The sequence below is a fragment of the Wolffia australiana genome, chromosome 15 (assembly GCF_029677425.1).
Source record: "Wolffia australiana isolate 7733 chromosome 15, ASM2967742v1".
In the NCBI taxonomy this organism is placed as follows: domain Eukaryota; kingdom Viridiplantae; phylum Streptophyta; class Magnoliopsida; order Alismatales; family Araceae; genus Wolffia; species Wolffia australiana.
The window spans coordinates 7875138-8019316 of NC_135849.1; the positions used below are offsets into that span (position 1 = coordinate 7875138).

Below are 144179 nucleotides of genomic sequence, written 5' to 3' on the forward strand. Positions count from 1 at the left end.
TATAACATCATCAACATAAACAATAAGAATAGCGATTTTCCCGTGAGGACTATGCTTGATGAATAACGTGTGGTCGCCTTCACTCTGGAAGAAACCGGCAGCCAGCATGGTTTGAGAGAATTTTCCGAACCAGGCGCGAGGGGACTGCTTGAGGCCATATAGAGATTTCTTAAGGTGACATACATCACCTGAATTGTGACTCAGAGAATAGCCGGGGGGTGGTGACATGTATACTTCCTCTTCCAAGTCGCCATGTAAAAATGCATTTTTGACATCATATTGAAACAACTTCCAATCAAAGAGCGCTGCCAAAGCAATTAACACATGAATTGTATTCAACTTTGCCACCGGAGCAAAGGTCTCAGTATAATCAATACCATAGGACTGGGTATATCCTCGTGCGACCAGGCGAGCTTTATACCGTGCAATAGAGCCATCAGAATGGTATTTGATAGAGAAAACCCATCAACTACCCACCACCTTCTTGCCAGCTGGTAGAGGACCCATTTCCCATGTAGAATTTCGCTCAAGTGCTTCCATTTCCTCATCCATAGCTTGTTTCCATTCAGTTGACTGCAGGGCTTCGTTGACTGTTTGTGGGACCGTCACGCTCAATAAGGCTTGAATCACTTTATTATACGCCGGGGAAATTCGATTATATGACACATAGTTTCCAACAGGATATCGCTTTGTTTGTGTGCATGCTCGGACACCCTTGCTGACGGCGATAGACCAGCCATTGTTGCTAGGAGTGTTGGTACACACCGCGGCATCAGTGCTTGTATTGAGATCTAAGAGATTAGGTTGTTCTTCATCCGAAATGGGGCAGAGAAGCGGATCTGCAACGGGCGGTAGACTCGTGCTGAGTGGTGCAGAGAGTGCCAGCTGTTCATTGTCACTCGTCAACACCTCCAAGTCGAGATTCTCATCGGACCGGCTTTCTGTGTCATAAAACATCCGTCCCTCGTCAAAGGCGACGTCTGCTGTAGTGTAGATCCGCCTTGAGTTGGGATGATAACACCTGTAACCTTTTTGAGTCGATAAATACCCCAGGAAGAGACACTTGAGTGCCCTGGGATCTAACTTTCCTGCATGGTGAGCATGTACATATACGACACAACCAAATATCTTGGCGGACAAGTTAGTCTTTAAACACAAATGTGGAAATTCTGTAGACATAAGATCAATAGGAGAAGAGAAATTTAAAGTTTTGGACGCGGTGCGATTTATGAGGTGAGTGGCCGTGGCAACAGCTTCACTCCAGTACTGTTTGGGGCAGTTTCCTTGGAACAGAAGAGCTTGAGTTGTGGACATAATATGACCAATTTTCCTCTCAGCAAGTCCATTCTGCTGAGGAGTGTTTACACAAGAGGACTGGTGTACAATTCCCTGATCCCCTAGATATGTTATGACCTCTCTAGAAAAGTATTCTTTGGCATTATCTGTTCTGAGAACCTTGATCTTTCTATTAAACTGTGTATGAATCATCTCGCAAAAAAGTGTAATGACTGATGAAACTTTAGCTTTCGATTTCAGCAGATATACCCAGGTATATCTAGTGAAATCGTCGACAAATAAAATGAACCACCGGTGATGAAAGAGACCCGTGGTGGAACACGGTCCCCATACATCACTATGGACACATTCAAATGCAGCGGAAGATCGATGATTCGAAGGATGAAAACTCGTTCTTTTGTGTTTGGCAAATTGACATGACTCACAAATCAGATTGTCCACAAAAACTCCCTTAAACAAGTTGGGGTATACATGTTTCAAAAAATAGAATGAGGGGTGCCCTAGTCTTCGATGAAGGAGGATGACCCGCTCTTCACTTTGGGTGTTGTATGCCATTTTTCGATGATCACCCTCCTCCAATCCATCTAGTAGGAGAAGGCCCCCTTCCCGTCTAACAGATGAAATCTTCTTCCCGGTGACCTTGAAGCACAAAAAACAGGAGTCGGCATCGAGAATGAATCTCAAATTAGTATCAACAACTAACTGCGTTAGAGATAGTAAATTTGCTTTTAAGTCAGGTACGTGTAAAACTTCCTTTAATTGCATTCCCTTAACAAGGACGGTCCCCCTTCCTTCTACTTTTAAAATCCCACCATTAGCAGTAAAAACTTTATGACCACTAGAAACCGGTTCATATGATTTAAACAGGGATTTTTGGGGTGACATGTGATCTGTCGCCCCTGAATCCAAAATCCAAGATGATGATATGGAACTCGTATGATTATGAGTAGTAAGTGCAAGGTGTTTACCTGATCTGACCAGTGACGTGGAGCTCATCTTCTGCAAAATTTTAGTCACTTCGGATTGGATGATTTTCTGAATCTCGCCCCCGTCATTACTCTTCTTGGTGGAGGGATCGCTCCCTTCACTCGCAACATATGCCTTCTTCTGGTCTCCAGGTATCCAAAGGCCTTTCCGGATCTGCTCCTCCTTCCAAGCCAATTTTCGGCAGTCCTTCTTTACGTGGCCTTCCTTCCTACAATAGCTGCAAACTGGTGGGTCGGGAGGATTACCTTCTTTAGAATTTGCTTTAGGTGCTTGCGTCGTAGGTGCTTGCGTGGTAGAACTTGTGGTATTCTGTGGTTAACTCTTTTTTGCTAGGTGGGCTACAGAGGGCTGAGGAGTGGGCTCTTTGTCCTTGCATATCAATTTTTTCCGTCGCTCTGCCCCTTGTAGTTCAGAGAAAGCCTCTGCCAGTGTTGGAAATCGTTCCCGATGAAGTAGTTGGCTCCGTAAAGTTTCATATTCTGGATTTAACCCCATCAGAAACGTAAGTGTTCTGAATTTGACTTCTCGCAGATAGGAGGGGGAGTTTTTATCTCCTGTAGGCCACAAGAGATCCAGCTCCCTCCAAATAGCTTTGAGCTTTGCCGAATATGAAGATATAGACATGCTACCTTGCTTCAGTGTCCTCTCTTGTTCCCGGAGATCAAAGACCCGAAAGTCGCTATGAGTTTCTGCACAAGATTTATTGATCTCTTCCCACAAATCGCAAACACAATCTATAAGTAGATAATCGTCCCTTTGTTCTTCTTCCATATTTCGTATCATCCAGTTGACTATTAGCGCTTCTTCTGACTCCCAGATATATGATTTTGGATCACCCTCTGAGGGTGCATCTTCTGTCAGATGTTTACCCAAATATGCAGCTTTAAGTGATCGTTGAGCAAGCGTAACCCATTTTTGACCATTCACGCCGTTGTATTTCATATCCAGATCAGGTAGAATCACCCTGTTCTGGATTGTAATATCAGTCTCCTTGGAGATCGAACTTTCAGCCTCCTTTTCCAACATCGTTGATCGGGTTTTACCACCATCAAGCTTGCTTAACTGATGAATAACACAAGTAAGAGTCACCGACCTGAGTTATGCGTCGAGTCGATGCTTGCCGAATGAATACGGCACAATGTTGTTGATTCTTCTCTTGAGATGAGACTATTGTCGAATGAGTACGGCCCCAATGAATAATCCCATTTTGGGATAGTTCAATAGACTAATAGGAGAATACCCAATAGAAGAATCCCGTTTTGGGAAGAATGCCCAAAAAAAAAAGTATTCTTGCCCAAAAGAATGCCCAAAAGAAGGGACGCCCGATAGGAGGAATATCCAATAGAGGGAACGCCCGATAGAAGGAACGCCCGATAAAAGGAATACCCAATAGAAGCAATGTTCAGACTTCGCCAAGCTTCCCCGCCGGGAGAGAAAAACAGGTCGGGCTTCGCCGATTTTTCCTGCCAAGAAGGTCCGGCTTCGATGATCTTTCCCGCTGAGGAGAATAGGACAAGCTTTGCGGGCCTTCTTCGCCAAGAAGAGGAGAGCTGACGTTTATTTCCCGTCGAGAGGGCTTCGCCGAGAGTATCCTGCTTCGCCGATTTTTCCCGTCGGAAGGGCTTCGCCGACCTTTCACGCCGAGAAGAATCGAGCGAAACAAACACGACCTTGCCGGTCTTCTCCACCGAAGAGTGGAAACCTAACTTCGCTGCGGATCAGCGACAAACTTCACCAAATGTTGTTTTTTCTTTCCGCCAATTTCAAGATTGCTCTGATACCATGTGAAACCTCAAGATGATGCCAGTAGACAGATTGAAAGGAAAACGATATATTTGTATGAAAAATCAGTCAAGAAGATTACAACAAGTAAAATCGAGCTTTTATAGTCGTGTACACAAGGAGGGATGACCGTTGGAGTCCAACGGTCATCTCTTAATGGGCCCAAGTGAGATGGGCTGGACTAACATAACCATGTGATAATTTTATCTTAATCTGATGTGATATATTTATCCGAAAGCGGTTCTTTAATGCATGGGAAAGTATTCCTTGAATTATACCATAGAAACAGCGTAATTGCTAGTTTGGGTTACAGGAGGATGATGATGAGTTATCGTCGTTGTCATTCATCTGTTGAAGATGAGTCCCTCCATACACTAAATCTGCACTAAATTCTTTAAATATATCCATATACATATATAATTTTTTGAAGAAATTTATACTTATAAGATAAAATATTATATGCCAAAAAATCATTCTACGTTGAGCAAATATCACGGGATAAGTCCCTCACAGCCCTACAGAGTAACTTATTTTCCATTAATCACTTTTAAAAACCCAATTTTTCACTATCTCTATAGCGGGTCTAAAATCTAGACATCATTTACTCTTTAAGCACTTAACGAAGAAGGAAACATACTGACTTCCAGCGTACTTAAAACTTTTTGGAAATCTGTTCTTACGGAAGAAAAAATACGATCCTTCACACCCACACGATTGCACTGTTAGTTTGACCTTTGGTCACAGCTTTCGCTTTCCTTTCCACGGTGAAACGAGATCAAGTAGAAGAAAGAAAAATTAAACAACATAAACTCTTCTCAGAATAAAGGAAAAAAATATTTTTTAGGAAAAAGTATCAACAATTACTCGACCGAAATTAGTAATTAAATGAAGCATAAGAATAAATATGACCAAATGGGCGTCAATCATGCAAGAACATAGTATTTTAAGCTGAAAGGGTGAGCGTGAAGCGCGCGAATAGAATTTGCCGACTAGAACACACATATACCCAACTCCCCAGCCGAAATCAGGATCTTGACGCCTATTAAACCCTATTGACGCAATCACGTAGAAAAAATCAATCAAAGAAAAGATGACGAACGGGGGAACAGAGAACACTTCCAGAAATCAGAGGAACAGATTACAAAGCTGTTCCAATACACCAAAAATTCAAACTTGTCACCTGAACAAAGATAGCTTGAAAAGAAGAACTCACCAAGGGAAAGTATTCCAGCTCCGAAACACCCTCTGAGAACAACACGCCGGCTTCAATGGCGGATCACGCGCCGAGAACGGAGTGGTCGCCAATGGCTGAAAGGGACAGGACGATGAAAGAATAAAATAACAATTTAATTAACGAAACAATGGTCTCGCTTCCCAAGAGTGAAGGGATGAGTGACGTGGACCAATTGATCGCTTACACGTCATCACTTCCGACGCTCCAGAACGTTCGACCATTTAATAAATGCACTTATACTTGTTTCAAACAAGCTAAAACTTGAAAACAGCAAATTCTCCAATTTTATATGTGACTGTATTACATTCGGTATTATCTACATAAATAGGATTTCCCTATTTTATTATTTAAAACATGGGCTTGGATAAGTTCCAGGTCAGGTTACAAAGTCAATTTACAAATACCCAAAAATGAAGACACATTTTGAAAGGCGCGACATTAGGAGCAAAGTCAATTTACAAGTACAGGGACGCGGACGAGATGATTTTTTCATCCCGGGACGAAAAAATCATCCGGTCCCAAGATATGGACGAATTTTGGGATGAAAATTCGTTCCGTGGACCACCGGACAGAACTGTTTCCATCCCATGGGATGAAAAAACCGTCCGTTCAGAGGTCTTGGGCGTTGGATGGACGAATCTGGACAGAAAAAAGCAGGATTCACATCCAACGGTGAGATGTTGCTACGTTGTCTTGCAATGACAATTTGCATCAAAGTCCCTATTTTTTTACTTGCGTGCAAACGGACGCCGCTCAGAAATAATTGTACATATGGCCTTTCGTATTCTCTCTCCTCCATAATTTCCTAAAAAACTTAGAAAAATCTATATTAATATATTAAAAATATAAAATAGGTTTTTTCTGTACGGAATGAGCTACGGGATGAAAATTCGCCCGAGGAAGACTGGACGGGACGAAAATTCATCCCGGGAGGTTTGGACGGGACAGTTTTCTAACCATCGGGCGACATTTCATCCCATCCTTTGCATTGTGAATTTCATCCCATCCAGTCCATCGTCCACGTCTGGGAAAATCCAGAACTATAAGTTTACATTACAATGTCAATTCACAATTACTCACGAACAAAGAAACGTAGACAACGAAGACTCGTTCTGAGGTGTTACGAGGGGCAAAGTAAATTCACAAATACTCCAACAGAGAATGAAGACACATTCTGATGTGCTACATCAAAACTTTAGGAGCAAAGTCAATGAAGATAAATCAACGACGACGGCGAGAGACGACTTTAAAAGTTGACGAACAAATCAAAGATAAACGAGGCACGGCTTCAGGAGCAAATGAGACGGACACAAAAGACGACTTTAGGGGCATCAAAGAAAATATGAAGCAGATTTCTCTGCACCTAGAGCGTTTAAATAATTTATTCTAGAACTTTAGAAAAGAATCTTATATAATTGAACTGTGATAAAAGAAATCCCTGCAAAAGACTAATGGGCCAGGAAAGGTCTTGGGCTCTGGCCCAATAACGAAAACCGTATCCAGCCCCGTTAAAGGAGATATCTGACCGTTGTACCGCCACGTGGGCGCTTGATCGTATTTATAGCAACTGAATTTATTCGGTAACCGATTTTCCAAAGTTTATTTAATTTAATTATCGGGTGGGGTCCGATCTGTTTCTTCCCTGCTCAAATGTCAACTTCCGAGGGCGAGAATCGATCGCCAAGGCCTTGAATCTCCCTCGAAGTTCTTGAATTCTTCCAATTTCCGGTATTTTCCATGGCTGTGATCTTGAAGAAAGTTTGGGAATCCATGGTGACTCGATCTTCTTCGGGATCTAGTGCCGGTTTGTTGGCTCCGGCGGTCGATTCGCACGCTTCGATGGGGTTGTTTGGCCAGCTACCGTCGGATGTTCTTCTTCAGATCTTCAGATGCGTCGGACCTAGGGATACTGCTAGGGCGTGTGCCGTGTGCCGAGCTTGGAAGCAGATTGCATCAGACAACATGCTCTGGGCGTTCTTCCTTCAGCACGGGAAGGATCCTTGGGATATAGTTATCTTTTCCGAGACGTACTTGAGACCGGGGCGGCCTTACAAGTTAGTGAAACTGTAGATTTATACATATTTAAAATTAGCTGAATGGAGGGTGGATAAGTCACTTATACAGGGTAATTAGCCGAGTTTGATATCGGGAATTCACTGTCGAAAAATCGTTTAGATTAATGGTTTTTGATCGAGGGAGGTTTTATTAACTTGGTCTATTCAAAGTCGGCAGTTTGAACAGATTTTGGATTCTCTTTGTCAATTCAGTTCAACTACGCGGCGTGTATTCAACCATGAAAATGCAACCGTACACGTTTAGTGGGATTTTGAGCAAATGCTTATTGTGTACGTTTCATGCCTCAAAGTGTTCTGTTCTTGATTTTATGAATGTGTCATATAGTTGCGATCAGTTATACGAAAGTCTGGATGAATAAAATTACGATGTTTTTGAATAATGAGAGGAAGATCTCCCGAGATCACTAATCCTCCCGATATAATTATTATATATGATCAATAAGTACGCACGTGACCCGAAAGATCTCCGCACCCTCTCTTCTTGGCCCTCTAAAGCAAAAGAAGGCAAGACGTGAATAAGAATATCTCACACAGGTTTTACAATTTCCTTCCAAATAGTAACGCGTGTTTTATTAACTTCTTCGCCAATTGCCTGTGAGATCTCGATAGCCTTTTCTAATTCATCCCATTGAAAAGTTACTCATCAATATCTTAGGCCATCGATGTTATTCCTTTAATGATGTATGTTATGGAATTCAAAACAAGATGTGCCTGCCGTGTTGTTTTTTAATAGGTCTTGAAAGTTATCCAAAATGCCTCACTGATCACTGTATCGGCAAATAAGCTTGAAAGTTGTACTGAGGAACCACTTCTGAGAATATTGCATTTGCCTTTTTATGAATGCCGGGTATCTGATTCTCCAAATCCATCACATACAGGAAATATGTGGCATGCGTCAAACCTTTTTCCCAGTTGTCATTTTTGGATGTGTATGGCCTACGTGAAACTGCTCCAGGATCCGTCATCATTGATGGTAGCTATGATTCTCAATCTTTGTGATTATATTACAGTTAACTGGCTTGTAAGGAGATATTTAATTTCGTTTGTCTTCACTAGTTATTGCTTATCTAGGTAGAACGTTTCCTATTTTTTTATTTTTTTTTCTTTACTCCTTATATTCTTTATCCGTTTTGGACTTCTCATAGAGTCCATTTGCAAATTTAACCCATAAATTAGTTGTTGAATAATGAAAGAAGACATTCTACTTCACGCTCATGTTGAAGTTTATTGTAGGATTATGATAAGATTCTCGGTTTCAACCCTGCTAAAAACCAGAACCTCCAAGGAAAATTCTTCTTGAAAACATTGAGTCTTACAAGATTCCCTTGGATCAATGAAGAAAAGTAGCTGAATGCGAGAATAGATGTCCAGAGATAAGATGGAGGAAGAGAAAACTGAAATTGAACCAACCAAGAGCAAGCCTGAATCTGTCCTTACTCATCCAGCCAGAGAGACTTCAACTTCCAAGAATCGATACTTCCTTTTCTTGTATTCGGCCTTTATTTATAACCCTCTTTTCCCTCTCGTTTATTCAAACTTCCGCACATGCCTCTATAGGGTCGGAAGTGGGACGTTTCTTCTCTTGTTCTTTCTTTGATATGTCTTCATGAAGCTTTTATCAGATTATAAGTTGTCGCAAAATGAAAAGATATCTGAGCCTCGAGGGTGTTCCCTTGAACCCTATCCCCCAGTCACTATCTTTTTGTGCTCATTCCCTCATAAGTTGAGACCCTGTCAGGAAATCATAATATTTGTGGCTCTGATGTAATATTGGCTATCAGATCTGTGAGAGCTATGGTCTCCTCCCTCCTCTTGTTATCAGGTGTGAGACGTCAATGTAGGCTGTGAACCGATGGAAAGGGTGCAAATGTTGGCTTGAGGGGTCGGGAGGTGGGGTAGATTCCTTATTGCATCGGTCTTCCTTGCCTGTATCAGATCGCTAATTAATAGCTGTCGAGTTTTGATATCCACCTCTTATTGTCCTGCTGAACTTTGTTTTTTTATGGCCCTATCCTTGGTCTGGGCCATACAAAAGTGGGTGGGCCATGACTCAGGCTGGATCCAGTAGCCTTCTAAAGAGACCATCATTTTGGGACTACACTTGGCAAAAGACATTTTGAAGTTCTTAAGCCTCTCAAGTACACATCGCCCTGTTATGTAGATTACCGTTTCAACTTGTTTCAAGAGTAATTGAGGCTTCAATGGCCAGTGTGGATCACAGCTACGTTCCCTGGCACAAAGTATTTTTATTTCTATAACGCCTGGATAATGACCTTTAATTTCTATTCAGTTTCGATTTAAGTTCCTGAGGCAGCTCTCTTTTTGGGTGAAGTATTCCAGTGATGGGTCCTCTGTCAATGTATAGTAAGTATGTCTTCCCTGGTGTATTGGTATTAATTACCTATCGGCGGGTGAAATCCAGTAAATCCAAAATTTTCATGGATGCATGAAATTTATTGAGCTTTTGAAATACCGATGTCCGCTTCTCAATGAGAATAATCAAACGTCCTAGCAGTCCAAATGGAGAGGAAAATGGGGACGAAAAGTGAGAGGGGTGAAAGACAATGATGTTTGAAAATTCTTGGGACCCACAAGCTGATGAAGGTGTCACCATTGATGAGTGATACGAACCTAGCCGGTTCGTACAGGGGAGAAGACGGTGGAGGAAGAGTGAGGGCGCCGGGGTGGACGTCGGCGTGCTGGGGTGGACTACGCCAGGGAGGGATCGGCGGAGTGGACGTCGCCGGAGAGCTCGACGGAGTGGACGTCGCCGAGGGAGAAGAGAGAATACTTGAACCCAACCAGTTAACAATTCATCTCCTGCCCTCCCACAAGGAGAGCTACATACTTAAAGGAAACGTAAATGGAATGTTAAGACGGGAATGCCCCTAGTGGGCCTACTAGATCGTATCAATGAGGAACGTTGCGGTGTGATATGACTGGCTGGAGATGAGAGGGGCGACTACATCACAGTGATGGGAAAGGGTAGAGTGAGGTACTGAAACATAAGATGTTCCTTCTTGCCCCTCCTCCTGTGTCTCTGTGGAACTTATGTCTTGGGCCCTCTGCCACTCAGCTTGCTTTTGATATCCCTTGGGTTGTATCTGATAGGGCGCTCCCAAGAATTTATCAGAGAAAGAAGAGAGGAAGGAACATCACACGTGAAATCCAGTAATTGACATGTGTGGATTTGAATAAGAAGAACATCACACCATGATGAACCCTCCCAACCACGTCACAATAGAACCGGCGATGGAACAAAGGACCACGGAGGCCCCTCCCAATTGTTCTGCAGCAGAGCCGGTAGGCAATCAAACAATCACGGAGGACCTTCCAATTTGTGACTGCACTGAGCCTGGTGGAGAACAAACAGCGATGGAGGACCCAGTGATAAACCACAGGGCTAAAGAGATAGCACTGAAGGTCGGACTAAAGCTGGCACAGGGCAGCAAAAGGGGTGAAGATCGTTCTCCATGAAGTGTGTCTCATTGAACGTTCGTGGACTCAGCGATGAAAATAGGCGCGGAGTAGTGGGAAGGTATCTGAGAGAATGGGGAGCCACCGCGACATGCCTACAGGAAACCATGCTTGAAAAGTGTGAGTCAAGAGAATGGAATACACTGCGGAGGGGCTTTCTTGAAGGTTTTTTGGTGGTCAACGCCATAGGGAGGTCAGGGGGTGTAGTGGTGGCATGGAACGGGCAAATCTTTTCAAAAATAGACACGTGGACTGGTCAGTTTGCTGCGGCAGTCAAATTAAAACGCATGAATGACAATTTTGAAATGGTCGTTGCTTCAGTCTACGGTCCTACCAGTGCCTCACGGAGAAACGACCTATGGAGAGAGTTGGCCGATCTAGTGTGCACCTTCCAAGGGTGCCCTCTACTAATAGGAGGTGACTTCAATCTGACATTGGAAGCACAGGACCGTCCGAACGGAGCAGGAGGAAGAGACGTCGATTCAGAGGCTTTTTGGGCTTTCATTTCGGAGTCATTACTCCACGAAATGGGTCCTATCGACTGCTCATACACATGGCGAAGCACAATGGGCCATAACAGGATGTCGAGATTAGACCGATTCTTATGCTCAGTGGAGCTGGCAGAACGTTTCCCACTAGCAGAAGTAAGATCTCTCCCAAGGCCATTATCAGATCACACTCCCATTGTATGGGCCGGAAACGAAGCAAATAGAAAACCCACCTATTTCAAGCTCGACAAGTCGTGGCTACAAGAGGCTGGCTTCAAAGACGAGAAAATGAGAAAGTGGTCAGCACAGACCCAACTCAGATCCGAAATGGAAACACTTGCAGCAAGAATTCAGGGGCTGAGGCACCACCTGGTGGAGGCTCGTAAGCGCATCTACGAGAACAGAAGGCAATCCAAAAAAGAAGCCCTTCATAGGATCAAAGTTTTGGATGACCTGGAGGATACTCGATTTCTGGAAGAAGCTGAAGCCCTTGAGCGGAGAAAATGGAGAGGCGTGGTCTCCGAAGAAGACAAGAAGCTGGAGATGGACTGGAGACAAAGGTCTAGACAACTGTGGTTAAAGGCAGGGGATGCAAACACGAGATTCTTCCACCTAGCTGCTAATGGGAGAAGAAGGATAAACCACATTCAAAAGCTGAAAGTGAGAGGCCAGGAACACATCGGTCCAGAACTAGTGGGTTGTGCCGTTGCCGAACATTTCCGCTCGTTCTACAAAAAAGGACGGCGTAATCGGTGGGTGTGGTGTGGTAAGGGTGCACGAATGTTTAACCCGGCTCAAAAGGTTGATTTGATTCGCCCTTTCTCAGAGGAGGAGGTCAAGGAGGCAATTTAAGGACTTAATGGCGAAGGGGCGCCAGGCCCAGATGGTTTGCCAGTATCTTTTACCAAGAGTTTTGGGATTTGATGAGACCGAATGTGATGGCCACGCTTGAAGAATTTCGCCAAGAGACGGGCAGTATGGAGAGAATCAACCAAGCATACCTCTTTCTCCTTCCAAAGATACAAGGCGCATATAAAATCAAGGATTTCAGACCAATCTCGCTATCCAACTTCATCTACCTAATTATCGCCAAGGTCTCGGTGAATAGGCTGAGAGTAGTGATTGGAGAGCTTGTCGGGCCCTCCCTATTAGCATTCATACTGGGCCGCTTACTAGTGGATAGCGCAGTCGCAGCGGGAGATAGTAGCTTCATGGAAAAGGCACGGGACCAAGGGGTTCATGTGGAAAGTGGACTTCGCCAAAGCATACGACACACTAGATTGGCGCTTTCTTTGGGCATCAATGAAGAGAAGGGGCTTCCCGAAGGAATGGATCACATGGGTAAAGAGATGCATAACTTCACACTCTTTCTCGGTGTTGGTGAATGGGAGTCCAGAAGGAGGGCATGTACAACCACAAAGAGGTGTAAGGCAAGGTTGCCCGCTTGCCCCCTTACTTTTCGTCCTAGCGGCAGACGCACTCGCAACTTGCACCAACCTAGCAAGCTCCCACGGTCTCTTAAAAGGATATCAGACAGCAAGCCAACCCGAGTGTATTCCACTACTGCACTACGCAGATGACACCATTTTCTTTATAGAAGGCTCGGTGGAGGTGGCGAAAAATTTGTCCACCTTACTAGATCTATTTGCAGACTTCTCTGGCCTACAGATCAACCGGGCTAAATCAGCTTTTGTGGGTAGCGGCCTCTCTCAAGAGGAGGCGTCACGATGCGCAGAGGCACTTGGTACACCACTTGGAAGCCTACCCATGAGATACTTGGGCCTGCCACTGACCGCAGGAAGGATGACTAAGGTAGATTGGCAGCTGGTGGTAGAGAAGGTCGAGAGACGACTAGAAGGTAGGCAAGCCAGGGTGCTGTCTAGGGAAGGTCGACTAGTGCTAGTGAGGTCGGTCCTGTCATCAATTCCCATCTTCCACCTCTTGGTGTTCAAGATGCTAGTAGGAATCGGTCAGAGGCTCGAAGGCCTGATGCGTTGTTTCCTGTGGAAAGGAGCGGGGCCTAACGAGGGATGAGGCCTGGCGCTGGTGGCATGAGATATCTTCTGCAGACCTACCAAACATGGAGGCCTGGGTGTTCTCCACCCAACACGCAAGAACACAGCACTACTATCAAAGTGGGTGACACGGCTTTTGCACCCTCGAGAAGAACTAGCCATCCAAATTTTGGGTGACAGCTATGGTCGGTGTTTAAACTGGGAGGAGAAAGCAGCCCCAGGCAGGGGAATGTCGCCTTTCTATCTGGGCCTTAGACAGATTTTCCCCCAAGTTAAAGACTTTTTCACTGCCCGACTTGGCGATGGCTCCCTGTTTTGCTTCTGGAGAGACCCATGGTCTTCGGACATCCCTTTGAAGGAAGCATTTCCTCGGCTCTATGCGCTTGCCAGATGCCCCGATGCCACAGTGGCAGAATGTTGGGACAACATATGGAATCCAACGGTAGACGATGCTCTCTCAGATCAAAGGGTGGCAGACTTTTTAGGCATGCAACAAGATTTGTCTCAGTGCCGGCCAAGACATGGTGACCAAGACGGATGGAATTGGACAGACACTCCCTTCTCTGTTCGGAAGGCCTACAAGAAGCTATGCCAAGAAATGGAGGATCAATCAACAATCCAGGCATGTCGGGCCATCTGGCGCCTCAAGATTCCTTTAAAGGTTAAGATCTTTGGTCAGCTCTTACTACGCAAGAGGCTAGTGACACACGCCTTCTGTTGGAGGATGTATCCTAATACCTCTGCGACGTGCACTCTATGCACGAATGGGGACGAAGACTGCAACCATCTATTCTTTGCGTGCCCAGTCGCCCGTTCGATCTGGGCTACCCAAGTGCACTTGGCGCCAAATGTGACGTCAGAAGAGGTTTTTTGGGAGTTCATAAGGCAAGGGGGTCCTAGGAGGCGAGAAGTGGGTGGTCGAGCGTTGACAGTGCTCTGGGCAATATGGCTACACCGAAATGAGGTCTAGCCCACGAGGTCGAAGGCCTTATGGCATGCTGGTTCGCTAGAGGGGTAATTAGTTAAGAGAGGGGTTGTCCAGATGGGGAGGAGAGATTTAACTCTCTCCACATGTTACTCCGGGTGGTTACCGCTTTGTCGGGTGACCACCTTAAATCACTTGTCAAAAAAAAAAAAAGAAGAATGTATGGGAAGGCGCCCGAGAAGAAGAATATATGATAAAGAAACATGCCCGAGAAGCAGGCATCATTTTTTTTCTAGAAGAGGAAGATTCACTGGAGCGACGGGCCAGCAGTGGAGATCCTCCAAGTCAGACGGGAGCAGAGTCTATTCAGTGTCTCTCTCCAATACTTGCATATGACTCTCTTCTTCTACTCTCATCATACAATCTCATCTTCCATTTCCTATTGGGAGAACAACTGTAGACGGAGTTCTGTTTGATTTGACACTATAATTGGGATATCCTCTTGGATTACTCACAATATGAGGAATTTAGACAGAGCTCTTGTGAGGAACCGTATCAGTTTCGGATCGATCCCTCCCAATTAGAGATGCTTGTCTTCAAGCTGAAAATGGGGAACTGTTGAAGCATATTGACGGCATGCTCCCATGTCGCCTTGAAAGACTGAAGGGTATTCCACCCAGTAAGCACCTGAACTTCATAGGGGGAGAGACAGAAAGCCTGAAGATGGCGGCTGGTTTGGGGCACCATTAAATACCGTCCATTTGCATCAATGGAAGGGTTGGCTCTGAGCTTGAGTCTTGAGTGGAAGAAGGGGCTCCAGTTCTTTGGCTTGTTGTTTGCAAAGCAACAGAGATGAGTTTTGAGACCTCTGTTGCCCACTTTGGTCTGACCTTATATTTCTGGGTTGTATGGTGTGCTTTGTTTCAGATTGTTTCTGATGTAGGACATTGTCCTACTGCCGACCTATGAATAGGTCATTACGTGCCTTACAGGTAGGTAAGGCCCATCTTATGTATGATTAAGAACTCTCCCACTCTCTTTTGGGAAAATAGGTTAAATAGAATGTTGTAAGAGGAAGGACGGGCGTTTTGTTGTTGAATCATCTTTTCCTCCCCTGATCTTGAGATTCCCTCCTCTGACCTACCGTTTCTTGACTCTTGGTTATATTTTGTTGGCCTCTCCTGGCCAATGAGCGATCATCAGGTGTTCTTCCATTGAGTTGTGTTTGGCTATTCTCCTCGACCTACAACTTCCCCCTGGGGCCCTCTAAGCCCCTTCCATATCCAACCATCCTGGTTTCGGGTTCTCTTGCCCCTCTCAAATCCTCGTGTAAGCCTTCGATCTGAAAAAGGGTTGTTGACCCATATCCAACCATCCTGTTCATTGCACCTTGGGCTTAATTGTGCTAGGGAATATTGCAAGTTCAGGAATTCTGCTGCTCTCTAGTCCGACAGGGCAAAGGTTGGGTTCCAGGCTCCATCCCAAAGATCCGAAACTGTGGCATTAGGGCTCTGTCTAAGCTCATATAATCAAGGGAATGCTTCATGTAACATGCCTTGTGGCGACCATGAATCCAACCAATATTCAAATACCAAGCCATCACCTTACTTGACGTGGAAGAAATCCCCTACCAGGGGTAAGCTCTGTCAGACACGGAGCTTTTTTTCTCTCCCCTCGGGCACAGCTGTATCAAAGAGCGTGAGATCTTCTTGTTTCTTTCTATTCTTGAGCTTCTTCTTATGGAGGTTCTTCCTCCTAACCCTAGGATTAGGGTTCACAGGTGATTCACAATCTTGAATATTGAATGATGAAAGATGGGGATGGCTGAAAGTACCTATCGCAATATTACCAGGCATCCCCCCTTGACAATACCTTGGCTTGCCACCCCTCTAGTAGCTGCTCAACCTTCTCTGTAACCGGTTGCCAATCTGTTTTTGTCATCCTCCACCTCTTCAATGGCAGGCCCAAATACCTCATCAGCAACCTCCCAATTGGTATTCTGATACATTATTTTCTAAAACGCATCGTCCTCATGCCAATAAGAGGGTCTGATAGGGAATCACCTGCAGGATCTCACACGTGGGAACCCAGCTACCAAGGGCCAATAATTATCCAGCGGCAGGAGAAAAGCAGGAAGCTTTTTCTTTTTTTTCAAGCATTGGTTCGTGGATGGCGGTTACAGCTGAAGGCTGGGAGCAGGAGAGGCCTTTGACCAGGGAAGGGAGAAGGATCATCTGGTCTTTCTCAATGTTTTCATTTCCAACTTCGCTTCTTTTCTCCTGACTTTTGCTTCGACACTGAAGTTTCTGTTGAGTCATCTACTTGGATATTGGCCCTACATTCATAGATTTCAGATCTTGGTGAAATTCGGAAGTAAAGATACCTGACAGTATCATGCTCTCATTGCCTCTGCTCATTGACTCTCCTCTTCTTTGGATAACCCATTGCCCATAAAAGCTGATTTGGCCAGGTATCAGCTCATCAAAGGAAAGGTCCTTCAAAAATCAAGCACGAGCAAAAATGGGAGGGCCGATTGCCCCCTCCGGCCATTTTACGAAGTCATCGTGGTTCCCTCTCTCAGGATCTCTCTCTCTCTCCATCTTCTGTTCCCTCTCTAATGTCATCCCTCCAAGCAGCAGACATGCATTTGCTTGCAAGATGACCCTGGAACATTCCTACAATGTTCCACCCTGGGGATGCTCCCTCTCTTTTCTCTGGCATGTGATGTTCCATTATGTGGACCTCTCTTTCTTGACTTTCCTGTTCATCTCTCTTTCTTGTGCAAGATATTGGAGACATTGAGGTTTCACTACAGTATTTTCAAATGATTACATCTTTTTCATGATACATGTCTTGGAATGTATCAGAAGCTTATGGCTGGTTCATTCCTCCAATGGAAAAACAAAAAATATTTTTATAGTGGAGTACAAGAAGGAAATAGAAATAAATGGAAATTTCTCTGGGACTCAAAAAAATGAAGTATAAAAGGGGCGAACACCAGATGAATCAGTGAACCCCCCCAAGGACCTTACAGTCCCTTCACCATCAATCCAATCATATTCAAATCTTCCCCTCTCCGTCAGTCGCGCGCGGGAGCCATGTGGCCTTTAAACTCGCCACTTTGTGTAAGGCTCCATATGTAGAAGCCATTCTTCCCCTGAACAGCACCTCATTTCAATGCAGCCAGATGGCACACAACACTACCAATGCTTGACCACCTTCTTCATTTCCTCTGCCTCTACAATTTTGGACTGAGTCCGAGAAAGTCTCTTCAGATGTCACATTCAACCTTTATAATGCCTGGTTGGCCCAAATCGTGCGAGCAAATGAGCACTCAATGAAGAGATGATTGTAGAATTCTTCCCCATTGGAGCAAAGCAGACATTGTGATGATGTGTCCAGATATAGCCTTTTGTGGAAGACTCTTGTCATTAGTCTTCTTCGTGCTAGCAGCCAACCAAAGATCCTCACTTTAAGCGGGACTCTTTGTCGCCATATGAATATGAATGCTCGGATTAGTGGCCTATCTTCCTCTTGCCCCTCCCAGATCCTCGCGTTGGCCTTCTGGACGGAGAAAGGGCCATTTGTCCATACCCAACCATCTTTCTCTCCGTCGTTCGGTCTTAATTGTTTTTAGGGATTGTTGCATGTCCATGAGTTTAGTCACTCGTTGGTCAGATAAGGCACCCTTTATGATCTGTGTCCAGGCTCCATCCCAACAGTCCCAAACATGGGTATTTTGATTCTGGGCGAGCGCGTACAAACGAGGGAACATCTCACTCAAGATGCCCACCATGCATCCCTCCAATATTTATTTATTTTTTGAATAACTGCATCCCTCCAATACTGAAACATCCCCCTGTCGCCTAACTTAACAATAAAATATCAACCTTACTGTAAGGTTGATACGTTCTCGTACCGAATTGTAGTAATCTCGAAGTTGGAATGAATGACTTACAAGTAGGGAAGTCGTTCTACTCGGTATTTCAAGCGGATGCCCCTCCGATCTCCCGTCGTCGTCCATCTGGCGCACGCAAACCTTCTCGGAAGCTTGACCGCATACAGCCCTTCCTCACAGATCACATAAGCCTCAAGATTATCCAACCGAAGATGCCCCTTTCTCCTCCGTTTTCTTTATTTATAGTACTCTTTATTCCTTTCCTAAACTACCAGTCAAGAACTGGTAGTTATTCTGTCAGGTCAGCAGTACCTGGACCCGTGCTCTTCTCTATGACGTTTGACCATTTCTTCTGTCCTTGACGTTTTCTTCTTTCATAAACCTTCATAGGAATCGTATCAAAGGTGTTTCTGCTGCAACTTCTATGATTAAATTTCCTAGTTTGGTAGTTCATTGGGTGTGTTTCTTCGGTGAAGGTGGTTCAGGATATTGTAAGTATGGCTGGAGCAAATATTCTGCACCATCTGGGCGTTGTGCCACATTTCTGGTAAATAATGTTTGTCCCATAAAATTTTGGAGATTTTAACACGTACCAATTTGATTAATTCGATGAAATATCTTATTTTTATAGTACATGAACTCTTATGTGAATTTTTCCTTTTATATTGTTCGCCTGTGGTTAGGAATTTGGCAATATTGAGTCTCCGCTTTATCCAAGACTTGTACACTTCTTCACAACAATTTTTGCTAGGTATATTTCCAACAGCCATTTTTTCTTTCTAGAAATCTTGATACCTTACAAGCAAATATTGGTAGTTCTTTAGTTGTTTTCCATTAAAATGGGTAAATATTATCGTGTCTTCAGATCCAATACAATGTAACAAACTATACATAAAAAGTTGGAAGAATTATTTTTTTTGAAAAAAGTTGGAAGAATAAAATGCCAGAACTAACCGTTTAGGAGGTATTGGATCTCTTGTGTCTTAAATCACTCTTCCCTTATTGTCTCTCCCACTTTCTACTCTCGAAATGCTGTTCATCCTTATTCTCAGCAAGTTCCACATGGTATTAGAGCTTTGGTGTATCAGAAGAAAATCAAGGAAGGTCATCCTGAATTGAGACCTTGGATATTCTTCTTTCATCAGAATTTCTGTATTAATTGAGTTATTGTTTTCATCCTCAAGAAGTCAATTAAATTCCAGTTTATATCTGAAAGTTAGAGAAACCAGGAAACACAAGTAAAATGTTATCAATTAGCTCAAGGGAGAAAACTTACAATAGGGTTTTGGTTGAAGAGGGAGAGGATGGGTGATAAAAGCTGAAACCTAAACATGTTTTTACTTAGGAAAATATGTACTGTAATGTGTTTGAAGTTTTCTCCCCATTCTCTGCGTGATCACGAACAAATGAGGCTCCCTCTCCTGATTCTGCCTTCCAGTAGGAAGTTGATACAGTAATTCCTAGAAAATGAATCAATCAAGAAACGGAACCCACCTGTACTGGCTTGGCGGAGATTCAACACCGAGCTGGAGCAAGCTGTATTGCAATCCTGGCAACTTTGCCTCTGATGAAGATCTGAGATCTGGAGTTCAGTCACCCTTCTCATAGCCTGGTCGAATGCAACCCCGAGCCTAAAGGGAGAGACTTCCAACAGATTCTTGATCCTCCCCCTATTCAAAAGGGCCCCCCTCTCCTTATATCCTTCTCCTCCCACCCTGATTCTCTAATGGGCTATTATTTCCTTCCCCCACTAAATGGGACTGATTTAGCCCTTTTATTACTAGGTCTTCATGTGCCAATCCTCATGACGCTCTTCTATACTCTTTTATGCAGTAGACTTTGGGTCAGCCCTTGGAACACTCCCACTGTGCCCCATGTTGACCATCGTCTCCTTAGTCTCTCATCTAACTGTTCCTTCCTTGGCCTTCTCTTGTTTGAGATGTATAAGACCTTATCAGAAGTCCCCAAAACCTCATGAGCTGTCCCTGAGGCTTCATTGGCGGTTTCTCTTTCTCCCCCAAGTTTAGTACAAAACACCAAGTGAAATCTCTGTTCACGCGTCAATCCTTCGTTGGGTGCTTTCTATAGCACCCTAATAACGAAATGTATGGCAGTTTTATTCATAAGGCGTCATGTGCTTCTGCACTCGATTCATCAAATCCGTCATTATTCTTTCAGATGTACTTAACCCTCTGTATCATAAAAAAAGAGTTTGATTGGGATACTGGAGAGATAGGAAGACTTTGGTTTGTTGATTAATATCTGATAGATGAGAGATGTAGAATATCAATGTCCTAGGATTAGGATGAAAAATTGATCTAAAGAAGCAAAGGAAGTCTGGTAACAATTATTAGACCAATTGACTCCTCGGGCTGGTACATAATCCAATACATTAAATAAGGAGAGATTGAGAGAAAGGAAGGAGAGAAACAGTTCCTTCAACACTCCCCCTCAAGTTGGAGTGCAGATATTCTTCAAGCTCACTTTGTTACTTTTTAGGAGAGATGTTATGAAGAATTACCCAATCTCCATCATCTCTTTGATAGCATGATGATCTGCTTCAATTTGCTTTGTGCAATCATGTTGAACTGGATCATGGATCAAGGCTTATTTCTGACTTATCATCTCACAGGAGTTCCACCAGTCTCAAACAAGAGAGCTTCAGCTTAGCCAACAGATTTTTAATCCAGGAGGCCTCAATAGACCATAGAAAAGAGCCCAAAATTCTGTTTCTATGCTTGAGCAACCAATAATGCTTTGCATTTTGATATGCCATAATACAAGTTTACTTCCAATGAAGGTGCAGTTTCTCAATGTAGAATGATATTTCACATTTATAGGCAGACTGATGTCCATGCTCCCATCACACCTGGTTTACAGGTATGTTGGACGAGGTGTGTTGGACGAGGCTTCTTCTTCTTTACAGGTATGTGCGTGGAATGTCCATATCAAACACCCAGGCAGGAGATACAGATGAATCTCCTCAGTGAGATCACATGGAGAAATTCATTTTTGACATCCATTTTCAGCTATCAGCATTGCACAAGGACCATTTTCAGCTATCAATATGCACTTTATATTCCTTATTTTCTTTTATTCCCTTTTTTTCATATCTCTCTCTCTATATGTACCCTCTTGACGGGAACCCAACTCAGACGGTTATTTTCTTCTTTTCACATTCTTGTTTTTCTATCCTCGGAGCTCTCTCTTTTCTCTCTCTCCCTCCGCGGATCTTCTCTCCTTCTACATGGTATTAGAGCCTACCATTCACCAAGATCTGAATGCTGCCGATGACTTTGCTGATCAAGCTCTGTTGATTCAAAGCTTCAATTTCTCAGTGTCTATCCTTCGACGTCGATCTCTCCGGCATCGATCTCTTGGCATCATTTCTTTTTCATAGATCCCTCGTTCTGCCGCGATCTGCCGGGATCCGTCGTGATCTGCCGGAATTCTTCTGTCGATTCAAAGTCGGCATCGATTCTCGTTCTGCCGTGATCTGTCGAGATCTGCCGCGATTTGCCGTGATCTGCCGGAATTCTTCTATTGATTCAACATCATCTACTACTTTCTTGATCGACCTATTTGACGTCACTGCTCACAGTTCTTTACAGTTTGGGATTACTACCGTCAGTGACTCCAGTCTTGTGTTCGTTTGACATCATCGACTGTTGCAACCTTGATTTACCCAAATCAGAGTATCTCATCGTGATTCATCACTCCCGCCAGACCTCCGACACCTTATGGCGCCCAACAACTCTACTACTTCTGCTGCCGCTTTGCCACCCGGGCTGTCTTCTCACTCATCCGAGCTGAGCTCTTGGCACTATTCTTTGCCCCGTATACCATCTGATTTTAGATTCATCGGGTTGAATCTTCTTCAATAGCGTCAGTACGTTCGAATCACCTTGAAAGGGAAACTTATGAAGCATCTTTTGGACGAGCCGCCACTTCCCACCCCGCACTATGATCAGTGGCTTGATGTTGAGGGTGTGGTCCATCGGTGGCTTCTTGACAGTATCAGTCGATCGTGTGCTTCTGAATTCTTATCTCTCGATTCTGCCTAAATATTTATGAACTTGTGATGCTGCTCAAGAATCTCACTCGAAGCGAAACAACCTGGCCATTATTTATGAACTTGTGACTTGCTCGCTACTCCTTCACATGAATATGCCTAAATATTTCTGGGATGAAGCTTCTCTAACTGCTGTCCACCTCATTAATCGTCTTCCCTCCCGCGTTCTTTCCCATCTTTCCCCTATCGATGCTATACTTCGGGCCTATCCCACCATCTCCTTGAAAACCAATCTTATTCCGCGTATTTTTGGGTGCACCTGCTATGTCGCTAGCCCTTCTACTCATCGCATCCTTGTGAGTAAAGATGTCAGCTTTGACAAGTCCACTCCATTCTACCTCCCTGGCTCGTCATCCTCTCCTTCCCCTTCTCCTTCATGTGATGAGTCCCTCAATTTCCTTGTTCCACTTCCACCTCCTCCCTTGTCTGTTATACCTGCCCCCCCTCCATTGACTCTCCCCAACTCCGCCCCTCCAAAAAAATTTGATGGGACCACGTACCATCGCCGTCTGCGTCGTCCATTGAATGTCTCTGCCCCGTCACCTGCACCAATAACTGAAGCCACAACATCTCCTCTCCCTTGCGATGCCCTTTCCTCGGCCTCACCACCCTCTCCACTCCCTGCTGCCCCGGAGCCCTCTCCAGCTTGTGATGATCTTCCCATTGCCCATCGAAAAGCCCGTCGGTCATGTACCTCTACTCCCCTTTATCCTTTAGCCAATTATGTTTCATTCCATCGCCTCTCCCCATCCTACCGTGCCCTTCTTACCTGTCTTGATTCTATTACCATTCCGAAGACGGTGGATGTAGCTTAGCTTCCCCTGAGTGGCGTCATGCAATGAAAGAGGAATTGGTTGCCTTGGAAAAAAACCAGACTTGGGATCTGGTTGCATTGTCTTCGGGCAAGCACTTGGTTGGTTGTCGGTGGGTCTATACCGTCAAGTACCAGTCTGATGGTTCTCTCGAATGTTATAAAGCTCGTCTTGTGGCTAAAAGCTGTACACAGCAGTTTGGTATTGATTATCTGGAGACATGCCCTCGCGGCTAAGATGAATACTGTTCTTTATCTTATTGCCCTCGCGGCTCATCATAATTGGTCTCTTCAGCAGTTCGACGTCAAGAATGCCTTTCTTCATGGTGATCTCCATGAAGAAGTTTATATGGCCTTGCCTCCGGGCTATACGACTCCTCCTCCGGTGCCTCCCTTGGTGTGTCGTCTCAAGAAGGCTCTCTATGGCTTGAAGCAGTCTCCTCGAGCTTGGTTTGGTCTGTTTACGCACTCGATGAAACTATTTGGATATTCTCAGTGCAACGGTGACTATACACTTTTCTATCATCATTCCTCGTCCGGGGGCGTCACACCACTCCTTGTCTACGTGGATGACATTATCATTATGGGGAATGACTCGCATGCGGCAGGTCAGTTAGCGGCTCACCTTGCAAGTGAATTTGATATCAAACATCTTGGTCTCCTCCGATACTTCCTTGGTATTGAGGTGGCATATTCTGCGACTGACATCTTCCTTTGTCAAAGAAAATATATTACGATCTTCTTCAAGAGCTTGGAAAGGAGGACTCACAACCTCTTACCACGCCCATTGAAGTAAATCACCGGCTATCTCTCGCAGAGCATGAGGTCGTTGATCAAGGAAGGTACCAAAGATTGGTTGATAAGTTGATATATCTCACTCACACTCGCCCTGACATTGCTTATCACGTGGGTGTGTTAAGTCAATTTATGCATTCTCCAAAGGCATGTCATATGCATGCTGCCAACCGTGTACTTCGCTATCTCAAAGGTACCGTTGGTCTTGGTATTCAATTCAAGGGAAAAGGTGTTCTCCAATTGGACATCTATTCAGATGCTGATTATGCTGGTTCTCATGTTGATCGTTGCTCCACGATGGGTTACTGTACCTTGGTGGCAATATTATTATATGGCGCAGTAAGAAGCAATCTGTCGTCTCTCGATCCAATGCTGAAGCAGAGTTTCGTGCCCTGGCACAAGGTCTATGCGAAGCATTATGGCTCACCAGTCTTCTTGCAGAGCTGAAGCTATCGTGTCATCAACCTACTCAAATTTTCTGTGATAATAAGTCAGCTATCAGCATCGCTCATGGTCCAGTGCAAGACGACTGCACTAAACATGTTGAAGTTGATCGGCATTTCGTAAAAGAGAAACTGGAGTCTGGACGTTTTTGCCTTTCATACGTTCCATTCGCCCATCAACGCGCTGATATCTTCACCAAAGGATTGTCGGCCCCACGCTTTCATGAATTGTGCGGCAAACTGGGAATGGATAACATCCACTCACCAGTTTGAGGGAGACTATTGAATATGTACTTTATATTCCTTATTTTCTTTTATTCCCTTTTTTTCTTATCTCTCTCTATATATGTACCCTCTTGAAGGGAACCCAACTCAGATGGTTATTTTCTTCTTTTCACATTCTTGTTTTTCTATCCTCGGAGCTCTCTCTCTGTCTCTCCGCGGATCTTCTCTCCTTCTACAAGAACTTCTAAGATCTCTTGCCTCAGACAGTGGGAGCCTCTTCATTGGGGCCTTTCAGGAAGAACTATGCTGCTGTGCAGAGAACAGAACATAAAATGAGATCTTCATAGCACCCTCAAACTGAAAAGCAGACAGAAATCACAAACAGAGGGTGTGAATGCTTTCTTAGATGATGCACATCAGAAATCCCAAAAAGGTGGAGAAAATGTTTACTTAATACAGACTAAAATTTTGACATCTCTTCTCATTCCCCAGACAAAATCACTCCATCTGAAGCTAATTGTGGTAGAGAACCTCCATCCGTTGGAGTATTGATCTCACCTGCACTTATTAAATCACAGATCCAGTTGTCCATAAAGGGATCAACTCCTGACACACATAAAATCTCGTCTGAATAAGTCTCAGAATTACATGAAGGATCATGCTGATAAGTGCCAATCTCAGGCTCATTTTCAAGTTATGGATAAATTTTATTGCATGAAATCTTTCTCCAAGAGATCGAATGAGAAATTTTGTCCTTAATATTTTGTCCCTTATACCATCTCGCAAAAAATCAGACTAGTGGCTTACAAAATTTGACTTGCCTAATCAATCCTCTCACCTGTTTTCCATTTTTAAATCTAAGTTGGCAGTTGGGGGGAATCATAAAGCTCATCTTCTTCCCTCTATCCAAACTGGAAATGGGACGTGTTAGTGAGAAGCATATGGCAACAATATTTGAGAAAAAGAAGCAGAAGTCAAGACTATATTAGGGGGGGAGATCCAAGCGATGAGCATCGACAGGATTTACCTGACTCTGTTCTTGTGGTGTTGTTGGCTGGTGCAGGAGATCCTCTCACTCCAGAGCGAGCAGCAGAGGCGGCCACATTCCCACCTACCTATCTCATCCATTATTCACAATTCTCTTCTGGACCTTACAGTGAATTGTCCTCTCTAACTCATCCATAACTATTTCTTCCTTAGACAATCTGCGAAGCAGTTCCGATTTTGTTGGAGTTTCTTTTATTTGCATTGGAACTATTGCTACACAAACCTAGTATCTACCATGTGTTTTTTCAGACATTTGAAGGAAAGAAATACTGAATGATGAACCAAGGTTTTCCTAAAAAGGAAATTGTGCATCCAGTATCTCATTTTAGTCGTACATGTTTCATAAAACATGACTTTGTTATTTTATACACAGGATGCAAGTAAAACGTTCCTCACAGCCAGCCGTTATTTCCCTACCGATCTGCCATTCAGATGGTTTGCTACTTTTCATTCTACTATTTTCCTTAACAAATTTTTTCAACCATATACTCTTCGCTCTTATAAAATGCATTATTTTTCCTGATAGCAATGCAGTGCTTGACGCTCTATTTTTTATTTAATTTTATATAAGGAGACGAATTTTTTGGTAAAGATACCAATGATGTATATGATTTCTGAATTCTGGAGATTTGTTATATGATCCTCATCATATCTAGGCTCATTTTTATTGTTTTACCATTGAGGATATTCTGATAATTTGTGTTTCATGGCTTTTCTTGGGAGGACAGCAAAGAAGACTGAAGTTTTTCCCATTCCCAGTCCATTCTATCTCCCTCTCCCCATCACAATGATCTTACCACCATTTTCTCTCTTTTGCCAGCTTCCTTGAGAATAAATTAGTTTCTTATCAATATACAGCATTAGCTGTGAAACCTGAGTGATATTTCTTTTGATTTTATGTTATAACATGGTGTGGATTTTTCTTCCAAAAAAGAGGTGGTTTATGGACTGGACTTCAATGATTGCACCTGATATCATGATTGATCCTTCTCTGGGATAATCACTGTAGATGACCATTGCTCCCCAATTTACCATATCAAAGTGGAGCCTAGGAAGCCCCACTTAAGAGTAAACATGAAGCATTTTAGAATGGATTCAAGAACTACAATGAGTGAAGATATGATCAATAATGAGGTTTGGGAATACTCTCATGCCGTACCTTAGGGTTTGACCCTGTTTTTTTCATCTTGTCTTCCTGCTTGACTTTATTCAACTCGTTGGTTTCATTACAGCAAGTATTGGTAGACGCTTTTCTTGAACCCTCTAAATAGCAGTCCAGCTGTATTGGGGTGGGGGGGTGTGTGGGGGCCACAGGTTCACCCCGTGGTCCAGCAGTGTGGCATTTCTTTAAGTATTTGCATGAGGTTTTCTCCTGATATGATTCCAGGCCTAGTCTAGCAAAGACGCCAGCCAAATGCAGCCCAGGCGAAAGCAACACCACACCGCGTTACTTAAGAGTGAAGTTCATTCAGGAAAGGCAGGCAATCAGATTGTGATTTTCTCCTTCTCCTCTCCTTAACCTCGCTTCCTTGGTCGTGATTTTCCCTCTCTTCTTTCTCTGAAGAGGTTCTTTCCTGCAGAGATGACTTTCCCAAGTATCTTACGGATGGCGATGATCTTGCCGTCAACGCGCTAGCCTTAACTCTACTTTTCTCTGAACGCAGACTGTTCCCTCCCTCTCCCTCTTGCTGCTCTTGGTCAGACCTTTGGCAAATTTATCAAGCGCAAGAAAACGTTGATTAACAGAAGGATTAAATAGTTGATAGAGACCCCCTTTGGGTTCTTATCATCTCCTCACGTACACTTTTTTTAAAGAGGCATTAAGCAGGGTGTCTCATTGATCATTCAGCAGAGCGCGCCCTATCAGATTTGGTATGGCAACAGCACCGTCACTAATTCAAAAAGAAAACAGCACCGTTACACACGGGGATGTCCAAGTGGCAGTGGTTCCAGTTGATCTCCAAGGGTACATGGCTGTCGTCACCCTTCTACTGGTTTTCGACCTCAGCACCGACGTTATCCTGGGGTATGCCTGGTTGCGCACGCTCAAGTGGACCCAAGCGCATTGGGACCTGTTCCTTTTGAAATTTCAGGTCGATGGAGTATGGGACACCTTGGAGGGCGACCCCACCAAGTGCCGCTCTCTCAAGGCACGCCATCAGCCTAACAGAGTGCCCGACACGCTGAACGCCATGTATATGTCTCCTTCCAACTCCCCGCTGACATCATCCACTGCGGCAGATGCACATGGCCTCTAGGAGCAATGCTTCCCTCTGGTTTTCCACCACCCAGAGGGCCTTCCCCGGCATGCATTGGATCACCAAATCAACCTTCTGCCAGGTATGGGCCTAGTCAATTCTCGCCCTTACCATTACTCTCAATGTCAGAAAAACAAGCTGGAGCAGCTGGTTCGGGAACAACTCGAAGCGTGTCTTATCCGGCCCTCACGCAGTCCTTATTAGAGCCCGACGCTTCTGGTTCGTAAGAAAGACAACCAATAGCATTTCTGCGTTGACTATCGTGCTTTGAATAAAATCACTGTCCCCAACTGATTTCCCATTCCGGTGGTCGACGAGCTGCTCGAAGAATTACATGGCATGTCATATTTCTCCAAGCTGGATCTCAAACCTTGCTATCATCAGATTCGAATGCACGACTACGATATCGACAAGACGGTGTTCAAGGTTCATTTGGGGCATTATGAGTATGTGGTCATGCTGTTTGGGCTCTCAATCGTGCCGGCCACCTTTCAAGCCTTGATGAACATGGTCTTCCAGCCATTGCTCTAAAAGTTTGTGTTTGTTTTCTTTGATGGCATTTTAATCTACAGCCGCAGCCGCGACAAAAACATGGACCACCTATCCCAAGTCATGCAACTTTTGGACACCCACGCCCTCTACGTCAATGCCAAAAAGTGTTTCTTCCTCCAAAATCGGCTCGCGTATTTGGGTCATTGGGTATCTTCGGAGGGTGTGGCTACGGATGCGGACAAGGTAGGAGCAGTCTAAGATTGGCCGATCCAACCTTACCTTAAGGGACCTCCACGGGTTCCTTAGCTTGGCGGGATATTACCGACGGTTTGTGGCCGGTTTCGCCACTGTTGCGTGGCCGCTGACTCGCCTCCTCAAGGAAGGCATGTTCAAGTGGTCGGCTCACACGCAGGCTGCCTTCAAACAGCTAAAGCACGCCCTCTCCAGTGCCCCAGTTCTTATTCTCCCGGACTTCTCGTCTGAATTTGTGCTGGAAACAGATGCGTTGAGCACCGGAGTGGACGCCATGTTAATGCAGCGCAACCGACCTGTAGCTTACTTGAGTCAAGCTCTTCCGCCCACCGCTCATACTCACTCGGCTTATGAAAGGGAGCTCATGGCTATCATTCTCGCTGTTCGCAAATGGCGTCATTACTTGCTCTTCCAGCCCTAGGCACGGATCAGCAAAGTTTCAAGCATCTGTTAGAGCAACGAGAAGTTCAAAGTGATTACAACAAATGGCTTTCCAAGCTCTTGGGATACAGTTTCTCCATTCAGTACAAGGCCGACCACTCCAATGTTGCCGCAGATGCCTTGTCCTGCATCTCCACCCATGACAACCTCACTCTCGGGGCAATATCATGGTCACATTGGGGCGACTTGCCAATGATTCGTCACAAGGTTTTGGAAGACCCCAAGCTTGCGGCCATCGTCCATGCCATCAAAGCAGGCCAGGTTTCTCCACCGCACTTTACAGTCTCTAATGATACATTGCTTTGTGGTGGCAGGGTGGTGCTTCCCAAGTCCTCAACCTTCATTTCGCCCATTCTGAGAGAATTCCACACCACGGTAGTGGGGGGCCTCGGGGGATTCCTCAAGACTTACAGACGCATTATCCCGCAGTCCTTCTGGCCTGGCATGGAGCGAGACATCAAACAATTCGTCAACAGATGCCACGTTTATCAGCAGAACAAAGCATCCCATCTCGCTCCTGCCGGACTCCTCCAGCCTTTCCCCACACCAAGGTGTATTTGGGAAGACATTTCCATGGACTTTGTGGAAGGCCTGCCCAAGTCCAATGGCCTCGACACGATTTTGGTGGTGGTGGACTGACTCAGCAAGTACACCACTTCCTCGGCCTTCGTCATCTATTCTCGGCCAAGGAGGTGGCCGACAAGTTCACTAGAGAAGTCATTAAACTGCACGGGACCCCTACTTTCATCGTCTCCGATCGGGGCAGCATCTTCATGAGCGGATTCTGGCGGGAGTTACATACCCTCCAAGGCACCCAACTCTGTCACAGCTCCGCCTACCACCCGGAAACAGATGCGCAGACCGAAGTGGTCAACCGGAGCCTCAAGACTTACCTCCACTGTTTGTGAGGGGACCAACCTCGCCGATGGAGTACTTGGTTACATTGGGCCGAGTTCAGATACAACTCCTCGCACTACTCCACCATCAAAATGTCCCCGTTCGAAGCGGTTTATGGAAGACCACCGCCCAACTTCCTCCGTTATGGCTCTTCGCCCTCTCTGCTCGATGAGGTCGATCACCTCCTCCGTGACCGGGACACACACTTGGACCTCCTGCGACAACATTTGGACCGTGCCAAAGCTAACATGAAGGCCCAAGCCAACAGACGACGCCACTCCGTGGAATATCAAGTTTTCGAGCAAGTCTACCCCAAGCCAACAGACCGCCTGCAGTCCCTGGCCAAACGACCCTTGGAGAAGCTCTTTCCATGCTACTTTGGCCCTTATTCCATCCTCAAGCACATCGGTCCTGTTGCTTACCACCTCGCCCTCCTGGAGGGCGCGGGCATTCACCCCGTCTTCCATGTGTCCCAGCTCAAGTGCGCCGTGCCCAGCAACGTGCCTCCTTAGCCGCTCCCTCCACTGCTCACCGAAGACCGCACGTGGCACGTAGTTCCCTCCAAGATTACTGCTTTTCCTCCATTCTTGGAGGGGTGCCAAGTACTCACTCATTGGGAGGGTCTTTCGGCCTCCGAGGCTTCATGGGAGCTCACTTCCGGCCTCCAGGATCAATTCCCCTCGTTCCAGCTTGAGGACAAGCTGCTCAAAATAGGGGGAGTATTGATATGCTCCGGCAGCGGGTCTACGCTCGGAGGAAGGCCCGAGCTGGGCCCGTCATGCACGCTCCGGCCCAAACTGCGTCACCTCCTACTAGACATGGTCGTGCGGTTCGCTTTGTGCGAATCCGTGCGATTTGTGCGTTCTGTTTGGATTTCCGAACAGAACAAACTCTAAAACAAACCGCACTTTGCACAGACCCCTGTGCGGTTCGTTTGTGCGAATTGTGCGATTTTTTCTTTTTTTAAAAAAAGAAAAAAGCGTTTTAGGTCCTCCTCCTTGCCGCCCTCGGTCCTCACTCCCTCCCCACTCCCTCCGTCCTCCTCCTTGCCGCCCTCCTTCCCGTCAGTCCGCCCTCCTCTAGGTCTTCCTTAACCCTCGGTCTGCCCTCCTTGCCGTCGCTCTCCGCCCTCCTTGCTGTCGGATCACCCTCTGCGAGGTAAGAACTCACCCGTTCTCTCCCTCTCCCTCTCCCTCTTCTTCTCCTTATTCTTCTCTCGTTCACTGACTCTTCCGCACGCTCTCACTGCCCCTATTCTTCTCCATTTTTCGATCTCCCACATTCCCTCTTACTCTTTCCCATAGGCCTCTCCCTCTCCCTTGCCAATGTCACGGTGTATATTCATCTCCAATTATCTGCCCCTCACTGTCTCTCATTCATTCTTCCTGCCCCTCTCCCTCTCCCTCTCCATATCCATGTCTCCCCCTCTCACGGTCTCTCTTCTTCAGAAATACTCTGTCCCACCCTCCTCTCTCAATATCTCATCCTCTCTCTATCTGTCTCCATGTCTATGTCTCTCCCTGTCCATCTTCCTCTTTTTCTCCTATTCTGCGTTGTCCGTTCTCTCAATCACTCTTCCTCTGCTTCTCCTTCTCCTGTCGCCAATCTCTCTCCCTTTCACGGCGTATATTCATCTCAAATTCTACCCCCGACCCCATCTCTCATTCATTCTCCCTCTCCCTTCCATCTTCCTTTTGTGTGAATTTGTGCAGATCGTGCGAATTTGTGCGAATTGTGCGTTCTAATTTTCGCACACCAAACGAACTGAACAGAGAACAGACCCCTGTGTGGTTCATTTGTGCGAATTTTTTGTGCGAATTAAACGAACAGAACAGAACACACATGCCTACCTCCTACTTAAATACCTCTTCCGCGACCGGAAGAGGTAGGCATTCACACAGAAAGACCTTCCTATTCTCCTTCCCTTCCTTCCTCTCCGGATTACCTCACTCTATTTCTCTCTCGCGGTTCATAGGTCGAGGCATCTCCCCTTCGCTCGAGCTGACAGCCGCACTTCCCCGACCATTCCCGTTTCTCTACTATCTACCCCGGGAACCTTCTCTTCTAACCCCTTTCCAATTCTGTCATCAACATTGAACCTTGAGTATTTCCATTGAAAGTTGGTTTAAAATCGTCCCTCGATATGTCCCTGGAGCGGGGTCATATCGGTGGACTGCTGTAACAGTGGTCTTCCCTGTGTTATCTTGGCGTGATGTCCTCGGAAAAGAAGAATCCTAGTCTTCTCATGAAAATGGCCTTGTTTCCTCTCTGATATGTAATTTCGTTGAGATTTCTGAACACGTGAGGTTTCATGTATCATTCCGAGGCAAATAATCTTTGACAAAGGCACCCTCTAGGACACCATGGAGGGAGATGAGAGCGGAAAAAAATTTAGGGTAAAAAAATGGTCATCTTTTCATTACAAGATGGAGACATCCATGCTAGTCATTTTGAGCTACATCATTAATGGCCCTATACTTGAGATTATAACAGATATATTCCTCAAAACTGTAGTAGCACGTGTTTATCAGGCCTCTGGATGGATGTGTCAAATTCCCTTTTAAACTAAGTGCTGAATATGTGGATGACCATAGGTCTAATTTGTGTTTGAGAAAGAAAAGTCCTTCTGAATCAAAACACAATTAAGTATCAACAACAAGAGATGCTATGAGTGAATTCTAATGGTTAAGAACCTTTTCCTCTAGTGGAAGGAATAGTGGGATTCTTGTGCTTAAAAAATTCGCAAACATCATGTACAGAATCATTCAACTTTTTCCCCAAAATCAGTTCAGGGTACATAAATCTCATGCAAAAAAGGATGGGTTTTCCAGTCTTCTATCATTGTGACATGATCCTATTGCTTAGGTTTCTATTTGGTATTTAAGCCCACTAGGAGCATTGTAGTCTTTTGTCGCTAGGGTAGTTTTCTCCTTTCCTTTCAACAATCAGTAGCCTGACCCTCATGTGTGGCAAAGAAGAAGTGAAAAAAGGTCTCAGTTATAATCCCTGGTTTGTACTCTCCTCTGTCTCTGTATCTTCGCTCCCATTATTGTCTCTATCCCTCATCCCTTCCCCAATTGGAACCTACATCAAGGTTCTTATTATGCCATTTGAGCCTCCAATTCTGACCATCCTTGGGTAAGTGTGCGGATCATCCTACAAAGGTCCTTCTCACGCCCCAATCTCTCCATTGTGTATTGTTATGATCTAACCCCTCTAGTAAGCCCACTAGTGACATTATCGTCTTTCCCTTCAATCTTGCATTTCCCTTTAAATATGTAGCCCTCCTTGTTGGAGGGCAGGACTTGAATTACAAGTGTTTCCCCTTTGGTGAGATCAGTCAAGAAAGCTAGGTGGCGGTGAGAAGGGAGAACAGCGGCAGTGAACAGTGGTGAATGGGGGAGAAAAAAGATCTAGGAGAACAAGTCTGGTGATCGACCTCCGCCTTCCACCGCTGGCGATTTCAGCGAGAAGTCTTCATCCAGAGGTGCAGGATTGATCTGCGATCTACGGTGGACGGCGATCTGTGGGTAGAATGGCAAACTGCGATCTGCGGGTAGAACGGTGATCTGCGGCGGTGAACGGTGGTGAACGGCGGTGAAGGGAGAACAATGGCGGCGAACGGTGGTGAACGGCGGAGAAGGGAGATCTAGGAAAATGGCGAAAAAGGAGAAGGGCGAGAAGGGAACGGCGGGGAAGGGAGATTTGCGAGAAGGGCGAGAAGGGAGCTCGGGACTGAAGAGGGAATGGCGAGAAGGGAGAAGGGCGAACGGCGGTCCTTGGAGGAGGAGGGAGAAGGGCGAACGGCGGTGAACGGCAGGGAGAGGGGCGATTGGCGGGGAGAGCAGCAAACGGCGGGGGAGAACGGTGGGGAGAACGGTGGGGAGAACGGAGAAAGGCGAGGGAGAACAGTGTTCCCTGATCCCTGATCCGTGATCGGCGATCCTTGGAGAACGGCGAGAACAAGGGGGTAGGGAGATCTGCGAGGACTAAGACGAGGGAGAAGGGCTCCGACGGGGACGAGGGAGAACAGGGAGACTCCGAAGAGGACGCTCCGTCGAGGAAGCTCCAGTGAGCAGGCCCTGGCAAGATTCTGACGAGGCTCCGACGAGAATCTGACGAGGGCTCCGACGTTCCGGCGTCGTCGACGCCCCGGCCCTCCGACGCTTCGAGGACAGACGAGGACGAGGTGAAGCCGCTACGACTCTTCACCAAGGGCACGAGGCTCATACTCTTTTCCAAGCCTCCACCGTCTCCGTTGGGTGCTCGGCAATTGCGCAAACCCTGACACTTGTAAGACGTGAAGAAGGGAAAGATGGAGCAGCGCAGGAATGAAGCCATCAGGGGCGGTGGACGCCCCAGTGCAGGTCGCTGTCATGATAGGAGAGCGGCCGGTCGGGAGGAAAGTGAATGGATGACAGTACGGCGGCGGAGCAAATTCTTCAGGCGTGACGACCGACACGACATCGGCCGCCGCAGCGAAAGGGTTGTGGCTGCTCAAGAGGAAGACAAAGCGGTGGCAGAGGGATGGCGGGGCAGAGTCCCCAGGCACGGCGATCACCCAGATGTAGGCCGCCGGGGCGAAAGGGATGGTGGGAAGGGGATGAGCCGCCAGCAGCATCCCCCGGCATGGAGAATTCCGGATGCGGAGTTGCGATCACGGAGGGATGTCTTCGGCAAGGGCCTCCAGCGAGAAGGTTTCTACATTTAGAGTTCCAGACACAAAGAGGTTCTCCACTGGGACATGTCTCAGCGTGAGGGCTTGAGGAGATGGCGTGAGGTCCCCAACGTACGATCCTCCATCCACGCTGGACGGGAGCACAGGGCAAACATGCAGAGAACAGTTGGTGACAGAGGGAAGAGACTCAAGTATGTGCAACCCACTGAAGGGCTTCATGCACGAGAATGGAGAGGCCATGAAGATGATAAGGAGGAGATTGGAGATGACTACACCATGCAGGGAAGGTGGCGGTGCAAGATCAGGGCCGGAGAACGTGGGGTCACCAGACACACACACTACGCTCGGAACATGGGGGGGACCCTGGAGTCAAGTTCATAGAAAGAGACAATTATGTTGAAGTCAAGCACAAGCAGTCACCACACACACGAGATAATGGGGTTCGAGCACTAGACTCAAGCCCACATGAAGAAGTTTTAGTTCGAGGGAATAGAGTAGCACATGGAGCGGAGGACGATGAGGAAGGATGGGTGACGGTAAGGCCTCGTCGCGTTGAAAAGCCACAATCTAAAAGCACAATGACATATCGATGACCTGCCAGCGAGGAGAACAGGTGCTTCAGATGTTTAGCGATGGGACACCGAGCAAGAGAATGTAGAGAGTCAGCGATCTGCCGCAGATGCAGAGGGGCAGGACACCGCCAAGCCAATCGTCATCGAGAGACTGGAGAAAAAAATAAAAGACATGATCAGAGGGTGCAACAGTCCTGAAGACAGGACCAACAAACGACCCCCCTAGTTACAAAGGGGGTGGATACATGTGCTATTTCACTCCAAAAGTGCTTAGTGGGGGACGTGTTCGGGGAATCTCCAGGGTTAGAGGAGGTCCGAGAAGGCAATGGAAGAAAGTTCCGATACTAGAGAAGGCAGAATTACAAAGGCTAGATATGAACACCCTAGTTCTTCGAGGGGTATCAATGGCCGAATATGTTGCGGTATGCGGCTGGACGCAGAGGGTAGATGACACCACGGAGGTGAGGTGGCGCCGAGTTCTCCCTACGGACGGGGCTGATCAAATTAAAAAAATGGGGACGGTAGTAGAGGTGCACGGGGTCCCATTGGTGCATCGTCGAGATTCGACGCTGGAGAAGATAGTCACTTCATTTGGAAATCTTAAGAGTATCATATCTACGGGTTTGGAGGATGGGGAGCCAAGGGTGGTGCTAGTGGAAGTCGAATTGATGGAAGGGGATTTGATACCGGAATTGGTCTGGTCCCATGGAGATGCGGGCACCTTCAGAGCCAGAATAAGACCTATGACTCTTCTGCCAGCGCCACGCGCAGCCGGGGTCAGTAGCGATATACAACGCGAGATGGAGAACCAGACAGGTTACAGTCGTTAGCCATAGAAGTACAGTCGAGACGACAGGTTACAGTGGGAGAGGTAGCACCAGACAAAGATATCGCAGACAAGGTCAGCGGTGAGAGCGCAGCAACGGACCTCCCGTCGTCCTTGACCAGGGGGACATCACAAAAGAAGACCACGGTCCATAAAGCGCGGCGGTTCACTAATGAAGACCTTCGGCATTTTAAGGGCGTGGTTTACAGTCGGGAAAATTGGCCTTGACAGATGCGGAAGGCAAGAAGACGTGGGTGGTGTCCAGGAAACACGGTCAAATGCGCTTGATCGCAGAAGGAAGGTCAAAGATAGTGGGTCTCCAACAAAATATGAATGGGACAACATCGCGGGGGCTGAACACCAAGGAGCAGGAGATCGGAGAGTATTCAAATCACCAAAGTAACAAAGAACTACAGGACGAGCATGCCACACTGCTGACAGTGTACGAGGTTGCCGAGTGTGTGGATGTGACGCCGGAGAGGCGACAAGGGGGGCAACCATCGTTTCAATTATGAAGTGCGTCTCATGGAATGTACACGGTCTCCATGATGAAGGGAGATGAGGAGTGATCGGAAGGTATTTGCGGCAATGGGGGGCCACAGTAGTTTGCCTACAAGACACAATGATGGAGAGTTTCTCTTCAAAGGAATGGAATGTAGCGGGGTGAGCATTTCTAGAGGGCTTTGTGACAGTCAACGCGATTGGTAGAGCTGGAGGGTCACTGGTTGCTTGGAACACATCGACTTTTGCTATAGAAGGGTCCTGGACGGGGCTGTACGTGGCTGCTGTAAAGCTAAAGAGAAGGAGCGATGGTTTTCAATGCATGGTGGCGTGGGTCTATGGCCCACTTATCGCAGCCCGACGTCACATGCTGTTGGAGGAGCTAGGAGTGGCTTCGCTCTTTCACGGGATTCCAATGTTGTTTGGAGGAGACTTCAATGTGACTCTGGAGTCGGGAGATAAACTGAATGAGAGAGGAGGGCAGGATCCAGGCTCTGAGGCTTTTTGGTCTTTCATTTCCGAAACTGGACTGCAAGAAATGGATCCAACAAATTGCACATACACATGGCGCAGCACGAGGGGTCCTTCCTCACTCTCTCGCCTGGACAGATTTCTCTGCTCAGTGGAACTTCTTGAAGAATACCCACTGGCTGATGTCCAAGCAATCCCCAGACCGCTATCGGACCATGTACCGATTATCTGGCAAGATAACGTCGGACAGAATCGGCCCACATACTTCAAAATGGATCGGTCTTGGCTTCAAGAGAAGGGGTTCAGGGAAGAGGTGACAGCTTGGTGGTTGGCCCCACCTGCCCAGGGCACAGCCACGGCACGGTTGGGTGCCAAACTGGCAGGGCTGCGACAACACCTTATCAGAGTTAAGAAAAAGATACACGAAGAAAGAAACCGTAGAAGAGAGGAAGCTCTAGCACGAGTCCAGCATTTAGATGCAATTGAAGACATCCGATGTTTAATAGAGGCCAAACTTCAGGAATGGAAAGCATGCAGAACGGTGGTGGAAGAAGAAGATAAAAAACTAGAACTTGATTGGAGGCAGAGGTCGCGGCAACTCTGGCTGAAGGAGGGAGACACCAATACTCGGTTTTTTCATTTGGTGGCTAATGGAAGGAGGCGTTCAAACCATATTCTTCGAGTACAAGTGGGAGACCGAAAAGTTGTGGGGAAACAAGCTGTTGGCAGAGCACTCGCATATCACTTCAGAGAGAACCAAACGAGGGCCTCAGAACCAATGGAGATGGAGCGGATGAAGCACATCAAAGGTGTCCCAAGAACAACAAGAAGAGTTAGTGAAACCATTTCTCGTGGAAGAGGTGCGGGTTGCAATCCAAGGATTAAATGGGGAATGAGCACCGGGCCCTGACGGATTCCCAGTCTTCTTCTTCAACGAATTCTGGGATATTGTGGGATCCAATGTGATGGGTACCGTGGATGAGTTCAGACAAGGCAATTCTGGATTGGAACGGCTCAATCGGTGTCATCTTTTTTTGCTCCCAAGCGACCAGGTGCAAGGAATGTGGGGGATTTAAGACCCATTGCCCTATCGAACTCGATATACCTCATCATCGCTAAGGTGTTGGCTAACCGGTTGAAGAGGGTAATTGGGAGCCTTATTGGACCATTTCAATCGGCATTCCTTCCGGGTAGACAACTGGTGGACAGTGCGGTGGTGGCAGGAGAAATTGTATCAACTTGGAAGAGAAAGGGGACAAAAGGATTTATTTGGAAGGTCGACTTCACCAAAGCATATGATTCGCTCGATTAGAGATTTCTATGGTTGATTTTGCGAAAGCGGGGCTTTCCCAAGGTATGGGTGGCATAGGTACGACGCTGTGTTACATCCCACACATTCTCCGTTCTAGTCAATGGTTGGGCGGAAGGGGGATGGATACACCCACAGAGAGGAGTCAGGCAGGGTTGCCCGTTAGCCCCGTTAGCCCCGTTACTATTTGCCCTGGCAGTTGACACCTTGGCCACCTGCACCTTTAAGGCATGCGAACACGGCATATTAAGAGGCTTCCAAACTGCGAGTTACCCAGGGGGCATTCCACTACTTCAGTACACGGACGACACGACATTCTTCATGGAAGGATCCATGACAGAAGCTCACACGCTATCTACACTGTTAGATATTTTCGTGGATTTCTCCGGGTTACGTCGCAACCGGGATAAGTCGGCATTTGTGGGATTTGGACTTTCGTCGGCGGAAGAAGTGCAACGCGCCAACGCGCTAGGCACGCCTAAGGGTTCTCTACCAATGAGTTAATCTAGGTCTTCCATTGACAGGTAGACGTATTTTAACCACAGAATGGCAACCAGTGATCGAGAAGGTGGAGAGGCGGTTGGAAGGCTGGCAGGCCAAAGTTCTATCAAAAGGGGGTCGCTTGGTATTATTGCGATTTATGCTCTCAGCAATCCAAAAATTTTTACATGTCAGTGTTTAGAATACCATCAGTTGTGACAAAACGCCTGGAGTGACTGATGAGGAGGTTTCTTTGGGGACCTATAGGGAGGATGGGCGTAAAGGGGTACCCCTGGTAGCATGGGAAGAGGTCTGCAGGCCCATGAAACAAGGAGGGCTGGGGATACTCCACATAGACTCCATGAACCTGGCACTACTGACCAAATGGGCGGAAAGGATTGTGACGTCAGCGGAGGGCCTCGCCCTCAATGTCCTTAGGGACAGATATGGCGCAGAGACGGTTTGGGGAAGGTGGACTAAAATTCGGGGGGAGTCACCCTTTTGGCGCAGTTTGCATATTAGTATACCCCACATCCGTAGGTTCTTTGACCCCAGGTTGGGGGACAGGGCTGGCTTTTGATTCTGGAGCGACAACTGGTCCAATCAAGCGTCATGAAGTTGAAATACCCAAGACTTTTTGCTCTAGCGGGGAACCCAAACGCCACGGTAGATGAATGTTGGTTCGGAGCTTGGGTCCCTATCATGCATGGGGCGTTATTAGAGGCACAGTTTGAGGAACTGATGGAGATGCAAGAGATCCTTTCGAACATCAGACTGTCGAATGTATATCGAGATGGCTGGGTGTGGAGAGGGCCATCCTTCTCAGTGAAGGATGCATATTTGAAGATCAGAGGGGAAGCGGGGGGAGACTCGACAACCATCAATTCATGCTCTCTGCTGATGATGCAAAAAGTTCCTCTCGAGGTGCGGTTCTTCGGCTGGTTATTGAGACAACAAAGATTGGTCACACGGGTCTTTCGGAGGAGGTGGAATCCAACTGTTTCCATCGAGTGTCCTCTGTGTGCCCAGGGCGATGAAGACTGCTCCCGCCTATTCTTTACGTGTCAGGTCGCCCAAGAAATATGGACAGCATAGCAGATACCAGGGGTGAATATCTCCTCCGACGAGGCATTTTGGACCTCAGTCACTAGTGGTAGGTACCGTAGCAAATTGGAACGGAGGAGGCTACTTGCAGTGCTATGGGCGTTATGGCAGCACCGGAATGAGGTGGTGTTCAAGGGGAGGTGGGCGTCAGTGGAGAATATCATTCACAACATTGAGACCCTTGTGTCTTTTTGGGTTGGAGGGAAGTGATTGGAGGACCATTTCGGTAATATATGTATCTTGAATGTACATATTTTCCATCATTAATGGTAACAGGTTGACCACCAATTAAGGGTGGTCTTCCTTATTTTCTTAAAAAAAAAAGTGTTTCCCCTTTGGTAGCTATTATCTCCCCCGATGACATCCGCTCAGACAGGCCTCATTCCCTCTGGCGACACCCACTCTTCACCTCCACCGCCTTCATTCCTCGGTGTCGTCCATTCCGCCAGGGCCACCTCCCTCTTTCGGTCATGTTACGATCCTGTCTGTGATCATATCATGTACCCACACATGGGCAACATCTATTCCTCGACTTTAGAGTGAGCATCATAATCTCATGCATGTTTGTTTTTGCATATGAATCGTCACAATACCACTTGATGTGATTGTGCTCTATGAAGTGTACTGGGATTGGCATGGAAGTTCAGCATATCTTTGTGTTTCCTCAGCAATGTCTTGATTTTATTAGACTTAATTTCCTTATGAAACTTCAAAATCTTTCGATTGCAGTTTTCAAGGTGTGTGTTTCCTCAGCAATGTCAATATCTAAGATGGTGTTTATAAATTCAAATGTTTACATTGATCATGATACTTTCTGTCAAACCAAAGAGGTTTTTAGACCAGGATTTTGATATAACCCCAAAGATCCAATTAGTTTTTTTCAAGAAGAAATCCTTACTTGAATTCTCCCTTAAAGCTCCGCCTGTACGAATAACCCTCCGATGCTTCCTAATTGCCGACGAATCCCCCTCCTTGAGACTCTACACGCAGACTATCGCCTAATGCAGCCGAGCTTCCTTGCGTACCTCCCTCAATGTCAAGAAAATCCCCCCTTCTTTATTCATCTTCCTCTTTATTTATACTTCTCCTCCACACGAGAAGTCAGTTACAATTTCTATAATTGTCATGTACTGCACGTGACACTCCCCCTTCTATATTCTCTTTCTGTCATTTCTTCCTTGCATACTGTTTCATGGGAACCGTAACAGATTTCCAAGCCATGATGTTTATCTGATCAACTTTTTGGCAGATACGGAAACAGCTAGAGCATCTAGAAGAGAACTGAGGGAGGCTATTCACTCGGTGCTGTTTGACTTGAATGTTCCTGCTGTTTGTGCCATAGATCAAGTAAATGAGCCTTCCCTTGATGAGATTTATAACACAATAAGTATTTGCTCAAATCAGCCTTCCAATATGCCTTTCCTGATTCCAAAGTACGGTACATTAGATGAACGAGAAATACATAAATTAATAAAATTTTAAAATCAGATAATCCTGATTTTATTTTTTCCCTGTGTCAATGAGGTGGCAGATTATTTTATTCTGAAACTATAAACAATGAAAGCCAATCAAATGAAAAGTTCTCAAGAGCTACATTGGACTTGGAAGTCTGAAAATAGACTTTTTTTCAGTTTCTAATCTTTTTATTTAAACTGCTATCTTGGTTTAACATCTTGAGACATCATTTAATGATAAATTGGGGGAAGGAAAATTCTGAATCCTTGGAGATATCTATAAATGATGAAATGAAATTTTATTAATTTTACTCATCTCTACTCTTGCATTTACCAGTACCAAATGCCAGGGTGGTAGATATCTTATCCCAAGCATGATTTATTAATTTCATACACTCCATTCAATCAGGAAGAATTGATAAATTAATTCAGTAGTGTATTTTCTGTTTGTAACTCCATGATGTTGGATATAAACTTAACCATATCTATTTATTTTAGTCAGTGTTAGGATTGTACGCAGCGAAACGTACCTCAGGAATTATCGTCAATATCGGCTTCAACGTCACATCTGTGGTGCCCAGTGAGTCATTGAACATCCAAATCTCGGATATTTGCATAGAAATAGAATATCTTCCAGATCAGCCTTCTTAACATTTAACATATACATGAAGGACTTAAGTGGGAATTGCAGTATGTTTTTCTCATCCTGTAGAGTCACGTTTTTATTGTGTGTCTAAATGGATAGAGGCAATCTCCAGTAGGATAAAAGAATCACAAAGTAGGGCTGATTTTTTTGAATTTTAGTATATCATTTTCATATTTGATTGTCCAAGAGGAATAATCAGTGATGACGGTTTGCATCCGGTACATCCGGTAGTTCTCTTCTATGAAATTACAGGTTTTGACAGAAAATGACAACCCTATTTGTGTTAGTTTTGATTGTATTTATTGTTTTTTGCTTCATAGTAGAAGCGCTTCTTAGGCAGTGAATGATCATATATTCAGGTTGAGAGAGATATCAAGAGGAGGAGAAGAGAGAAGAGAGAAAGAAAGACACGTTTTGGTTTCTGAAAAGGAAAAACTCCCGTCTCCTTAAGGGGATTATATCTCTATTTAACTTACCTTATTGGGTCCTTTAGGGCCCAATAAGATATTACAATGATCAGTGTGTAACAGTAATAAACAGCGGGTAGAATGGAATGGGAATGAATGACTGGAAGGAACAGAACAGAGTTCCTGACCCTTAACAAAGTGCCTATTCGACAGTTATGCGGATAGTTATTTTCAGTTGATTCATTCAAAAAATTGTGCACATGAGATACATCCTGGTAAGTGAGAAAATTGCTTAGTAAACAGAGTAGTACTCATGCCGGTTGGTATGTTATACTGATGTGAAGAAACATTGGTCGGTGAATTAGTGACTGTGCCAATAGGATCTGAGATAGCAGCTGGCTTAGTCTTAATCCAGATAGTGGGTGGAGCTTGAATTCACGTCTGGATAAAATGTCTCTTTGGCTCTTTCTCTCTCTGGCTCTTTCTCTCTTGCTCTCTCTCTTTCACTCCTACTCTCGTTCTCTCTCTCTCACTTGTTTCCTCTCCCTGTCTCGTTTTCTTTTTTTCTCTCCCTCTCACTCTCTGGCAATTTCTCTCCTGTTCTATCTTGTTCTCTCTTTCACACACTTCGCACTCTTTGTTTCTCTGTCCCACTTTGCGCTCCTTGTTTCTCTCTCCCAGTTCGCACTCTTTGTTTCTGTCTCCCACTCTTGCTTCTCTGTTGCTCTTTCTTTCTCTCTCCACTCTCACTTTCTCTGTCACTCTTTCTCTATCACTTGCTCTTTCTCTTACTCTCACTCTCTTTCTCCCTCTCTCCTTCTAGAACCATCTCTCTCTCACATTCTCTCTATAAAACTCTCTATCTCCCCCTCATTTGTTCTCTCCAAGTGTCTCTGTCTCCCCTCTCTCATTCACTCTCTCCCTCTCTCACTCTCTCACTCTGTCTTTTTCCCTCCCACTCTATCCCTCTACCCACTTATTTCTCTTTCTCTCCCCCCTCTCAATATCCATCTTTTCCTCTCTCTCTCTCCCTCTCTCCCTCGCCACTTAATTCTTTTTCACTCTCCCTCTCTCAATCTCTCTCTCTCTTCCTCTGTATAGCTTTCTCTCTTTATTATGTACTCTCTTCCCCTCTCCACCTATATATATTTCATTTTCCCTCTCTCTCTCTCTATCCACCTCTCTCTTGCACTCATACACCCTCTCTCCCTCTCTAATTCTATCTCTTTCCGACTCACTCTCTCCCCCTCTCTAACTCTATTTTTTCTCACTCACTCCCGCCCCCTCTCTAATTCTAACTCTTTCCCACTTATTCTCGCCCCCTCTCTAATTCTATCTCTTTCCCACTCTCTATCTCTCCCTATCTAATTCTCTTTTCCCTTCACTCTCTCCCCCACTACAACTCTATCTCTTTCCCTCTCACTCTTTCTATCAACCTCTATATATATCCTTTTACTCTCTCCCTCTCCTTTTTAAATTGGAACCCCGTCTTTTTGAGGTCCATAATTAAAGGGAGACCAAGTTTAGTAGAATCCATTGAAAGATGAATATTATGTTTTCCATGATTCACTTAATACACTTTACAATAAATTATTTATTTATGTGGAAATTCATGTTAAGACTTTATTTTATTTATTGCATTGGCTACACAAGAGAAATTTCGACACAAGAAAAATTGCAGGTTTATCTTCTAATATGAACTTTGAGCTCTTAATTTTTGTTCAAAGCCATGGCATTAACTTCTTATTCCTGACTATGAATTTACTTACAAGAAGACTGTATCATGGGTTTGAATCCCATTTCATGTAGCCGGGGTGTTGAAGGGGGGAGGGGGGGGGGGTTTTAAAACGAACTCAGTATCTGTGTCTCACATAGTTGATGCAAGGTCAATGCTTTGCCTTGTGTAAGGGACCAACTAACAGACTCCCTACCAGTATGTGACTGGCTCAAAAGTGATTTCACAATTTCTGAATCCTTCCTGATTTCATAAATTTGTGATTTCATTTTTGAGCCTCGACACTAATAAATCAGGCACTTTGACACTGACTAGTCAACCTGTCCAGACCAAGCCAAGAACAAGACAGAACAGAACTTAAGTTTTAGTTTTAGGCTTTTGTAAAACTGGTCTGAGACCAAAACGTGACGTTCTCTACCAATATCCTGGCTAGCCCATGCTTCAGGGCTGAAGAATCCGCAGGGGAGAGGAAGCTCTGAGGAGAGAAAAGCTTCGAGGAGAGAGAAAGTGTAGAAGAAAACAAAACACATTGTCTTAGGGTTCTCTTCAAGAAGGTACATATAGAGGGAACAATGGAAGAGAGAGAAAAAAGAGAAAAAAAACATATTGAGAGAAAAAGAAGATAAGAAACATATAGAGCATTCAACAAGGGCCACAAAATTGTCACAGAGGAAGACATGTATCCCAGCGAAGATTAGCTAGTAAGATGAAAATGGTGCTAATATTTGTACAAAGGTAAGACTGAGACAGAGTTGAGGGACATTTAAGGCACAAATAAGAATGCCAAGTGTTCTGATCTCAATACTACCAATTCCAACTACTGTAAGCATGGCAATGTCATCAATACTACCAGTCATGGTGTAACCACTGTAGATGACATTGCTATGCAATTTATCATTCCTGGCAAGTCATCCATGAAGTTTTCGCTAGGTGTGTTCCGCATGGCAATGTCATCTACATTGGCTACACCATAACTGGTCTCTGTCGGTTCCACAGGTTCCCTTAGGTCGTGTCATCTTGAGCCCCTGTATTGCAGTGGGTGCAGTCAAGGTGCTATATTAGAGCTATGTAGTTGTTCAACAATGCAAGCGGAGTTTTGAAGGGTAGAGGCCACAGGAGGGGTTATACCCAAATGACTCTCGTCTTTGCAAGTCTACATAACCCTAAATTCAAGTTTTAATTTATGCTCTCGGTCAAAAAATTGGGCTCTAGAATTTTTCATGTTCTGGTCAAAGCCTCTTCAGGTACAATAGACAAGATCACTCAGAATATATTGTCTATCTACTGAATTAGCATTAGGTGGCCGATAGAAATCAAATTCTTTTCATAATGCATATAGTTCATTTGCATACTCCAATGCACTGCAATTTTCTTGGAGCATGGTCATTGACCGGTCTAAAATATCAGCGATTAGGAATTCAGCTTCCCACATGGAGTATTTTTGTTGAATGAGGTCCCATACTTCCTTGCTGTGTGATGCCAGACATCGTCGGGGGCGTCGTCAAATGGGTACCGAGACGATGCTCACATACCAAGATGTGTCGGATGTCATCAGGGACGTTGTCCGACAGGTAAATTCCCTAAGGAAATGTAACTACGTGATGCGGTGATCCTAGGTAGACGTACGTGCAAGCCCCAACTCGTGGGGTTTTGCTGAGCTCTGAGCTTCAGGGCATGCGACCGGTGACGATGACGGTGACCTTCTGACCCTCGTTGGAGTGATGACGACGGCTACGACATCGAAGGGAATAACTCCGTTGGCGCTCACACGTAACGGACGGGCTCGATCCGTACCAAAGAACTCACTCAAGTCGTTGTTTTCAATATATAAGCTCCCACCTAAACTAACCCCAGCGCGATGGAGTGTTGTCGACAATATACTGAAGACGGTAATATAACTGACAAGCAAGGGAAAACGACGTACCTCGTCGGTGGCGTCACTCGTCTTAGATGTCTTCGTTGGTGCGAGAGCCAGTGCAGGCGGGAACAGTGAGAGCGGGCCGGGTTGGCTAGTTGTCGCTCAACTGGCGGCGGGATGTGCAGGAGACAACATCGGAGATCGGAGGCGAGGATGAGGGACGTGCGAGGCGTGGCGACGGCAATGAGGGGCGCGACGGCGGCATGGTGGCAACAGTGCGGCGAAGCGGCGGTGATGCTGCAAATGGCGCAGGCGTGGCGCAAGCGCAGGCGCGTTCGGCGGCAGCAGCAGCTGCAGCGCGCAGGTGCGGCGCCAGCGGCGACGTGCGGCAAGCACGAGCGCGTGCGGTGGCAGTGGACGTTGTGGTGGCACTCTCCTCCATCCTCTTCCTTCTCATGTTGAGACCGAGAACTGAACAATACAAATTCACTTCGATAATCTAAACTAATAAACTAGGGCACCATCGTGCCCCCTTATATATGGGGGGGGGTGTCTTATACATAGAGATCCCCCTTTAACACAAAATAAAACATATGTTTGACACATATTCAATGACACAAAATGATACGACACACGACGATACGAACACGAACACAACACGGCGGACACAACGAACACGAATGCACGAACACAGTAAAACAATGAACATAAGCAGCGCGTGCCGACGAAAATCAAAACGGTCTGATATATGCAGAATGTGCTTTACCGGGGGTATTTTTCACCTTTGACTTGGCGTGCCAGTCGGGTTGAACGCGAACTGGCAGGGCTGTTGATGACGATGACGGCGGCTCTGAAGACATCATCGATGGAGTGGGCTGGCATGCTTCATCAATGTGGTTAGTTTGTGTAAAGTCAACCAATCTTAGGTAGCATAGAATCCAACAACCAAGTGAAGAAACTATCCTCTTCACAGAGCCATTTAATCTATCTCGAGTCATTTTCCATGGGAGGTTGATCTGTCAGATGATATAGTTGGCCACGTGGGTGAAGTGTATGTTGAATGTATTTTGACCGGCTGAGAGGAGCAACGAAGGGAGATGGCACAACACAGAGTGATGTTTCACGGTTCTGTTCGTTCAGCAGGAGCAAATGCGTTTGACAGAGAACAAATGTGACTGTGATATTCACTGTAATTCTGCTCATGGATCTTGCCGGTGTTATGTTGGAATCGCCACGTGAGATATCACCAGAATCACCGTGAGAGGATCTGCTGCTCTCAAATAATCTAGCCTACTTGTAACTGTGAGGGAAGCGAGAAGAAGAAAAAAAGGTATTTGTTGCACACAATTTCATTCCTAGCTTCGACATGGTCTTTATACATGTCAAATTACAACAGCTAGATTTGTAATGGCTAGAAGAGTTGTAGACAATACAGAGTACGTGGGCCCCACGTGCTTGGTAATAATCCCATTACACCTCCCCTCAAGTGGAGGAATGGATGTCTTTCATTCCTAGCTTGAACACCAGTGCTTCATGTTGGTCTTTTTGAAGAGCTTTGGTAAGGAGGTCAGCCAATTGTTGCTTAGTACGACTGTAGACAATGTTGATGACGTGGGACTCAAGTTTGTCTTTGATAAAATGATGGTTAATCTCCATGTGTTTGGTGTGATCATGTTGGATGGGATCATGGTCCAAGTTGATAGCAGATTTGTTGTCGCAACTGAGGATTGTAGGTTGCCTTGGCGAGAAACCTAACTCGCGGAGGATGCCTTGAATCCAGAGTGCTTCACAGATGCCCTTACTAAGAGCTCGGAATTCCGCTTCAGTATTGGATAAAGACACGACAGACTGCTTCTTCCTACGCCATGTGACTAAGTTGCCACATAGGAAAGAGCAATACCCAGTTGTAGACTTGCGATCAACCTGCGAGCCAGCATAGTCGGAGTCAGTATACAGTTCGAGATGCAGGGGCATACCTCGAGTGAAAGAGAGACTTAACTCAATTCTTCCCTTTAGATAACGTAGAATCCGGTACGCACCCTGCAAACGAGATATTTTAGGATAATCATAAATTGGCTAAGAACATTATACTGCATATGAAATGTTGGGGCGAGTATGAGCCAGGTAAATTAGTTTGCCAATGAGACACTGATAAGTCTGAGAATCAGTGTCTGGTTCATTATTGTCTTGTTTAAGTTTGAGATTGGCTTCCATCGGTGTAGATATGGGTTGGCATTGCAGATAGCCAGTTTCATCAAGAAGAACATATATATATATATATATATATATATTCTCTGAAAGGGTGATACAACTCTATGCCTAAAAAGTATTTGAGTGGACCTAGACTTTTAATGTCGAATTGGTCACTGAGTTGTTGACTTAAAGTGGTAATCCCTGGAGAGGAGTTTCCAATTATGATTATATCATCAACATAGACAATGAGAATCACAATAGAGATTGGAGTCAACCGCTGAAAGAAAAGGGAGTGATTCCCATTTTACTGTTGACACTTAAGTTGTTCCATGCCCTGAGTAAACCTCTCAAACCATGCACAAGGAGACTGTTTGAGTCTATAGAGGGCCTTATGAAGACAACATACTTTTCCTTCTGGTTTCTCATAACCGGGGGGTGGCTTCATGTAGACTTTCTCATTGAGATCGCCATGGAGAAATGCATTTTTTACATCAAACTGTAGAAGGTCCCCATTGTTGATTAGCTGCTAAGAAAATCAGAATCCGTTTGTTGTTCATTTTTGCCACAGAGGCAAATATTTCGGTATAACCTTGTGCAACTAACCATGCTTTGTAGCGTTCCAACTGATCATCAGCTCGATACTTAACCGTGTATATCCAATGACATCCAATAGGACATTTACCCGGAGGTAGACTAGTTAGTTCCCATGTCTGGTTAGCATATAACTGCTTTCCAATGTGATTGAGCAAGTGCCTCGTGAACATTTCTTGGAATGTTGATTTGCTGCAGATTCATTAAGAATATTTTGTGTTCAGGGGATGTATTCTGATAAGTGAGGATATTGCTCAATGGAAAAGGAGTAGTGCTGATGTCAGTGGGAATACTAGTTGTCGGTGAGGGGACATGGGGCCAGTTGGTGGGGTAAGGAACAGGTTTGACTGTTGTAGACTCAGGTGGTGCCTATACTCGGGTTCGGATGAAATGTTTTGGGAATGGAGGTAGTAGACTTGACTGACGTATCACTGATGTGTGCTCTTCCCTTCCTACTTCTGAACCAAGCCCAATTGCCATTGAATCGTCTTCAGGAGTGTCGGTTGGCAGAGGTAGTTCAGAGGAACATGACACCGGAGAGGAGTCATTCAGAAGGTTATCACGTACATGATGTTGATAATAAAATTTTTGTTCATTGAAAGTGACATCTTTAGAGATAAGAATGTGACGTGTGGGAGGATGATAACACTTGTAGCCTTTTTGGGTGCTGGAATAACCAACAAAGACACAAGGGAGTGCATGGGGATATAGATGATGGGGATATAGCTAACTTATTAGTTTGATGGGATATAGATGAACATAGCATTCACGTCCAAGGAGGCAAAGTTCCAATTCATGATGTGGCTGGGCAATGGGAAAAATGTTACTCACAACCTGTAAGGGGGTTTTACTGTTAAGAGAGGATGTAGGAAGCCGATTAATAAGATAAGTAGAAAGCATAGCAGCTTCCCTCCAAAGAAAATTTGGAGCATTACTCTGAATTGTCAATGCCCTGGTTTTTTCTGCAATATGTCCAAGCTTGCATTCAGCGACTCCATTCTATTGTGGTGTATGCTGAAAGGAGGACTCATGAATTATACCTTGCTCTTTAAAGAAGGATGCAATGGTAGAGTTCATGAATTCTCGACCATTGTTCATACGAAATCGTTTGATATGTTGACCATACTGCCTAGTGATCATAGCTGCAAATTCGTGGATTATAGTTGGAACATCTGATTGGTGCTTCATTAGGTGAATCCAAGTGAACCGACTGACGTCATCAGTAAGAATTAGGAACCAATGGAAACCATGTAAGTCCCCAAATGGAGAGGGTTCCCACACATCACATTGAAATAATTCAAACACATTTGTGGCAGAGGAATGAGAGGGGAGATAGGTGTTGCGTTTATGTTTAGCCATATGGCACACTTGACACACAAACTTATCCACACATAAGTCTTGACAAATATCTGGATAAAATTTTTTTAGCAAATGAAAAGATGGGTGGCCCAACTGACGATGAAGAATCCAAAGTTGATCTTCCTTGTTTCGGAGAGAGCTGGAAGTGGACGTATTCTCTGTCATTGAGTGCGACACCAAGGAAGTTGTACCATCGTGGGTAGAGCATAAGTAATAGAGACCATCTTGTATCCTAGCTAGCCCACGCTTCAGACCCCCCAGCGTGTCACAAAGGAATACATGTACCCCATCAAAGATCAGCTTATAGGATGCAAGTTGTGCTAATCGTTGTACAGAAATAAGAGTGACACAGAGTTGAGGAACATGTAAGATGTTAGTAAGTACACCAAGAGGGTGGATCTCAATACTTCCAATCCCAGCAACCATAAGCAGAGTGCCACCAGCAGTCTGGACCTTTTTAGCACTATGACATATTTCATATGTTTTAAATGCAGATTTTGAGGGGTTCATGTGGTCAGTAGCACCAGAATCTAGTATCCATGTTACAGAGGAGATAGGTAATTTTTGTGCAATTGAAAAATATAAAGCAGTGCCTGAGTGAACAAGGGATGTGGATCTATGATCTCAGTAGCCTTCAGTTGATTCCTGAGGGTGTGCAGTTTGGCCTTTAATGTTGATTCCTGAGCCAATAATCTCCTCGAGGCCCCTTATGTTGAATCTTCTTGGATGATCCTTCAGAGAGAGTTGATGTCGGGGTTCTAGTGGCCTGACTCGTAGGCTGTGGTTGTTTAACAATGCAAGCTAAATTTTGAAGTGTAGAAATACTCGGGGGGGTCAGTCGACTCTCTTCTTTGCGAATTTGACTAACAGTATCTTAAAAATTCCGTTTATATTCGCGGTTGAATAGTTGAGCTCTAGCAGTTTCGAATTCAGCTCTCAGTCCCTTGAGGTATCGGTACACCTGATCACGTAAAACATAGGTGGACAATAAAAATCAATTTACTTCCACTGTGCTTGAAGTTCATTGGCATATTCTAATGTCATGCGGTTTTCTTGAAGCAAGGTCATAGATCTATCTACCAGATCCGCAATCCGAGTTTCATCTTCCCTCATGGAGAATCTCTGCTGAACTAGATCCCATATTTCTTTGGCGTTTTTGCAGTCTGAATAAGACTCACTGATTTCGGGTAACATAGAATCCAATAACCAGGTGAAGAGAATATCCTCTTTACACCGCCACTTTAAATATCGCGGATCACTTTCCATAGGAGGATTATCAGTTAGATGATATAATTGACCACGAGGACGAATTGTACGTTGAATGTACTTTGTCCACTGATAAAGATTATGACCGGTAAAGAGATTTATGGGCGTGGTTTGTGGAAGATGGGTATACCACTTATCACTCGATTGAGTGAGTGGGTTTCCCATAATAGCTTCCATTTTAGCCATAAGAGAAAGAAAAAACAGGCCCAAAACCAGTACCAGAGATGATAAAAAACAAAGATTAAGGAGCGATCACACCTGGAGAATCGTCCGCTGGACGAAGGAGCAATCACACTTGTTTTTGGACAAGCCCGGAATCGTAGAAACAGCAGGTGCAGTAGACTGACGATAGCAGAAGCTGGTGCAGAATGGCGCTCACACCTACAGGCGAAGCTACTGCAGAAGAAATCCCAGAAGCTGCTGTCGCAGAAGTGATCGCAGAAGCTGCTGCCGCAGAAGCGATCGCGTAGTGATAAGCGGAAGAAGCTTCCACAGGGGAAACTCCCAAAGGAAAATACTGCCACAGAAGGATAAGCGGAAGCTGTTGCCGTAGAAGAGATCCCAGACACTGCTGCCGCAAAAACAAAGGTCGCGAGAGAAGTTTCCACAGAAGAAGCTGCCGCAGAAGGGGAGCTTCGGCCCAGTCGATCCTGCTGTTAAGGTTTAAGCACGGTGCAACCAATATCTCCTGGCTCTGATACCATAGTACGTGGGTCCCACGTGCTTGGTAATTATCCCGAACAATAACAATGATAAAATTCAAATGTACAGTATTTAGTGCCAAAATTTTGTTCTATAAGGTATTTTAGTTAAATTAATATCATCTTTAGTGATAAAAATCATGAAAAGTTGTCTTTTTGCTTACGTAGTTTTAATAAAAAATAATTCTATGGAGGTTGCATTTTGGTCATCATATGTTTTTGGGTTATGGAACAATATTTGCCGTGTTATTTATCTACATAATTAAATGATCATTCATTCATTCAACGTCTCCTGTAGATGTCATTTCTAAATCTTTTATCTCTTGTACAAAGTTTGCATTTTGACGTTTGGGGACACTGGCATATAGTTTTTTGTGGTAAAGTAATGCGAGAAGTAGGTGTTGAAGTCATCGGAATTGGCGCCCTTTTATTGACGGGATTTCTACGGGACCAAATGCAACGAAGAAACATCAACTTTGAATCATTATACACAGTTAGGACACTCAAAGAGGTATGAATATTCCCTCAACCATCAAAGTATTTGCTATTCATTTAATTTCTGCCTCAATGTCACGTTTACATAGGTTCTTCTGTATAAAGCTGATGTAAGCTTTCTAGCACTTGCATAAATAAGATAAATGCTCTAAGACACCAGTTATCAAACTATGCAACAACTATGATCATAGTTTCTAGGCAAAAATATCCCTAAATTCGTGGAAACCAAGTGAAGATGTAAGCCAGATGTCAATGATGTTGTTGATATAATAATGATGTTGTTGAGATAGGTTCTGGTGTATAAATTTGGTGTCAATTTTCCTATGCTTGTATTAGTTCCCTTGTTATACCTCTCCTATTCTCCTCAAACTATTCAACAGTTGAGTCTAAAAGCTGCTGGAAACTAAGTTAAAATGCACGACAAATGTGAATGATGTTGTTGCCAGAATAAAGTTTTACATGGTTGTCTTTATGCTTTCAGAAACTATGCTACGTTGCCGTTGATTACAGTGCAGAACTTTGTAAAGATACCCGGGCATCGTATGAGGTCCCTGGGGAGGGCTGGTTCACTCTGTCGAAAGAGCGTTTCCAGACAGGGGAGCTTCTCTTCCGGCCTCAGATTGGTGCGGTGTGAGTTTCATATCCATTTTTTCGACCGGTTAAAATTCTTGAATGTTTGCCAAATTTTGGTTCTTTTAAGGTGTGGGAGATCATTCAGATTTTTGGTAGAGCAACTCGATCTCAACTTGAGTTCTGGTTGATCAAAAGTTTTGATCTGTCATCAATCAGACTTGATCCATCGATCGGTTTTTTCATTATCCATCAGGGTTTTGATTGATCAGTATTTTTTTTTTGAAATAAGGATAAGGGAGATCACACAAATTCGGTACCTTCCCAGTGAGATAAAACTATAAACGATAAGTATATGAATGGCCTAAAAGGCCGTCCAGGGCCTTGGCCTTGGGATTTTACACCATGCAACAGTAAAACCCGCAGCTGCTTGTATCACCACATCCGTCGATGCTTCCCGTTCGTTGAAGATGACTTCATTCCTGTGCAGCCATAGTGCCCATAGCAATGCGAAGGGCCAAACCTGTCCAGCTCGCCCCCTAGGTGCTCCATTTTGTAGTGACTCCCAAAATGCTACCTCTGATGAGATATCCACCCCTTGAGTGGCTCACAGGTCCATACCGTTCGGGCAAAGGAACAATCAAAAAAGAGGTGAGCGCAATCCTCATCGCCGTTTGTACACATAGCACACAATGCCGAAGCTTCTGGGAGCCATCTCCTCGAAAAAACCTTCGTCACTATTCTTTGTCGGAGGAGCTGCCAACAGAATTTTTTCACCTTAAGGGGAAACTTTTGTCTCCATATGGTGCGACACGCATAAAGTATCCTCGGTTCCTCCCCGTCCTGTTTGCGGCTCAGCTTCGCATAAGCATCTCGAACAGAAAAGGATGCACCTATCCACTTCCACCCATCCTGTGTCCCTCCTTGCGGGTGTAGGTGGATTATTGTTTGCTGCAACCTTGTATAGTCTTCCAGTCTTTGGTCGGATAAGGTGTCGCCTAGGCATGGGGTCCATGTGCCATCCCAACACTCGCTCACTGTGACATGGGGGGTCCTTGCAAGGGCATACAAGCGTGGGAATTTTGTCTTCAATGTGCCCAGGGGGATCCATGCGCCTAGCCAAAACCGGAATGACGTGCCATCTCCTAGCTTGGCTTCGAAGAAATCACGGACTTGAGGAAACACATACCTCAACCCTTGCCAAAATGCAGAGGCCGCTCAGACTGGATATCTGCGAACTTCCCAGTTCAAACTCGAGCCATACATGTCTTTCAAAACAAGTGTAGCCATAGATGTATTCTGTCCCATAAGTCTGTACACCCACTTGGCCAGTAATGCTAGGTTGAGATCTTGTAATTTAAGAACTCCTAGTCCCCCCAAGCGAACTGGTCTGCATACAATATCCCACGATATGAGGGATATCCCCCTCCCTTCCTCCGATCCTGAACCTTTCCATAGAAATCTTCTCATCATACTTTCTAGACGCTTCTTGGTCTCCACTGGTAGTTTCAACACTGAGAGGTAGAAAATAGGTATCGCTGACAGCACGTGGCATAGAAGCACCAATCGTCCCCCCCTCGATAACACTCAGCTTTGCCATTCCTCGAACTTCTGCTCTATCTTCTCCACTACTGGATGCCAGTCTATAGCTTTGATCCGACCCCCTGTTAATGGAAGACCCAGATATTTCATGGGAAGTGTACCACTAGGTGTCCCCAAGGCTCTAGAACAGAGAGCTTCCTCCTCCTGCGATAATCCGAACCCGACAAAGGCTGATTTGGCACGGTTAATGTGTAGTCCCAAACAATCTGCGAAAAGGTCAAGTAGGACGGATAAATTTCTGGCCTCCTCCTCAGCCCCCTCTATGAAAAAGGTGGTATCGTCCGCATATTGTAGAAGAGGAATACCTGCCGGGAAACTTGGGGTCTGAAAATCGTTTAGCAGACCATTGGAGCACGCCCCCATTGTGCTTATGGAAAAGGCATCCACGGCCAAGACAAAAAGTAGCGGGGCTAGAGGGCATCCTTTTCTAACCCCTCGTTGCGGTTGAATCCAACCTCCTTCGGGGCATCCATTCACCAGCACCGCGAAAGAGTGGGATGTAATACATTTTTTCATCAATCCTACCCACTCGGCTGGAAAACCACGACGCCTTAGAGAGGCCCATAAGAATTCCCAGTCAAGGCAGTCGTATGCCTTTGCAATATCAACTTTCCACATGAACCCTCTGACTTTCAATCTTTTCCATGCGGTCAAAATTTCTGATGCAACGACTGCACCATCAATCAGTTGTCTCCCAGGAATAAAGGCAGATTGAAAAGGACCTACCAAGTCGCCTATCACTTCCCTGAGCCGATTGGCCAAGACCTTGGCTATGATAAGATATATGGAATTGGATAGTGCTATAGGTCGAAAATCTCCCACTCTAGTAGCTCCTTGACATTTTGGGAGGAGAACCAAATAAGCACGGTTGATTTTTTCCAACCCAAAGTTTCCTCGTCGAAGTTCTTCCACTGTAGCCATTACCTCTGCCTTGATTGTCTCCCAAAAGACATTATAAAATAAGACTGGGAGGCCATCAGGCCCCGGGGCTCCTTCCCCATTTAGTCCCTTGATTGCAGCAAGGACTTCTGTTTCTGAGAAAGGACACACCAGGTCTCTCTGCTGTGTCGCATTTAGTCCAGTTGCTCCTCTTCCGCTCCACCTCCATTGGTGTCTAGCCCCTCATCTTGAGAATCTCCTAAAGTGATCTGTCAGTGCTCTGCCAACAGCTTGGGTACCGACGTACTCTTGGTTTCCTGCTTGCACCCTCAATATCTGATTTGTTCGCCTCCTCCCATTTGCTACGAGATGAAAGAATCTTGTGTTGGCATCTCCCTCCTTCAGCCACAGTTGTCTCGAACTCTGTCTCCAATCCATCTCCACTTTCTTATCCTCATTGGCAATTATCTCTCTATGTTTGTAGCGCTCTCTTGATTCCGCTTGTGTTAAAACTCTAACATCTTCTAGGTCATCCATAACCCTGATTTTGGCCAGAGCTTCGACTCGCCTTCTATTTCGCCTCTCTCTTATATGTTTTCTCAATTCAAAGAGATGGTTGCGTAGGGCTCCAATTTTGTTGGACAGATTTGTTGTGGCAGACCCCTGTTGTAGAACCTCAGTCCACCATCTTGTTATCTCCTCCTTGAAGCCCTCCTCTAGAAGCCAAGACCTGTCCATTTTGAAATATGTGGATCGCGAGGTTCTCTCTTGCGAATGCCAAATTATCGGAGTGTGGTCTGACAACGGTCGAGGAAGCGATCTCACATTTGATTGATCAGTATACATATATTGGATCAACCATGATGGATCAGTTGGATCAATCATGATTGATCTGTCAAATTCCTCGTGATGGATCAATTGGATTGATCTTGTTTGGTTGATTTGACCAATCTTGTTCAATCTAAATCCTTGATGACCATCGTATTCATAAATCCTTGATGACCATCATATTCATAATCTTGTATTGCGAGATTTTAACCACTTAAAAATACTTGAATGTTTATACACCTGGGTCTGCTCATTTCTCTCACCTCATAATTGGGCACAATCGATCCCTGATCGATTGGATGAATCAGATCGACGGATTTATTTAGATCGTTCAAAATTTTTGATCGATATTTGATCAGTCCTCAATTTTTTTTTGAATAATCCCATTCCTCAGTTTTTTGATCAAGATCTATCAGTCCTGTCGCTTGATCAATCTGGTACTATCAATCAAGTAAGATTATCTGTCGATTAAAAAACGGTCCAAAAAAAATAAAAGAAAAGGGAACTTGATCTGGCTTGGCCGATCCCATCAGGATCTAGACAATTCGATCGATTGAACCATAAAAGAGTGATGAGCTTCTGTTTTCTGATAAAAAATCTGCTGCTTTATTCAGAAACGCAATGGGCCTGCAAAGTGCCGTGTCACTTTGCATCCATCATTGTTCAGATTCAGGCATAGCTGGTGACAATGGATGGTTTAAGACCATCGTTCTGGTTGGCGGTACCTCTTGTTTGCCTGGACTTCCAGGTTTGTTGGTCTTCTCTTCAACTTTTCACTTATTTTTTATCAGTTTGTCGTTGTTTCATGCATGTCAAAACCCTAAATTCACCTTATAAATTCCTAAAATCATCTTATAAAACTCTTCTACTCTAATCGTCTCGTCATTCAGAGAGATTGGAGAAGGAGCTGATCGAGCTTCTTCCACCGTCGATATCAGAAGGAATTAAAGTCCTTCCGCCACCCTACGGTGTTGATTCTCCCTGGTATGGGGCGAAAATCATTAGCAACGTAAGTGAAATCCACATTTTTGGATATTTTCTTCCTTATTTATTAATGGTTTTTCTAAGGTTCTCTTGTACCGTGATGCATAAATCATTTTTCCCATTTTTTCTCTACCTTAAGCTATCAGAGGGTAATTAAAGGCACATCAGAGGCACATCACTTTGTAGCAATAGCATCCATAAAATACAGAATATAAGCATACGCATGTACGTATACTATGGAAATTAAAATTCATACTTTCTTGAATTCTATTATCATGGCTCGATCAAATGCATCAGAGGGTTGTCACGGAAAGAAATAGACGAACATTAATATGGTTCGATCAAAAAACAGTCTACTTTTTAATCTTTTTCTTTGTGGGTTTGTGAAATCAAATAAGAAAGAATAAAAATATCAGGTGAGCTCTTTTCCGGAGGCTTGGTGCATAACAAAGAAAAAGTTCCGTAAGAAGCGGGGAGGAAGATCTATGGTGGGTTCTCTGTGATTTGCTGTTTGAATCCGTGAACTTTTCACCAGCAATGATTTTTAATTTTTCAGTGAAAAGCATGGCGGGAGTTCGCCTCCCGCTCAGATTAAATTGACTAAAGAAGCAGCCGTTGTGCACTGTATAGGCTTCTGTGGATTGCCTTGACCGCATGTGATATATATAAATGTGTAAATTTGTGTCTTCTCTCTCTCTCTCCCTTTCTCTCTCGCTCTCTCTGTTTTTACATCTCTCTCTATCTGTCATTCTCTCTGCCACTCTCCCTATCTCTCTCTCTGTCTCTATTTTTGTCTATCTCACTTTATATATCTCTCTCTATCTCTCCATGTCTCTATTTCTGTCTCTCTCACTTTATATATCTCTCTCTATCTCTCCATGTCTCTATTTCTGTCTCTCTCACTTTATATCTATCTCTATCTCTCCATGTCTCTATTTCTGTCTTATCTCTCTATCACTTAATATATCTCTCTCTATCTCCCCATGTCTCTATTTCCGTCTTATGTCTCTCTCTCTTTATATATCTCTCTCCATGTCTCTCTAACTTTATATGTCTCTCTCTATCTCTCCATGTCTCTCTCTATATCTCCATGTCTCCTTTTCTGTCTCTCTCACTTTATATACTTCTATCTATCTCTCCATGTCTCTATTTATGTCTCTCTCACTTTATATACCTCTCTCTATCTCTCCATGTCTCTATTTATGTCTCTCTCACTTTATATGTCTCTCTCTATCTCTCCATGTCTCCTTTTATGTCTCTCTCACTTTATATATCTCTATCTATCTCTCCATGTCTCTATTTCTGTCTTATGTCTCTCTCACTTTATATACCTCTCTCTATCTCTCCATGTCTCTATTTCTGTTTGATGTCTCTGTCACTTTATATATATCTCTCATCTCCCCATGTCATTATTTCTGTCTCTCTTACTTTGTATATCTCTCTCTATCTCTCTATGTCTCTATTTCTGTATTATGTCTCTCCCACTTTCTCTCTTTATCTCTCCATGTCTCTATTTATGTCTTATGTCTCTATCTTTATATATCTCTCCATGTCTCTATTTCTGTCTTATGTCTCTCTCTTTTTATGTATCTCTCTTTATCTCTCCATGTCTCTATTTCTGTCTCTCTCACTTTATATGTCTCTGTCGATCTCTCCATGTGTCCTTTTCTGTCTCTCTCACTTAGCATACATCTCTTTATCTCAATATCTCTATTTCTGTCTTGCTCACGTTATGTCTTTTTATCTATTCATGTCTCTATTTGTCTCTCTGTCTCATGCACTTGACCGCTCTCTGCTTTTTTATCACTCCATGTCTCTATTTTTGTCTATGTTTCACACACTTTATCTCTCTCTGCTTTCTTTATTTCTCTCTGTCTATCTCTCTATGTCTCTATTTCTGTCTGTCTTTGGCACTTTATCTCTCTCTGCTTCTCTCTCTCTCTCACTCTCTCTCCTGTGACAGATGATGTGATGGTGACGGATGCCCCTTTTTAGCGCTGGGATGTTGACAGATGACATGATGAAATATATGTGACTGGTAATGTGACGGTGGCTGAGGGTGTGGGATGGGTGACGAGGCAGGAGAGTCGTCACAGATGACAATGGTGACTGAATTTTAAATGATGAAAAAGGGAAAACAGTTGATAACAGATTTGTGTTATGTCTAGAATGAAAGGAAAGACGCCAAGAGACCAAGAGAGAGAGATTGATTGAGAGAGAGACAGAGGGAGTTAGAAAGAGAGATTGATGGAGAGAGAGCTAGAAATAGAGGGTGTTCAAGAGAGAGAGATTGATTGATAGTGAGACAGAAGGTCAGAGAGAGAGACTGACCAAAAGAGCCATTGACAGAGAGAGAGAGATATGGACTTTGAGAAAGATAGAGGGAATAAGTGAGAGAAAGATTGACCGAGAGAGAGGGGGACTTTGAGAGATATAGATTGACTAAGTTTTAGAGAGATATTGACCGAGTCCACGAGAGATAGAGAGATATTATCCAAGATGGAGAGAGAGTGAGGGATTCCGAGAGAGAGCAAGATGGCAAGAGGGGGAGCCTGTGAGAGAGCGTGATGGAGAGTGTGAAAGGGAGTCCGAGAGAGCGAGATGGAGAGAGAGTGAGAGGGAATCTGATAGAGAGAGAGTCCAAGAGAGAAAACAAGACGGAAAGAGAGGGAGACCAAGAGAGAGAGGTCAGTGAGAGATTTAAAATGTTTAAAATCACAGGCCTAAGTTATTTAATTGTTGGTAAGTCACTTAGTTCGCTGTGATAGGAAAATTATCGGGATGAGAATGAGACGGGTGACAAAAACGTGACGGATTTTGACACGTGACAGGTCAGGAGATGTGACGAGCTCCACCTCCGTCACCACCCATCATCTGTCTTGTCACACCCGAGCCATTCCATACTCTCTCTCTCTATCCCTGTCTACATCTCTCTCTCTCCCTTAAACCTGGGAGTTAACTCATCAGAGGGTGTAAACTTGGGAGCTCTAGCCCAGTCCGAAGCGTATTCTTCGTATGTTCACCTAGTTTCTGAGTGGAATCAGCCAGGCTTACCTTGTTTGCTGGTTCACTCTATTTGAAGACGAGACATTGACATAGACATTGACATAGACATTGACATAGACATAGAGAGAGCGACTCCTTAACACTGCGCCGCTTCCTCATAATAGTGATGTTTTCTGCACCAGATAAAAAAAACAATTATTAGAGCTACATACTCTTGGGGAAAAAATTGTGCTCAATACATACCGATAAACGCCAAATTTTTTTAAAAAAAATTACCAACTTCAACGGGTAACCTTTGTTTTTGTGTTCCGGGCAGACTCGAGCGATTCTGCTATCTCTATTTGCTTCATTACTGTAGCGTGTAGAACCTGGTGAAAAAAAAAACGAATTTTAGAAAAGGATTCAGAAACGCAAATGAGAAAAAAAAACATGATGGGCTAAACAATAAGGCAATCTCTGAGATTCGATATGGACTTGTCAATACGGTTTTTTACTTTTCGCTTACTAAAAATTGCACAAAAAGAACTCCGGACCTATTATTACAATCAGAATAAACTTTTAAGATGACCCCGGGAAGCTGAAATTTGAGAATGATTGACCAACTGGGTTTCTGATTTTGACTTACAGAACAATAAGAGTGGGGTCTTAGAAAAAGCATAAAGAAAATTCAAACCTGTGATTAATATGTCAAAAAACCAACGGCGATAGGCCAAAAGAGTGGGTCCATCTCCGTGAGTTTTTATTTCTGAATTGCTTCAAAAAAAGCGGAATTTTAGAAAAACAAATTCTAAAAAACTCCAAGAAAAATTAAAGATGAAGATGGCCAAGAAAAATAAGGCGATTACCCAGATTCGTGATTAATTTGTCATCTGGGTTTTTTTTTAATTTTGACTTACTTTCTTTGTCTTCTTGAGGTCAAACTCGATAGACTTGATCCTGTCCCAAGATTCATCAAGCATCCGCTCTTTCTCCGTTGGCATTTCAACGGACCTGATTCTCATCTCTTCCAGCATCGTCTCAAGCTTTTCTAGTTTTTCGAGACAAGGGCTGACGTCATCCTCCGGCTGAGGTCCAGGGCTTTGACTTTGGGCGCTCACTTTTGACAACCTTCTCTCCAGCCTGCAGGCCAAGGCCTGGAAAAAGGTCAACACGTTGACCATAAAAATTACGATAATCCTGACAAGACACTGCAGTCTTCTCTCCTGTGCTTTGTCCGCTGAAATCGCCAAAAAGAAAGATTTCAATTATACGCTTTTTAAGATAGATTAGGTTTACACTTATATCAAAAAATAATCCCTGGAATTTAAATTAAAAATATTTTACTTATTGTGGCATTAGATTATTTCTTCTGATTTCTAAAAAGAATTATCGACTTTGTCAACAGACCCTCTAGTTCATGCATAAAATCATTATAAAATTGCTTAAAACCGCCATTAATCAATAAATCGAAAAAATAAAGCGCTGGTATCTAAATTAAAGATTTTATGTCTAGTTGATATAATCATTTCATCTTCTCTCTACCAAAAAGTTCTGACCTTGTCAGTGCTCCCTCCTCTTTTTGGTGTAAACCATCATGATAATTCTTAGAAGTTAGATAAAAGCTACTGAAAATAACTCTAAATGTCCTCTGAAATCGTCGTTAAGATAGATAATAACTTCAAATCAAAGATTTAATATATTACTTATATAAAAAAATTCTTCAGATTACAAAAAAGTATCAAACTTTTGAACATAACATCGTCATTATAATGCTGAAAAGCTACATAAAAAGTGGTGAAAAAAGGGTAAATAACTGGCGTTTTCTCAGTATTTTTATTTACAAATTCAAATACCTCTTGAGTGACCGGTTTGAACTGCCAGGGACAGATTCTGACGCCAAACTCCAGTGTTAGATTGCTCCTCTTTTCCGGGAACTGACCTTGTTTGCCCCCAGTCAACAGCTTTATCAACCACAAAGAACCGGTCATCGCAACTAAAATACGCAGCTGAGTCCATTACTCTTAGCTGGGAATAGAAGAATCCATGACAGATATTAATTAAAAATTCCCATTTTTGAAAGTGAAAGATAAGAAAAATAAAATAAAATTGAAAAATTTTGGGGAGTTCTCATGGTAGGAACGTACTTCCTCATGAACCGGCGTTAGCCGAGTGAACTCAGATATCTTCGGTAAAACTGGTGAACATGGATCTTCCATATCCGACCCAGACTCCGGTTCACTAATCCTAACCTGATAGTATTAGTTAGATTAAAAAATAAGAGATTCATATTTTTCCAGATTAGAAGTATGGTTCGAGGTTCAGACGCTTACCTTAATGGGTTGTAGCCTTGTTACACAGTCAATGATCTGCTCTCCATCTAACATGGATTGAGCATTATATACGAGCTATGCAAATAAAGACAAGAAACGTGATTTAGAACAAACCATGAAGACTCTCGTTTTAGAAAGAAGGACTGATACCTTCATTGTTTCTGGATCATTCCATGGACCTTTATTTGATCTCAGACACCCTCCGACGGAAGAACAGGTGCATGAGCCGCCCAGAAAATCCGGGAGTTGACTGTAGGAAAAAGAAATTTTCTTAAAGGCGTGGAAAAAAATAAAGTGATTTTTCCTCTAAACATTAGATTGAGAGATGACTACCTAGAGTCAATGGCTTCAAGAAGTCTGCTCTGAAATCGACTTCCAAGCACCTGAAATATATAATATGAGAGGATATAGAATGTTTACCTAAATATATTCGTCAAAATATATATTACAAATCATTATCTTCACCTGAAAATACATAGTATTCTTCTCTCTCTCTCTCAATATATATACATAAATATAATCTATCTATCTACTTCTGGCATTGATGATAACATTCTTACATGAATCTTGGAGGAAGTCTTGGGATCAAGAAAGCTCTTTACTGTGTTCCACAGCAGTTTGAAGCCGTGCCCCGCATTTACTATAAACATCTGGTGAAGCGTCTAAAACGAAACAAAAGGATAAGAAAAGGTCGTTTCAATAAAGAAATGGGACCCAAACAGCTGCAAATTCATGGCGACCAGCACCTCAGGATAGTAGTCTCCATCTATTTTCTGCATGGTCAACAGGAGGTCTCTGGCTGCCTTGCTGAAGTTTTTGAAACCCTAGAAGTAGAAAATTAAAGAAAAAAACTTTCTTCCGTTAGAAGATCATCTGAAAAGCGATCATTACCATTTTCTTGCAGCAAAAAAAAAATCTGTAAAATTCTCCCATACCACGCCATGAACATCAAGTATGGTTGTGGTTGAACATATGTGTCTCTTTGCGGCAACTGAGCAAGCAGGAAACTTTTCTCGAAGAGCTCTTTCAAACTCCTGCACGTGATATCTAATGTAACGGTCTACAGTTGTTATATGCATGAGCTTGTTGGGCTCAACTTTCCCAAGCCTCTCGATGTAAACTGGCCTTCCCTCTCTGTCTACGCCATGATAGCCTTGGGGATAGTACTCAAGAACTTCTTGCAACTCCTCAAATTCAAAATCCTAAATTGCATAAATTTATAGCGTCAAAGGCAGCCGTGATGGACGTCAAAAAAAGTATTAATTTTCAATATTCTAATCAGAAAATATGGAACTAGAAATCAATGACAAAATCAGCATCGCCATCTTCATATCTTGTTCTCAGGCAGGATGATGATGATGATTTTGACTCTGCTGACCTCATTCAGATGACGAGAGATGTTGAAATCGTCATCGTCATTCGTCTGCAGACAGGATGATGACAAAATTGTTGACGACACTCGAGTTATGGGCGATGACGATGGTAGGTTAAGGATGACGTTAGCGATTATTTTCATAGTCTACAAATCTATGGAACCCAAAGCAAGAAACCCTTGACCTTAAACCCTGAATCTGTAACCCCATAAACCTACAACCCTTAATCTTAAACCCTTAGCTCTAAAGCCTATGTTTTAAAACATCGATCCTAAACCCAAAACCCTAAAAAAAATAGAAGCAACAAGGTTGAGAGGAAATCAACCTCCAAAATCGTATCAGTTCCGAATTCCTTTCTCCACTGCAGCATGTCGGACCACATTTGTACAGCCTTCTCCAGATCTAACTTTCTGGCGTTCAAGAATCTGAGAGATATTTCCGTCAATTGAAAAGGGTTCAGAAAATACATGCAAAAGGGACCCAAAATTTGAAGAAATTTGGAGGGGGAATTGCGGGTAGTAATCTACAAGATATGAAAAAATCTTAGGAAATATGCATTCTTTCTTTGATCCTCCAAGAAAGTGGGTGATGATAAGATTAAGATAAGAACAAACCGAAGCATAGTGTGATAGTTGTCGTGCTTGTCAGGCAACAGATTGCGCGCGAGAAGCTCCCGACGAAAGACGTAAACAAGGCGCTCCTCTTCTGCGTCTCTCACATCCTCTATCGAAACGAAAGAACTCCGGGAATCCCTTCTCTTTCCTCTTTTCTTGAGAGTATGAGTTAACTTGGAGGAGGCATTTATAGCTTTCTTCCGAAAAGACGCAATTTTTTTTGTTGGTCTTCTCTCGTCTTCAGATATTTCTAGATCTGAACGTTGCGAATGAAAAAGCATTTTATTCGAGTGATTACTGAACGAGATAATTGAGAAAAAAATCGGGAACAAGTGGAATTTTCGAATGAAAAACGTTCAGTTCGAGAGAGTTATGGATGATAGTCGATTAAAAAGTGGGAGCAACCAAGCAATCTGAACTAAAAACGTGGGAGGAAAGAGCCATACCCGACATTTTCCCTTCAGTTTCAAAAGTTTGGATTCTCAAAAGTGAGATGAACTGCGCAAAAACGTTAGAAAACTTGTTAATTATAGCTGCGCAACAACTGTTCATGGCCACAGGAATAGCACACTTCTCCGAGAGCGGATGACATTAAGGAGACATACTCATACAATCCCACACCTACAGCCGCAGGATCTACCTCTCCGAGAAATCAAAACCCTGAAACTTCACAATCGTAATATCAACAATGATGTCCTAAGACCAAAAACGCGACAAACTACTTCTAGAATATCAAAGAAAACTACGACAGAGCAGGAAACGGAGATCCACAAGGCAAGAACGACGGCATTACATTCATTCAAAAAAGTTACCACAACCGCAACATCCTCCGAGCACAAAAGCAATTCCTCAAAAAACAGACCTCAAATTCACCTTCACGCGAAAAAACACAAAAAAAGAGAAAAAATTCCTCTTCCAGTCTCCGATCGATCCAGAACAACAGATTCTAGCGAAGATCTCGTAAAGATGCAAGATCTCGATCCACAGAAAGCAAAACTAGCAGAAAACAAGCCGATTCATCAACTCTTACCGCACATTGCGAGCAAAACTGGCGACCTTTCAATCACATTCAACTTCAACCAATTCCCCTGCCGACAAGAGAACTCTACAGCTCCAGCTGCTGGGCTTTGCGCGTCGGCAGCTCAAATACTGCAGCAACAAGAGAGAGAAAACAAGATCCATTTATATACACAGAGAGAGAGAAAGACCAAGATCTAGAGAGAGAAAGAGAGAGGTGACAGTGAGCGGTGCTGTCTCGTGGAGTCAGGGGAGGAACCACGCTGCTCCACCTGGTCTGCCTTTGTCTTCATTGGAAAATTTCATTAAACCCCTCCCCTGGAAAGTTCGTTGCGACTTCGGACCGCATTAAATTACTTTCCTGAAAATCATGTTTATTCCCTGACTCCGCATTTAATCTCCTGGAAAACTATAGAGAATGATCAGACTGCGCGCCGATTGGCGGCATGATGCCCCCCCTCATGGACTTTGCAACTTCATTTAAAGCGAATACATTTTTGGTATTTTTCGTGTTTTGGGGTACGGCTGTCATTAGAGAAGTTTTCCGGGTCTACCATCGCGACATTCGATAAAGTCTTGCGTTTTTTCTAGGCGGAATCTTTATGGGAAGCACGGGGTCGGATCACCGCCGGTGATTATAAGCGGCGGTGCGCCGTCCCTGGCGGTGACAGTAACCACCCAGTGATCAAGTCTAACGCTTTCGCTATGGAAACCCAAACAGATTGGGCTCGTCTCGGGTGGAGTTGAACCCTTGCCGACCACACCTGACAAGTCACTTTCTCCGGTGCCACGTATGTCCATCTGGATTCTCTCTCCATATTTCCCTAAAAAACTTAGAAAAATCTTTATTAATATATTAAAAATATCAAATGGTTTTTTCATCCAGGACGAGGGACGGGACGGTTTTTTTCCCGGACAGGACGAAAATTCATTCCGAGAGGACTGGACGGGACGGTTTACGTACAGTCAAACGAAAAATCATCCCGTCCTTCGTCCCTACACTGAATCCGGACGTCGGGGGACGAAATTCGTCCCGTCTCGTCCATCGTCCACATCCGGGACGATCTGGAACTATAACTGTAGCCGCCTGCAATCCAATGACACGTCGCCATATTCACGCGACTACCAAGTCAAGGAAGCCCTACAGATAAATTGATCCCTTTGCCTACCGCTCCAGAAACGTTGCTATTTCGAGGGCCGAGTCGGCTAGTGCCCAGGGGGGGATACAAACTCGCCCTATCACGAGTCAAAGCAATGAAAGGTAGGGTTGGGCGCGAGGCCAAGGCCAAGGCTCAGATTAGACGGTCTAGTATCCTCTGCCGACCGCACCGGACAATGTGGGCTGCCCCGGTGACACGTCACTTACTAGGGGACCGAGCCAGCCGGGTCCTAGCAATATGGCCGAGATTAACGTCGGTAATCGTAGCCACCTACGACCGAGTGTCATGCTGTCGAATTCACATACGTTGGCTTGCTCGCCCACTCGTAAAATCGCGCCGTGTCAGAAAGCCCGGGCTCGGACGGAACGAGGTCGAACCCGTTGATGCCCAGACAGGCAACGTGGGCTGCCTGGGGAGACAAGTTGGCATGGGGCCCATCCATTTAGGGCAACGTGGCATGAGAATAGAGGAGAGAGAGAGTGGGGACTCCACGTGGGATGGGCCGGGCCCAATTCCAAGTGGGCTTGTCTTTAAGGGGACTCTTGCCTGTTCTTCTTCTGTATTTACGTCATCTTCTGCATACAGATGAAGGTAAACCCCACCCATGCTGACAAATGAATAGTTATAATGAGTGCGTGCCTTAATAGTATATCGTTATATTGCTGACAAAAGTATAGGATGTCGCAGAAGCTGTTGGTCTGACTGATGTGATGGAGTCATGGGTAGATGTAGTTGACCCATTCGGGGTCTTGTCTGGCTTTTTTTATCCATCTTGTCTTGGTTTCCCCCGTGTATTTATCTTTGGATGAATTTTCATTAATGCATACTTTCTTGCCATGAATTTGCACCCTACTATCTCCTCTTTTGTATTCGTTTGAAAGTTTTTTACGAATGATTATTGACCAAATAACTCTAGGATTATTTAATGAGTTTCGTTGTATTGTTATTGTGATGAATGATGGTCACGTCTATCACTTTATAAAATATCTTGTTTTATTTTTCTTTCCTCTCTCTCCACCTGGAAAACGACCCTTCATTGAGCCCGTTTTATCTTTCCTTGAATATAAATGAAAAATATTGAGTGATATGAGTATTCTAAAGCATTCTGTATTCTCGCTAAAGTATCATTCCTAACTTGGGTGTTTTGCTCTAATGTATTTTCCCTTTATATTACTACCTCATATCATACTATTTCTATAGTTTATTTTTTTATGATCATCACGAAGCTTCACGTCCCTTACTAACGCCCCAATCTCATGGGATCAATCTTCGTAACTTAAATCGAGTGATGGAGTCTAATTCAAATTGAGTTGATAAATATAAATGCAGTGTTAAATTGATAATCAACGGGCATTCAACTTATTAAATAACGCATTCTTTAGTTGTCATCACAGATGACAAATAATATTAGACGTTATTTCAAATTCCTCTTATACATCTCCCTACCCTGTTTTCCAAATATCCGAATTAAATTAAAGTATAAAAACAAAAAATATTATTCCTCTCTCCGACCATGATCTTGCCTGTCATAATTGATACTCTCTTCCATAAAGTTAACTTCAAATGTCACAAACCAAACTATTCCTCGCTCATTTAGTTTCCGTTTTAAATATTCAAATATAATAAAATACTACAGTTCTCAATATTTTATCTTAGATCCCAATTTATCTTGATCTCTTTCCTCGATTCTTCTTCAAGTCCAATTTAATGCACTGTAGTAATACTTTCCCCAACTCAAGAGGGCCTCGAATCCATTAATCTAATCTATTCCATGCTCAAATATGACTTATATTTTGAAACTCCGGTCTCTAATTTCTGTAAAATAAAAATTATGGGACTTTCACAAACCTATCTCAGATTCGCCATGTATCTCTCTCACTGGCAATGCATGACTTCAACGTCAATGTTAACCTTAATTGCTTGGGATCGATGATATTTATTTTACCCTCTTGCATGTATGCGAACTCTTCTTTCAATCCGAATGTCCGAATCTCAATCTAAATTCACAATTTAAAAAACAGGAAAACCCCCTTGCAACTTTTCCTAATAAATATTTTTAAAAATAATTCATTTAAAATAATACTAAGCTCATATGAAGGTGGGATTTTACCAGATCAATCGCAAACGATAAGCTAGAGTTTCTGTTAAAGTTTCGGAATTTTATTATCTATATACAATTTTACACGAGTTATAAATCTATATTTTATACTGAATTACGTCTTTTAACGAATTGGAAACGGCGATGGAGAAGAACAACTGGCTGGGCTAAACTTCGACTAAAGATTTTGATTTATTGATATGATTGTTTTATCGTTTTTATTTGGATAGAGAAGAAACATACGAATCAAACGCACAAAACCATTTATAAAATGATCAAAAATACAATTTGTGAAAATCGTACGTGTGTACGTTTGGCTGGATCGGTTTCTCGTTTTAGAAGCTGATTTCCTAGTCGAAAATGCCACGTGCCTTAATCCCATTCGCCGAAACTATCAAATTGAAACAAAATTTATTTTCTTTGCGGTAAGTCCGTCAACCCCACTTTGGGAAATTAAATAAAACCTTATGTTCCATACGCATAACGGCATAATGTTTTTCTGATAGTTTTCTTTTCAGAATTGAAGGTTTTAAATTATGGTAATTTAGTCAGAAAATCTACAATACTGTGTAAAGTGGTAAAAGGTAATTGAGACGTAAATGATCGAATTTAATTTTTAAATCCCTGAACGATGTGCCATTTAATTCTACGGTTAGTTATTCATGAAAATACATGAGAGCGCTTAAAAGTTTTTTTCATGTAAACAGGGTAGAATCACATCTTCTCAAATAAGTAAATAAAAAATGTGATTTAGTGAGGTGTAAAGGGTAGTTCATGGTTGAATATGCATATTTTCAACACACTAATACACAAAAATCACATGACATGAACGGCAGAATCACATCTTCTTGAATAAGTAAATAAAAATGGGACTAGTGAGGTCTCAAATGGTAGTTCAGGGTTAAATATGCGTATTTTCACCACACTAATGCACAAAAATCACATGATTTCACAACTAAATAATACTCCCTTTCCCTAATTTACTTATTCAAAAAAATTTACTCAATATAAAAGTATAATCACTTGGTATCACAACTAAATAATCATCTTCAGCTAATCGCAGCTACTTCCTTTTCTCCAAAACCTTGCCTTCCCTATATTTATATTTCTTATAGTCCCATGGTATTGAACTTTTATGCTGTTTCAGTTTCCCAAATTACTATGGATAAAATTAAAAATAATGCTGATCAAAATTTCAAGCAAAGTACAACCGTTGTTTTCAATTATTTTCTATCCTCTATCATCCGTTAAATCTTTTGTGATTTTATTTCCCCACAGTTCTGTTTAAAGTATGTATTATGTGAGCATCGACCTGGCCATTGGACTGTTACATTAAGTCTGATTGATCTTCAAATTTTGACCATAGCTGTATCATATGCTCTAATATTGATTTCCATTTTTTTTTGTTCAAAAAACTGTTTTGAGCCACTGACCCTCCTCCATTGACCAATGCTTAAATGATGAATGTATGATTTAAGAGGACATATCAGTAAGTTGAACATTCATCAAAATGCAAAATTTTGAAATTTCATATTGGCATTGTGTACTTAACTATTTGAGTGCCTACATCATATCCAATATCTATACGTAGGAAATACAGTTCATAACACCCATAAAAACACAGATTTATACGTTTCTCAATCTGAAAATGATAACCAAGTCCACCCAGTCCACTTCACTCACAAAAAATGTTTTAAAATCCCAAAACTGCTGATGTAACAAAAGGTCAGATTTAGAAAATTTTCATTTTAAATCAAACAGAGAGTATGAATTGAAAGGGGTCCTGAATCATGACTCAGACATTAAAAATTCAAGCATATATTGTATATGAGGGAGATAAAAGGGATTAGATGAGGCCGAGATCCAAAAAGTGGGTAGATGAAGTATGGGCAAAGAAAAGGGAGAATTAGAAGACTTGAAAGAGAAAGACGAAGGGTGGTAATTGGGAAAGGATGAATGGAGTTGGGTGAGAAGAAAGAAGGTAAGGGGTGGATTAAAGGGCTAGGGAGAAGGCAGAATTGAAAAGGAATGAAGGATGAGGGTCAGTAGATTATAGTACAGTTGGGGGATAAATAAGTGTATTTGGGGAGCCAATAGGAGGTGTGACAGAGTGGATGCAATTAAGGGAGAAGGGAAAACTTTGGAAGATCAAATGAGAAGTGGAGAGGGGTGGGAGGAACTTAAGAATAAGGTATGAGGGGCTAGGGAGCCATTTTAGCCTAGAACACACGAAAATGGGCCTTTTGCTATATAATATACCAAAAACATTTCTGAATTAGCCATCCTCTTTTTTTAAGAAATGAGGGTAAGAGGAAGGTCTAAATATGATTCAAAGTCCAAATAGCAAGGAAATTTTTCAATAGTACACAGTTTAGAGTAATGTTAGAATATTTATAGGTAGACCTGATTTAGCCAAGGAAATTTGTATATGTTAGAACAAGGAGAAATCTGAAAATTCAAAGAGAAATCAAGATGGATTCAAAAAAATAAATATAGGAAGCATGTGAAATAATTAATAAATCTCTCTAGAACTAATGCATAATAGTTGACAAAGTGAAGGAAATACCAACTTTAAAAGTTACATTAGAAAAGATATGATAAAAAAGTAAAATTACATCTGGATGAACGTGGTACAGAAATATAGTCCTTCACAGAATAAATGTATGTGAATTCATAGTATGGAGGATATTATTTGAATTATCATTGCAATTAATAGTTGATTTAAATAAACCTAAATTACTGTAATGAAATAAAAAAACATGATCATCAATCAGATACAGAAGTCTGGGAATTTGATAATACTATAGAAGGAAAATCATCTCATTAATATCCACAAGGGCCATCATCAGGTAAGAAATATTTTTAGAAATAATAACATAAAAATCGGACAAAACCAAAATACAAAACCTAGAAAAGAATGCCCAAAGAGTCATTCGCAATTACATGAGTACGTAGAAAAAAGAAGTTGGACAGGGAAAATAAATATTAAAGTTGTTGAAGAAACATATATTCAAGGGAAAAAATGTATTCATATTTATGAGCTTGGTTAAAACCTTGAAGTTATAAAGTAGTAACAGATGAACAAAAAATATTGATGAACAAAAAATCTGTTAATATATGTCATTTAAGGCTTCTAGTTTTTACAAAAAAATATATAATTTTCCTTACGATTATGCAGCAAGTAAAGATAGAATCCATGGAGAGCAAGTATTGAATAAGTGAATTTTGGCTTTAATTTATATTTTTTTATTTTAAATTTCAAATTAGTACTTTAACCTAAATAAATTGATTCTAATATGATCATAAAATAATTGGCCTAATTAACATAATTTATGCAAATTTAATAGAATTATTTTGAAAATTATAATTATCATTTATTCTAATAATAATGATTAACTCTAATTTAAGTACCTTGAGAGCATCGGATGATGGACGTGAATGGAGTGAAATAGATGAAATAGATATTATGTTGGTTGTGATGGAGATGATGGGGAATACATGCCGGCAAACACCAGAACAGGGAACAAGGATGATGATTTTACCAGGCTGGTTGCAACAAAAATGACGCAGATATGCGCTGACAAGCAACAAAGTTGGAGGTGTCATGCGTAATCATGAAACCTAGGCTATAAACAATTATAGTCTAGTGAAAAAGGAAGAAGACGTGAGTTGGAAAAGGACGAATATCACATCAACCTCGTTGTCACATGTCCAATGGGCTGAGTGGTGCTTTTTATTCATATATCTTGATTTAAAGGCCACTCCTCTTATACTTTGCTCTTGGAATACATGATCAGACTCAAACAAGATTTTGAACTAGCAAATCACTTTGTTAGTTGTAATTAGGAACAAAGTCCCTGGGATGCATTTTCTACAATGATGGGGGTTCTACTCCTATATCCAAGTTGGTGGATGGATAGAGGTGGGAAATTTGGAACTTCCCTCGAAATTTGAGCTCAAAACTCATTATGCATCATTAAATATCATCATTTCAATTTGGAGTAATCTGAGCCATACAATTTTATCTCTCCTCCGAATCGTATGGCGGATTGCCAGCATGGCACAAGCTTTTCCGAGCAAAAAATTCAACGAATTCGGTAAAATTATTTTGAATAAATTCAAAATTATAATTTGACATATAAAATTATTTTATTTATAAATTTAACTTCGAAAAATTCAATAAATTCCAAGAAATCCAGAAAAACAAACATCATTTTAAAAGTATAATGAATCACTTATAACATTCAAATTAATATAAATAAAATTATTAAATGAATTTTAATGTTATTTTATTTATGAAATTAATGTCATAAAATTATGTTAACATACCATAAAATCAAGAAAAATAAAAAAACTTCATTTGAAAACTGCAATAATTGATTTTAATCATTACGAAAATGGATGTTTGATCATTTCAATGAAAATATGCACACAAAATACATGAAATTATTTCTTAAAATAGAATGATATTTATGATTATCAAATATGAGGCTAAAAATGAAATTAACATAAAATTGACACCAAAATCAAAACTTTGACTGCATTTTGAGACTTTATGATTATCAATTGAATGTAAGTTAGAAATGGTTTCAACCAATGATGAGAATATGATGGAGATGGCTCATCAGAAAATTTACGTGGCACAGACCATAATTTAGTTTGGAAGATGAGGTGAAAAATACAAAAGGTTTTTTAAAATAAGCAAGCTAGACAACAGAAATCATTATCAAATTCAAAATCAGCAAGTGAATTTATCAAATCTTGGAGCAGAAACATATAAAAAATATGAAACATCTCAATGATATCATTCCAAATATTTAAAATAAATAAACCCAATATTTTAAAAATTTTAGTTATATGGCATGTTAGCCTATTAGACTTCTAAATCACACCTGAACAGATAATTGGATCTTTATATTATCACTTATAATATTATAATGAGTCCAAAATTCTATGGATCTAGGATTGTGTAATAATGTATGCACCTCATGATATCTTTGATCTATCTCTCAACATGTCTAATGTATATATTATTTTGTGTACAATTCTCGAAGAATCTAACAATATATTTTCAGTATCCTCCCAGAAACTTAAATAATTCCATCAATTTACTTATTATTAATAAAGAAATTATCAAATATTTTAGTCGGAAGTGCCTGGAACCTCCCTCAACTATTTCAATCTAAACACAAGAAGAATAAAAAGAAATTTTAAAACAGGGTGGAATCCCTGATTCGATAAATTTAGAAGGGCCATAAGATGATGGTCCATGTTTCTTGTAAGTAGGAAAAATATTGGTAAAGTCTTGTGATGGTCTTGTGGGCTACAATTTGTGAAATGTGGAGTTAGGGACATAAAAATGTGGTGGTGCACAGGAGACACTGTCTGTATGCTTGTGATCATATATGAGAATAATTATCCGATTTACACACTATTAAATTTGTTAGTTGACCACATCCAAAAATCAGAAACTGACAGAGTCACAAGGTCCACATGCCAATCACACATCTACATCTTGTTTGAATTCATTAATATAAAAAAAATCATTATTATTCAAGTTTGAGGTTCAAAATGAAGTAAAGGGATAATTTTAATGATAATTAAATTATGATGAGATCAGAAAATGATGATAAATTATATTTGAACATGTATGTTAGAAATTCCTATTCATATGATATTTGAGAAGGAAATCAAATTATTAGAGAGTAGGCCTATTTTTTCCATCTCATATGATAATGATGCTTGATCTCATGACCATTAGTGTAGAGAAACCAAAGAGAGATTATAGGCTCTATTTAGGGAAATAGTTCAATAAATTGGGCCATTTTAATCCCTAGATGGTTTTATACCAATCATTTAGGATGATTCATGTCATGGTTGTGTAAGTGGTCGTCATATGCAAGAGACTAACTCCATCTTATGGATTGACTAGGACTTATATGTCCCTAATCATGAGATTATAACTAATCTTATCTCATATGGATCAACAAGTTTTCAAACTTGATTTTAAATGTTCAAGATGGAATTTTTTCTCCCTTGGTATTGGAGAAGATAGGCTAAAATGAAGCAATAAAATCCCTTGATATTAGAGAAGATAGGTATTCTCACCAAAAGTTTTGAAGTGATTTATTCAACATATTGATGCTTTCTAGGATTAGTTTCCTCCTTTTTGTATTGGTAAGCCATGGCCAGAGGAGAAGTGTAGCGTAGATGCTTCACCGGCTTGACATTAAAGAACCCTTTTGCTAGGTTTTCCATCTTAGTAAATCAGACTATTGTTTGTTTAAACAAGGGAAATGCATCTGAAGGAGGATACAATGGATCTGTTAAATAGTCATCCAACTCATCCATGTATGAAAATCAGTCTCTTGTGAATTTAAAATAATGTTGTGGTCAGATGCACAATGATATTATGAAAAGGATACTGCATTTTTATGAAAAAATCCCAAGTTGACATTAATTCAAAATCACTACACACATGAGTCCTTTGAGGCAGGGCATCATACATTTACAACTCATCACATCCCTTCATGTCTATTACTAACATAACTTTTACTCCTGTTTTAATTTTTCATATTGGTTTTCATTTGGATCATCAATACGAATTTTGGACAAGGGAAATATGGAACCATATAATAAGAGGCTGATGGGGAACAAGCTGATCTAAATTATCTGGCCCATCTAGTCTTTTTCTTTTTGAAAATTTTCCTTGTTTTTTTAGAAAAAGGACGTCACCAGGAGGTTACATATAGCCCTCCCATGATACCCACAAGTAAGAAGTTTTTCGGAGAAGATATTAAATCACAAAATAGATATCCTCATCCTTTCCATCGCCACCATATGTAGTCACGCCACGTTGAATATTGTCATCACAACTTACCTTTGCTTGCATGCACTAGCTAGCTAATGCATCATCCTTGTCATCCCATCTTTGTATTAAACATCACAACATCATTATCTTTGACACCCTCATAACCGCCTCTTTTGTGCCATCACCATCTCCTTCTCTATGTGCTCCCTCTGCCATTATACATCAAATTGGTGTTAGAGCCAAAATATCCTTACCCAATGGCTACCAATCTCAACTCATGCGGATTGGCGCGTCTTGAACACCATGTCGCCACATTATTAGCTAGAACAAAAGTGATTGAAGATCGCTTCAACCACATTGAGAAAATTCTCAATATCATCTTCCCACACCTAGATCATACCCGGACAAGCCATCATCTTTCCTCTTGCAGGGGTGACCAACCCAAACTTGCAAATGAAGAAGAGAAAAGATACTTAACTGGAGGGGTCGTCATGCCGATGTCGGAGAACAACACTACCACCAATGATGTCACCAACAAAGACAATGCAATTGCTCACTAATTTCTGCCAAATGGACCCACTCTTAAAATGATATTGTACAGGCACTTTAACAAGAATTTTATGACATTGCTTCCTTTCCCCATACATGGGCTCACTATCATAAGTAATGGGCTCGACACCTCTCGCATAATGGGCAGAGAAAAGCCTCAATGTGACACCATCAACCATACTTGCCTCATCCCAGTCTCTGTCTCCTGTAGCCCAAGTCTAGCCCAATGGACCCATGAACCCAATAGGGTCCACGAGTTGATGGGGCTAAATGATCCATGGAGGCCTAGGGGGGATGGCTTAATAGAGGATGATGGAAATATATGTGGTCGGCAAGCCAATCACTCATTCCACATCTCGTTTGATGTTCATTGGTAGAACATATTCATTAGAGTTCACGTGTGATGCTTATAATAAAGTCCATGAATACATGATCGGACTTGGTGAATTATGATGAGATCGTAATACTGAGATCACAAGTCTTTAAGCATGTGTTCTAAACATTCGTATTCGAGTGATACGCAATAAGGACATCAAAGTATTCGGATAGAATAACATTATCTAGACTCACTCATAAGATGAGTATGGCTAGTCCCGCAGCCATTAGTGTGGAGACACTAAGGATAGATAGTGGGTGCTCTTTATTGGAAAGAGTTCACTGAATTGATCTGTAAAAATCCCTAAATGGTATTATACCTAACTGTCAATTAGGTCGATTCATGTCATGGTTGTGTAAGTGATCCTTAGACCTAAGACACCAAAGATGTCTTGTGGACGAACGGTTGTACTTTATGGCCAACAAGCTTCTAATCATGGGATTCTAAATGGTCTAAGTTCGGGTACATCAAGAAATTCGCGAAGAAGATTGAGTGGTCAAGATGGGATCGTCCACCCTCAGTATAAGAGGTGACATCTCAAGGAAGACGATGCGATGAAGTCCTTGGCCAAGGTAGTGAAATATCGGAGAAGAGTTCTCCAATGATTTCTGAATGCATCAGTACTTACTCGGATGACCAATTAGGGTTTGCTAGTTAACCATACCCTAAGTCATCCAAGGAGCGTCAAGTGGATGAGGGACTATACATACATGGTAACCGATGCCGAACATGTTCCATGAATTGAGTTGATACACACTCCTTTGTATCTTCTAGAACACGAGGTGTAGCTTGGCACCCCACGTGTGGGAGACTCAACCTAGCCATTGGGTTGAATCGATCTAACCTTAATTAATCTATATGATGATATATGTAATTAATTTTTAAGTCCAATAAAAGTTATTGGGCCATTGGATTCATTAACTAGACTGATACATGGGCCTAGAGGGTCACATGCAAATGGTCTTTTTGATGTCAGAAGATATACTTATATTTTGGGGGTTTTTATGAAAAAATATCCGCTTAGTTTAAATAAGGGAATGCCCTGAACAAAATTCACCCAGTCCAGAATTGTTTAGATGCCGTCCCCTTCTTCTCCCCTCTCCCAACACCTCTCTCCATGCCCATGTGATCGGAACGGCGTAAGGACGACGGTGGAGGTGGAACGGGGCTCTTCAATGAGAAGGAGGAGATTTGATGTGCCGAGGATCGCATGGATATGTCTAGGGGCTGCACACTTGAGCAGTCAGACTCGTCTCACTCTGGGATCCAAGAAATCACGGATGCAATCCGTACAAATGTATTTCATTTCATAGTTTTAATGATGTCATTTGATTCTGTTCAAGTCTTCCGTTGTAAAATATTTGATTTATTCATCTATATCAAGGCCTATAGAACCCAACAGCTGCCACCACCCTCTTCCCCCCACACAACAGATGGCTGTTGGGCCAACCACCTCCCTATCCACCACATTAACTGCATTGCCACCAATCATGTTGATTGTGGTTTTGGCCACCACAGTGTCTAACACTAGCATCATCGCTCTCCTTACCACGACATGGGTAACCACTGTTTGGTTATGTGCCTTAGTTTAAACATGAAAAACAAGTTTTCCATGGATGCAGAAGAGTTTAATGATTCTAAACTGATTTATGAAATCATACATCACATGCATCGTATGGGGAACTTGTTCCACCCTTGACCTTCTTACTTTGAGATTTTTCCATAGTTGTTCGTGTGCCCAACCTCAAGTGATGAATATTATGTGGCCGTCAAGCCAATCTCACCACCATGTTTATTCAAGTTCATTGACTAAAATATCTATGTTCATTATTATTTCAGTGTGATGTTTATAATGAAGTCCATTAATATGTGCAATGCATAGTGAATTATGATGAGATCATAACAAGGTGATCATTAATCTTTAAACATGTAGTCCAAATATTCTAATTTGGTGGATAATCGAGACGGACATCAATTTATCTGGATAGAATAACACTAGTTGATCCTACTTATACGATAAGTATTAGTGACCCTTAGGCTATTAGTGTGGCGACACTAAGGACAAATAGTGGATGCTCTTTGGAGAAAGAGTTCATTGAATTGATCCGTGTGAATCCCTGAATGATATTATACCTAAACGTCAATCAAGTTGATTCATGTCACGGTTGTATAAGTTATCCACTGACCTGAGACACCAAGGACATATAGTGAATGGACAACTACATTTTGACTATGACTTACGGACCTCTAATCATGGGATTCAAACAAGTCATAAGTCGGATGTAGTAAGAAGCTCACGGAGATGATTGAGTGGTCAAGACAGGATCATCCACCCTTGGTATAAGAGTAGTTGACTCAAGAAAGACAATGTAGAAAATCTCTGGCCAGGGTATTGAGGATATTGGAGAAGGAGTTCTCCAATGATTCCCATTATGCATCAGTACTAATCCAATGACAGACTATGGTTTGATGATTAACCATATCCTAAGTTGTTTGAGAGTCTTGCACGAATGATGGATTATACATATACGATAACCGATGACATTAAAGGTTCCATGAGAGAGTTCAACACTACTCAGTATCTGCTAGAGCACGAGTGGCACCCCATAGGATGGAAACTTAACCTATTGATTGTGTTAAATTGATCCTTAATTAATCTGTATGTTGATATAATTAATTAATAAGGTTTGTCAATAATTGTTATTGGGCCATTAAAGTTATTAATTAGAACAATACATGGGCCTAGAGGGTCACACGCATAAGGTCATACGGACCTTGGTGGACATATTTTACTTTTTAAGGGTTTTGAGAATAAATTAAAAATATATATATATATATATATATAAATAGGGTAGGCCACACTCATTTCAAGTACCCACACTAGCCAAATTTGAGAGCCCCTCTCTTTCTCCACTCAACCAAGGAGATTGTCTTCATGGTGAAAAGATCTTTTAGATTTTCAATTAGAGTCCAAGAAGAAGACATGGAGATCCAAATGCGGAGTGATAGCATGGATGCTTCTAGAGGCTGGACCGTGAACGGCTTTAGAACAATCTCAAAGCGGCATAGGCAAGGGTGGAACAAGTTCCCCCACAAGGTACATGCAATGTTTGGATTTAAAGATTGATAATGTATCGATCAACACACTTTCGCATCCATGGAATCGTGTTTTTCCATGGACAAACCAAGGCACCCAACCCAACAGTGGTATCAGGGCCAGGTTTTGAGTGTTTTGGATCAAACATAAAGAAAAATAGTCCAAAAAGGACATTTTTCAAGCCTTAATGGAGCAGGCTAGCCCACTCCATCGAAGACATCTTCAAAGCCCCCATAATCGTAATTGACAACCCCGCCAGATCGCGTCCAGCCCGACCGGCACGCCAAGGTGCAAATGAAAACACCCGGGTTCAAATACACTGGGTAAAGCATGTCCGTATTTTTGTTGTTATGATTTTCGTCGGTACATGCTTGTTTGGTTCATTTTTTTATCATGTTCGTGTGTTCATGTTTGTCGTGTCATGTTTGTGTCTGTCATGTGTCATGTTGTGTCATCGTGTTGGCACATTTTGTGTTATCCAATACGTGCCGAACACGTGCTTTATTTTTGTATCAAAAGGGGGGTCCTATGTATAAGATCCCCCCGGTAAGGTCACTTGGGCCCTTACCAAGGGCTCATGTGCCCTTATTGAGGGATATAAGGGCCCCGATATAAGGGGGCATGATGGAGCCCTAATGTCAGACCAGGTTTTATCATTTGAAAGTTAAAGTTCATCTTGGACTCATGGAAGAAGAAGAGAGGAAAGGAGAGAGAGCGGGTAGAGAAGGAGAGAGAGAGAGAGAGGAAAGGCAAGAGAGGGTAGAGAAGAAAAGCGCCACTCAGAGATTTTTTTTGTGATGTTCGCCCACCCTCATCTACGCCCGCACGCATTCGTCCACTAATCGACCTCCGCGCTGCCCGGAGCCTGTTGTCGTGTTGTCCTCCCGCCCTCATCTGTTGACCTGCCGTTGTCTGCCGGCCAATCCACAGCGCCATCGGCAGTCGCTGTTGACACCGTTTGCGCTCACGCGATGAAGGTCGTGCCTGTCTGTCGTATGCACGTCTGGATGCCACATCTCTATTGATTGCATTCGCCGGTCAAACCACGCACACGCCCATACAATCACAGCATTGTGATCCCTATGCATGCTGCATATTCACGATGGCAGACCGGCCATTCGGCCTCCAAGTGCCACATGTTCTCGTGCTGCTGCGCCACCCTACGCGTGCGCGGTGGACACCGAGCCCCTCGTGACTCACTGGTCACCCCATCAGCCGGACGCTGTGCGTCCCCATGCCGTTCTCATCAACTCAGCGTGGGCACCGCCAGGATACAGTGCCACGTCACTATTTTGTCGATCCTCAGCCAATTGAACACAATGTGTTCTGGTACTACTGTCACCGCTTGGCGCACATATCGTCAGTGACAACCTGATCCTTAAGGGCATGTACGTTGAGCCACAGTAATCGCTCGAGCCACCTCACGGTCGTACTCTCTCTCTCCTCACTTTCACACTCTGACAGACTGACACCTCACTCTAGCGCCGAGCCATTTCCTCCTGTCGAGCTATTGCGTGGTCTTCCTCGACATGCCTCCACCGTACCTGCCTATAGTGGTTGCTTCACCAAAAAGGATATCGACGACGGGTAACATCACCGATGAGGTAGCTTGTTCCCCTTTGCTCGTCTATTACATTACTTTCTCTAGTATATTTTTGGATGCACTCCACCGTGCTCAGGTTAGTTTATGGGAGAGTTTATATCTTGAAAACTACGATACGAATGAATTCCCAAGTAGGGGTTGAGCACGTCTGTTATGTGCGAGCACCAACAGAATTATTACGCTTGACGCCATAGTCAACGTCGTCGCTCTGGCGAGGGCCAGAAGGTCACCGTCATCACCGGTCGTCTGCCCCGGAGCTCGGCTTACGGCGAGACCCCACGAGTTGGGGCTTGCACATACATCTTTCTAGGTTCACTGCATCACATAGTTTCATCTCCTTAATGAGTTACCCATTGGACGACGTCATCAACGACATCCAATATCAAGCCTCTTTGGATGGCCAGCGCCGGGATAGCATGGGGGTGGCGCTACCACTGCACTAACCCTTTATCTTTAATATATATATATATAATCCTTTTAAAAAAATTCTTAGTAATTTATTAATTTAAATAATTTATAGGGTAAACCAATTGCAAAAACATCTGGAAAATTCAAGAAAAATTATTATTAATTTGATTAATTCAAAAAAATCAAAGTAAAATTTATTTAGGGTTGATAAAATTATGAAAAATATAATTTTAGATTTATTGAATGTAATAATTTTTGGAGTTAATTATTATGGCCTTCAATAAAATTCCATACAATTATTTAAAGTGTTTTAATAATTATTCCTCGAATTTGAATGCATGAAACTGATGTTTCTTTACTGGAATATTGGAAGTATTTCAATAATGGTGTTATATTACATTTGCTTTATGGTTGCATTTGTGATATAAATATGTGAAATGATGAATATGTTGTGGATAATAAAAAACTTAGATGAACTAAATGTAGGTTCCCTTAAGTTAGAGGACCAATCAGATTGGAATGTGGAGTTGACTATATGAGATAGTCAACTTACACTCACACATACAAATTCATACGCCACACATGAGTTATTACATGTGCATATGTTAATATCACGCATGAGTTATCACATGAGTTATCATTCATATGTTAATATGAGATATTACATGTGCATATGTCGTCGAAGAGACCATGTCAAATCCTAATCTCTAAAATCTGAAGAACTTAAGAGCTGCAACGCAAAAGTGACGAACTTAAGTATAGTCTCAGGATCCAAGTCCCTTTAAAGCTAGGTTGGTGGAGTCAACTCTAGGCCTATTTCTTCGGGAAGAGGAACTAAGAGCTAGTGTGTGACACGAGGTCGAGATAGAGGAATTGTGTAGTTTGGTGGTTTTATACTCCAGGATTACACTCAAATCTATTTTTGACCAGAAACAATGGTCTTGCTCAGACCAAACTCAATGGTTGGTGGGGGTATACTCTAAGTCGCATGAGCGTTAGGGACCAAAATATGGTTGGATATTGCAAAGAGTTGCAAGTCCCATGAGATGGGTGTTCAGTAATGTGTATAATGATTGGTGGGAGTATACTCCAGGTCATATTAAACATGTTGAAATTATGATCCCGACTCGGAGATGGTCGGTTTCTCTGCTTCCATACACTTGAGGGACGTATGAAATGATAAATTTTAGTGGGAGATACATATTAGATGATCTTAGAATCTGCTTGAACTAGAAATTCAATATATATATCTCGTGCAGGCAAATATGTTGTCGTGCAACCTGATACGTGGCATAATGGTTGCCAGCTGATTGACCAGACCAAACTTTATTGATTGGCTCAGAAACTTGAAGATTCTCCTTGAGTCTGAATACAACTATTGAAAGAGGCATCAAAATATATGAAAGAGGCATGAAATGGAATATTAATTTATTCAATGAAAATTTAGATTCTTCTTTCCTAATGGAGGATAAATAAATATGTGGATTACTACAACATATCAAGATACGTAATTTCCCGCATTTATATATAATCATTAGAGATACTTTATTCAAACTTCTCTTTCCCCTTATTATGACCAATCATTAAATAATATCCTTGTACATTGTTTACAGCTTTAATGCATCAATTTTATTGGCTCTAGTGTTTTTAAAGGTGTCATATACAGAGACAAGTAATCCAAATCTGTTGATATGAAGAACAAGAACAAAGGGCAGCATATTGGGCCATAACCGACATGACAAAAAGGCGTGTTTCTGCTTTTGAGTTCTTCAGCTCTTACTCTAGTCTTTGTTTCAGCTACCAATTAAAAAGGTATTCCAGATAAATACCCTTTCAAAAATTCCTCCTTGTATCAAATTTTACAATGTTTTTTTATCAATCAATGCAGACCAATTCTAATGCTCAATATCTCTCATCGCACTGAACTGTTGCCCATATTGAGCACAAGGTGTAAAACTGCCACCAGCAACACACGAACGAAAGTAAACTATTAATTTCTAGTTTAATTATTAGATTATAATTTTCAGAAGTATAAATTTTTTTATGACAGATGGAATTTTTTTATTATAAAAAAGTTTTTACTTATTTTACAGAAGTAGTTTATATTAGTTTGGTCATATTTGCCTTGAAATTAGTTTTCGTACAAAATAAAAATATTAAATGAATGGTATAAAATACAAAATATATTTTTATTTGAAAATCCACCTCTTCTATACATGTTTTCTATAGATTGGAACCTTAACTGAAACTATTAAACAAAATTTCACAAATCAGAATTATAAAGTGGCATTCAGTCCTAATTTCTATTTCATAAATAACATCACCTGAATTCATGTTTTTATATTCACTCTTGGGTTTTTTAACTTATGATGGAAATCCCAAAGAAAATTGGATTCTCTCTTCTTGTTTATATCCTTTTAGTGTCGATATTGTAACTTTAAGCTATTCATGATTGATTTTTCCTTTCATGTTCAGCTTATGTATAGTGCTTCAGGATAGGATTTATATATTACTTTTATCTTATGCCAAAATTATCTTACGTCAACATGCATATGTCAGCAAGCCTAATTCCTTTTTTTGTTTCTTAGTGTTGAATTTTGAATGGGAGAAGTTTTAATTTTTTTGACAATCATGCATATAAAGTTAGAAAAATTTTATATTTTTTGAAAATTTTTAGTAAACAAAATTTTTAGAAAAATTGGAACTTAAATTTTTTCAAAGTACTCTTGTGTAAGCCAATTTTATTTTATTTTTCTCTACTTCCAATACAAATCCTTATTTTACTATATCATATACAAGTGATTTGAAAATTAGTGAAAATTACTGTGTTCACTATGCCTTTTAACTGATCAGCAAACAGTTTTAAGTCTAAAAATTAATCTACTAAAATAATTGACCAGATGTTTCACTCATACAATACTGACTTCCTGATCTTCCTTTATAGATCAAATATCAAACACAAATTGAGATATTTAGGGATAACTTGACCAATTTAGTCTTGAGTTAAATTTTTATTTAATGATACCACTATGTAATGTTTTTAGTAGTTTTCTACATATTCACAAAACGTTCACCACTATGTAAAGGTCTTGATTCTGTATACTGAAAATCAGCTTTTGGTGAGTGATACATGGAATATAAAGTTAATTAACATCTAAGAACTTGTACAGAATACTTTTCATAAATATTTTTTTAATTAGCTATGTTTTTCAGATATTTAATGCCAATAATTCAGATAAATTTTTTTATTTCCTTTTAATAGACCTCATGTGTTTTTCTCAGCCTTAAGTATTACAGTGACATCAAAATTTTGGTTCTCATTACTTACGTGGATCCACTGCACTATATTTCTTGATAATATTTTAGTCTTTTTAAATTCAATGAAGGCTAATGTTTTAAAAATGATTATTAATATCCATCATTATTGAATAGGCAAAAAAATAATATGCGTAACAAATAAAAACATTATTATGTCCAATGAAGGCCAATAAAAAAATTATTTATTTATACAAACCATTTGCATTTATAGATTTTTAGGGACGTGTAAGAGTTTTGTGAGTTAAGAAACTAGGGAGCTATTGTTTGTGAGTTAAGCTTATCTGTCTGCATAATAATATTATTCTAGAAATATCTTGATACCTTTTGTTTATCTTCATCTTCATTGTTCCAGTATTAAGGATAATATGTTTTATCTGAGTGTGTGACATCAAAATTATCATATCTTTTTTTTATTTAAATTTCCCAAATATATTAAATTGTATATCCTATAATTTTTTAGAAGTATATTCACATATTTTAGTTTTTTATATCTCGTGATATCTATTCATCTTATCCACTGTATTTTCGAGAACAAATATCAATTGTATCATTATTTTTATTTTATTATTAAATAAAACATTATTACGGATTGTGTATGATATACTGACTTTTTACTGCTTAAGAAATTATATCACTTTTAATTTTTCAACAAATATTTGTTTGTCTTGTAATTTGACAAGAACAATGTGGCAGGAAGTTTTTTCAGTAATATATAAACAGTAGAACATAATATTGATACCATGAAAATAAATTTATATCTAAAATTATCTTGACAAGAGTTAAATCCAACATCATAATAATTGAAATTTTCTATATCACATAAGACACTATTACTATTAGCCAGTGGTGTAAACTCACTTGAGTATTCAATATTTGAAATGTATCTTACAAAATTGAGGTCTCATCATATAATAATAATCTATCATCCTTATCTCATTGAATGGTGAAAAAATATTTTGTCCATTATGGTTATGTTTTTTATAAATAGGATAAATTTGGAACACTGAAATTGAGGCATATATTTGTGAAATCACACATTTCCAATAATCACAACCAGTATGGAACTATAGGCGACATACATTTCCCCTAAGATAATCTATCCCATTACTTCACACACATTATTTAAGTATCGAACCCCATTCATGAAGAGTGCAACATTCTATATTTGAAATGTGTTGTTAAAACTGCTTGACTTCTTGAACTTAAACAGTAATCCCACAAAAACACAGAAACTTAATCAGGATTTTTCTAGAATCTAAAAGACAAGTAGACCAAAATATTAGGAAAATTGCAATGCTTTCAAGCACCATACAATTACATTTTTTCCAATGACACATTATGCGTGTGACTGAATTTCAAATGATGATTTATATGGGGAAAATTTGTGAATTTCTTGTACACATGATATTTTAATTTCCTCCTGTAAATTAGCCAAAAAATTCAAATTCCATGGGTTCTGAACAATAAAAGTGATGGGATAATCGTATCTGGACTATTTAAGAAACTCTAGGGCCTTTAGGGAACAAACTCCTATGAATAAGATATACTTTCAATTCTTTCTACTTGTTCTGGAGATTGATGTTAGAGAGAATCGCTTTAGGTCAAGGCTTTCCCATGACCCAAACTGGCAAATCTTATTGAAGGTGTTTTGTTCATTCTTGAAGTACTTTCTTAATATAGGAAGCCAACTTTGAGATAAATAAAAAAACTTAAGTCAGGCTAACTTTAGAGAAATATTTTCCTGATTGATTTCATTAAACGATATGCATAAACTTACTGATAAATAAATTTTCTCTATCCTGGCTTTGTCGTATTCTTCAAGTCTAATATCAAGTTTAGTACTTTTTCATAGGGGCTTGAACATTAACCATGGTTCCCCTTCATAGAACGAATAGACAAGTAAAGTAAAATGATAAATTATTTGTAAAACTCTGAAGTAGCTTACAAAAATAATAGTGACTCTAATTTGAGTTTGGTTATTTGTCACATCCCAAGATAGGATATTATGAAGGGACATGGCACTTTTAACGCAAAGCAACATCCAGGGACTTTTTTCACCCTTGAATCATCTCGCATGTTTCATTGCACATTTTGACATTATCGTGTCTAAGGTTCATATTATCTGAGTATGAGGTGACCCTAACAGATCTTATATTTTTAGGATCTGGATTTTATGACAATCTTGGGCTAGCGGATTTATATAGTGAAATGTAAATGTTTGGTGACTGAAAGAAATGAAACTTCTAGAAGTTCTGTAACACAGTTTTTCTCTCTCCATCATATTCCTCTATTTGTGTTGTTCTCTCTTACCTCAACCCTATTATAATCAACGTTTTGTCAACTGCCACCATCTTTATCTGCCAATCTCACTAGCCCTATCATCTCCATCCCTATTTTCTGGAAATGACACCACATTTCTCATATCCCCTTTTTAATGGAATTTAGATAAATGGAAAAAACTGGCTGAAGATTTAACAAAAAAATAATATTCTTGATATTATAATTAGAAGTATGCATTTGTTTAATTTTAAGACATTCAATTTTTTAATTGTGGAGAAAAGAGTTTGTCTCAATCTAGAATCATCCCATCATGTTTCTTATTACTGATGTGAAGAGTTTGATATTCGATAGATAATCTATCTTAAAAACTTCATTTCAATAAAAGAAAATTAGTTTTCTTTTATTGAAATGAAGTTATTAAGATAGATTATCTATCCAAAATATCAAATTCTTCACAAGGGAACATTTCTACCTGTAACTTTGAATTCTTGAAATTTTTTAATTGATAGAATTATGATATAAAATTTATTTACAACTAAAATAAACCATATTTATGTGGTTTAGTGCTTACACAATAATATATTGTTAATTTTTCTATTTTTGAAAATATTTTGAAAAAATTATAAATATAAATTTGATATATTTATGAATTTTATGTTGATTAATTTTTTGCGTTGACGAAATATTTTTCTGAACATCAAAGACACTTATTTTTTCGGGCTTTAGTGCACTTGGTGGATCCTCAAAAGAGGACCAATATGTTATTGATCACCCAGATGTTTTCTCAATTCTTGTCACCTATTTTGCTTTAATTTCTATGTGACTTGTCCCCCATAACATTCAGATTGGTTAAACCCTCTTCTATGTGGATTGGTCCCTTACTCAGAATGACACTCTATAACAGGTGCTTACATGGAAATATAAATTATATTGCATGCGTCATTAAGCACTATCTTCGGACTGAAATGAGCTTATCACCAGGATGACCAGTAACTCAAATAACATAAAGGCTCTTGGAAGCTTGAGGTGCCCAAGGATAAGGCTCATCAAATGGTAAATAATTCAACGGAACTCTCGATCTCTGTTGCCTGAATATTAAAAGCGCATGTGTCCATATAAATCTTGCGTTTATTCACCTACGAGCAATATATGTTGAATGTTCATCTTCTATAAATATTGCGTTAGTTACAACTAACTGTGCATGACTGCTGCTTCGTTTAAGATTGTTTAAAATTTGAGAGGTTATCCTCTGGCATGCCATGTCTTGATTCTTGTACTTCAAAATGAGTTAAACTTTTAAATATTGGTTTCTTTAATGATCGCACTGTGGAAAAAGCAAAAGCACCAATCATACCGCCCAAGATGAGAGTTATATTAACGTTCAGTTGCAATAATCGTAAGTAGTGACGTACTTATCCTGTCTGTTGACAAACAAAAATGACAACACAAAGATTTCCATACTTGAGCATACTAAGTATTTTAAGTGACCTCATCCATCACGCTGCTGGGTAGACATTATTTGCACTAGAGTCTGATAACAAACATCACATATATGATTCATTCATCAAAGAGGGTCACAAGAGGCCACATGTGTGTTCCTTATTAAGAGTTTTATTCCAGTTGACAGGCACTCGGGATTGACGAGGATTTAGCTGCATCCCCCAGCTGCGAAGCCGATCCTGTTCCCGATGTTATCATGGACCACCTCGAAAGTGATGCGGGACACAAAAATAGATTCATGACATAAAATAGCACAAATATGTTGGTAATTATGATTCCTTGAGGGTGATCCGAAGTCGGTATAATCTTATAGGAATGGATTACGTAAATGGAGCAGGGGCTCTACAAGGCACTTTGGTAATACAATAATGTGATAACTAATGGGAATATAGTATTTGAAATGATCGTCTAAAGTGTAACACAGAAATTCTAAGCAACTCTCACTTGAGCAAATTAATAATTATCATGAACCATATATATCTCAAAAGTTAAGGTGTCTCAAGGTACCTGAGAGATGGGAGCCAATAGCTTGAGTATCTTGATGTTGAATGGCCTTGAGTTACGTTGAACTGCAACTCCACGAGTGATGTAAACAGAGAAAAGGGAAGGTGTGGGCATACGGATAAAAAGGAAATGTGAGAATTGATCTGCACAAGAGAAGGTTGATGGGTAAGATGCAAGGAGTGGAGGTGAAGTGTGAGGTTGGAGGAGTTGGATGGGACACGGTGTGGGAATTGGTGAAATGAGGAAGAAGGATGATTGAACTAGGTGAAGATGGTGGGTTAATTTGAAGGGAAGTGTTCAATGATGGGGAATGGTGGGGATAAGTGAATAGGTAAGTTATGGATAGGGAATTATGGAGAAAGAGGAAGAAGAAACCCAAGAGGAGTTGACAATGTTGAAGTAGACAAGCTACGAGCTCGTTCCGTTGTCGATCCGTTGCCCGTTGCCGTTATCTCCAAAAGGAAATCACCAAGAATCACTCTTTTCTCACAAAATAACTTCACAATAATTCTTCAACAAAAGATGTCCATACAAGCAGGCTGATGGCCCTTTTAAAGGGAAGGAAACATGCAGTTACAAGGAAAATAAACTGTCAAATTCGGAATGGTGGTTAAAGAGAAATGGTATAGAGAAGGGTGGTTCCACGTAGAGAATGTAGTGGAGAAAGGTGAGGGGGGAGAGGTTATGAGAAAAGTCAAATTGGAAGTTATGAGAGAAAAGAGAAAGAGAGAGAAATTAGAGGAAAAGAAAGGTGGAATAGTTAATAATTGTAGGCGGTTAAAAAGGATGAGAGGAGAAGAAAAGTCAAATAGAGGAGTTGAGTGAGGAGAGAGAGAGAAAAGAACGTGAGAGAGATGGGAAGAAAAGTCAAATAATAGAGAGAGGAGAGAGAGAAAAAGAACGGTTAGCCATTTCCCATCACTTTGAAGAAACGTGTGGCGAGAGAAGAAATGAAACGAAAGAGAAGAAAAGAGAGAGGAAGAGAGAGAAAAAAGAGGGAACCCTAGGAATATTGGGTAATCATTCATCAAAGAGGGTCACAAGAGGCCACATGTTTGTTCCTTATTAAGAGTTTTATTCCAGTTGACAGGCACTCGGGGTTGACGAGGACTTAGCTGCATCCCCCAGCTGCGAAGCCGATCCTGTTCCCGATGTTATCATGGACTACCTCGAAAGTCTTCTGCTGAGTGTTCCCGATGATTCCCAGACCTGTCGGTGACGCGTTTCCTGCAAAGGCAAGGCACGATTGCCCAGCTCTGACCTGGAAAAAAACCCCTGAAAACGGAAGTGGGATCGTAGCGCCGCTGTATATGAGTCTGATCACAGGATACGTTATGGTGCTGAAGGTCCTGAAGTCATAGCAGGTATCTAGTATGCTCACTGCCGGCCCCAACGGATATTGAATCATGGCTGCGCGGAAGGCTGTCCGAAGTGCGGTGTATGCCTCTGGGGGAAGCCGTGTGATCACCGTCCCCGAATCAATGATCGTCCCCGGACCTCGGAAAACATCCACCGGGATTGGGAGCGTGATTCCTCCCACAGAAATGCCGATAAGGTCGATGAAGTAGAAGCCTGGGGAGCCCGGCCTGATAACCAACGGTGTGTACACTGCGTTAGGACTTAAGGGTTGGCCGATGTTGAGGAAGCCGGTGGTGCTGCTCGAGGAGGGGATACAGTAGGAAAATATGTTCCCCAGTGCATTCGAGACCTGGGCATTGAGTGAGTAGGAATTGCGTCCAAGGCCAAGAAGCCCTGCGACGCCCCTGAACAGCCCTCGGTTGTCCTGCCCGCACCCGAAGACGAAGTTTGTAAAGACAGTGGTCTGAGTCAACGCAAACGTATCAGCAGACAAGAACCCGGTGGTGGAGGAGCCATCGCCATAGCCGACCTGATAGACGCAGGTCGTGCCCGAGCATCCACGGCGGGATAGTCCAAGGCATGCAGGGTCGGTACAACCGATCCTACGGTAGGTGAATGAGAGGGAGGGATCGAATACAGGTTCTACTTGGGGATAGCAGGACACGAGGCAGGGCCTGCACTGGATCCAGCTTACGAAGCTTCCTGTGTCGAAGATGACTGTCTGGGCTCTTCTCGGGGTGCCAAAGCCGACAGTAACTACGTAATTACCAGAGCCGAGGTAGGCGCCGCTCCTTGCAGTAAGGATCACTTTAGATCCGAGCACCAAGGTGTCGTTCTCTTGAGAAGAAGAGCCCGACGCGATCGTCTGAAGCGAAGAGACGCGTAGATTGTCCTCTGCAAGGGCTTTAATAGCGCCATATCTTCTGGCGGGCTTTGCCGAACAAGGACCGGCGCGATGGACAACGGGGATAGCGCCGTCGCGAAAGCCTGAAATATCAGATAATTTCGTTAAACTTTGTGAAGATAAAAACAACTGTTCATTCGTTGTTTTGAATGGTGGGAAAAAACTCCTCCCATGAAGAGGTTACGGAAGCTGTGGGTCAACCTTTGGATCGGGTGCAGTTCGGGGAAGACACCAGGCTGGAAACCAGCACGGTTTCGTAGGTGCTTTCTCCGTCGGCTTGAACGCCAAAGCGCAGCAGGAAGAGGCACAGGATACCGAGAGGATAAAAGGAAGAAATCTGCGCCATTTCCTGTGGTACACTGTGTGTAGGCAAGAGTATGTGCTGTCTATATAGACAGTTCAATGTTAGCAACCTGCTGGATAATAAGCAACGCAACGGCATGAATCTGCCGGTTGAAAAATGTAATCTCTGATGGGGCTTTTCTGAACGTGCCCGTATTAGCCTGGACTGTTAGGAAACTACGCACCACAATCAACTTGATTTTAAAGTCAAAAAGGAGATTCATGTTCCGAAGTCTCCCACCTTCGGCGAAAGTACATCCCAGTTCAAATGATGGTTTATCGGTCACTCTCGATTTTAATCGTTGACAATTGCTAAGTCTCGCTCCCCCTCTCCCTCTTTCTCTCTCCCATCATCTATCTCATTCTTCCCTCTCCCTCTCTCAGTCTTCATCTATCTCTCTCACTCCTCATCTCTCTCTCCGTCTATCTTTCTCCCTCACCCTCTCTGTTCATCTATATCTCTCTTCCCCCCCTCTCTCTCTCCGTCTATCTCTATCTTCTTATATCTCTCTCTCTCCGTGTCTTTCTCTATCTCACTCTCCCTCTCTTCCTCTGTCTCTCTCTTCATCTATATCTCTCTCTCCGTCTTTCTCCCTCCCCCTCTCTGTTCGTCTATCTCTCTCTCTCCGTCTATCTCTATCTTCGTATATATATCTCTCTCTCTCCGTCTATCTCTATCTTCGTATATATATATATCTCTCTCTCCGTCTATCTCTATCTTCGTATATATATATATCTCTCCGTCTATCTCTATCTTCGTATATATCTCTCTCTCTCCGTCTCTTTCTCCATCTCCCTCTCCCGTTCTCCATCTCTCTCACTCTTCCTCTAACTCTCCATCTCCCCCACCTCTCTCTCTCCGTTTATCTCTACCTTCGGTCCATCTCTCTTTCCCTCGCCCTCTCCATCTCTCTCTCTCTCTCTCTCTCTCTCTCTCTCTCTCTCTCTCTCTCTCTCTCTCTCTCTCTCTGTATTTAAACATTCCTATTATTATATGTTTCAGTCGACCGACTTATGTTATGGTTATATATTCTCGTTACAATCGTTACATAAAGGGCTTTGACATTTGCACCAGTCATGAAAGAGATTGCACGGAGCGCAGAGAAAGCGACTCCTCACCTTTCCTGACCGAGCCTCTAAAGTATTCGAGCAAGGATCTACACGTAGAAGACGCAGAAGTCACTCTCACGCTGAGATAACACCCTCTTCTTCTTCATTGGCCCTGCTCCAGCATGGAAGCCTTGCCGTTCTGACGTATATTAGCCTTTTATAGTATTTTCATTGCCTTTTGTGATTGTAACGCCACATTAGGCGGCTATTAAACACGTCCTTCCTTGAGGCGTTGACAAAGAGAATGGCACTGAAGATATTACGAGGAAACTGTGAGGTTCGTGATGGCGGGTGCCTTCTCCGATGGGCCATGCAAACAAGGGGAGTCGACATCATCACGGGGTCAGGTAAACCTCCTGTCCTATCCTTTAAGTCCTTGCTTCATTTAATATACATCGTCGTTTCATTACCACCGTTCATCGCCGTATCTTTAATATATATCCGTCATAATGAGTGGTATTGACCTCTTGAATTATTAGGATTTATTGATTTTATAACGAACCCGTAAAGAGCTCTGCTAGCGACATCATTGGTGACGAGATTCGTTGTCACTAAGAAACCGCCATGATTTAACCATTCCGGAAAGAGGTAGCGAGCACCAGTTGCCCAAGGAAATTTATACGATATCAATCATGACCCGTACAGTCGATCCAGCTTCGCCGCCCATTTCAGATCTCATTATTGATAGAATTATCTTGCAACGGAATCCATCTTGAAACGATCTTGAAACTAGTACCCTGAAGAAGAATGGAGGTAGAAGAAAATGAGAGGAAAAGATAAACACCTAGAATGGTGGTTGAAAATCGTTCTATTCTGCAAACATTTATTAACTTGTTGGTTTGTATTTATAGGTGATAGAATAATAATTAAACGTCTAGTTTCGATATTTAAATTTGTTGGTAATGACTTCCTTTCTAGAATTAATCCTGACCGCTGGATTTATCCTGTCTATATTTAATCTTGGCCTTTAAAACTCCCTAGCTAGGTTTAATCCTGACCACTAGATTTGTCCTATCTATATTTAATCCTATCCATCAATCTGTCATCTTATATTGAATCCTGACTGTCTAATTCTCATGGCAAGTATAGGGCACATGTTCAATTTTTAATAGTCTGTGGTTATATTAGTTCCTATGGCTTGATGGCAGAAATAACATGGCATGGCTCCAAATTGAATTCCCCATTACCCTCCTGCAAGCTCAGTGGTGTAGGCAACATTGAGCTTGTCTCTTAGCTCACAAAAGTGCTTGGAGACTGGTGTGGTCAAAGCATATGCCAATTGTTCATTGCTGGTGACAAATTTGATTTGTACCATTTTGGCAGCAACCTGTTATCGCACGAAGTGTAAATATATCTCGATGTACTTCATCGTGCATGAAAGACTAGATTGTTGGCAAGATGAGTGGCACCAATGTTGTCACACTAGAGAGTAGTGATTGTCTGACTCAATACCGACATCAGATTACAATATCGGGACGGATGCTGTATCGGATACCGGAAATCAAATTTTTGGTATTCATTTTTACCGATATCCGGATATTGGACATCAATATCGGATATCGGTTGTTACAGTGCCGATATCTGATATCGTGATCTGTCTCGATGTCGTCATCCGCCTCCGTCTCCTGGAAAGGATCACGATATCCAATATCGGAGTTGGATAACGAATTTTGATATCCAACATAGAATGGTTCTAAAAATAAAATTTATTAGTCGTACCTGTCATTGTGACATGGTTTGGAGAGGAAATCCATGGGCCACCAGGTAAAGCGGAGAGCTTTCTGAATAATGTAGCAGCTCATTTAATATATACAACTCAAACTTTTTATTTTCTTCCATATGGGATAACATTAAACTCCGAATCCTGTTATCTCATATGGAAGAAAATAAAAATTTTGAGGTATATATATTATACAATAAATATATGTATTAAATATAAATTAAATATATTATTAATTCGTTAAATATATATCCTACCTTGTTTAATATATACAACTCAAGCTTATTGTTTTCTTTCATATGGGACAATAGGATTACGAGTTTAATATTGAACTCCGAGTCCTATTATCCCATATGGAAGAAAATGAAAATTCTGAGGTGTATTCATTGTACGAGCCAATAATATAGTAAATATATTACTAATTCCTTAAATATATATCCTAACTCGTTTAATATATACAACTTGAAATTATTTTTTTCTTCCATATGGGACAATAGGATTAAGAGTTTAATATTGAAATCTGAATCCTATTATCCAATATGGAAGAAAACAAGTTAATGATATAGTAAAAACATTGGGCGTTGTTAGCGTATATCAACTCAATAAATGATAACTATTTATTTTTCCTCTTGATACTGGATATCAGTATCTGGATACCAGTTCCAATATTTTGATATCCGGTATCGTGCTAAGCATGGAGGTTAGCACGATATCGGATTTTGAATGTCTGATACCTCAGATATCAGACATATATCGCATGGACCTCCCCTACTAGAGAGTAGGTGTGAATGATATCACAATTTGGAGTTCCTTTAGCAGTGACTTAATCCTAAGAACTTCAGAGACCACATTTGCTAAGGCGTTAGACGGAGCTTATGTGCTTTGATCTGGTTCAAGTGGGTTGCTTTTTGAGGCTCCACGAGATGTGATTCTTACTACTAAAGTACAAGATAGGCACTAGTATATCTTCAATCAATATTTTTTGCCTTCCCAAGCTGCATCACTAAATTCATTTAAATATAAGTCTGATTCAGGATGAGAAACAATATCATGTGTTGTGATGCCTTTCAAATTACCTAACAAAGGATTTAGATCCCCCTAGTCATCAGCAGATGGTTGGTGCATCTTTTCACAGGTCTTGTTAACAGAAAAAAATGTATTAGTTAGTTTTGTTGTGATATATTTAAGTACCCCTACTAAACTTATGTAGTCATAATCATCAAAGGAATCAGAAGAAGTAGATGATATGGACGACCGACTCAGGGAACATGAAGTGGACAATGGTTTTCAGTTTGCTAGATTTGCATATTGTAATAGAGATTTCATGTATATTTATTGTGATAGGAGGAATCCATTTTTACATTTAATCAATTCAATTCCTAGGAAAAATTGTGCTGGTCGAAGATCTTTATCACAAAACATGATACCATTGATTAGTCCGGTGCCTTGATTCGTCCACGGAAAGCACGTTGCTGTGGATGTGGAAGCGTGGCGATCGATTCAAAATCAATTTTTAAAATAAACCATTGAATGTACCCTTTGGGGAACTCATTCCACCCTTGTCTTTGCCGCTCTGAGATCATTCTAAAGTGGTTTACGCATCCGACATCTAGAAGTATCCATGCGATCACTTGGCGCTTGCATATCCACGTCTTCTTCTTCGATTCTTCTTGAAAATCTAGAAGATCTCCTCACCATGAAGACACTATCCATTGGATGAGTGGAGAAGAGACTAGAGAAAGGGAGGGGCTGTCAAGTCAGGCTTGCATGGGTGCTTAAAATGAGAGCCCTTTCCCTCTTTATATCCACCAATGCCCTTTTGACCTTGTGCATGTGACCCTCTAGGCTCATGTATCATTCTAGTAAATAACTTTAGTGACCCAATAACATTTATTGACCAACCTTATTAATTAACTATATAAAACATATATATTAATTAAATAAGGATCGATTTCACCCAATCGATAGGTTAAGTTTCCAGCCCATGGTTTGCCAAGCTACACCTCATGCTCTAGAAGATACTAAGTTGTGTCGAACCCTCTCACAGAATCTTTATCGTCATCGGTTACCGTATATGTATAATCCCTCATTTGCACGAGACTCTCGAATGACTTTGGGTATGGTTTATCATCAAACCATAATCCATCAATCGATTAGTACTTATGTGTAACGGGGATCATTGGAGAACACCTTCTCCAATATTCTCACTACCCTAGCCAGGGATGTTTATGCATCGTCTTCCTTGAGTCAATATCCTCTTATGCTGAGGACAGATGATCCCGTCTTGACCACTCAATCATCTCCGTAAACTTCTTACTACATCCGATCTATAACTTATTTGAATCCCATGATTAGAGGATCTTAAGTCATAGTCAAAATGTAGTCGTCCATTCACGAGATATCATTGGCATCTCAGGTCAATGAATCACTAATACAATCATGACGTGAATATATCTGATTGACATTTAGGTATGATACCAATTAAAAAATTCATACGGATCAATTCAATGGACTCTTTCTCCAAAATGCATCCACTATTTGTAATTAGTGTCGCCACGCTAATAGCCACATGATGAGCTATACTTATCTTACAAGTAGGATCAGCTAGTGCTATCTTATCTGGATAATATTATGTCCATCTTGACTATCCATTGAATAGGAATATTTAAATACATGTTTAAGGACTAGCGACCACTATATTATGATCTCATCATAATTCACCAGGTCATTGCACATATTCATGGACTTCATTATAATCATCACACTAAAATAATAATGAATATAATATTTTATTCAATGAACTTAAATAAACTTGGTTGTGTGATTGGCTTGACGGCCACATAATATCCATCAATCTCCCACTTGGACTAAAGCCAATCACCCTTGTTCAACGATCCCATTGTTTGATAGTGATGCTCATAGACTTCATGAGCTGGTGGCTTTGTTAGTGGGCCTGCTATGTTGTATCGGTTGATGGAACCCTTTCCATTGATAACTTGCAAATTAATATGATTAATTAATGAATTTTACACTCTATTTATGTGTTTTAATGATTTTATTTGCATTTTATCATGATAAAATAAATATAAATCAGTTAATCTCTCATTTTATTATTATTTCAGATTTTTTATCATTTTTTACATGGAATCTAACATCATTTCAGTGAAGAATTATTTCTTACAGAGCTTTAATTGCTTGGTTTAAGGTCAGTAAGTGATCTCATGATTTTTTAGAATTTTCCACTATTTTTATATATTTTTCTGACCATTATTTAGCCAAGAAATGATTTTTTACATATTTAAATAACATATATATTATTTATTTCGCATTTAAAATCTATTTAAATATTTATTTATGAATATCCACGTCATTCGCCCGAAATTCGGGCGAATGAAGGGATATATTTATTAAATAAGAAATGAGAGAGAGAAAAGAGAGAGAGAATGAGCGGAGGAGAGAGAGAGAATAGCGCCGGATATTTTTTTATTATTATTATAGAAGGAGGAGAGAGAGAGAAGAATGGTCAAAAATAACGGCTGCTGAATAAGAAGAAAAGAGAATAGCGCCTATGATTTATTATTATATAATAAATAGAGAGAGGAGACAGAGAGGAATAGTCAACATTAGAGGCTATGATTTAAATAATATAAAGAGAGAAGAGAGAGAAGAGAATAGCGGCAGAAGAGAGAGAGAAGAACGTGGCATTAAAATACCGAGAACAAAAGTTCTTTTTTGTCTTTTTGTGTTTATTTTAAAAGCAGTTCAAATGACGAGCGGCCGACGCGGACAACGAAGCCTGCACGCGATCCGAGGACGGGGAAACCGAGGAAATCAACCCAGCCAACCAAATAAATCCGATTTTTAAGCAAATTCAAGAGATCCAATGGCTCAAAATTACCCTCACTAAAACCTTGATATCTTGAGATTTACAAGTCCGATTGGGCTGAAATTTTGAGGGTAGGTTCGTCTTTTCCTCCTCTACAATCCAGACGGATGGATCTTTAAATGGACGTCTGGAAAAGGGTGAAAATCACTTTTGGATGATCTCGCCCAAGTAATTGGCCAGGAAGGACACAGGAGGGAGTCTGGAAGTCGACAGATCTTGCTTCTAAAATCAAAATTTTAAGTTTCTGATTTTTAATTCAACACTCTTCTTGAACGATTCTAAAACGCCGAGGCATGGGCGGAATGTACATGCCCTAGAATTGTGTTTTGAATGAAATTAGCACTCTGTTTTGATGCTGATTCGAGATCTGATTTTTTATCCTTTATTCTACATCAATTTAAAATATTTCTGCTTCATTAGATTTTTAGTTTAGGGTCGGATTTCATCTTTTCCTCAATTTCTTCACTTTCTCTCTCTAGGCTAACTTGTTTAGTTTCTCTCTAGATTTCGATTTTTATTGTTTAGGAATTTACTTTAATATATAAATAAACCTAAAAATAAATTTTGAATCGAAAATTCATCTATCTTGAACTCCAAATAAAATCCATTCTTGATTATTTAATTCCCAATTTTAATTCATAAAATTGTTTTAAAATTTATAATAGTTGGGAAATTAATAATCTGAATTAATCTGAGCCTAAAATTATAAAATTCCTATCTTGAATTTTCTGACCGAAATATTAAAAAATCAAAATTAAGTTTTACTTAATTTTGATTAATTAAAGAATATTATTGAGGATAATTAAGATTTATTAATTGCAAAATCAATTCATTCTTGAATTAATTTATTAAAATTGGATAAAAATTCTCATTTGTTGCCTCCCTGTGGTTCGACCCCTTACTTGCTCTATATTCATATTTAGTAATTAAGGGAAATTATAAATTTTATTGCATAAGTCTAAAAGCCCAAACAACGACATATTTTACGTACATTTTTAGCCTTATCATCCATCACAATATCTCCTCGTGCAATGATCTCCTTAATCAAGTGAAATCGCCTCAGAATATGTTTTGACTTCTGATGAGACCGTGGCTCTTTCGCTTGTGCTATTGCACCATTGTTGTCGCACAACAACATAATAGGTTCTGAGATAGAAGGAACAACACCAAGTTCCGTGATGAATTTCTACAACCAAACTGCTTCCTTGGCGGCCTCAACTACTCTATGTATTCAGCTTTCGTCGTTGAGTATGCGGTAGTACTCTGCTTGGAACTCTTCCAAGATATCGTGCCTCCATTCAGTGTGAACATGAATCCAAATGTAGATCTACTATCATCTGGATCCAACTAGAAACTTGAGTTAGTCTAACCTTGGAGCTTCAGCTCCTCTCCTCCATCAATCAGAAATAAATCCGCAGTACTTCTTAAGTACTTAAGGATGCATTTCACTACTACCTAGTGTTCCTCTCCTATTTCTGCCTGAAATCTGCTCATAACACTTAGAGAAAAGGCAACATCAGGCCTTGCACATAGCATCGCGTACATGATGGATCTAATAGCCGAAGCATATAGAACTTTGGACATCATCGATGTATCTTCAAGAGTCTTAGGTGAATGCTCCTTAGATATTTGAACTCCATGTCTCAACGATATGAGACCTCTCTTAGAGCTCTCCATGCCAAATCTTTTGACAATGGTGTCTATATACATAGATTGGGACAATCCTAGCAACCTCCTCGATATATCTCTATAGATATGTATTTCCAATTCGTGGGTTGCCTCTCCCAAATCTTTCATGGAAAAGTTCTTGGATAACCATGCCTTTCTCGATGACAACATTCCTACATCATTCCCAATGAGTAGAATATCATCCACATATAAAATCACGAAAGTGATTGCGCCCCCATTGGTTTTCTTGTATACACATGGTTCATCTTCCATCTTAATGAAGTCATAAAATCTGATAGCCTCATCAAATCTGAGATTCCAGCTCCTCGAAGCTTGCTTTAATCCATAAATGGATCTTTGCAACTTGCACACTTTATTTGGAAATTCCTTAGATTCATAACCCTCGGGTTGTATCATATAAACCTCTTCCTCAAGGTTTCCATTGAGGAAAGCGATCTTGACATCCATTTTCCAGATCTCATAGTCGTAGTGTGTAGCTATGGAGAGAAGAATTCTGATTGACTTTGTCATTGCTACTGGCAAAAATGTTTGTCATAGTCAGCTCCATGCATTTGATGATAACATTTCGGAATAAGTCTTACCTTGTATGTGTCAGCTTGTCCATCTGCACCAATCTTTTTCTTATAGATCCACTTACACCTGATAGGTACTATACCTTCAGGAGGGTCAACCAAGTATCATGCTTGATTTTGGTGCTGGGAGTGGATTTTTGAATCCATCGCTTCTCGCCATCACTGAGAGTCCGAATCACGAACCGCCTCATCGTATGCCAGAAGATGACCATCCTTAAGATGTAGTGTCTTGACTTCACCTGATGCAATATGTTTGATATAGCGACCGGGTTGTCTCCCTACTCTTCCTGGCTTACGTGGCACTAGAGTATTTTCCTAAACATGTTCATGGACTGAGCGCTCATCTAGTGAGGTAGTATTTGTGTCTTGATTTGGAATTTCTTCCAAAACTACTTTACTTCCACTATTTTCTCTAAGAAGATATTCATCATCTTGGAAGACGACCCTCTTTGAAACAAAAATAGTTTGTTCCTCGGGCCGACAAAAGTAGTATCCATGTGTCTCTTTTGGATAACCCACAAATCTACACAACTCAGTTATGGGTTCCAGCTTTCTTGGGCCATGCCTCTTCATGTGGGCAGGACATCCCCATACTCTACCATACATAAAATTTGGTCTTCTCCCTTGTCATATCTCATATGGTGTGGAAGTTACTGGCGTGCTAGGTAACATGTTCAGTATATGCGATGTTGTTTCAAGCGCATATCCCGAAAGGAACACATGTAATTTTGATAAGCTCATCATAGATCTTACCATGTCTAACCAGGTTCGTTTTCTCCTTTCCAACACTCCTTTCATTTGTGGTGTGTAAGGAGGAGTCAGCTGAGTCAGGATACCATTATCCTTCAGGTATCGAGTGAACTTTTTACTTAAATATTCTCCCCCTCGAGTCGATCTAAGTGTTTTAATACTCTTTCCAGATTGTTTATCTAGTTTATTCTTAAATTCCTTGAATTTCTCAAGAGCTTTAGATTTATACTTCATCAAGTATACCCATTTGTATTTAGAGAAATCATCGGTGAATGTAATGAAGTAAGAACAACCACCTCTAACTTGGACATGCATAGGACCACATACATCCGAATGTACGAGTTCCAAGATGACCTTAGCACACTCCCCATCCGCCGAGAATGGTGATTTGGGTAATGTACCCATAATGCAAGATTCACAGGTTGCGTATGATTCAAAATAAAATGAACCCATTTAGGCATCCTTATGCAACTTTAGTAATCTTCTATTTCCGACATGCACTAGCCGGTAGTGTCATAACTAAGTTGTGTTGACTGATTGTTTACTCTTCTTAAGAGAAACATCTACTTGGAGATTATAACAAGAAACATCCATCATGTACAATCCATTCACCAATGGTGATAATGCAATCAATTTATTATGAAAATAAATGGAACAACATTTTTTCATAATAGTCATGGTGTACACGAGTCTATCCAAACACGAAATAAATACGATGTTCTTTATTATTCCCACAGTGATATAAAAAACTCTTGTGCCATTCCCCATTCTCAACTCCACCTCGCCTTTGCTCAGCTTTCTTCTACTTGTCAGCACTTGAAAGTCATTGCAGATATGAGAGGCACATCTAGTATCCAATACCCAAGATGATGAATCTCTACAAGACAAGTATCTATCACATAGATACCTGAAGCATCACCATGCTTCTTTTGAGATATCTCATTGAGGTACTTCTTGCAGTTCCTCTTCTAGTGACCTTTTTTCTGCAATGGAAGCACGTGCCTTTCTCGCCGTTGTCCTTCTTTGCTGGTGGTGTTTTCAGGTGCTTCTTCCCTTTGTCTTGACTTGCAGCAAACATTGCCTTTCTCTTCTTGTTGGTCCTACCAAGATAGGGAACTTGGGGTTTGTCCTTCTGAAGGTTGCCCTCGGTAGTGGTAAGCATGCTAAGCAGCTCCGAAAGAGTCCATGTTAAAGTTAACAATGAACTAGGAGAATGAATTAGGTAAGGATTGAAGAATGAGTTCCATGCTCATCTCAACGGGGAGTTCAAATCCCAGTACTGCCAACCTTTCTATCCATTCAATAAACTGTAATACATGACTTTTTACGGAAGATGATTCGGTCATGCAAGCCCTGAATAGGCTCTTTGATATCTCATATCTCTGAGTCCTACTATGTTCCTTGAATAACTCCATCAAATGAAGTAGCATTTGCCTTGTCTTGATGGCCACATAATATCCATCAATCTCCCACTTGGACTAAAGCCAATCACCCTTGTTCTACAATCCCATTGTTTGACAGTGACATCTCCATGATGGATATTATGTGGCCATCAACCCAATCACACAACCATGTTTATTTAAGTTCATTGAATACAATATTATATTCATTATTATTCTTTCTTTTTTTAATACAATATTATTATTTGTTTGGTTAACGAAAGAGGCGGCCACCCGAAAAGGGTCGGTAACAAACCGCCAATAACATGCCTTAAGACGTGAGGCTCTATTACAGATAGGGAACGGCACGTCCAGGACATGACGCCATGAGGTGATGCGACAGATGACGACATGTGACGAATGGTGACGTGAAAAACCATTCGTCACGTCACCATCACGTCACACATCCGAGGATGTTTAAAATTTTTGTCACGTTCCTATCACACGTCACGTGTTCCTCGTTCCGTCACGTCACTGTCACTGTGATGTCGTCCCTCTCACTTGTGATGGAAATAATGTTATCCGAAGATATTAACTTCGCAAATAATATTATATTCCTAAGCATCTGTAGAATAAAACAGATTTATAATTAGGGGAATCGGCAGAACGGGAAAAAGGGTTCCCTTCCAAGGATCTAGAGAAGGAGAGGGAGCGGCGATGGCAGTTCTTGGCGAAGATTGAGAGCTGGACAAGGAGATATTGTGAACTAGATCTGTCAAAAAGTGAATCTCACTTGTCGATTCGGTAATTTCGCGAGGAACAAGATACAGATCTACGGAGAAGAGAGTAGAGTCTCAATTGAGGGAGAAGGAATTCAGATCGTAGAGGAAGACGTGGAGGAGGATTGGTGCAGAGACAACCTACGGCTGATGAAAACTATGTCGGGAAGCTGCGGATCGGCCACCAGGATGACACCATCCCATATGCTTTCTGGCTGAAGTATCCAAATCCGTCAAGCTGAAGCAGGAGTCACCACTTCCCACTCGCTATTCTCCAAGTCAGAAGTTGGAGCAGGAGTGCTGAACCTCAAGCTGAGGGGGTTGCCCAGGATTCAACCGCTGCCAAGAGAACATTCTTGGCCTTCTCTTTGAGGAAATCTGTGGCGATCCTATTTGACGGCGGACAAGCTGTGAGGTGTAAATCTCCTGAGGTATCTCTCCCCGTTTTCTCTTTTCCTTGCAACTTGGAATTCGTAGACTTTTCCTGCCCCTCAGCTCTCTTCTCGGTTTTCATGTTTGTTGTTTCTTTCACTTGGAAAACAAAATTTGGCTTGTGTTGAATGGTTTTTTTTCAATCAATTGATATATTTTTCATCTGCCAACTCATTTTCTCTTCTCACTAACTTATTTCTTAACTGCTATGAAATATTTTCTGCCACTAGGGTATGAAACATAGTTTGTCAGTTGTGATTGGCAAAGAAGGTATAAGAAATCATTAAAATGTGTCAACCTAAGGGGATCTTATTCTTCAGAAATGTATTGAGGGGAAGTACCATTCTCTTTTGGGCACATATAGTGGCTAAAACTTCTCTCAAAACTTCAACTATGTTGGGTTCATCTTTGAAGTAATTGATTTTACTCTTGATAATTTCATCACATCTTCTGAATTAGCAAGTCTAAAGAAACATTTCAAAGTTGTGGGGCATGTGCAACCTTGAAAATTGTTTGCATCATGAAGATGAATTAGGTATTTGGTTAGTGATCGCGATAGTGAGTTGGGCTTAGACTGTTGGGAGACAGTAAAAAAAATGCAATGTGGGGGCGAGTCAAAGCCTCATATGCTGTTATTCACTTATCTCTCTCGCCACGAGGCAGCCGGGCAACTTGTGCAGCCATGTATCTCAGCTGCATCCTTTGCCGGTGCATGCATGGCACTCTGACTTGACGCTGCGTGGGAAATCTCGAGGAGCAGTGCTTCATTTGGAGAGTCCTCACCCAGATCAGATCATTCCAGATATTTTTTTTTGGTATGGAGAGAACCATGGTCCATCTGAGGGAGAGAGAGTGATTGATCCGGCCCTTGAAAATTAATGGCCGGATCTTGCTCCACCGATCCTTCCGATTCACAGGGAACTCTTGGAGCGATACCTTCTTTGGTCCCTCTTGTTTCTTTGGGTACGACTGGTTTGATCTGCCTCTGTGATGCAATGAGCATGATAAAGACATGTCCATAAAACAATAATCATGAAGAATAAAAATGATGTTCATGTGTTTAATATGAATTCAAACTAGGAATGCTTGTAGTTCATCGTTTTGATGTCGATTTTATGCTTTGCGCGTTGTTTTGCCGTCGATTTGATGTCTTTGAATTTTTGAATCTATTACTTAGAGGCTTTTGGGGAAGGCTGTTATCTTCGTCACTGGCACTGACAAACACAGTTTAAAGATTGCTGCGGTTGCGGCTTTGGGTGGCAGCACGCCTAGTATTGTGACAATAATTGTTTGGCGTATAGAGCTGTCTAGAGAGAGGTATGGGGCATAATTCTCTCTCTGTCCCTCGCCCATTCTATCTTTCAATCACTCTCTCTCCCTCTCTCAGTTTACCTTTTTATCATTCTCTCTCCCTAAATCTATTCCTCCATCAGTCTCCCTCTTTCATTCAATCTTTCTATCATTCTCTCTCCCTCTCTTGGTCTACCTATCTACCACTCTCTCTCCCTATCTCATTCAATCTTTCTATCATTCTCTCTCCCTCTCTTGGTCTACCTATCTACCACTCTCTCTCCCTATCTCAATCAATCTTTCTATCAGTCTCTCTCCCTATTTTATTCTATCTTTCTATCAATGTCTCTCCCTCTTTCAGTCCATCTTTCTGTCACTATCTCTCCCTCTTTTAGTCCATCTTTCTATCACTATCTCTCCCTCTTTCACTCTATCTATCACCCTCTCTATTTATCTCTACCTAAATCTATCTACTCCCTCTTCCAACCACTCTCTATTCCTCTATTTATCCATATTTCCTGACTCTCACTGCTCTCTCGCTCTCTTAGTCTATCTTTCTATCACCCTCTCTGTCTTTCTCTCTCTCCCTCTCTCAGTCTAATTTTCTATGACTCTCTCTTCCTCTCCCTCTCTCCCTCTCTGTCTTTCTTTCCACCCCTCTCTCTCCCTCTCTCAGTGACTCCCATCTACTCCCTCTTTCTACCGCTCTCACTTCCTCTATCTTTCCATCTTTCCTGAGTCTCTCACTCATTTAGTCAATCTTTCTATCACCCTCTCTGTCTTTCTCTCTCTCCCTCTCTCAGTTTAATTTTCTATGACTCTCTCTTCCTCTCCCTCTCTCCCTCTTTCAGCCTTTCTTTCCACCACTCTCTCTCCCTCTCTCACTGACTCACATCTACTCTCACTTCCTCTATCTTTCCATATTTCCTTACTCTCTCACTCTCTCACTAACTCTCTCTCCCTCTCTCTGTCTTTCTCTCTCTCCCTCTCTCAGTCTACTTTTCTATGACTCTGTCTTCCTATCTGGTACTCTCTCCCTACCTCTCTCGAATTTACTTTGTGGTTTGATTAAGTCTTTTCATCTGAAATTTTCTACCTTGAATTTAATCCAGTTTCTCGTTTCGTCTTTTCCAAATAGAGTGTAATTTTCAATTCATTGTTGGTATGGTGCCCTGTCATCTTTTAAAGTTGATACTACCTGCGTACTCATGGCGTTGAATTTCTTCTCTCTTTATATTTTTTCAGATCATTATCATCATCATCATAAAATTCTATAACTAGTTTTCATGCGCGGTGCCAAAAATAAAACCCTTGATCATCATTTATCATTTCCGCGTTTCTGACATGATAACATTTCTGATTGAATTGTGATTGTATTCTCTATGGATTTTAATGTGAATCATGTTCACCTTTTAACCTTAGATAAATTTGTGAATGAATTAATGAGATCTTCCAACTATTCCCTATGACACAGTCGGTAATGGAAACTCCATCTCGCAACGGGTGTGTTGACCTGGTAGTGGAGTCCTCAGATGCGGATGTTCGAGAGACGACTCTACCTGTGGTAGGGCCGTCACATCCCAAACGTAAAGGGAAGGCTGAGATATTGTGATACTTCACGGAGGTAGGGTCAGACGTGTGGGCGTGCCTACTATGCCACGACCTAAAAGTTGACCCATTAGGCAATAGGTTAAAGCGGCAAAAAGATGGGTCTACAAACATTTTCTAGAGGCACATGGAGTTCAGTTATTGCAGAATATACCACGAGATGAAGGGGACTAATCTTGAGGAACGTACGATTACAGAGGCGTACGGGCAGGGTGGTATCGTCAAGAAGACGCTGGAGAAGACTAAGGAGATTATCGCACAATTTGTCTGCCTGACGGACTCCCCATGGGCTATAGTAGACAACGTGGGGTTCAAAATTATATGGAAGTATGCCACAGAGACGACAGTCGACCCACCAGGTTTGAAGGCAATAAAGGATGCTACGCGTAAGCTATATGGGACCATGAAGGGGAAGCTCATAGATTTATTGGCAGATGTCCCCAGGGTCCCCCTGATGGTTGATGCATGGACAGCCGAAAATTCCTGTGGTCTTCTCGGCATCACGGTTCATTGGGTAAACATCCGGTGGGAACTATGCGAACGTGTAGTTGCTATATGTGAGCTAGTCGACAAACACAATGGCGAGAATATGAGCGCAGTGGTAGTCCAAGCGTTGGAAGACTTTAGGTTGAAGATGAAGGTCGGCGGCTTCCCCAGGGTCCCTGCATTTTACATTCGTACTGCCTTACTGAAAAACTAATGTTTTTATCATATAGGTTGGATCAATCACTACGTATAATGCATCAAGCAATGGGCGGATGATAGGACTACTCGCAAAGGAATTCAAGCTGATCAAACCCTCTTTCACTGAAAACCAACATATCCCTGGTGCTGCCCACGTGTTGAACATCATCGTCCAGGATGCACTTCAATCATTACGTATATTGGTTACCGCACCTCCTCCTAAGACTGTTGACAGCTGATAAGCCAAAAATAAGGGTAAATTTTATGCAATTTTTAACCCTTGTCGTTGTCAATTTTAGCTTATACAATAAAATTTATAAAAACTCTACTTAAGATGTGTAGTGGTAAGTACGAGTGTCGTCCAAGGGAAGCTAGTAAGGAGTCCAATCGAAGTTCTTCTTGAATAATTTGAACCCTAATTAGAGTTAATTTGATCTTCAATGAAGATCAAATCACCCTACTTAGATGAGAAATTTAGAACGCGGGGGTAGAAAAGATGGGATGAATAGAAGAAATAGGGAGCTCTAAATTAGCTTCTTTGATCCAAAGAAAAGGGTCCAAGGGGTCAATTAGAGAGTTTGAGAGGGAAATTTTGATTTGAGTTGGTTGGTTGTGTTGGTCTTATAATTCAGAAATAACTACACAATTATATAATAAGAAAAAGAGAAATTTAATCTCATAGAAATTAAAGTTTTTTTATAGTTTTTAATGTGCACTTGGAATAGCTAGGTAAATCTCTCATTCTCTCCTCTCCATCTCAGTAAGGGCTTGTAAATTCCACTCAAGCCTAGCGATTTAGAAGTTCAGACCAAGATCAAGAAGAATGAAAAAGAAATTTCACTAAAACATCATCCAAAATACACTAAAAGTTCAAATGCAAACAAGAAAAAGGTACCAGATAGGTTGATCCAAGCTAGAGCACCTCTCTGTCTTTACACCTGTGATAGAGCACCATCAAGAATGACCCCCTCCTCTCGAAATTCGGCTTTTATACTTAGGTTAATGGTAAAAATGACCATTTTACCCATAATTAGTGATTGATTTTTATATATCAATGTAGGCTTGGTCCTGATGATCAAAATATATATAGAAAAAGGGGATCAAGATGAGCAAATCCATAAAAAAATCGTCTCGATCGGACTTCTAGATCAAAAGTTATTAATAAATGAGTTTAAACCAATATTAGCCATTGGATTAAATCATTTCTATAAACTTTTTCTTCTTCTAACCGCTCACTGAGGTGTCGTCTTTTCATTGGCGGCGACGTTTCAACTTCTTTAGGTGGGTGCATTCTTGTTGCGCCACGTACCCCCCTGCAAAAATAAAAATAGAAAGAAAAAAGGTGAAAAAATCAGCATTGTAAATTTAACATGCACGTGGCGCATGCATTTCTCGCAGCGCGGGCGAATCCACAAGCGCCACGTCACTCCCCGTGCGTGCGTGTTGTATGCGCTGTGCGGGCGCTGAACTTACCTCCCGGTGCTAACCCTCAAGCGCTGTCGGATTCTCTCAGACAACCATGTCGACATGCGAAAAATTCCTCGGGACTTTTTGCAGAAAAACCCATTTTAAATCGCGCAATTACAGATGTACGCCGCACAAAAATATTTGTGTATATGCCCTTTGTGCATTCTCTCTCCTCTGGTTTTTTCCCTAAAATATTAAAACAAATGTTAAATCATTTGCAATAAAACCCTAGAAAATTTTTAATAACATCTTTACGCCTGCAACCACGACCAAGAGCTGTTTTTAGGGTATAATTGTAATGAAAATTTACAAAAAACCCATCAAAGTTCAAAAATTATCTTTATACTCTTTTTTTCCCTTATAAATATATCTTTTTTTCTTTGAAAAAATGCATTTCTTCTTCAAACAAATCTCAGAAAAATCCCAGAAAATCCTAAAAATCCTAGAAAATTCTAGAAAATTTACGGATTTATCCTCGTACTGATAAATCTCAAAATTAGATATTAAACTTGACATTTTTATTCAAAAATAATTATTTCAAGCTCAAATAAATCCCTTAAAATTCATAGAATTAACAGAAAATTAGGAGAAAATCAGAAATCACTTGAAAACAGTATTTTCCTGTAAATAGATGATAATAACTCCATTTTAAGCTTTTTAAATGCATAAAATTGTGCTAATAGCACGAAATAAAGACCGAATTTAGGGTGTTATCAACAGCAGCGCATCAGACACATCATATGAATCTGATTATGATGCTGATATAGATGATTTGGACGCCACGCTTGAGGTCGCAGATATGCGATTGCCCGTGTTCATCATGATAGCTGGAAGTCATGCATAAATGGTCAATCATGATAGCGACCTCGTCCCGGGAGATGCGATTGCCTGTGTTCGGCAATTAGTCACAAGCATCTGAGTATCAACACAATGACGACAACAGTACGTAAAGACATGCAACGACTTGGGGAAGAATCATAACCAACTTCCATTAGATTGCCCAACGTAGTAGAACAGTACGCATGGCATATTGCATGCCGCGTTGGAGAAGTGAGAAGTTGTAGATTTTATGGCGTTACAAATCATGTCGTTGACTGATAAGGACATCAGAATCTCACGTGAAGAGTGGAAAATGTTGGCAGACTTTCACAACGTACTAGGGCCTTTTTATCGGACAACAAAATATGTTAGTGGCTCGAAGATAGTGAGGGTCATGGAAGTGATCTGCATCTTGAAGGCACTGACCCGACATATTGACACGATCTTGCAGAAGTTTGATACGTCTACAATATTTGCATCGGGAAGAAGGATGACCGCTGCACAAATTGTGTCCATCCGCAAAGCTTGTGAGAGCATGAAGTCAAAGATGTTCAAGTATAAGAAGATGATTTTGAAGAACCGAGGAATGACAACAGCTGCAATTCTTGACCCTTTCGACAAGGGAGCATCACTTGATTCTAGTGGCATTCAGTATGCACTGGCATTTGTTCGTCGACTTATGGCCCAATATGGTGAGCAAGACATACTCCGTAGCGACCCCAAGGATGAAGATTGGCTTGCAGAACTTATTGATGGCGTAGCACCAGCTATGGAGAAGCAACGACGAGTACAAACTCCAGTCGAAGAATTGGAAGCATATCTACAATCAACGGAGAGGAAGGACAATGAGATAGTGTTGGGATGGTGGGCACGTGTAGGTGCACGAACCTACCCGCGGCTTTCTACACTTGCTCAAGAATTTATCTCACTATGTGCAACCAACGCCCCAACGGAACGTGCAGTTGTCACTTTCAAGTGTGCACGTCTTAGTGCTGAAAGCATCGAGTTTCTGGTCACAGTCAAGTGTTGGTTACATGCCGAGAACGCTTAACTGTGCGATGGAGACAGGGCAAATGACTTGACTGACAACGAAGACTAGTGTAAGTCTTTACTCTAAACTTACATCTACCGATATAATATTGTAATATAATTTTAATAGACAGTTTTTTGGCAGCAGAAGCAATCTTGGTGGAGAAAATTGACACATCCATTCTTCTTCATAGACCGGTCTTGAATGGCAAGCTGAAGTGTAAGTGGGTGAATCCCTGTTTACTTTTAACCTTTTCAATTACGTGGGCATCCATTTATTTCCAATTTTTTCATAAAATTGAAAACTCCGATGAAAATTTTTCTACAATAAATTTTAAAGGTAGACTTTAGGCTCTACGGTTTACAGCTTGTGCAAAAGTTCTTAATAAGATCAGAATTTGACAAAGTTTAGATATGACTGTTATGAAATAAATTGTCTTGAAAATATTTATCCATTCTATGTTTTGCGTTCAATTATTTCTACTAAGTTTCCTCCTTTGTGAAGATCTTTTGATTAGGTGCCTGAAAATCATCATGTAATTGCTTCTCATTGCGCTCCAGCTGTATGCAAAAAATATTTTATTTTTTTGTCGTCTATGCACATCTATGGTGCATGTATGATCATTTATCTTGCAACTTTTTTCTGTCGTTGTATATTTATAATTTGACATTTTCTCATTGAGTGAAAAGGGAGGCTGTCCTAGCCATTATGCGTATACATCAGGCATCTATCTTTAAAAGCATCAGGTTGATCATGGTGATGTAGGACGACGTCGGTGACATCCTACGGCGAGCGTGTGATCCACTCGTCCTTCTCGGGGGCAATTGTCTGGGATCGCACGTTCCGCTCTAGGGGGGGTATCCCGGAAGGTCCTGCGAGGGGCCTCAATTCGATGAAGCCGAGGATGACCTCTCTCCACATGGTCATCGCCCACGTGGTCATTGTTGAGGCGTTGACAGGCCTCGACGACGAGAGACGGGTGAGTCCGCCATCCTGATGATGAAGGACAGCAGCAAGCTGTAACGTGGCATATGGCGGCCAAGGGCGGCGGCGCGCGGCGGCCGAGGGCGGCGGCGGGCGGCGGCTGAGGGCGGCTGCGAGCGGCAATCGAGGGCAACAGCATGCAGCGGGCAAGGGCGATGGCGTGCAGCATCCAGAGGCGGCAAGCTGGCGGCAAGGCAAACGATGATGTGGCAGGCGTTGATGATAGTGGTAGCGAGATGAGGGCTGTGAGGCAGCGGCGACGTACGGCGGTTGGTACGGCGGCGTGCGGCGGCTGTGGGCGGCGGCGAGCGGCAGCTAGAGGCGGTGGCGGGCGGCGGCCAGAGGTGGCGGCCAGAGACGACGGCGGGCAGCGGGTGACGGTAGACGACGACCGAAGGTGGCAACGGGCGGCGGGCGGCGGCCAGAGGCGGTGGTGGGCGGTGGCATGAGGCCACGACGGTCGAAGGTGGCGTGCGGCAGTGATGGGTGGCAGTCGGCCGCAGCTGAATTGGTGGCCGGCTGCAGGTTGGGACCGCCGGCAGCCGCTGCTAGGCTGGCAGGCGGCCGCGGCTTGGCCACGGGCGTGCGTTGTTGGGCCACATACTGGACCGCGGGCAGGGCCGCGGACTGGGTCGCGGTCATGCGTGGCTGGGCCGCGGGCATGCGTGATGGCAGCGTGCGAAGGCCGTGGGCGGCGGCCGGAGGCCGGGATGGCCGAAGGCGGCGTGCTGCGGCCGTGGGTGGTGGTCGTTGCAACTGAGTTGGTGGCCGGCCGCGGCCTAGGACTGGCGGTGGCCGTTGTTGGGTTGGCGGGCGGCTGCGACTGGGCCACGGGCATCCGTGGCTGGGCCACGGACTGGACCGTGGGCCGCGATCTAGACTACGGAACTGGGCCGCGGTCCCAGATGGGCTGGCCCAGAAGGCCATCTGGGCTGGCGGCCCAACAAGGCTTGACCCATATGGGGGTCAGGGCTGATGTGGCAGTGTCAGGGGACGCGTGCAGGGGCAACCAGCTGAAATAGCACCTCGAGGCACGGGCCGGGTGGCAAGGGCAGCCGTAGTGTCTCAGGGCGCGGGTTATGATGCCTCGGGGCGCGTTGTCCAGGCTGGTGGCTGGGTCTGGTTGGCCTCTGGGCCGGCTGGTGAAGCTCTAGGGCGCGCGGCGGCGGCTTCCAGGGGCAGGCTCTACAACATGGTTTGAGGCGTGGCGGTGCGGCTCAGGGCCCAACTGCGCGGCTCGGGGCTTGGGGCGCGATGGCGCAGCTCGGGGCACGACGGCGCGGCTCGGGGTGTGGTGGGGCCACGTGGGTGTGGCGGAAGTGCGGATGCATCGCGGGGCAGCGCGGCGCGGCGATGCGGTGCATCGCGGCGGCGTGTGCGGCATGGCGTGGCGGTGCGGGCACGACAGCGCGATGCGGCAGGGCAGCACTGGCCCTGTGGGCATCGCGGGCCCTGCGGGACAGCGCGGCGCGGCGATGCAGCGCGGGCGCGGCGGGGAAAACGCCCGAGGTGATGGCGTGAGGCCCGCACAGGTGGAGGCCAGAGGGGGAGCGCGCACGGGCAACGGTGAGGAGTTGGCCGCCAGTGGCGGCACCACCTTCTTCAAATTATCTCTCCTACTCTCTCTTGCTCCAAAAATTTTTTATCTCAAAAGATAGACCTGTCTTTCTTCTTGACCCAGGGGTCCTATATATAGGCCCCCTGAGAAACAAAGAAAACCCTAACTACAAAATGAAAATTTAACCTAAACCTAGGAAAAAAAATCGTAGATAACTTGAGGGCATCGCCATCACATTGTTCTTGGATGGTCTCCCCTATTTATTGTCAAAAATATTTTCCCATTAGCTGTAGTTTTCCTATCACCTTGATAATGCAGATGAAGACTGGGTGTGTGGCTCTTGTATTGTGTTTAAATACTGGTGTAGATCCCCCTGACGTGATTAAAATATCTCCTTGTGCCAGCATGGAGTGCTGGATAGGTAATGAATACTGAATTAAGCTAACCGAGAAAGTTATTCTAATATTGGCTAGCTCTATTTTTTGCTTTTTTGTAGTATTCTAGCTGTTTGAGGTCTTCTTCTGTCACCTTTGTATCTATGGTTTAATTTTTTGTTTCTAGCTAGAAATAGTTTTCACCCGTAATCTTGGGTAATCTCAATAGTGATAAGGGAAGTGCTGGCAAAAAACCCTTTATGGATACTTCAAACATATACAGATGTCGTGGTTGAACATAACATTTGTCTAGTTTTTTTAAAAAAGAAACCATTGGACTAATTTCGATACCTTATTTGATGTGTTAAGCTGGAAATAATTTATGTTTATCACCGCCGCCGAATATCATTACCTGTAAACTAGTCGTTTTTCCTGGCATAGACTGTATAAACTGTTTGATTTTTTTACATGTAGGTATAAAGTCCTCTTGCATGATGTAACATGAAATTTCATCTTAGTCCAATTATTTTCAACTGGGGTACCTTGCATTGATTTTGTTCCATCATCTAGTTTTGATCTTGGTACATTTGTTTATTTGAAAGGAGAGTCCTTCCGCTCTCTTGCACATTCATTACTGGTTTTTAGCTTTATTCTTGCGACTAAGGCATTAAAAGTCGGTGTTTTCTAAATAATCTATTTTGACTTGCATATTTTTAACTGGTGGCCACGAACTCTCGACTTCTGACTTCTCGATCTCAAGGATGCATTTATGGTTTTGTTTTGGTTGTCGTTTGACCTGAAACAATGACACTAGAAGGTTGATCCTAGCCATTCTTTTTTATTAGTGCACCTGAAATAGTTTTCCTGTGGAAGACCCAGAAGTTAATCGAATAGAATCAGTGTTTTTATGTCATTGACCTAAAAAACCTGTTTCCCTATCATTGACCTAAATTAGACTTTTTGACCTTTCATTCAATTAATCTCTTTCATTCTTTAAATTATGCCTTTGATTGCGTAGCCTGTGGAGAAACCGGTGCCAAACGCTACTCTTAAAGTAACATGAGCATTTGGTTGGAGCCTGGAGGAGAGAGGGCCTTTTTAACAAGACAAATGAGTTGACTAGACATTTTTACAGTTTCAAATTCCTTTTATCATTACGTTATCTTGAGCAAACGTCAAAACAGATACATTCTTTAAAATCAGTTTCCAAATTTTGGTGAATCACTAAATCCTTTATGTTAATCATTATGTTAATTTATTATATCTTTTCTATATCACTGGTGAGTCACTAAATCCTTCAATAAATTATTAAATTACTATATAAATATGACTTTTTGAAGACTGCGTCAATAGGTTAATTATTACATTCATAATTTCACATATTTAAAAAAAAAATCTAATTTTTTAAAAACATTTTAGTTTTATATTTAAATTCCCAACCAAGAAATTAAATCTTAAATTACTTATATTCCCAATTTTATATCAACAATTTTGTTATCATAACATATAAAACCATAAGACAATAAATACTACATTTATCCAACAGGATATAGTTAATTAAATTCTTATACTCGGAATTTTTATTATTTAGATGCAACTAAAAAGTTATTCAATACTATTGTACTTTGCGCCAATAAATCCTTAATTTTTCAGTCAATAAATTAATTAGTACAAAAAATTTCTTACATCCCCTCACAAGTGGCAACAAATTAGTTATTTAAGTGTATATAAAAAAGATATAAATGTTTTCACTTTTTTGTCAACAAATTAATTATTATACTCTTCAATTTTTCAATCATGAACTCAATAAATTATCTACATTCCAAATTTTAGGTCAATAATTTGATTATCATAACATATTAAACCATACATCACAAAAATTGTTCATTTTTTATACATATATCGGGAAAAAATTAATTATTAGCATATATTTATTAAAAAAATAAAATTGAATTAAAATTCCATCATGGTCGTCATCTGTGGCCGACGTTTCGCCACGTCACGCGTCCGGACTACCCCGTCACCGTCACATCACCATCACGGACAACCTGTCTGACATCATCGTCACCATCACCATCACGACTCATCCAATTCGTCACCGTCACCGTCTCGTCATCCGTCACGTGCCCATCTCGGTGACGCGTGACGTGATGGATGACGTTTGACGATCCCTAATTACACATGGGTTTATCCTTTCCCCTCTCTTTTCCCGACATAAGGGAACCAAGCTGCCAGAAGTCCTTCCACCTCGTGTGCTAGCCCATCATTAAAAGCCGTCCCCCCTCAAAAGATCATGTAATTTCTGTGGCGCCATATTCCCCAAAGCACTGCCAACGCTTTGCCCCTCACTTCTCTTTGTCTAGAGTTGAGTCTCTGTATCGAGTCCCAGAAGGCTTTCTCTGATGTCGGGTTCACCGCCGTCTAAGTTCGAGTAGCCCAAATCGAGTGAGCGAGAGGGCATTCGAAGAATAGGTGATTACAATCCTCTTCTCCTTTTGTGCACAATATGCATTCTGTCGGTGTGTCGGGATACATTTTGGAAGACTCGGGTCATCACTATTTTTTGCAACACAAGCCACCCGAAGATCTTCACTTTTAGAGGGACCTTTAGGTGCCATATCACTTGGCATGTGTGCACCATTTCTATATTTTCTATGTTTGCCTAACGGATTTCCACATAGGTTTTCCATACTGTAAAGTGGGTACTTGACCAGTCCCAACCGTCACTCACGACGTCTCTAGGTCGAAGCTGATTCAACGAATGCTGCATGTCCAAAAGCTTTGTTCGTCTTCGGGATGACAGAGCGCCTACAAACTTCGGGTTCCATGTGCCGTCCCAACACTCTCCCACTGTGCCCTCGGGGCATTGTGCTAGGGCTGTTAGCCGTGGAAATGATACTCGCAAAGGACCGCATGTTGACCAATGATCTGTCCAGAAATGAAATAGCGAGCCATCTCCTATTTGGGCTGAGTAGAATGCCCAAAGTTTGGGAAAGAATGGGGACCCCCCCTGATTGGAGCTGATTTCTCATCCCAATTTAGACATTTTTCATAGTTGTCTCTCAAGATTTGAATGACTTGATCCTGGCTTCGCTGCATCATCCTTGTCACCCACTTCGCTAATAGCGCCACATTCATACTTTGGGTATGCAGAACACCTAGTCCTCCTTGGTTGAGGGGTTTTGCAGATGGTATCCCATGCAGCCAGTGCCATTCCTTGGCTCTAGTTTTTTTCGGGTCCTCTCCTGAAGAACTTTCTTATCAAGCATGCAAGTCTTTGGCTGACTCCGATTGGCATCTTGTACACCGAGAGATAGAAGATGGGGATAGCTGATAGTACTGACCTCAGCAACACCAGCCGGCCCCCTCTGGATAACACTTTAGCTTTCCAACCTTCCAATCGTCTCTCAACCTTCTCTATCACCGGCTGCCAGTTTGCCTTCTTCAAACGCCCTCTGGTCAATGGCAGTCCCAAGTATCCCATAGGGAGACTACCGATTGGTGTACCCAAAGCCTTTGCGCACTGAGTCTCCTCCTCTTGAGAGAGATTGGAGCCCACAAATGCAGATTTGGCCCTGTTTATGCGTAAGCCCGAGAAGTCTGCAAATAGATCAAGGAGCGTGGACAGATTTTTTGCCGCCTCCAGGGAGCCTTCGATAAAAAAATCATATCATCCGCATATTGCAATAATGGTATGCCCTTAGGGTGGCTCTGTGTTTGGTACCCCCTCCATAGGTGGTGTGTGCAAGACAGGTTTGTGCATGCGGCCAGTGCATCTGCCGCTAGTACAAACAGAAGGGGTACTAGTGGACACCCTTGTCTCACTCCCGTTTGAGGTTGTATCTACCTGCCTTCTGGTCTCCCGTTCACCAACACTGAGAATGAATGTGTCGTAATGCATCTTTTCATCCACGTGATCCATTCCCTCGGAAAGCCCCTTCGTTTCATGGATGCCCACAAGAATCCCCAATCTAAGGTGTCATATGCCTTTGCAAAATCAACCTTCCTCATGAAGCCTTTGATTTTGTGTCGCTTCCAAGTCGCTATGATATCTCCTGTTGTGGCACAACTATCGACCAACGCCCGGGAATGAATGCCAACTGGCATGGTCCTACGAGTTCCCCAATCACCCCTCTCAGTCTGTTAGCTAAGACCTTTGCGATGATGAGATATATTGGGTTGGAAAGAGAGATTGGCTAGAAATCCTCAATTCTTTTGGTGCCTTGTTGCTTAGGTATGAGGACCAGGTAGGCCTTGTTTAATCTCTCCATGCTGCATGTCCCTTGGCAGAATTCCTCCAGTGTGGCCATTACGTCTGGCCTCTCCAGCTCCCAGAATTCTTTGTAGAAGAAAACTAGCATACCGTCAGGGCCAGGTGCTCCTTTGTCGTTGAGACTTTTGATTGCCGCTTTGATCTCTTCCTTCGAGAAATGTTGAATGAGTTCCATTTTGTGGGAGGGATCTAGTAGCCGAGCCCCCCTACCACACCACGTCCACGAATTTCACCTTCCCTTGTAAAATTCTTAGAAATGGTCTGCAATTGCCTTTCCCATCGGTTGCGTGCCGACATGCTCTTGGGCTCCCACTTTCACTTTCCATATGTTGATTGGCTGACGTCTCCCATTTGCGGCCAAGTGGAAGAATCTTGTATTTGCATTTCCTTCCTACAGCCATAATTTTCTGGATCGTTGTCTCCAATCTGTCTCAAGCTTCTTGTCCTCTACGCCTACCACCCCCCTCCATTTCCTTCGCTCAAGTGTTTCTTCTTTGACCAGGAATCGTGTGTCCTCAATGTTGTCCAGTGTTTTGATTTTGGTTAGGGCTTCGTTTCTCCTTATCTTTCTTTGTCTATGCACTCATTTATGAAACTCCACCAAATGTCGTTGGAGCACTTGCAACTTGGTAGCTAATGATCCCACTTCAAATCGTAAACTGGGTTGTGATAGCCATGTGTCTTTCAACTCTTCCTTGAAGCCCACCTCAAGGAGCCACGATTTGTCCATCTTGAGATAAGTGGGTCGTTTGGGCGCCTTGTTGCCGGTCCATGATATCGGTGCATGATCGAACATGGGACATAGAAGTGACCTCACTTTCCGCTAGCGGGAAACGTTTGGCCAGCTCCACAGAGCATAGGAATCTGTCTAGGCGTGACATTTAGTTGCGTCCGTTGCACTTCTCTATGTGTATAAGCAATCAGAGGGTCCCATTTCTTGTAACGATATCTCGGCAATGAAAGCCCAAACGATATCTCGTGTCCTTCTACTGCCTCTCCTGGGTAAGTTGATCCGTTCGGACTTTCTGAGCTTTCTCCCTCCCTTGTCTCTAATGGGAGTGTCCCTGCTGCATCTTGGGCCTCGAGCATCTGGGACTCCAGAACGGTGTGGTGGGTGCTGTTTGTGTTGTCGTAGGCCCTTTGATTCATGCCGGTTAGGTTGTGCTCCATCCTTGCTAAGGCGGCAGGTCTCCTCCTTGTCGGGCATTGATTCTTGTACTAAAGGCTGAGCAATTGTTTGTACTATGCCAGTCTCGTCCGAATGTCTCTCCATCAACAGTGGCGACATCGCTGCAGTTCTAACTTCAAAGATGCCCTCTGGACTTCTAGTGTGATGATTATAATGAAGTCCATGAATATGTGCAATGACCTGGTGAATTATGATGAGATCATAATATAGTGATCACTAGTCCTTAAACATGTATTTAAATATTCCTATTCGATGGATAGTCAAGATGGACATAATATTATCCAGATAAGATAGCACTAGCTGATCCTACTTGTAAGATAAGTATAGCTCATCATGTGGCTATTAGCGTGGCGACACTAATTACAAATAGTGGATGCATTTTGGAGAAAGAGTCCATTGAATTGATCCGTATGAATTTTTTAATTGGTATCATACCTAAATGTCAATCAGGTATATTCATGTCACGATTGTATTAGTGATTCATTGACCTGAGATGCCAATGATATCTCGTGAATGGACGACTACATTTTGACTATGACTTAAGATCCTCTAATCATGGGATTCAAATAAGTTATAGATCGGATGTAGTAACAAGTTTACGGAGATGATTGAGTGGTCAAGACGGGAACATCTGTCCTCAGCATAAGAGGAGATTGACTCAAGGAAGAAGATGCATAAACATCCCTGGCCAGGGTAGTGAGAATATTGGAGAAGGTGTTCTCCAATGATCCCCGTTACACATAAGTACTAATCGATTGATGGATTATGGTTTGATGATAAACCATACCCAAAGTCATTCGAGAGTCTCGTGCAAATGAGGGATTATACATATACGGTAAAGATTCTGTGAGAGGGTTTGACACAACTCGGTATCTTCTAGAGAACAAGGTGTAGCTTGGCAAACCATGGGCTGGAAACTTAACCTATCGATTGGGTGAAATCGATCCTTATTTAATTAATGTATATGTTGTATATAGTTAATTAATAAGGTTGGTCAATAAATGTTATTGGGTCACTAAAGTTATTTACTAGAATGATACATGGGCCTAGAGGGTCACACGCACAAGGTCAAAAGGGCATTGGTGGATATATTTTACTTTGTAGGGGTTTTAAGTACAATATAAAGAGGGAAAGGGCTCTCATTTTAAGCACCCATGCAAGCCTGACTTGAGAGGCCCTTCCTTTCTCTAGTCTCTTCTCCACTCATCCAAGGGAGAGTGTCTTCATGGTGAGGATATCTTCTAGATTTTCAAGAAGAATCGAAGAAGAAGATGTGGATATGCAAGCGCCGAGTGATCGCATGGATACTTTTAGATGCTGGATGCGTAAACTGCTTTAGAATGATCTCAGAGCGGCAAAGTGAAGGGTGGAACTAGTTCCCCAAAGGGTACATTCAATGGTTTATTTAAAAATTGATTGTGAATCGATCGCCACGCTTCCACGTCCAGAGAAACGTGCTTTCCATGGACAAATCAAGGCACCGGGCTCATCAATGATCTCATCATAATTCACTAGGTCATTGGACGTATTCATGGACTTCATTCTAAACATCACACTAGAATAATAGTGAACTTAAATAAAATATGGTGGTGTGATTTGGCTTGATATTCACATAATATCCTTTGACCATAGTATTGGCCGTTAGTACTTGGGCCTTGGACTCAATAACTTTTGCAAGTGTTGCCACTACTCCCTTTGTCGCAGCTGCCTTTGATCGAGACACCACTTGAACAATCTCTAGGTGTCAGCTGCTTGAGCTTAACAATGACACTATTTGGTGATCTTGGGGACTAGGGCAAACGTCAGCTACCAAGGGGCCTAGCCCGCCCCTTCTTCTAGCAGGTTGGGCTGGGGTAATTCGGTGGCGGTGGGCTGAGAGGCACCCATCAATGATTAGGGATTATCATTGGCCCAATTTCCCCCAAGTCCATCTATGTGGTTGGATGCCCTTAACAGGTTCTTTGGCTCGTGACACCTTTGACCCTTTTGTGGGTTTTGAGTCCCATAAAGGGCATTCTCTGACCCTGTTCATCTCGTCTGATTCTGGGGGTTATGGACGGTCCAACAAACTTCCCATTGCCACCCATTAGAGATCCAATTTAAAGGGAGGCAACTAGTGTCATTATCAATCATACAAGGGAGGTGCCAGTCATGCCAATGATACTATGCATGATGACCAACCCCTATGTATATGACAACGACATCTATGCTTACAACAACAGACTTGCGATGTCACAACATAAGCTACACAATCGGTGAGAAGCCCACAGATTAACTACCATGTATGATATCATCATCCATTCCTCTTATGATACAAATATTGGCAGAAGGACGGAGCTAAAATGTAAATACTATGACCTAGAACAATGGGAACTGAGACACAATTCGAGGAAGTACTGGTCAAGGTGAGGCAATAACTAACGTGGGCCCAAAGCTCCTCAAATGTCGGTCATTTGACCTGTCTCACTTAACTCACCGGAGTTGATTTCTCTTATTAGGGGACTTTGATGCAGAACGGGCCACACTAGATGATCTACCCCATCTATTTTATTTTAATTTTTATTTTTGGACATTTTTTATCTTATTTTATTGTTATTTTTAAAAGGGACATCAGCTGGAGGCTATATAAAGCCGTCTCATGACACCCTCAAGGACGAAGAAGTTTATTGACATGAGATTCAGTCACATGACAAAGGTCCTTATAGCTGCAGCCTCCACCCGAGTCACCTTGTCGTAATGCTACCTTCTCTTGCACCTACTAGCTTGTAGCTATTATGTCATCCTCGCCATCCCATCTTCATCTCTGACATTGCTGTCATTTCTGTATCCATTTCCCTCGTCACTGCCTCACCATCCTATAACACAACTCTCCAAATTAAATATCTAATGCTTTATTATTAATAGACAAAAGGCCACGTGTCCTCATGAACTTTAATTTTTCATTACACTTGTGAATTCAGATAATCTCCCACACGTGCTCATTCATATCATTGGCCAAAATCACAAGGATATGATAATATCAAAGCATAAAAATTGCACTGAATTATCATACACCTACAAATTAAAAATAAATAATTCCCATCCAGCATAACTTGAAACAAATAATTCTCATTTTTTATTCATCACAAGTCTATGCGAAAGTGTTCAAGTATATGACTTAGTTTAGAGGAAATTGTCCCCTCTTACTAAATTGATCCTCAGTAAACATAGGATCTAGCAGCAGTATGTATTATGTATTTTAATTACTAACTGTACTTCTACCTTGTGAATGGAGGATCAAACCAAGAGATAATCACATAGTTTCTAATAATCACATATTTCCAAGTACTGGAGGGTAATGTCACCTTTGTTGATCCTAAGATATCAATGGTAGATGTCAGGGTGATTTTATTAGCACACTTAGAAATCCAATAAACCTTCAACCCATACTGGTTCCCTATAAGTAGGTTAGAAACCACAAAATACAAAATTGTAAATCTTATTAGATAAAAAAAATCATACAACTCAATGTTTAATTCATTTATACTTGGAGTACTGTGATGAAATGATAAATGAGTTGGTTGTTCAATTGTTTACTTAAAAAATTCAATTTATCTTGATATTCTTAACTTGATGCGCATGAGTTTAGTATATATCTCCTTTGTATCCTTATTCTTGAGTGTAGTTCACATATTTATATCATCACGCAGACACTGGAGTGATTTAAATCATATGAAGATTTAGTTGTTTCATTTTGTCACTCGTAATGATTCAGTGAAGGTTTTGAAGAATTAAAATGAATAAATAGTCAAAGGTAATGATGGAATATAATATCAATTCCAACTTAATTATGAAAATTACATGAGTGTGAGACATGCAAATTATCAATCTCTTTAAAGAGATGGAAGCCCACGAGTCCTGTAGCAAACATTGATTACCTTATGTTAACCATAATTTTCCCCCCAAAATATCTAATACGATATCAATATTAATTTTGGAGATCAAAGCTAATGGCTCATAAATTTTGAAACGAGGCAGAGTCAGCCAGTTGTTGAAGCAACATGGCCAGAAACGTCCACGTCCAAATCTTTTTGACTTGGTATATGTATGTCAGTACATATATTCATGAATTTTATTCTTGACATAAGACGTCTTGGTATGATTTATTTCATATATAGTTAAGCATAAAATTGAAACATGAAGGGTGTTTTGAATATAGTAAATTGCTTTATGACATGCTTTGGAATTTCTAAAGATTTTTATTGTAGGTTTGTTAACATTACTTACTCATTTCAAGGATATTCGCTGAGTGAATGGACCATATTTTTAAGGTCAAATGATTTAACTTCAGGATGTACTAAGGGTATGACAGGTGGAATATAGAAATGAAAGAAAATTAGAGGGAAAGACAATGAATGGCAGTTTCAATCTGCCTAATGGCCATTCCCTAAAACCACATCTGATTGAATCAATAGAAGACTGGACCCACCCATATTAAAAATAGTAAAAAACCCCAATTTTTATTCGTTAGGTTGGCATATCAAAACGATTAAAAAATTAGGTTGGCATGCCAATTTAAACTTATTTTTGTCCTTTATATGCCATACATTTTCATTTCCTTCACTCGTCACTCACTCAGCACCTGAGTAATGTCTACAATTTGAATCCATATGGAGAACAACCTTTGATCATCCCATATAGTCAGTAACTCTAGGTTAGGCATCTGATGAATTTTTTTGTGTAGATTGAATACGTATCTTTCTGTAAAGTTTCTGGCACAAAAAAATTAACTAGAACCATGTTTCCATCTTTCCAATGGATATTGAAGAAACATGTTTAAATATTTTAGTTTCTTGTCTACTACTACAATTTATTTCAGAAATACCCACTAGCAGATCAACTTCAATTTTAGATAAAAAGTAACTTGCTCATAGGATTTTGACCAAAGCCAGAACATTAGTTCCGAATGGGGCATCAATCTCAAATTATGGGCACAATAATTCTTTTGAAATTTGTTCTTTTGAAGAAATGATTCTTTCCAAACAGACTTAGACAAACAAAACCCATTTGATCAATATCAAACTAAGACCATTTATCACTCTGTTCTTCTTTTTTACTGGTGTATTGTGTTTTAATCGCTCGATTGAAATCCTGACATTCTAATTCACTTTCAGAAAGTGCAAGAACTAATTGATTCTAAAGGTGACTCTGATTATACTTTAAGCAATCAGTAAATATACATAACATCGTTTTTATTTTTTTTTGCAAAAAAAAATGCGTATCTTCGTCTTGCCGACATCTATGAAGAACATTCATAATTCCCATTTTTATGCAGACATAAATAGATCCCCATCGACCTTCATCCCATCCACAAAGATACGTAGTGAACATCAAAATGTATAATCTATTTAACACCAAAACTTAGAAAAGAATCCTCTGCCTCCGTTCTGCCAAATTCATTGGGTTTTACCAGACTAGAATCCGAAGGATGTTTCAGCAGATTGGGCCACTTTTTTAATAAAAACATAATGAAGAACTTCTCCTCGATGAAATTCTTCCCCCGATAATCATGATGTATATACTAATTTCAATTCACCTGGTCCATATTTTTCATACGTCGAACAAGATGTGAGTAAAAATCTGCAGCATGATCCCTCCATGATCGGACGACAGATGAAAACTGACCAATTTCCTACACCAGTTCGATTAAAATGCGCATAATTCTATTCAAATTCAAACAATTCTGCACTTATCTGCAAGTCGCCCGTTTTAATCGGTCGGAAATTGAGATCTAAAGAGCAGCTCCATCGTCGTTTTTTGTTCAATAACAATATCAAAAGAAAATAAAAGGCACAGATCAAAGAACAAACAACGCTTTTTACCCAACTCAAATTATCAAACAGGGAAGAACAATAGCCTAAACATCTGATACAAGTAACTCATCATTAGAAGAACAAGTTTCACAATCACCACAACAAGCAATTCAGCCAATTCTAACTATCAAAACGGGAAAGAACAGTAGAGGAACATCTGATCCCAGTAACTTATCATTTGAACAACAAGTTTCACAATCACCACAACAAGCAATTCTCCCAATTCAAACCATCAAAACGGAGAAGAACAGTAGCCTAAACATCTGATACAATTAACTTATCATTAGAAGAACAAGTTTCACAATCACCACAACAAGCAATTCACCCAATTCAAACTATCAAAACGGGGAAGAACAGAAGAGGAACATCTGACACAATTAACTGATCATTAGAAGAACAAGTTTCACAATCACCACAACAAGCAATTCACCCAATTCAAATTATCAAAACGGAGAAGAACAATAGCCTAAACATCTGATACAAGTAACTCATCATTAGAAGAACAAGTTTCACAATCACCATACCAAGCAAGAAAAAAACAAAAAAGAACAATAAAAACAGAAAAAAACCAATCCAAGACCGCGATTCACCTACTGCTGAACATAGTAATAAGAAAGAGGGTCCCCGGCGGCGGCGTAGGCGGCGGCAGCGGCATCCTCCCGAACATCCTCCCGAGGAACAATATCAACGAGAAAATCGAATATATCGGTGCGAGTGATGGCCGCGCCGACGTCGTTCTTCTGAAGCGTGCGGCGCTTGTTCTCCTCGGCATGCGCCCAGGCGCGATGCGTGAGCTCGAGGATGAACATCTCGCAAGCGCGGGCGAAGACCACGGGCGCTTCGGCGGCGATCATCCTCACGTCTTCGTCGGCCTTCATGATCTTCTTGATTCGGGCGAGGGGGAGGCTGTTGTTCTTGAAATCCGTGGTCTGCTCGATCTCCCGGCACTGCTCCGCCCAGAAATCTTGCAGCTGGTGTTGCTGCGGCGGTGGCGGCGGCGGTGCTTGCTGGTACGCGATCGGCGGGTACACGCCGTAGGGCGGCGGCGCCGCCGCGCCGTAGGGCACCCCCATTGCCGTGTGCGCGACGTGGTCTTGCTCCATGGCCGCCGCTCGATCGGGCTTCCCGAGACCGTCCGATGCGGATCCGAGGGCGCGGAGGCGATCTGATCCCCGGGAATTGGGGCAATCCCGAAGGAAGAGGGGAGAACGGAGAAGAGAAAGGAGAACTCTCCTTCCCTTCCCCCTTCCCTTCTCTCCTCCCTTTTAGGGAACCGTCGTTGACGCACCTCCCCGGCCCATTGGGCCCATTGTCATACTTTTTTATATAATTTATCGATTGGAAGGTCTTATTAATTCTATTATACTTTACAATTTTTTAGTTCCGGATGTGGGTGATGGACGGGACGGGACTAATTTCATCCCGTCCAACGTCCAGAGTAAGTTTAGGGACGAAGGACAGGACCGTCCCGTCCGGTCCTCCTGAGACGAATTTTTGTCCCGACCCATTTTATATTTTTAATATATTAATATAGATTTTTAAAGTTTTTTAGGGAATTACTGAGGAAATAGAACGCAAAGAGACATGTACAATTATTTCTGAGTGCCGTCCACTGGCGCACACATAAAAATACAGGGACTTTGATGCAGATTGTCATTGCGAAACCACATGGCAACATCTCAACAGTCGAATGTGAATCTCGCGTCTAGATTCGTCCGTCCATCGTCGGAGACCTCCGATGGACAGTTTGTTCGTCCCACGGGACAAAAACCGCCCGTCCGGAGGTCCCGGGACAAATCTTCGTCCCAAAATTTGTCCGTATCCTCAGACAGGACAATTTTATTGTCTCGCGACAAAAAATCGTCCCCTCCACGTCCCTGCACTATACTTCACATAATCTGGTAAGATTCCAAACTTATAGTCTGTGAGTTTCTGAATCTTCATTGACTTCGTAACATGCGCCTGCATTTTTCTTTCTCGCTCAGTCGTGAGTTTGGATTAAAATCAATGGCTACGCTGCTTGAAGCGACTTAAGGAGCGATTTACAAGCAGAAGCGATGGCGGATGCCCTATCACGCGACGAGGTGGGTCTCATCGGAATCGGGGATGACGATATCGAGGCGCATCATGGGCTGGTAGCCATCCGGGACGGCAGCCCTGGCCTGGACGCAGACCTCGACGACGGCCGGCGCCTTCCCATAAAACCTCTTCTGGGCGGCTGTGGGCCCCCGGCCCGCATCCGGCACGTGCCACACGTAGTTTGGGGGCAGCACATCGTCCACGGTGGCGTCCTGCCAGCCGTGTTTACCGTCTCTCCACTGGTGCTTGAATGCCCCGCACAGCTTCACGTCGTGCCCAAACGGCCCGACATGCACCTCCCCGCAGTATCCGCAGGCCTTAACGGAGTGCTTGCTCATTATCTTCCGCAGGCCAGTCCTCACGGTCTGGTAAGCACTCAGGGTGGTCTCTGCCAAGGCCCGCCGGGCTTCAGGATCCGTGGGCGTTGACCCTGGGTGGGCCTTTGAGAAGGTATCCAGCTCGGCGAGAAGAGCCGCTGTGTCCTCGGCCCGGGCTGCCGGGGGAGAGTTGACTCGGCCGCCCAGGTCGATTATCTTCTTTCCCAGCATGCGGATCGGCTGACTCCGGCGCCGAGTCGGGAACTGGGGGACGTCAACACCAGCCTGTATGCAGAGTTCCACCACGGCAGGGATTCGGTCGTAATTGAACCGGTCCTCATGCTTGACCCGGTGGCCGAACGGGTCAAACACATGGTACGACTCAACAGGGAGGAGGACGTCGCTGGCCGAGCCCCTTACCCAGCCATGAAGACTTCTCCTCTCCCCGTTTCCCGTCCCGAGGCAGTCACGGATGTCGTGTCCCTCTTCGCCCACATGAATTTCGGAGCAGTACCTACATAATGATAGATCTTAAACAGACTAAATACAGTTGAAGTCATGGGAAAAAACACCAAGTAATTATTATGGAATGCTCATCAATAGGGGAAAAAGATGGATGAAAATAAAACTTTAATTATGATCTTCCAGCCGATAAGAAAATAAATAATGGTCTGCGCAGGAAAATATTTTGTTTGTGATACAACTGCAAGTCATATGTCATTTTTATTTATGAGTCTTTGGAATGAATTAGGTGGAGTCACTTAATATATTTAACAAGAGATGAAGAAGATCTTCTCAAATCACTTTCTTCTTTGATCCAACACTCTTCCAATGCAAAAATTCAGGTCTTCCATTATCCACTACTGTAGTATAATGTTTGCAAACAACAACAAAAGTCGTCATTGTTATCCATAAACCAAAATCATTATCATCATCATTCACATTACAGACAAATGAGAATGACGATTTCATCAGTCTCTCATCATCTGGGTGAGGTTTATAGAGGGAGAGCGACAAGAGGCAATGACAAGATGAAATCATCATCGTTAACATGGACAGTGAAGACAAGATTAGAAGTCTTCTGATTAACATTTCGGTCTTTATATCTATCTCTATCTCTATCTCTATCTCTATCTCTATCTCTATCTCTATCTCTATCTCTATCTCTATCTCTATCTCTATCTCTATCTTTATCTCTATCTCTATGGCACAATAACAAATTCAAGCTTTATAAAAAAAATAATCGAATTTTTCTATCCTCAATCATCCTTAGCAGGCCTAATTCCAATGAAAAACTGAGAGAATCAGAGAAAAAAGACTTCAAAATGAATGAAACTGAGGGGTCGCAGCCACACCTGCAGGCATGAACAGGAACAAAGTCGAGGAGCTGCTTAAGGCCTCTGATAAGAACTTTCCACTGCTCCAATACTTCATATGCGACAGGAACGAGATTGGGGACAAGCAATCCATTTCTAGGAGGCTCAAGCTGCCTCTCAATTCCCATTTGGGCTTGTTTCTTGAGTTCCTTTGAGGCTCGCTGCATTTTCTTAAGGGGAACAGGATAAGGCTTCTTCTTCCCCTTTGGTGCAGAGAGAGGGAGGTCCACGTTCTGCAGATTCTTGTCCTTGTTCCTCGATGGAGAGGGTCCAGAAGAGGATGAATGAATTTGACTTCGAGCAGAAAGCTGGGGAAAGCTACTAGAACTCGTCAGGTTGTAACTACTCGAATGAAAAGTTTAGCATTAACTTAACATGAATGGAAAATTCTTCAAATTACGGGTTTTGACCGCTGTTTGGCGTGTCCGGACAGCGATGATGTGTGACTTTGATCAAAGTTGATGTTTCAGCAATGATGAGAGGCAAACCAACGGGAATTTCATTTTTTTTTAAAAATCCATCAACGTTGTATATGAATTTACATTAATTTAGCGGATGGCGTTGACGGACTGCAACAGCTCGTGCTTCCCTGGCGTCAAAGTCAACAGTCAACGGTGATCATGTCAACCGTTCATCATCCAATATTAAGCAACGCCATCAACATAGACAACGTCATCTTGGTTAGATGATGTTGACGTCGACGCAATGATTCACCTGTCGAAGACCCTACTTCTACTTGATGGAAGAATGATTTACAGAAAGTAGATGGAGGTTTTTCAGGATCAAATGAATGAGAAGTACCACATTTTTTCCATAACTCACTTCAATTTTTCCGCGAGATGACAAGTTTATGGGGTAAAGCAACCAGAACTCGTTAAATTGTAACCACTTCAACAAAGAAATCAAAATTGAGCCAGTCGGGATAGAAAATTCTGCGAATTGTAGGCTTCTATTAAATGGGAAGAACGATTCATTGACGGGGGATGGATGTTCTTCCGCATAAAATGAATAGGAGGTAATAATATTTTTTCCTATAGCACTTCACATTTTTCCTCGAGATGAAAAGTTCACGTATAGAGTTGTGTTTATAATTTCCAGGACGTTATCTTAAACACCCTTTCCACCAAGACCTACACTAGGATAGAAAGGCGGGTTTTCTACGGCCACATCTACGCAGCTAACATAGCCCTTTCCATGGGGTCATTAAGAAAATACGGTGTTTTGCGATTAGAAGATGCGGGAATCGGTAGCCGAACCAAATGAAGTTGGGGATTTCCCATTGGATGAACCGTCGACAACGGAATATCCGAAATAATTCATGCAAATGATGAGAAAAAAATAGCAAATAACCTTGCATGATGGCAGCGAACACTTAGCCCTTGAAAAGCCAAGCCGAAGACCTTCAAAAGAAAAATCGGGAGCCGCTGAACATCAACCGGAACAAAAAACCGGAAGATTGAAAAGAAAAAACTCACAGAAACAGAGCAATCAACGACATACCTTCTTGAACAATCGGCAATTCCATCTTCTTCAGAACGACGAGGAGCTCCGCCACTGACGAAGCGCGGGGACTGCCGAGAAATCTTTCCCTCAAATTTCCAGAGACTTCGGTTTAAATAATTTCCCACAATATAATAAAAATGCCGAGAAAATCTCAAATAAATCCGTTAGTCGGATCTTTATCGGTTCAGTCCATTACCGATAAAGATTCCCGTCCGACTCGACTTCCGATTAGACTAGTCATGTCACGTGCGCCGTCACGCGGACATAAAGTACATTTCTAAAAATCTCAAAAGTAAAACGAGAATGTTTTAAAAAAGATTGTGGGATCGGAAAAAAGGCCTATGCTGGGGCTCACAAGCGGGACCCACATCTCTGGAAGCTTCCAGAGTCTGAGGTTTTCAAGGCCGTACTGAAAAAAAATTCCAAGCACACGTGGACCAACTCTCACCCACCTGATCTCCTTCCCTCTCACTCTGCCACTCTCTGAACTCTCATCTTTTTTCGTCTTATTAATGTTTTTAAATTGCATTATTTGATAATTTTCTCAAATTTTAGAACTTCTATAATTCAGAACATCCGTCGTATACGCATCTAAAGATGAAAACTAACCATCCTCTGTAATTTTATTTTGTAGTCTTTTCAGCCTGGGAAATGTAATCCACCAAAAGGGAGAACAAGTTTATTGAAATGTCAATATTATGTCTTCCTATATTTATTTGATTCATTTAAATAAGTCAACCCTTGAATTGGAAATGCATGCTAATATTTTAACCGATTTATTACATTTTTCCATGAGCAAAATTGCAGCTTTATCTTTTAATGTTTTCATTTAGTCCTCACATTTTGTTTTAAAATATGACTTTGACTATGACAAACCAAACCTAATCGGACCAAGAACTTCAGGTCTAGGTTTAGGTTTTTTCTAAAACTTGAGGGAAAGCAGACTGTGACGTTCCCTACACATGGATAATTAATTGACCCAACATCAAAATAAAAATTGTCAACATTAGACATTTAGTATAGTGAATTTAGGCCTGTTTTATAAGAAGACGGAGGAGTTATAAACAAAAATAAACTGATGGTTCCTATTCGAGTTAGTGAAAGTCTTTTATGGGTTTATGTGTAAAAGAGGATGATAAATGTGGATTGGTCAGTTTCTTTCTTCTGAGTCATGGTTTTTTTGTTTGATGCGGCGTACATCGCATCTCTCACTTCTGGCCTGAGATTCTGGTGCCGGATCATCAGCCAAGGGGCTTCGTTTCTTCGATTTCTGATTGACGTTCTGTAGTTGTTCGAGGCTGGATTAGAGCATCGTTTCTACAAGAATCGTCAGATCCGGGGGAGTTCGAAGGTTACTCTACTTTTCCCGGTAATTGATGTGCATAGCCCAGTTGTTCCAGATGTTTTTGATTTTGAGAAAAAGAGTGTTTGCGTTGTCACGAAAGATCCTGAATTGCGGCTGTTATGTTGCTGTTTATTTCTTAAGGGGTATCATTGATTGAGTTGCTACCCGGTTTAGTTTATGATAGTACTGATTGTGCCTTTATAGACGCGTTACTTCGTGATTTTCTCTTCCGTTTGGTCTTTATTTCTTTGCGTCTGATTCAGTCATTTTGTTCTCCCAAGATCGACTGTTTTTAGGCCCGTTTCATGATCTTTTGGATCCGATGGAGATAAAGTTGAGAATCAGAAACCCTAATCTTGCATCTTCGTAGAGTTGTTTCGGCTCGCGCAAGGGCGGGCGAAGCAACTACAGACAGCATTGTACCCTAATCTGCAAGCCATGAAGTTTTCACAGTTAAACAGGGAAGTGAATCGTGATCTGTCAGGACAAACACAAAAAACCCTTTTTTGTAATTTGTGGACTACCTTTTTTTCCGTTTTCTCCTGTTTCAAGGATATCATTGAAACATAACATTCTTTGATTCAAATTTCGGAGCTCGAGATAATCATACTTCATGGTGGAGATTTTGTTAAGTTTATTGAACATGACATTTATGCGTGTATCATATTTTGCGTCAGATGATGACATGTTTCAACCAAACGCAGGATCTGGACACAGTTTAATTCCCAGTAAATCAGTGGTTAATGATCAGAACGTGGAAATGAGCGGAAACTCTTCGACTCCTGGCAATGGAGGTAGAAATCTGAACAACTCAACGTTAGCATCAAGGCAGCGTTTGAGGTGGACACATGAGCTCCATGAGTGCTTTGTCGATGCTGTTTCACAGCTTGGCGGCCCAGAGAGTGCGTGATCCGAACTTCAAAAATTTCCCTCATTTTTTTAATTTATTGTCCCGGTTTCATGGAGAAAATGAATCATGAAAATCTATGGTCTTAAATGCAAATGTTTTTTATAGGAGCCACGCCCAAGGGAATTCTCAGAGTAATGGGTGTTAAGGGATTAACCATATACCATGTCAAAAGTCACTTGCAGGTGAACACGTAGAACTCAAATCTTCATCTCATCATCATCATATTTATTTCGTCTTCTATTGGTTTATTCAATTGGTCAGTTTACCCTTTCAGAAGTATCGGCTTGCAAAGTATCTTCCAGAGTCTTCTCCTGATGGTGGGGATGAACTCCCCTAATTTATTTTCTTGTTCAAGTGATGTCGGTATGCTGATGCCAATTCTAACACATATTTTCTTGCAGGCACGAAGGGGGAGCAGAATGAAACAGGAAGTCTCCTCTCGAGTTTGGAGAACTCGTCGTAAGTGTACTGCTACTGGCGCGATGTTCAGACTTAGTTCTAATACAAATATAACTAATTATGGTTGTTCTTTCAATATAAAAAATTAATTATGGTTTTTATTTATTTTTCAGTGGCATTCAAATTACAGAGGCACTGAAGCTGCAGATGGAAGTACAGAAGCGCTTACATGAGCAGCTGGAGGCAAGCTTCTCCACTTTTATGCTTTCTTTTTCCCTCTTTTTTTATGCGAGCTAATCTTCCTATGGTAGGTCGAATGATAGTTTCAACTCATTTTGTTCTGGTTTAGTCGTTATTTTACCAATATTTCATTGAATTAATAAAATGGGATTCTGAACATAGCTCATCCCCGGCTTCGAAAAAACTGAGACATGCTTTAAGGCTTTTTCGTTTTCATTTCAATATAAGCAAATCTTCAACACGATGGTGTTACGATCCCATGGAAAACACGTGAAGTAGAAGGGAACGTATCAGGTAACAGAAACAACAAACCCTGGAGCATTGCCCAGCATGGGAATACCATATGTGCTGAGCTATTCACAAATGAATATGGAATGAATCAAGACGAGGAGAGTCATGTTGACTCAAGTGGTCATAATGCCTTCCAGTGGGGAGGGGAAACGAGCCATCGAAGGGCCTATATAAATGAGGTGGCGAGGGGAAGACAGGGATCATCATCATCTTCTTGGGTGTTACAGTGAATAGGAGAGGGTGAGGCAGATAAAAAGAGTGGGGGGTGGGGGGGGAGAGGGCGAAGGTTGGCTATTCAGATCGTCAGCAAGGGGGGATGGCGTTCTTGAGGCGAGAGGCTGCATTCCGCTCTCTCGCTCTAGGGGACTGTTGCTGTTTGGTGATCAGTATTCATTGGTGGGGATTCTTCTTGGAGGGGTTGTGGACATTTACCTGTATGACAATTGTTGAATTGTTACGTGAAATAGAATCAGACATTCCCGTTGATTTCTTGCAAATTGAAATTGGTTCGCATCATACAGCCCAGACGCATTTTGTTATGGTTTTTATTTGAATGGATCTTGTTATTTTATTACTTTCTCTGGAAAAGACATTTCTTAAATCCACAGATACGGGATTCTAAACATATTTCCCCCAAAACCTATTCTCTACATGATTTGAACGCTTTTATTTTTATCATTCTAATTTTGTGAGGAAAAAACATTTAATGGTGGCAGGTCCAGAGACAGCTCCAACTGCGAATAGAAGCCCAAGGGAAGTACCTGAAGAAGATAATTGAAGAGCAGCAGAGGCTGAGCGTGGGCCTGGGCTCGGAGCTGTCCAATGACTTCCCAGGCCATCTCTTCCCCGAGAAGACAGATCCTTCTACTCCGGCACCCACCTCAGAGTCGTCCCCCAGTCTCAAAGAAAAGGCCCAAACCCAATTGCTCATGACCCCTGACTCCCCAAAAAGCCCCAAGCGCGACGAGGCCCCTTTCAAGAGACAAGGGGGCATCTCGGGAAAATCCCTCGTGCTCGCTTCTCAGATTCTTGAGTCCAGCTCAGGATCGGCTTAGATTTGATGCGCGTGTGGTGCTGGCATCTTTGAGAGGCGTTTACCTGTAGGGGGGGATTTACCCTATGAAAGGCATACCATGGTGACCTGGCATTTGATGTTTGGTTGTGGTGGTTGAAATGCTGGTGTTAACATGGTCGTACTGTTCTTCTGCTTTCTCCTCTTTATATTTGTAATCTAGTTTTATTTTGGTTGTGGGTAACCATTCACTTTCTTTGTGGAAAGTTTGATGTGTTGTGACTACACCACCCTTCTGTCAAAAGTAATTAATTAAAAGATATAATGTCCTTGCACCTAACCGGAACAATGGCAATGAGCATATGGGGCGGGTGATGGGAAGGACGATGGGGAGGGGGATGGGTAGTGCGTGGGACAGTGTCTGGTCCGGTCCGGTTTTTTGGCATGAACCTAAACCTTACCGGAAGTTCAGTCCAGTTCCGGTCTGGTCTTGTTCGCTATCGGTTCGGTCTGGTCCAACCGGTCCCGGTCCAAAATGTCAAAGCCTACTTTGGATGATGCTTGTGGAACTTGGATGTCGATTGATCAAGTGGACGGAAAAATCTGATTTTTCCGGATGCAGTCTGATATGCCTCTCCCACTCAAACTAGAAAAAACTTCAGCATAGAAACACTTTCTCCCCCAGTCAAAATTGCGTGCTATAATAGTTTTGCCTAAGTTCCTGGGCTGGATATAAGTGGACTCAAACCGCTGATATCCATTGTAAGAATGACAGGGATGAACATAGCATTAGGAATGATAATGGGAAGAACACAAAGGGAGGATAACGATGGTCAAACTAGGACTATCAGATAGGCACACCCTTCATGTTGAATGTTGATGTTTTGCCTTTTTAAATGTTCAGGGTAGAGTCCTATCATAATCCCAGGAGGCAACCCTACAGGTTATCTATCTGAAAGTACATAGAATGATGATAAAATTCAAATGAACTATATCACAACACACTGATCCTTTGCTTGGAATTTTTTTATGAAGATTTATAATATCTGATTTCCAAGAGCATATTCTATCAATAAATATAAGCATTTTGATATTAATAATGAATCATGCCCTTTAATCTATGTTATTATAACTGTTATTCTGTATGTATTCATATCTAACTGCGGATATGTTTCATAGTCCCTCATTTTGGAATGAAGTACATTAACGATCCCATGGGATCAACGCAAGGAATTTCCATTCTGTAATAAATATATTCACCACATACTACGATTCTAGCCAACTAAATTTTAGAGAAAGTTAGCAAAGAAAGAGAAAATGGAAGAGAGAAAAAAAATGAATACTAATAATTTAGGTCTTGACTTCAGATACTTAAAACCAAAAACAAACATATTAACAATAAAAAACAGTCATCATAATGAATCAAATAATACTCCAACTCTGTCAACTAAATAATACACTTGAAGCAATCATAAATGTCCTTTGTCTTATTTCCCTTTTTCACCCAAAATAAAATCTGGGGGCTGGCAGTAATGATATAATCTACAACAAGGTGTCAGGTTGATACTCACCAAGGTTGGCTGAGGGAATAACCATCCAGAACATGAATTATGGGAACTGCAAAGAATATTTAAAAGGACAAACACAATAAAATTTTGAAAAAGAATAACATACACAGTTTTCAGATGCGGTAAACTCGATCAAGAATAAGATCATAAAGCTACATAGCAATTCAATATCAATATCCATAATCTATGTTATGACACAAGGCCTTGTCCTTGAAACCCTTCTGATAACATGACAATTTTATACTCCCTTGAATTTATCATGTTATTACATGAAATAACTGAATATTCTCACATCACTTGCAATTTCAAGTTCTGCAAATTATGGGCATTTTTAGCTAACTAGGGTTGATTTCTTTTAAGTCAGGCAATTAATTACTGATGAATACTTTCTTGTTACACGTGTGAAGAAAATTACATGAATTAAATCAGACATTATCAATTAAATAGAGTATTTACTAGATGCTAAATTATTGGGTGACAGAGCATAAAGGGTCAAATGAGGTTTTGGGCTTTCAAAGAAGCAATTGGAAGAATTTGGGTGATGTCATGATCCACCCATTTAGCCGTAAATCACTTCTTCTAAGAGGGCATACAAAATTAGAAGGAGAAGCCCTCAATAATTGGGAAAAATGAGGCAAACATGGAAATGAAAGATAATAGGAAACCCTAAAGGGATATTTTAATAAGTATCCCATTTGTATAAATACTATCTTTCTCGCTCTTTCCTTTTTTTCTTGATGTGTTCCAGCAAAGGCTGACATGCCGTTGCTGTTGAAGAGGTAAAGTTGGGTATTTTCATTATTTAATAATTAAAAAACTAGGAAAAAATCCTAAAAATAGTTTCATAATATGTGACGTTCTAGCCTTTATATACATTTTATAAAATTGTCTTATTTATAATTGTAGTTATTTTGGTGAGAAATTAATTCAAAAAAATCTATAAAAATCCAAAAACTATATTTGATCTTTTCAGTACCAAATAAAATTTTGAAAATGATCTAAATCACTTTTCTGATTTTGCTTGAATTTCTGCTTAAGAATACACCAAGAAAATTAATAAACTTTCAGAAAATCCATAAGAAGTCTTAAAAATATATGAAAATTCATGTTTTTACTCATATCTTTTATTTTGAATGTCATGAATAAGCTGAATTTGAAGTTATGCCTCCCTGTGGATTGAAACATTTTCCATATAAATATAAAAAAGCCCAAATTGAAATATCAACATGAAACCACAAATTTTGAACTTATCATGCCCACTGCCCCCCAATTTTATAGCTACTAAATGAGTTATCATTTGGTCCAGTATCGTTCAACCCAATGAATGATGATTGCTTTTTGTTGAGCATAACTTATTTCAATCATTATTTTATGAGTATATCAGACTACACATCTTGATTTACTGATTTTTTTTAATTTCAATGAAAAGGATCAAATCCATTCTATGATACTTCCATAATATTTCTGTTTCTTATTATTACGCAAGCCATTGATAATTTTTATTTGATCTATGATTTATTTTTTAATTCTTTTTTTTGTGAGAAATATAAATAAAATAAAATATTTTATCGATATAAGTTTTTCAACATTGAATCTGTGAAGTCATTATTAGATAAAAAAGATGCCATAAAATAATATTCATCTACATGAAAAGGGTAAAAGTGTATCTGATACACTTAATAAATCTTAAATAAAACTGCATTGATGTCTTAAGTTTGAACAACAAAAGAAAACCGCACTAGTGCTAAAATTTAATGTTTGACGAGGAGACAAGGCCTTTGGGACATCACAGAGGACGACAGACCTAAGAGGTAATGGGATGCTAAAGAGAGATTCAACATCATGTGTGTCCCAAGCACTTGACCCCAGTTTATAGGCAATAGGAAGAGTTCATCCTCTCAGATCCAATTCAATTTTTTTCCATCATATAAATCTAATGGACAAAATGTCTATACTAAGCAAACCATATAATCATTTAAGTGCCTTAATCCCATTATAAATTTACCAAATCACTTGAAATTGGGATTGAAGGGTTGATAATAATACACGATTACTTACATGTATGTCCATATATACTTTTATTTTTTATTGGCAAAAAATCACAGTGCCGGGTAGGGCCAACCCATGGGTTGTGCCGGTAGAACAATCCAGCCGTGCCCTGGACGGCCCCCAGGGGGTTTTATATAGTAAGTGGAGTTTTTTATAAGCGTTTATAGGTGTGGAGTGTGTAAATGTCTCAATTACACACAAACCCTACTCGCCCACTTATATGTTCAAAAAGTACGTGTTTATATGTCGTTATTTAAGGGTTTTTTTGAACTTAATCAATAAAATTTGTTTATCTCTTAGTGCTTAAGGGGCCGAACCATAGGGAGGCGATGGTAAAATTCACTTTTTATCGACGTAGGGTTTAGAACTCTAGTTTGGACTGATATGACATCCTTTTTAATCAAGTGAAAACAATGCTTGTAAGTTGTATTTAACCTTCTACCCTTTTTATTTCAATTTATCTTCATGAAAAGATAATTAATTTCTAAATTTCTTTTTATCAATGAGAATCAGATAAGAATTACTAAACAATCCCCTAACTGGATTGTTTTTGTGTCCATTTTGATCTTAGATTTTTAGAATGTTAGCATTACTCTTGACTAAATTGTGTTAATCACTAAAGTCTAGATCAAAAGTCGACCCTTAAAATGCCTCATTTATTTTACCCAAAGACTTAATTCAGTTTGCATTATGTTTTTGGGTTATTTCATGAATTGGAAATGGTTTAGGAAATTGTAATTGATTTAATTTTTTTTTGTAAAACCTACTCACAGGTTCTCACGGATTGAAGGCCATAAGAAGACTTTTATGGTTTTTTTTGCATTTTTATCTTAATTTATCTCAAAATTGGAAAATACCTCAAATTAGCAAATCGTTAGTACGATCTGTTAATTACGGAAATCAGGAGCTAATGTGAGTGATTGGAGATTCGATTCGATTCAAGTTGGTTTCACATCAACTAAAGAGTATTAATCGATTCTAAAACAAAGGAAAATTCACAATTTAAAAGGATTGAAATCAAAATTTAAAGCAAAACTATGAACGTAAGCAAAATTATAAAATTGCTAAAATTGAACGCGAAAGCAAGCATAAAATTAATTCAGAATGAGCCTAGAAGTTCCAGGAGTGATTGTGAATCAATTGGAAAGAACTCTGCACAATGAACAATCCGATTTCCCACGAATTGATGCTTGAATTTTGGGGAAGAACATCGTGCCGGATCGTCGGAATTACCATCCAATTCGAGCTTGAAATTCCATTTAAGGCATTCTTGAGTCTTCAAGGGAGCTAGGCAATATCTCTTCAAGCTTACAAATCAAAAACTTTCCATTTCTCCTTTTCCCAAATTTATCGTCGCGGAATCGGAAGAACGAGTTATTCCAATTCTGTTATTTAATTAATTTTGTTTGTTGTGTATGCAGCCTGAATGGAGCGCTGTGATTGGTTCAATTGGTGCCACGTATGCTTCATCCTTCATACGCATAGCGCCGAAAATGTGTGATTTGGACGGATTAGTCCACGTATGAGATCTGCAAGCTGATTAGTCCACGTACTGCTGCGTACGGGCTTAACTCGCTGCGTCGCCTGGAGCGAGTGAAGTCACACTGGATTGGTCCATGTATGGCTTCGCATGGGGCGCGACACACACGTTGATGTGTACGTGCGTGTCATGCACCAAAGGTGTTTGTCTCACTTAGCAACCGAGTGGCCAGCGTACTTCATGCATCATCCTTCAAAGATTGGCCAGCGCACTTTTTGGTGCATTTTCTGCGCATTTAGCAATTGATTAGAGCTTAAACTGGCCCAATAAGGGCCAGTTTCATAAAAAAATGATTTTTATTCAAAATCAACTGAAATAAATTGTAAAAACTATTTATCAATGCAAATAAAAATGCGTTATTAACTTCTAAAATATATTTTATTATTAATTTTTTATAGAAATAGGTCAATTAAATACATTTAATTTCTTATAAAATTCAATTTTAAGATGTTTAAAATTATTAATTATTCTAATTATTTATCAAAAGTGTTGTTTCTCTTGATAATTAAGAAAAGTCTTGTTGTAATGTAAAACATGATAACATGCACTAAAATTTAATATTTTTAAACGTTGAAAGCCCACAAATAGGATAAAAGTGCATTTTTATTAGCTTTTGATTGCATTCTATCACCCACACCCATGGTGCAATAACAAAAATATACAAGAGATGATACTACGACTGCTCTTAGAGACGCTCACACGCTTCCACATCATGCGCTTGTCTCTTGGAGTTACTGCTACACAACATCTTTGAATGTGAGCATGGAAGTCACACAATCCTACCACTAGCGCTCCATATGATACACCACTTTCACCGGCTAGCCTTCGGTAGGAGGCGATCTGTGCAGAGAGCAGGAAAGCTGAGGCTCTCAACCAGTGACAGTCATGAGCCGCACAGTTGAGATCTTGCCAAGTGATGAAGAGGGAGGGGTTGAGGGAGCATAGTGCATAGTTGGTGAGGGCATTTGCCGTCTAGTTTCACTTGCACAACTAGTGGCGAATGCTAGACTTGTGAGGCCAACATCGCATGATGTCTTGTTGTACACTACGGAGACACCATTGTGAGCATGAGCCTGCACAGAGCATGTTCACCAACAAATATGATCCGATTCTGTGATGATATGGTGAAGGTTGTGCTCCTCGCAGAGGAGTAAACCATCACGTATTGCCATAACCTCGATTGTTGTGTTAGTTTGGACTCCATAGAAATATGAAAAAGCAAAAATGTTGCTTGTGCAATCTCTTAGAATACCACCCCTTGGCCGGTCCCCGGTTTCCTTTTGCCGTACCATCCACATTGAGCTTTAAAATGCCCATTGGTGGTCAGTGCCAATGGACAATCTCTAGCCCCATGTGCAAAGTAAATTGCAGGTAACTGGGGGTTTTGGATAATGGATGGTATGAGGTGGTGCATGTGATAACATGATAAACTCATGGATATTTAGATACATTTGAAATTATTTTTGGAGTTATTAATTCAGAATTTATCATGTTAGTATTTGAATTAACTAATATTTATGCATAAGCTATAAATTCTAATTTTTGCACATTACGGTTGTTTTTTATTAAACATATTGACTTATTTGAAGTCAAGATGTTTTAGTACTGATGAGTATTCCATAGTTTCACATGTGTAGAAATTCACAAGAATGAGAGGATACAATTCTTAAAGAGTTGGGGAATTTTTGAGAGTTTAATGATTCTCAAAAGGGGACTTGAAAGGAGAAACATGGTGTTTTGGGCCTTCAAATGAGAAATCAGATGAAGATGGGCCACTATCTGACCTGCCCTTTTGGCTCTCAAAAGCCTTCAAAAGAAAGAATTTAAAGATTGCAACGAGAAATTCTCAACCCATGGAGAAAAAAGGCAAAAAATGACAAGAAACAAAAATAGAAAATACCCCAAGGGGTATTTGAGTAATTCATCCAATCTATAAATACTCTTTTCTCCCTCATTTCCCCACATTCTGGACATGCTCTAGCAAGTGGCTGGACAACAGGAAAAAGCATATTTCAGAATCCAGGTTGTTCAACCTGCTTAATGTAAGCTTGTTGAAGTTTTCATTCAATCTCTTCTATTGTTTCAATTGAAAAACACCGGATCCTGGTGACATATAAGAATCTAGACTTGAGAGGAAGCATTGAGGGATCAATAGACTGGCACTTAGGTTTTAGGAACCTAGATTTCAATTTTCACATCATCATCCATCCATTTACCCTTAAAATCCATCATTTTCTCACTCTAAATATTTGTTTTCCCTACTTTCTCTCCCTAGAATAGTTTCATTCTCTCTCTCTCTAGATCTTCATCCATATCCCCAATTTATGCTCTCAAAATCTTATTTTCTCTCATCTCTTCATTTCAGTCATTTTCTCTCCATAAAACCATTTATTTCTCTCTCTAAAATCCATTCTAGTCTCTCTAGATCATTTTTCATTTCAAATTTCAAAAACAAATTGTGTTTGATTTCCATTATTGAGGGCAAAAAAGTGGAGTGTGCAGGACTTAGTCTAATTGTCTAAGTCTTGATCATATTGGGTCAAGCTCAATAAGTCTTAGCCCATTTGGCTAAGTCTTCACTTAGCCTAATTGAGGTGAACCTTACCAGGATGGCCCACTAAGGCCAGCCCTATACGGGCCACACAAGGCCAGCGACTCATTCAGTCCACCATCGTCATCATCAGCGACCTCGCTCTGCCATCGCTCTGTCGCCACCGCTGGCATTCGCCAAAAAAGGTATATTCTGCATTTAAAAATTCCAAAAAAAATCAGAAAAATCCCAAAAGTTAATATAATTAATTTTCAGTGTTTTTAACATCTACAAAAAATAAAAAAACATTAATATTTCTAGGTGTTTATGGTGTTAATTAAATTCCATAAAATTCAAAAAATATTTATTTTATATTTCTAGTGTTAATTAAAATTAGTAAAAAATATTTTTAGTATTTTTCCTTTGTATTTCTGCTTCAATTTAGATCATAGGAAATGATATAAATTGATTACAAATCCATTAAAATATCAGAAATTATATTCCTCACTTTTAAACTCATTACCTTTCTTCCAAAATTGAGAAAAAATCTGAAATTTAATTTGTGTCTCTTTGTGCATCGACCCCTTACTTTCCCTGTATTTGTGATAGAGTATTTAAGTGGAAAATTTTCATAAATATTGTTGGGTAAGTCTGAATAAAAAAAAAATATAAAACTTTTAATTTTGGACTTGGGTGTAACCATTGCTTGGCGTGTCACATTACATCATGTGCTCTCATGGGAGACCTTACAAAGCGAGAAGAATTTCACCCTTCCCATGGTTCATATTACATCCACTTAGAGCATCTTGGCGTGATAAAGATCTTGTCGAAACACTCTAACGGTGTTAACAAAGTGTGGATGCGTAAGAGCAGGCACCAATGATGAGTAAATTGGCTCCAACATTCGATAGCATACTCATTCTGGAAGAAAAAGTGTTTCATAGTCTCAACCTTAGGAGAGACAGGGCAAAACAGGTGGCAATATGAACTGAGTGAATGAGCAATATGGGTAACCCGATCATCAAAAGGGAGGCCATGATGCATGAACCTCCAAAGAATGAATGAGACATGAGTGATAATTTACATATGCCATATGCCACAACCCCAAGTCTGTATAGAGAATCTCTCTCAAAAATGGTCCAAAGAGGACCAACAAGAGGAATTGATGTCAGATGTTGTCACTGATGTCGTCTAACGTGTAATTTCCATAAGGATATGTAACTACGTGATGCAATGGCCTAGGCAGGATGTACCTGCAGGCCCTAACTTGTGGGGATTCACCAAACTCCGAGCTCTGGGATGAACGACCGATGACGGTGACGGTGACCTTTTGACCCTCATCCAAGTGATGGCGCTGACTACGGCATTGAACGGAATATTTCCATTGGTGCTTGCACATCATGGACAAGATCAACTCATACCTAGGAAATCACTCGTCTTGTAGTTTTCAAGATATAACTTTCACCTAATTCTAACCCGAGTGTGGTGGAGTGCAGCCGAAAGTATACTGGAAGACGTAATATAACTG

General features: G+C 41.6%; 6 protein-coding genes across 15 annotated transcripts; 2 read left to right on the forward strand and 4 right to left on the reverse strand.

Annotated features, from left to right (window-relative positions):
- Positions 1–6922: 6922 nt before the first annotated feature.
- ARP8 (actin-related protein 8) lies at positions 6923–58108 on the forward strand. 3 transcript variants are annotated; one of them, XM_078587268.1, is made up of 13 exons: positions 6926–7353; positions 8253–8347; positions 18654–18724; positions 18861–18928; positions 25944–26005; positions 41101–41198; positions 41804–41885; positions 52430–52572; positions 53038–53186; positions 57050–57183; positions 57326–57444; positions 57836–57907; positions 57976–58108. In XM_078587268.1, the coding sequence occupies exons 1-13, from the start codon at positions 7037–7039 to the stop codon at positions 57976–57978; spliced, it is 1413 nt and encodes a 470-aa protein (XP_078443394.1). In that variant the 5' UTR covers positions 6926–7036; the 3' UTR covers positions 57979–58108. The 3 variants fall into 3 exon arrangements, 1 of the variants encoding a protein (XP_078443394.1); XR_013583893.1 differs by lacking the exons at positions 57050–57183; positions 57976–58108 and having other exon boundaries at positions 6923–7353; positions 57836–57911; XR_013583892.1 differs by lacking the exons at positions 57836–57907; positions 57976–58108 and having other exon boundaries at positions 6923–7353; positions 53038–53179.
- Positions 58109–60374: 2266 nt separating this feature from the next.
- Positions 60375–65981, reverse strand: LOC144712891 (phosphatidylinositol/phosphatidylcholine transfer protein SFH13-like). Of its 6 annotated transcripts, none has more exons than XR_013583891.1 (17): positions 65752–65981; positions 65327–65381; positions 65168–65219; positions 64722–64977; positions 64433–64532; positions 63670–63936; positions 63481–63558; positions 63295–63396; positions 63068–63117; positions 62885–62984; positions 62735–62809; positions 62549–62653; positions 62258–62429; positions 61322–61641; positions 61099–61178; positions 60719–60793; positions 60375–60598 (listed from the first exon to the last, which is right to left on the reverse strand). XR_013583891.1 is itself a non-coding variant. In XM_078587263.1 (16 exons), exons 3-16 carry the CDS (start codon positions 65172–65174, stop codon positions 60581–60583), a joined length of 1725 nt encoding a protein of 574 aa, XP_078443389.1. In that variant the 5' UTR covers positions 65175–65219; positions 65327–65381; positions 65752–65980; the 3' UTR covers positions 60375–60580. The 6 variants fall into 6 exon arrangements, 4 of the variants coding, with proteins under 4 accessions (XP_078443389.1, XP_078443393.1, XP_078443390.1 ...); XR_013583890.1 differs by having other exon boundaries at positions 60702–60793; XM_078587263.1 differs by lacking the exon at positions 61099–61178 and having other exon boundaries at positions 65752–65980.
- Positions 65982–89931: 23950 nt separating this feature from the next.
- On the reverse strand, positions 89932–92202 carry LOC144713189 (aspartyl protease family protein At5g10770-like). The gene is made up of 2 exons (XM_078587703.1): positions 91907–92202; positions 89932–91788 (listed from the first exon to the last, which is right to left on the reverse strand). The coding sequence occupies exons 1-2, from the start codon at positions 92145–92147 to the stop codon at positions 90554–90556; spliced, it is 1476 nt and encodes a 491-aa protein (XP_078443829.1). The 5' UTR covers positions 92148–92202; the 3' UTR covers positions 89932–90553.
- A 33765-nt stretch (positions 92203–125967) lies between these two features.
- LOC144713118 (nuclear transcription factor Y subunit C-6-like) lies at positions 125968–126739 on the reverse strand. Its single transcript, XM_078587612.1, has one exon. It carries the CDS (start codon positions 126593–126595, stop codon positions 126083–126085), a length of 513 nt encoding a protein of 170 aa, XP_078443738.1. The 5' UTR covers positions 126596–126739; the 3' UTR covers positions 125968–126082.
- Positions 126740–127484: 745 nt separating this feature from the next.
- APO1 (APO RNA-binding protein (DUF794)) lies at positions 127485–130886 on the reverse strand. Of its 2 annotated transcripts, none has more exons than XM_078587725.1 (4): positions 130765–130886; positions 130615–130664; positions 129244–129572; positions 127485–128402 (listed from the first exon to the last, which is right to left on the reverse strand). In XM_078587725.1, exons 1-4 carry the CDS (start codon positions 130787–130789, stop codon positions 127565–127567), a joined length of 1242 nt encoding a protein of 413 aa, XP_078443851.1. In that variant the 5' UTR covers positions 130790–130886; the 3' UTR covers positions 127485–127564. The 2 variants fall into 2 exon arrangements, with proteins under 2 accessions (XP_078443851.1, XP_078443852.1); XM_078587726.1 differs by having other exon boundaries at positions 129244–129582; positions 130765–130841.
- Positions 130887–131946: 1060 nt separating this feature from the next.
- On the forward strand, positions 131947–135230 carry LOC144713148 (myb family transcription factor PHL7-like). 2 transcript variants are annotated; one of them, XM_078587651.1, is made up of 7 exons: positions 131947–132136; positions 132817–133014; positions 133128–133204; positions 133297–133339; positions 133424–133481; positions 133595–133664; positions 134669–135230. In XM_078587651.1, the coding sequence occupies exons 2-7, from the start codon at positions 132873–132875 to the stop codon at positions 135005–135007; spliced, it is 729 nt and encodes a 242-aa protein (XP_078443777.1). In that variant the 5' UTR covers positions 131947–132136; positions 132817–132872; the 3' UTR covers positions 135008–135230. The 2 variants fall into 2 exon arrangements, with proteins under 2 accessions (XP_078443777.1, XP_078443778.1); XM_078587652.1 differs by having other exon boundaries at positions 131947–132118.
- The last annotated feature ends 8949 nt before the right edge of the window (positions 135231–144179 follow it).

Excerpts from the sequence above, each read along its gene's own strand:
- ARP8 (XM_078587268.1), top strand. The coding sequence starts at position 7,037 with ATGGCTGTGATCTTGAAGAAAGTTTGGGAATCCATGGTGACTCGATCT. Across the intron at positions 26,006-41,100 it reads ACCGATCTGCCATTCAGATG|ATACGGAAACAGCTAGAGCA; the intron begins GTTTGCTACTTT and ends ACTTTTTGGCAG. Across the intron at positions 53,187-57,049 it reads CGGCCTCAGATTGGTGCGGT|AAACGCAATGGGCCTGCAAA; the intron begins GTGAGTTTCATA and ends TGCTTTATTCAG.
- LOC144712891 (XM_078587265.1), bottom strand. Across the intron at positions 62,654-62,734 it reads CAAGGCTACAACCCATTAAG|GTTAGGATTAGTGAACCGGA; the intron begins GTAAGCGTCTGA and ends TAATACTATCAG. Across the intron at positions 60,794-61,321 it reads ACCTCAAGAAGACAAAGAAA|GTTCTACACGCTACAGTAAT; the intron begins GTAAGTCAAAAT and ends TTTTTTCACCAG.
- LOC144713189 (XM_078587703.1), bottom strand. The coding sequence starts at position 92,147 with ATGCCGTTGCGTTGCTTATTATCCAGCAGGTTGCTAACATTGAACTGT. Across the intron at positions 91,789-91,906 it reads GAACTGCACCCGATCCAAAG|GCTTTCGCGACGGCGCTATC; the intron begins GTTGACCCACAG and ends CTGATATTTCAG.
- LOC144713118 (XM_078587612.1), bottom strand. The coding sequence starts at position 126,595 with ATGGAGCAAGACCACGTCGCGCACACGGCAATGGGGGTGCCCTACGGC.
- APO1 (XM_078587725.1), bottom strand. The coding sequence starts at position 130,789 with ATGGAATTGCCGATTGTTCAAGAAG. Across the intron at positions 130,665-130,764 it reads ATTGCCGATTGTTCAAGAAG|GTCTTCGGCTTGGCTTTTCA; the intron begins GTATGTCGTTGA and ends TTTCTTTTGAAG. Across the intron at positions 128,403-129,243 it reads GTTCCTGTTCATGCCTGCAG|GTACTGCTCCGAAATTCATG; the intron begins GTGTGGCTGCGA and ends ATCATTATGTAG.
- LOC144713148 (XM_078587651.1), top strand. The coding sequence starts at position 132,873 with ATGAGCGGAAACTCTTCGACTCCTGGCAATGGAGGTAGAAATCTGAAC. Across the intron at positions 133,340-133,423 it reads TCCAGAGTCTTCTCCTGATG|GCACGAAGGGGGAGCAGAAT; the intron begins GTGGGGATGAAC and ends ATTTTCTTGCAG. Across the intron at positions 133,482-133,594 it reads TCGAGTTTGGAGAACTCGTC|TGGCATTCAAATTACAGAGG; the intron begins GTAAGTGTACTG and ends TTTATTTTTCAG.